Source organism: Thunnus albacares, chromosome 8 (assembly GCF_914725855.1).
Source record: "Thunnus albacares chromosome 8, fThuAlb1.1, whole genome shotgun sequence".
Taxonomy (NCBI): Eukaryota; Metazoa; Chordata; class Actinopteri; order Scombriformes; family Scombridae; genus Thunnus; species Thunnus albacares.
The window spans coordinates 33,953,046-34,096,869 of record NC_058113.1 but is presented as its reverse complement, the minus strand read 5'-3'; the positions used below and the strand labels follow the sequence as shown (position 1 = coordinate 34,096,869).

Genomic DNA, 143,824 nt, shown 5'->3' with positions numbered 1-143,824 from the left:
AACAATGAATAAAATAAAGTGTTGTAGCTTTGTGAGTGTTTTCAGTTACATTTAGCTGAATTTTCTCCTGGTGAAGCTGAAACTGTTGAACTGTAGATCAGTGTGACAGTCTGTTCATGTGTTTACACAAATATTAAAGGACGTGTTCACAATCTGTCTTAAACCAACAGTCAGAACATTAAAGCTGTTTTTCTTGCTGTAATCATTCCTCCTGTTCATACTGACCATTAGAAGATCCCTTCATAATGACCTTACAATGGAAGTGATGGGGGGACAAAATCCACAGTCCTCCTTCTGTGCAAAAATGTATTTAAAAGTTTATCTGAAGCTAATATGAAGCTTCAGCGTCCAAATGAGTCAAATCAAGTAGATATCTTTCAACGTTAGTCTTTTTAGTGCCAAAGTCCCTCTTTTTAGGGCCTGAGCACCGAAGGTGCAAAGGCACTATTGTATTTTGTGTGTTTGTGTGTTTCTTTCTTTATTACTACGGGACATCAGACCTAAATTTGACCCCCTAAACATGCTCAAAAACTCACCAAATTTGGCACGCACATCAGGTCTGGTAAAAAATTTGATAAAATGTAAAAATAAACCCCCAAAGTGCCAAAATGTGCTCTCTAGTGCCACCTATGTAACTAAAATGGCTGGCACAGCCCGTAGGAATGTCGTAGAATGGTCGAACCAAAACTCAATTATTCGTCTCATTAAGACCCACAAATCATATGCTGACACCCCTGACCTAAATCCAACAGGAAGTCTGCAATTAGCCTGTCAATTTTGGCCCCCGAACAAACGCAATCTCCTCCGAGAGCATTAAGGGTGTCGACTTCAAACTTTGATACATGACTTATGACACTATGCTGAAAAAAAGTAGTTAAAAACTTTGTAATAACTTGAACGGTTTGGATTTTATAAGCCCCGAAAGTTGCAGTGCCACATCACACCTTACAATGATAAGCAATAGGGAGGCATGAACTTTGTGTCAAACAGAGGCTTCTGACATCTAAACTATAAGTCTGACCACTTTCAAACCTGTATCAATGGACTCCCAACGAAATTTCCTACAAAATTATGATTTTCAATGTAAGATTTGGCCAAAGTAACAGGATTTATGAGGAGATTTCACAAGAAGAGTACTTAAACATTATCTTCTCCAACTGAGAGGAGAATGTGGAGGCTGGTCCATAGCGGCAGAGGAGGTTGATCCTCCTGTTTTTTGAGAGGCAAGAGGGAGATCAAAATATAAAAAAGAATATTTGGTTGAAATTAACCATTACCAAATCTCAGTATTATTTACAACATATTTTTTCTCTCTCACAAAATGATGCTCCAAGGGAGGACGGCCTCCCTAACCAATCAACAACCAGAATGCAATATTGACATGGAGTTGGTCCAATGATAGTTTCCAGAATTCATCTTCAATTCTCTCCACTGTAAGGCAGAGTAGCAGCAGTAGATAGCTCCTTGCGTTAGCCAACGCAACAGCTGGCTTGTTGTTGCAGCCTGAAGGACTCTTTATACATCCACGGAAGGACTGTTAAGGACTGTTGTTAAGCTAATGGGAGAAATGATCTGGACTGTGCAGCGCAGCAGCAGCAGGACACCGCCAGGGAACAGCTGGAGAGAGAAGCAACCGGAGAAACAACCAGGAGAGTTAGCTTGTTTGTCATTGTTGCTAATGATATCAGACTGGTTAAGCAGCACTCATAAAGTTCTGTTAACTAACAAACAAGATGACCAACAGCCACAAATGGATGTTATGACATGAATACTTCATCTCCATGGTAGAAAGAAGACATCAGATAACGTGAGTCAGATACAGCTTCTGTCTCTCTGTCGCTAATTTCATCTCTGATCGTTAAATGTCTCTCTGTGTGGCTGTTGTGTGAATTTATCTCCTCAACAGGAATGCAGCACAGATATATCTATATAATGTGTTGTGGGTAGTTTGCTTGTTGAAGTTACAGTGAGTTGTCTGGACTCACTCATTCATGTGGAATTGATCCCGTTTTTAATTGAGTGGTTGTTCAGTCACCTGTTGATGTGATTAGTGAATGAGTGCAGGAGGTCTGGCTGCTTGCTTCTGACAGTATCTTTAGTTCATTTTTAAGCTGAGCCGTATTTTGAGTCATAAGCTTAAAGTAACTAGAATAACAAGTGGTAACTAGTGATGTAACTGATCATAGTTGATCCATGATCCGTTCAGATTGCCCCCCCACAGTTCGGCAGGCATATGCGGCAACCGCAGATTAATTGCAAAATTGAATGTCTCATTTAAGACAAAGTAAACAAACTGCTGTAAGTACAAGTCATGAGCATTTCATCAGGTGGGGGACAATGATATAGTTCGCTGCGGTTTGTTGTAAGATTCCATGTTGGTTTTCCCCCTGTCCTCCCCAATTTTTTGAGTCACCAGCCGCCACTTGTGTGGGGGTTGAGTGCAGCTCATTTTTGTAGGATACAGCAGAAAGGCCTATATACATATAGTACATTATATACAAACTTTGTGATAAATGAAGTTTGGTGTTATTATCATTTATTTTACAATAATTATAGGTCTTATATTTATAATGCAGTAGTGGGGATGACCTATGAGGGGAAGGGAAAAAATGGAGTGAGGGTGACAGTTTAGTGATAAAGTGCTGTAGAAAAATACCATCAAAACTAAAATTTGTAGCTCTGTACTGCAGTTTTTCCTTTATTAGGGCCCGAGCACCTAGCGGTTCACTCACACTCTCCATTCAAATATATGAGTATTTTTCTGCAGTTACTTATTGTCTCTACACACCTGACAGTACACAGTCAGGTGTAAGTCTTTACCTTTCTAAAAATAGACTTGATGAAAATTAGGAAATTAATTTGTTTTACACACAAACTCATCAAGAATTTTCAATTTACTAATTGAAATTCAAGTGAATGGGCCCAAAACTTGCTTAATTTTGATGACACAGGTGTGAGCAAGACAGACATGTCTCACCCTGCAGAAAATTCTCATCCTCACACTGTTGAGATTTGATGTTTCACCATGACAGAAGAAGTTGCACTAACTTTAGTTCAAATGCTCCAGTCGGCACCAAACTTTACATGTTTCACAACAGTCCAGGCCTGAACACGTCTACATGACAATATTCAATCAGTAATTCAAACTGGCTGAATAGCGCCCCCTACGAAATTTCAACGAAGCAGCCCCAGCAGCAGGCAAAATAGTGGACAAAGGAAGTGATGTTAATCTTCTCTTGCACTGTCTGAAAACAGCCGGGGTCTGAAGACATCTACATGCCTGTCACAGAAGCCCTTTGACTGTGCCGCACCTCGATGTACGCAAGGGTGCGAGGGCCCGCTCATCGCTGCTTGCAGCTTTAATTGTTACTATACTTCCACCTGCAGCTCAACAGGACAAACACTGTCCAAGGAAACACAAAGAGGGAATTTGATGCTAAAAAGACTGTAAATGTGTCAGATATTCACTTGATATGACTAACTCAGACTGCTGAAGCTGAATAGAAACTTCACACAGACTTTTAAATGACTGTGTGGACACACTGTGGATTTTGGCCTCCATCACTTCCATTGAAAGCACATTTGAAGGATCTTTTAATATCCAGTATGAACAGGAGGAATGATTACAGCGAGGAAAACCTCTTTCACTTTTCATATGGACACCTGACTGCTGGTTTAAAAGACACTGGAGACACTGGGAACCTGTTCTTTAAGTTTATGACAAAAAATTGAATATCCTGACAAAATGTGAAGTTTCACATACTTACTGATTAGCTCAACAATGTAAAGCAAACAGGTACAGTAATAAAACACCATCACTAAGATCACTAGACAAAAAATGTTTGTAAAAACACTCAGATTTTGTTGTCAACAAAGTCTGAGTATTAAAAAATCCTGCATAACTTTTATCCATGTAAATTCATAATAAATTCAAATAAATAACAGAAAACCACAAAATCCCGGAAGTTGTGGAAGACATCTTTCACAGTTTTCTGAAGTTTTATTGGTCAAGCAAGTGATGGATGAATCAAGAAGATAATCAGCAGATTAATTGATAATGAAAATAATCTTTAATTGCAGCTCTACATATTTGTGTGAAATCCCAAAAAACATGTTTAGATTTAGTAATAATATAAATATTTATTAATAATAAAAATTCAGGCCATTTTTTGAGACCTATTTCCAATAAAACACAGAAAACAATTCAGTATGTAACTTCATTAACCACACAAGTCCAACTGCAGCTGCTACATAAATGTGAAATTAAATAAATAAAATAAATAAATAAATTGAGTGAAACAGACTCAATATTTTTATGATGGCAATGTTACATCAAATACAAATATTCTGAATATCTTAATGACCCAAAGCTGATAAATGAAGACAACAAAGAGTCTGATGGACAGTAAACAATATCTGGACACCATTAAAAACAGAATGATTCTTCATGTGAAAGCAGCTGGTCAGATAGATACAGTTCTTATATACAGATATATAGAATATATCATATTAGAGCAGATATGTTATTATTCAGATGATAACGTCAGTCTGCCCTCGTGTCACAGCTGAAGTCTGCAGGCTGAAACAGGAAGCAGAGCTCAAACAGCACAGATGAGACGAAGAAGAGAAAAAGGGAAAGCAGCCACAGCAGATCGAAGCTGATGATGAAGACCAGCAGTCAGACTGTAGAAATCTCACAGATCGCTGTGGAGGAGAAAAAAGTGACATTTTAATTGCAAACACAATCTGAAACAACATCCTGATGATTTCTCTGTTCTTACAGTCGGACCAGCAGAAGATCTGAAAATGTAGTTTGTCCTGAGAGTGGAGCTGGAGGAAAGATCATTTCTTTTTGTTAAAAGTATTATTATAAACATGTGAAGATAGGACTGAAAAATATGGCATGAGGTTTATTAAAATACATCAGCTGATATATGAAGTCCAACTGAAGTCACATTTAATGGTCCCTCTTTGCAGTCAAAAATCATGTCAACATCATGTGTTCTTTTAAATGTACTGTTAATAGTCTAGTATCATTAGAATGAAGAAAAATATCAGAAATGTGCATGTTGGTGTCTGTGTTTTATTGACAGCAGCTGGGGGGGTGTTGGTGTCTGTGTTTGATTGACAGCAGCTGGGGGGGGGCGTGTCGGTGTCTGTGTTTGATTGACAGCAGCTGGGGGGGGACGTGTCGGTATCTGTGTTTTATTGACAGCAGCTGGGGGGGTGTTGGTGTCTGTGTTTGAATGACAGCAGCTGGGGGGAGCGTGTCGGTGTCTGTGTTTGATTGACAGCAGCTGGGGGGAGCGTGTCGGTGTCTGTGTTTGATTGACAGCAGCTGGGGGGGGTGGAGGGGGGGGGGGGGGGGGGGGGGCGTGTCGGTTTCTGTGTTTGATTGAAAAGTAAACAAACTGCTGCAGTTATAAGTCACAGAGAGACAGCGTGTTGCACAGAACGAGTGATTGACAGAGCAGATATGTTGCTGTAGCAGACCAAAAAAAAGTCATAAAAAATGACATGAAGAAAAAATCTGTTTCATAAATAAATTATACAGAAATAAATAAAAATCGACATAGTATTAGACATAATATACAGAGTAGTTTAATGAACGAGTGGATCAATAAAATCTAAAGAGTTCATCTTCCAGGGAGCAGGTATGAAGTCTGTCCTACACATTAAATGATGCAGTTTACTTTTGTTAAAAGCTTTAAAAGATTTTGTGTCCATCAATATTCAGACCAGAGCTGCGACTAACGGTTATTTTTGTTATTGATTAATCTTATAATCAAAGAAATGTTAAAAAATAGTAGAAAAAGAGCCTAAAGTGATGTGTTCAATTAGCTTGGTTTGTCTGACTATCAGTCCAAAAAATTAAGATATTCAATTTACTGTCATATGTGACAAATAAAAACAATAAATCATCACATCTGAGAAGCTGGAACTAAACAACGTTTTGAGCTTTAAACTCAGACTTCTGCTGGTGTCTAATGACTGATGTGATTTTTTTAACCTTTGACAGAGTTGCAGCAGAGGATGAGGACATGAAGCAGGTTCCTGTTTTCTGCTGTTTTTTCTGTTATTTGAGTTTACAAAATTGTCACTTCCTCATTTAAATGCAGCTAGAGTTCCCTACTAGGGATGTGCAGAGAGCCCAGTATTTGTATTTGTATCTGTATTTGCTGAGGCAGTTAAATTATCTGTATTTTTATTTGTATTCGAATAAAAGTGGAAAGAGACTTTAAAATCCTGTTTTTGTTTTTATTACACTTTTAATTTTAGAAAATTAAAGTGTTACAATCAGTGTTCATGAATAAACTACCTTATGAAGGACGACGTCCCCACACCGGGTCTCTAACTGGAGTCTCCCAGATCATAGACGACTGCGCTGACTACTGAGATAAAACTTTACTCATCACCTCATTGCAGACAGACCTCTACCTATTTATACACCCATAACACACAGACAGCACAGTGTGTAACATAAAGGGAAGAACTTCAAATGTGATTATTGTTTTGCACTTTTCATTTATTGCCTATTCTTTACAACCTAACTTTGTGGAAAGGAGAAGGGGAACAACAGGTTATGGAGAGTCTCTTGAGAGCACTTTGCTTGTGTCAGTAACTCAACTTTATCTCTGGGGAACACCCCCAACTCCAGGACTGATGTCCAAATAAGGAAATGTGCGTCATGCAGCAGGCGGATGTGACTCCCCTCACTGAGACCTGCTGATAGACGTCACCGCGGAGCAGAGGAGAGACACTGAGATAGTGATGTAATCGACCTGCATGCATGTTTTTTTCTTCTGGAAAGCAAATAATTTTAAAAATATTTGTATTAAACAAATATTCGTAAAAAAAAAACACTATTTGTGCTTTGCCAAATTACGTATTTGTATGCGGGCACACCCATATTCCCTACATCAGAGTATCTGCTATTCAAACATTATTTGTTTTTACATAAAGAAGTGAGAGTGACAGAAACAATCTGTTCTCCACCAGCTTCTGCTGTTTTTAACAGGATGTGATGGAGGTTGAATGTTAAATGTAACGTTTTAAAAGTTTGTTTGATTATCGGTGACTCACCTCCACCGTCACACGTCTCTGAGTTCTCTGCTGCTGCTGCTTTCTTGCAAACACATGTCCTGTAAAGAAAGATGTAAAAACATTGAGAAGTCCAAAAAAAACTCTAAGATATTAATTTACTCAAAAAAGTTCACGATCATGGGGCAGCCAAGCGGTTAAAGGACACATATTCTGCACATTTCCAAGTGTATATTTATATTCTGGGGCTCTACTGGAATATCTTTGCATGATTTCCAGTTAAAAACTGATTATTTATCTTCTACTGGTCCTTTATGCAGCCCCTCAGTTCAGCCTCTGTCTGAAACAGACCGTTTTAGCTCCTGTCTCTTTAAGGCCCCGCCTCCTGATGAGCCCACTCTGTTCTGATTGGTCAGCTTCAGGAAGCTTCCTCTGGCTCCAGAGGCTATGTAAACAAACTATAGTGGCAGGATTTCACTTCTTTTTCTCCTTCTTTACTCCAAATGTCAACTTCTCAAATCCATCCAAACATGTTGAAGCTGAACAACACATGGAAACACCTTAGCAACCACCTTAGCAATAAATGCTACAGAACAGACGGCTGTTTATGGGCATATGCAACGAGCTGACGTCAGCTCATCAGCAAGGTAGAAAAAAACATTGCAAACGAAGCGTTAAGAGCAGGTTGAAACCCTGACTTTCGATTTGCAGGCAGCATCTCTACATATGTTCAACTCAAGTTTTAGAAGTTTGATCATGTTTAACATCTGACATCTTCCCTTTCTATATGCGACCTTCAGGTGGATATAGAAAGGGAAGAGCAAAGGACTGAGGTACTCCATGAATGAAATGTTAGGTGGAGGATTTACAGTCCGCAACAGTCAAACAAAAGGTTGTTTCAGAGAGACAGAAATAAAACTAATGTAAAACAATACCTGACAGGTCTATCTAAAGATGGAATAACCATGGAAACGTTCTCATATGGTGATGTTTTGAGACTGATGTACTGAGTAATGATTACTGATAGAGGAAGGTGACAGTTACCTTTTGATGATGATGGCTGTCACTATGACGATGAGCACAGTGTGCAGCGTGAACAGAACCACACGGACAATCAGCAGTTTCGTGCCTGTAAAACAGATCAAACGTTTCTGAGACATTTTTTAAAGAAATGTCCAAACTGAACTGATCAAACATCTCTGTGATCATTATCTAGTTTATCTGTATTATGACATCATGGTTCAGTTTCAATCATATCACATGATGTTTATCAGCAGATCAGATCAGACTCCTGCAGGTTAAACTGAGCTAATAAACACTTTTAGTGCTGACTGACTCTAACAGACTGGAGGAAACAAAGGTTACGATATTGTAACCCTGGTTCTATAAACAGACCTTCTACTGGACTATATGAGTACTAGTTCTCCTCCAATCATACGCACGTATTCACCCACTGAAATTTGCATGTGTGTAGCCTGCTAATCAGGACCATGTCCCAAAAAGTATTTAAGACATCAGGGATGTATAAAGCTGCAGAATGAACACTGTATACAGACACCTGAGCAGAGAAGCTAAATTGGTCCGTTGATGATGTAACGACATATTTCAACATTGTTTGTTGGTACCTGTCAGTACCTGTCAGTACCTGTCGGTCAGCACTTGTCTGTTTCAAGTGTTTACAGACACAGTTTGTTGAGTTTCTGACAGCTCAAAGATAAAACTGATCTAACAAACCTTCATCTTTCTCCTTCTCCTCTGCCTCCTTCACACGCACAGCGTACGGCGGGGATATTGTCTTGTTATTGGTTTTCAGACCACAGGTGTAGTTCCCAGAATCCTTTGCAGTCAGCGGGCCAAGCTGGAGGGCGGGGCCAGACTGTGGGAGGGCGCTGCCATCTTTGAACCAGGTGACCTCCAGCTGGTGGAAGGTGCAGGTTGTTGTTGTGCAGCTCAGTGTGACTTTTTGATTCTGGCTCAGCTCTCCGGCATCACTGGAGCTGTTTATTCTCATTTTAGGTTCATCTAAAGTAAAAAAAAGTATTTTAGTTTCTCTCTGTGACCACAGATGATTATTACTGGAGGCAGCAGCAGTCAACATGATGTTATTATCAGTACATGCAGCAGACATGTTAAAAGTTTAAAGGCAGTGACAGTAATGTACAAGAATCAAACTACACAGGTTTGCTTCAGTATTCAGGAACCTCATGTAAGAACATTTCTTCTCCTGAAGCTCTTCATACATCTCTGGTTTCAGCCTGATGAACATCTGAGCTGAACATTCCTGACATTTTCATTCAAATGTGCACATAAAGCAACATGAGGTCTGCAGTAGGTGATGTTACACAACATGAGACTGGACAGACCAGCAGAAACAGCCTGAGGCACAAACATCTGGCTGCATGATGATGAACAGAAGTTTGTTTTACCAGAAACTGGAACGTCACAAATTCTCCTCAGTCACTCGTACTTGATTTTTATTTTTCAATCTGAGAGAAGTTCACATCGTCACTTCTTAGATGTGAGGATTTGCTGTTTTTCTTCAACATGTATAAAAGGTTCTGCACATTATAAATGATATTTTTTCACTATTTTGTAACATTTCATTGACCAAATGTTTAATAGATTAATTAAGAAAATAATCTTTAGTTGCAGCTCTAAAACTAAGTTGTAAAAATGTTTTTAAGCTCATTAGAATTATCTTTTATTATTTACCAGAACAAGACAAATCAACACAAACATCCTGTTCACTGCACAAACAGAAACAACAACAAACAAACAAATAAAAAAAACAAGCAGAGAAACGTTAACTAATAACAACAACAACAACAAGTCCCACAGGACACCCCCTCTATACTTCCTGGAGCTGCTTGTTACACTAGTTTTGATTTTTAAAAAGTTTCTCAGAGTGAACTTCCCGTCATGAATTGTTGGAGGTTTGATTTCCAAAACTTTAACTTTTTGCACATCAAAGAAGAGAAAATGATCATCCAGCCCAACAGATGCTTTATCTGCTCTAAACTATAGTTGTGAATACAAAGTGACGGAGATAAAGACATACGACACTAATATTTCTCCATATCAAGCCGTAACTTTTGAACCTTCTAACAGTCCCAGAAAGCACAGAGCAGGAAACTGTCCTGGTTTTAGGACTACAAACTCTAAATCTGATTCATCTTAATAAGTAATACTTGTGTTATTATTAGCATGTGAAGCTCTTACCAGTGACTGTGACTCTCACTCCTGACCTCCCAGTAAAATGTCCGTTTTCGTTGTCAGCTTCCATTCTGAAGCGGAAGGTTGTGTTGTCCTTCATCTGAATGTCTCTGATCTGTAAAGTGCAGTTTCCCTTCATGTCTCCCAGGTATTGGTAACGAGGGTTGGGCATCGTTGACCAGCTGTCATACACAGACGGGGTGGGGTCCTGACAGATTTCATGGTTCACACACCAGAGGACTCTGACGATCCGCAGTGGAACTTCTTTTCCATTCTGATTGAAGGACTTCACTGGTGTGAACGTGCAGGGGAGGGTAACAGTCGACCCTTCCACAGCACAAACAGGACGTTGATAGTTTACAACTACACCAGCAACACCTGCAGAAAAACACAACAGAGTGAAGACAGATGAGTTCAGGAAAATGTAAACTGAACAATAACTTTAATTTGACAACAGTGATGGAAAATACAAAGTTCTGGATTTGATGATTTTGATGTGAAAAACAGAAACTGTGTTTGGACAGAAATATAAATATGTGATGTTTTAGAAAATGCCAACAACAGTAATTATATATACATAAATATATACAATTCATTTCTTACCAGCCAGAAACAGCATGAAGCTCCAGGGAATCTTTTTGTCCCAAACTGCCATCCTTACTTCTTTATAAGTCAATTTAACTTTTTCCTTGTTATATCTGATCAAACAGTAGCAGTAACAGCGCTGATTGACCATCAAACTGACAGAAATAACATCACACTTCCTCCTTTTTATCTGTTTGTTTTCACCAGTTTCTCAACATTTCCTGTCATGTTGACACCTCTGATCAGAAACATATCTTTGATGTCACGCAGAGGTGCTGTAACAGTGTTGTCCAATCGTAGCTCAGCAGACGTACCTGTGCATGGCAGCTCACTGAAGACAGACTGATTGAGAACTTGAAGTGTGGAAATGATGTTAATTGCCAATTTACTAATAAACATAAAAAATAAATATATAAATAGAAATAATAGAAATATATAATAATATAACAGCTTCATCACCTATAAAACAAACATGTTGTGTTTGTGTCAGTCAGACAGTCATTAATGGACTTTTCTTTATTCCTTTTCCTCCTTTCACAACATAGTTTCAGTAAACAGGTAATAAGATGTTAATAAGTATAAGTGGCTGCTTCAGTTATATCACACTGGAAGAGACCTGAGGCAGCAGCCAGAAACACAAGATAACAGACTTTAGCTTCCTGCTGTTTAGTCTACAGATCCCATGTATTAAGACTTATAAAAATACTCTACTGGCAACAATAATGTGTGTCTGACATGGTTTTTTCACAAAAAGAGTACTTTAAAATCTGTTCCTTCTCTCTCATCAAAGACTCCAGAATCTCTGAATATGTAAATATTGTTCATTTTTAAAGTTTTCCTCCTGGACACAAGATGTCTTTTATTTATTTTTATTTTTTTACTGTCCACCATTTTTATTTTATTTTATTTTATTTATTTATTTTGTGAGTGTCCGAATTCACAGTGTGCAAATGTATGAGTGTAGTGTATAAATCTATAAATGTATGAATGTGGTGTATAAATGTAGTGTATATAAATATAGCACAAAAAGTACGGAAATTTGTGTTTGGTAGATTATTTTTTTGTTGTAACAATGCTTCTTGGCAATAAATCTTATACTGTTGGAAAGCCTGTTTATTTCCCTTTTAAATGGTGCCACATTTGTTAGGAACATGCATTTGTGGGATGCATGGCGGAATAAGCTGTTTGGCAGAGAAGATTTGGCAAATTTTTCATGGGCGCAACCCACACACTCAGCTCTGCTGCTCATCTCATTGTTCATTTTCTATGAAACTCTTATTCCTGTTTGGAGTGAATATCAGTCGAACTTGAACTTCCAACTGTGTTCTGTCTATTAACATGTAAAGTTTACACAAGTATCTGAGTGTACCAGTGACATAGGGTTGAGTGGGTTGGTCCTTGTTGTCATATTACATCAGATATAAGACCCTGGTTAAGGTTAGTTCAGCTAGTTAACGGCTTAAACAGACTTAAACAACATTACTACAAGTGTTGGATTCTCGGGGCATTTGCAGAGATATAGTTATAAGCAACTTAAAAAGAATGTGGGAGGATGGTAAACACACACACACACACACACACACTTTTTGGCCTCCGCACCTCTGATATGAATCCGGCCCCTCTGGTATAAATGTAGTGTGTAAATGTAAAAAATCTAAAGAGGTTGTAAACCACTGGTTTCATGTTTAACAATGTGTTGTATTTTAAAAGCTTGTTATATTATCCATTGTGTCAAACAAAGAGTCATAACTCTATTGATCCATGTATTCCTATAGCTCTCAGTAGTAATGACTTTATGAGCTTTTTTAATGATAAAATTCTAACTATTAGAGACAAAATGAACCACCTCCTGCCCTAGACAGGCACCAATTTCTCCCAAAACACAGGTACCTTAGAAACAGCTGTAAATCCTGACATATATTTGGACTGTTTTTCTCCAGTCGACTTTCCTGAACTAACTTCAATGATTTGTTCAGCTAAACCATCAACCTGTCTCTTAGACCCCATCCCAACTAGGCTGCTTAAGGAAGCCTTACCCTTAGTTAGCACTTCTTTACTAGATATGATCAATCTGTCTTTAGTAACAGGCTATGTACCACAGTCCTTTAAAGTAGCTGTAATTAAACCTCTTCTTAAGAAGCCTACTCTTGATTCAGGCATTTTAGCCATTTATAGACCTATATCTAACCTTCCATTTCTCTCTAAGATCCTTGAGAAAGCAGTCTCTAATCAGTTATGTGACTTTCTACATAACAATAGTCTATTTGAGGATTTTCAGTCAGGATTTAGAAGCATCATAGCACAGAGACAGCACTGGTGAAAGTCACAAATGACCTCCTAACTGCATCGGACAAAGGATTTCTCTCTGTACTTGTCCTGTTAGATCTTAGTGCTGCATTCGACACAATTGACCATCAAATCCTTTTGCAGAGACTGGAACATTTAATTGGCATTAAAGGAACTGCATTAAGCTGGTTTAAGTCCTATTTATCAGACCGATTTCAGTTTGTACATGTTAATGATGAATCCTCCATGAAGGCAAGAGTTAGACACAGAGTTCCACAAGGTTCTGTACTTGGACCGATACTATTCACCTTGTATATGCTTCCATTCGGTAATATTATTTGGAAACACTCCATAAATAAACATAAACATTGTTATGCAGATTACACCCAATTATATTTATCAATGAAGCCTGATGAAACCAATCAGTTAAACAAACTCCAAACATGCCTTAACGATATAAAGACCTGGATGACCTGCAATTTTCTACTACTAAATTCAGATAAAACTGAAGTTATTGTGCTTGGCCCTAAACACCTTAGAAACACATTATCTAATGATATAGCTACTCTGGATGGCATTACCCTGGCCTCCAGCACCACTGGGAGTTATCTTTGATCAGGATATGTCCTTTAACCCCCACATAGCTCATAATACTGTATTATCCCACTAGAACACTGCGCTCCCAGTATGCAGCTTACTGGTGGTTCCTACAGTCTTTAAAAGTGGAATGGGAGGCAGAGCCTTCAGCTATCAGGCTCCTCTCTTGTGGAACCATCTTCCAGATTCAGTCCGGGGTGCAGACACCCTCTCTATGTTTAAGAGTAGGCTTAAAACTTTCCTTTTTGATAAAGCTTATAGTTAGGGCCGACCAGGCTCGCCTTGGATCAGCCCTTAGTTATGCTGCTATAGGCCTAGACTGCTGGGGGACTTCCCATGATGCACTGAGCTCCTCTCTCCTCCTCCTCCTCTCCATCTGTATGCATTCATGTAACATCAATGCATGTCACTAACTTTGCTTCTTCCCCAGAGTTTTTTGTGCTTTCTCATCTCGAAGGAAACCCTGGGTTGTAGGCCGAGCCTTTGAGGTCCTTCACAGTCCTGTTGGCATCCTTCCCTGGCTGCTGCTGTTGCTGTTGCTGCTGTTGTTGTTATTGTTATGATTGTTGTTTATCTGTGAAGTTTCACATACTTACTGATTAGCTCAACAATGCAAACCAAAGATGTATAGTAATAAAACACCATCACTAAATACAGTTGACTATCTACTAGATAAAAACAAACAAGTTTGTAAAAACACAGATTTTGTAGTCCACAAAGTCTGAGTGTTAAAAACTCCTGCATAACTTTTATCCATGTAAATTAATTTCATATATATGTATAACAGAAAACCACAAAAATCTAAATATGTCCCCTCTAATTGCTGCTTTTTCTTCTTTTACATTTTACTAAACTGGATATCTTTGGGTTTTGGAAGCTGATTGGACAAAACAACAGTGATGACATCACCTCGGATCCCAGAAGTTGTGGAAGACATCTTTCACAGTTTTCTGAAGTTTTATTGGTCAAGCAAGTAATGGATTAATCAAGAAGATAATCAGCAGATTAATCGATAATGAAAATAATCTTTAATTGCAGCTCTACATGTTTGTGTGAAATCCCAAAGAACATGTTTAGATTCAGTAATAACGAAAATTCAGGCCATTTTTTGAGACCTATTTTCAACAAAACACAGAAAACGATTCAGTATGTAACTTTATTAACCACACAAGTCCAACTGCAGCTGCTAAATAAATGTGAAATCAAATAAGAAATAAATTGAGTGAAACAGACTCCATATTTTTATGATAGCAATGTGTCTTCAAATACAAATATTGTGAATATCTTAATGAGCCAAAGCTGATAAATGAAGACAACAAAGAGTCTGATGGACAGTAAACAATATAGATCAGATAGATACAGTTCTTCTATACAGAATATATCATATTAGAGCAGATATGTTATTATTCAGATGATAACGTCAGTCTGCCCTCGTGTCACAGCTGAAGTCTGCAGGCTGAAACAGGAAGCAGAGCTCAAACAGCACAGATGAGATGAAGAAGAGAAAAAGGGAAAGCAGCCACAGCGGATCAAAGCTGATGATGAAGACCAGCAATCAGACTGTAGAAATCTCACAGATCACTGTGGAGGAGAAAACAGTGACATTTTAATTACAAACACAATCTGAAACAACATCCTGATGATTTCTCTGTTCTTACAGTCGGACCAGCAGAAGATCTGAAAATGTAGTTTGTCCTGAGAGTGGAGCTGGAGGAACGATCTTTCAAGAATCATGTCAACATCATGTGTCAACATAATTTTTTTTAATGTATTGTTAATAGTTTTGTATCACTACAATGAAGAAAAATATCAGAAATGCGTGTATCAGTGTCTATGTTTGATTGACAGCAGCTAGGGGGACGTGTCGGTGTCTGTGTTTGATTGACAGCAGCTGGGGGGATGTGTCGGTGTCTGTGTTTGATTGACAGAAGCTGGGGGGACGTGTCGGTGTCTGTGTTTGATTGACAGCAGCTGGGGGAGCGTGTCAGTGTCTGTGTTTGTGTTTGATTGACAGCAGCTGGGGGGTTGTTGGTGTCTGCGTTTGATTGACAGCAGCTGGGGGAGCATGTTGGTGTCTGTGTTTGGTTGACAGCAGCTGGGGGGACGTGTCGGTGTCTGTGTTTGATTGACAGCAGCTGGGGATATGTGTCGGTGTCTGTGTTTGATTGACAGCAGCTGGGGAGTTGTTGGTGTCTGTGTTGGATTGACAGCAGCTGGGGTTATGTGTTGGTGTCTGTGTTTGATTGACAGCAGCTGGGGTTATGTGTTGGTGTCTGTGTTTGATTGACAGCAGTTGTTTAATGTGCTGCAGCTGAGCAGCTAGTTAGCTATCTAGCTGCTAACTGACATTAGTGGTGCACTAATGTGGGTTGTTGTTCAGAGTCTGTGGCTCTTGTGATGTGTAGCAGGATGCGATCAGGCTCAGTGTGACCATCTGCTCTGCTGATGATAGAACGACACGTCATCGCTTTGCAGAGACTTGATCTGCTGTATAGAAACAAGGACTCCAGCTAAGCGGATGATGGAACAGTATTTAATCTAAATAATGTAAAACTAGGGGGCACCATCATGAAACCAAAGAATTTAAAATATAAATTTCTCCCTATTGGTATTTGATTTTTTCTAATAGGAGAACACAGATTGACAGAGCAGATATGTTGCTGTAGCAGACCAAAAAAAAGTCAGTTTAATTTCAGTTGGACTTAAAAAATGACATAAAGAAAAAATCTGTTTCATAAATAAATTATACAGAAATAAACAAAAATCGACATAGTATTAGACATAATATACAGAGTAGTTTAATGAACGAGTGGATCAATCTAAAGAGTTCATCTTCCAGGGAGCAGGTATGAAGTCTGTCCTACACCTTAAATGATGCAGTTTACTTTTGTTAAAAGCTTTAAAAGATTTTGTGTCCGTCAATATTCAGACCAGAGCTGCGACTAATCTTTTACTCAATGTAATGTTAAAAAATAGTAGAAAAGGAGCCTACAGTGATGTGTTCAATTAGCTTGTTTTGTCTGACTATCAGTCCAAAACATTAAGATATTCAATTTACTGTCATACATGACAAATAAAAACAATAAATCATCACATCTGAGAAGCTGGAACTAAAGAAAGTTTGGCTTTTTCTTTCGATCGACTAATCACTGCAGATTTAAACTCAGACTTCTGCTGGTGTCTAATGACTGATGTGATTTTTTAACCTTTGACAGAGACAACAAGGAGAGCTGCAGCAGAGGATGAGGACATGAAGGATGTTATGACATTGACTGATATGAAACAGGTTCCTGTTTTCTGTTGTTTTTTCTGTTTTTTTGAGTTTCCAAAATTGTTACTTCCTCATTTAAATGCAGCTGTAGTTCCCTACATCAGAGTAGCTGCTATTCGAACATTAATTAGTTTTTACATAAAGAGGTGAGAGTGACAGAAACAATCTGTTCTCCGTCAGCTGCTGCTGTTTTTAACAGGATGTGATGGAGGTTAAATGTTAAATGTAATGTGTTAAAAGTTTGATGTGATTGTCTGTGACTCACCTCCACCTTCACACATCTCTCAGTTCTCTGTAAAGAAAGATGTAAAAACATTGAGAAGTCCAAAAAAACTCTAAGATATTAATTTACTCAAAAAAGTTTACGATAATGGGGCAGCCAAGGTGCACAGAGAAGGGAAAGATGTCAAAGAGATGAGAACTCCAGCAACACTTGTAGTATTATTCAAATCAAGTTATCTATATGCCACCTTCAGGTGGGAAGAGCAAAGGACCGAGAACGGATCCCTGAGGTACTCCATGAATGAAATGTTAGGTGGAGGATTTACAATCCGCTACAGTCAAACAAAAGGTTGTTTCAGAGATAAAAACTGATGATGATAAAACTAATGTAAAACAATACCTGACAGGTCTATCTAAAGATGGAATAACCATGGAAACGTTCTCATATGGTGATGTTTTGAGACTGATGTACTGAGTTATGATTACAGAGAGAGGAAGGTGACAGTTACCTTTTAATGATGATGGCTGTCACTATGACGATGAGCACAGTGAGCAGGATGAACAGAACCACACGAACAATCAGCAGTTTCGTGCCTGTAAAACAGATCAAACGTTTCTGAGACGTTTTTTAAAGAAATGTCCAAACTGAACTGATCAAACATCTCTGTGATCATTATCTAGTTTATCTGTATTATGACATCATAGTTCAGTTTCAATCATATCACATGATGTTTATCTGCAGATCAGATCAGATCAGACTCCTGCAGGTTAAACTGAGCTAATAAACACTTTTAGTGCTGACTGACTCTAACAGACTGGAGGAAACAAAGGTTACGATATTGTAACCCTGGTTCTATAAACACAGACCTTCTACTGGACTATATGGGTACTAGTTCTCCTCCAATCATACGCACGTATTCACCCACTGAAATTTGCATGTGTGTAGCCTGCTAATCAGGACCGTGTCCCAAAAAGTATTTAAGACATCAGGGATGTATAAAGCTGCAGAATGAACACTGTATACAGAAACCTGAGCAGAGAAGCTAAATTGGTCCGTTGATGATGTAACAACAATATTTCAACATTGTTTGTTGGTACCTGTCAGTACCTGTCAGTACCTGTTGGTCAGCACTTGTCCGTTTAAAGTGTTTACAGACGCAGTTTGTTGAGTTTCTGACAGCTCAAAGATAAAACTGATCTAACAAACCTTCATCTTTCTCCTTCTCCTCTGCCTCCTCCACACGCACGGCGTACAGTGGGGAGATTTTCTTGGTTTTCAGACCACAGGTGTAGTTCCCAGAATCCTCTGCAGTCAGCGGGCCGAGCTGGAGGGCGGGGCCAGACTGTGGGAGGGCGCTGCCATCTTTGAACCAGGTGACCTCCAGCTGGTGGAAGGTGCAGAATGATGTTGTGCAGCTCAGTGTGACTTTTTGATTCTGGCAGAGCTCTCCGGCATCACTGGAGCTCTTTATTCTCATTCTGACCGGTTCTAAAGTAAAAAAGTATTTTAGTTTCTCTCTGTGAGCACAGATGATTATTACTGGAGGCAGCAGCAGTCAACATGATGTTATTATCAGTACATGCAGCAGACATGTTAAAAGTTTAAAGACAGTGACAGTAATGTACAAGAATCAAACTACACAGGTTTGCTTCAGTATTCAGGAACATCATGTAAGAACATTTCTTCTCCTGAAGCTCTTCATACATCTCTGGTTTCAGCCTGATGAACATCTGAGCTGAACGTTCCTGACATTTCATCCTAAAATGTGCACATAAAGCAACATGAGGTCTACAGTAGGTGATGTTACACAACATAAGCTGGACAGACCAGCAGAAACAGCCTGAGGCACAAACATCTGGCTGCATGATGATGAACAGAAGTTTGTTTTACCAAAAACTGGAACGTCACAAATTCTCCTCAGTCACTCGTACTTGATTTTTATTTTTAAATCTGAGAGAAGTTCACATCGTCACTTCTTAGATGTGAGGATTTGCTGTTTTTCTTCGACATGTATAAAAGGTTCTGCACATTATAAATTATATTTTTTCACTATTTTGTAACATTTCATTGACCAAATGTTTAATAGATTAATTAAGAAAATAATCGTTAGTTGCAGCTCTAAAACTAAGTTGTAAAAATGTTTTTAAGCTCATTAGAATTATTTTTTATTATTTACCAGAACAAGACAAATCAACACAAACATCCTGTTCACTGCAAAAACAGAAACAACAACAAACAAACAAATAAAAAAAACATACAAAATAAACAAGCAGAGAAACGTTACTAATAACAACAACAACAACAACAAGTCCCACAGGACACCCCCTCTATACTTCCTGGAGCTGCTTGTTACACTAGTTTTCATTTTTAAAAAGTTTCTCAGAGTGAACTTCCAGTCATGAATTGTTGGAGGTTTGATTTCCAAAACTTTAACTTTTTGCACATCAAAGAAGAGAAAATGATCATCCAGCCCAACAGATGTTTTATCTGCTCTAAACTATAGTTGTGAATACAAAGTGAAGGAGATAAAGACATACGACACTAATATTTCTCCATATCAAGCCATAACTTTTGAACCTTCTAACAGTCCCAGAAAGCACAGAGCAGGAAACTGTCCTGGTTTTAGGCCTACAAACTCTAAATCTGATTCATCTTAATAAGTAATACTTGTGTTATTATTAGCATGTGAAGCTCTTACCAGTGACTGTGACTCTCACTCCTGACACCCCAGTAAAATGTCCTCTAGGGTTGTCAGCTTCCATTCTGAAGTAGAAGGTTGCGTCGTCAATCATTTGAATGTTTCTGATCTGTAAAGTGCAGTTTCCCGTCATGTCTCCCAGGTATTGGTAACGAGAGTTGGGCATCATTGACCTGCTGTCATACACAGACGGGGTGGTCCCATGACAGATTTCATGGTTCACACACCAGAGGACTCTGACGATCCGCAGTGGAACTTCTTTCCCATTCTGAATGAAGGACTTCAGTGGTGTGAAGGTGCAGGGGAGGGTAACAGTCGACCGTTTCACAGCACAAACAGGATGTGGATACTTTACAAGTTCACCAGCAACACCTGCAGAAAAACACAACAGAGTGAAGACAGATGAGTTCAGGAAAATGGAAACTGAACAATAACTTTAATTTGACAACAGTGATCAGTTATGACATAACTAATCAGTTATGTGACTTTCTACATAACAATAGTTTATTTGAGGATTTTCAGTCAGGATTTAGAGCGCATCATAGCACAGAGACAGCACTGGTGAAAGTCACAAATGACCTCCTGACTGCATCAGACAAAGGATTTGTCTCTATACTTGTCCTGTTAGATCTTAGTGCTGCATTCGACACAATTGACCATCAAATCCTTTTGCAGAGACTGGAACATTTAATTGGCATTAAAGGAACTGCATTAAGAGTTCCACAAGGTTCTGTACTTGGACCAATTCTATTCACCTTATATATGCTTCCTTTAGGTAATATTATTAGGAAACACTCCATAAATTTTCATTGTTACGCAGATGACACCCAATTATATTTATCAGTGAAGCCAGATGAACCCAATCAGTTAAACAAACTCCAAACATGCCTTAACGACATAAAGACCTGGATGACCTGCAATTTTCTACTACTAAATTCAGATAAAACTGAAGTTATTGTGCTTGGCCCTAAACACCTTAGAAACACATTATCTAATGATAAAGCTGCTCTGGATGGCATTACCCTGGCCTCCAGCACCACCGTAAGGAATCTGGGAGTTATCTTTGATCAGGATATGTCCTTTAACTCCCACATAAATCAAATCTCAAGGACTGCCTTTTTTCACTTACGTAATATCACAAAAATCAGGCACATCCTGTCCCTAAACGATGCAGAAAAACTAGTTCACGCATTTGTTACTTCTAGGCTGGATTATTGCAATTCCTTATTATCAGGCTGCCCTAACAAGTCTCTAAAGACTCTCCAACTGGTCCAGAATGCAGCTGCACGTGTTCTGACTAAAACTAGAAAAAGAGACCACATTTCTCCCATTTTAGCTTCACTACATTGGCTTCCTGTAAAATCTAGAATAGAATTTAAAATCGTTCTCCTAACTTACAAAGCCCTTAATGGTCAGGCACCATCATATCTTGAAGAGCTCATAATACCGTATTATCCCACTAGAACACTGCGCTCCCAGTATGCAGGCTTACTGGTGGTCCCTACAGTCTTTAAAAGTAGAATGGGAGGCAGAGCCTTCAGCTATCAGGCTCCTCTTCTATGGAACCATCTACCGGATTCAGTCCGGGGTGCAGACACCCTCTCTATGTTTAAGAGTAGGCTTAAAACTTTCCTTTTTGAGCTTATAGTTAGGGTCGACCAGGCTCGCCTTGGATCAGCCCTTAGTTATGCTGCTATAGGCCTAGACTGCTGGGGGACTTCCCATGATGCACTGAGCTCCTCACTCCTCCTCTCCATCTGTATGCATTCATGTAACATCAATGCATATCACTAACTTTGCTTCTTCCCCGGAGTTTTTTGTGCTTTCTCATCTCACAGGAAAAGCTGAGTCCCGGGCCGAAGCTTCGCGGTCCTTCACAGTCCTGATGGCGTCCTTCCCTGGCTGTTGCTGCTCGTGCTTGTTGTTGTTGTTGTTGTGATTTTTTTCTTCTGTCCCCCCTCCCCCTTTCCCTCTCTCTTTCTCTCTCTCAACCCAACCGGTCAAAGCAGATGGCTGCCCACCAAGAGCCGGGGTCTGCTTGAGGTTTCTACCCGTTAAAGGGGAGTTTTTCCTTACCGCTGTCGCCAAGTGCTGCTCATGGGGGAATTGTTGGGTCTCTGTAAATTAAAGAGTACGGTCTTGACCTGCTCTATGTGAAAAGTGCCTTGAGATGACTTCTGTTGTGATATGGTGCTATATAAATAAAAATGGATAGATTGATTGATTGATTGAGTGATGGAAAATACAAAGTTCTTGATTTGATGATTTTGATGTGAAAAACAGAAACTGTGTTTGGACAGAAATATAAATATGTGATGTTTTAGAAAATGCCAATAACAGTAATTATATATATATAAATATATACAATTCATTTCTTACCAGCCAGAAACAGCATGAAGCTCCAGGGAATCTTTTTGTCCCAAACTGCCATCCTTACTTCTTTATAAGTCAATTTAACTTTTTCCTCGTTATATCTGATCAAACAGCAGCAGTAACAGCGCTGACTGACCATCAAACTGACAGAAATAACATCACACTTCCTCCCTTTTATATGTTTGTTTTCACCAGTTTCGCATCATTTCCTGTCATGTTGACGCCTCCGATCAGAAACAGGATAGAGCTGTAATGGAGAGCATCATCCTGATCGCCTTAGTGACATGAAATGAATCATTTTGCATCTGTTTTTTCCTTTATTGAGTTTGTGAGTATTAACTTCTCCCCTGAACAGTGTTGTCCAATCGTAGCTCAGCAGACGTACCTGTGCATGGCAGCTCACTGAAGACAGACTGATTGAGAACTTGAAGTGTGGAAATGATGTTAATTGCCAATTTACTAATAAACATAAAAAATAAATATATAAATAGAAATAATAGAAATATATAATAATATAACAGCTTCATCACCTATAAAACAAACATGTTGTGTTTGTGTCAGTCAGACAGTCATTAATGGACTTTTCTTTATTCCTTTTCCTCCTTTCATAACATAGTTTCAGTAAACAGGTAATAAGATGTTAATAAGTATAAGTGGCTGCTTCAGTTATATCACACTGGAAGAGATCTGAGGCAGCAGCCAGAAACACAAGATAACAGACTTTAGCTTCCTGCTGTTTAGTCTACAGATCCCTCCAGACATGTATTAAGACTTATAAAAATACTCTACTGGCAACAATAATGTGTGTCTGATATGGTTTTTTCACAAAAAGAGTACTTTAAAATCTGTTCCTTCTCTCTCATCAAAGACTCCAGAATCTCTGAATATGTAAATATTGTTGCTGCTGGACACAAGATGTCTTTTATTTTTCTTTTTTTACTGTCCACCTCCAGACATGTATTAAGACTTATAAAAATACTCTACTGGCAACAATAATATGTGTCTTACATGTTACTAGTACTTTAAAATCCTTGAAATGGCATCTATCCTCTCCCTCATCAAAAACTCCAGAATCTCTGAATATGTAAATATTGTTCATTTCTAAAGTTTTCCTGCTGGACACAAGATGTCATTATATTTACTGTCCACTGTTTTGTTTGTTTGTTTGCTTGTTTATAAATGTATATATATATGTATATATATATATATGTGTGTGTATATGTGTGTGTGTGTGTATATATATATATATATATAAACTGCTTCAAACTGAATCACATGCAGGTTTAGTCACTTCCTTCCAAGTCAGTCAACTTGAACTTCCACAGAATGAATGATGAAACTGACAGATGACCAAATATAGAAAAGATTTACTGACAGGAGCCACACACACACACACACACACACACACACACGCACACACACACACACACACACACACACACACACACACACACACACACAGACACACACACACACACACACACACATACACACACCCTCTCTCACTCTCTCTCTCTTTTTGGCCTCTGCACCTCTGAAGTGAATCCGGCCCCTCTGGTATAAATGTGGTGTGTAAATGTGAAAAAGCTAAAAAAGGTTGGAAACCACTGGTTTCATCTTTAACAATGTGTTGTATTTTAAAAGCTTGTTATATTATCCATTGTGTCAAATCTTCATCTGAAAAGTACTTCCACCTGCAGCTCAACAGGGAAACACTGTCCGAGGAAACACAAAGAGGGAATTTGATGCTAAAAAGACTGTAAATGTGTCAGATATCCACTTGATATGACTAACTCAGACTGATGAAGCTGAATAGAAGCTTCACACAGACTTTTAAATGACTGTGTGGACACACTGTGGATTTTATCCTCCATCACTTCCATTGAAAGCACATTTGAAGGATCTTTAATATCCAGTATGAACAGGAGGAATGATTACAGACCTGACTGCTGGTTTATAGACACATTGTGAACTCATCCTTTAAATAAATGAATGAACAGTCATGATGACATCAGCTTTATTCAGTTATTTCTGGTTGGATTTGTGTAAATTACAGTTTATAGAAACAGATCTGGAGAACATTTGTTCATCAGTTTTTGTAATTGAGTTCATTCTCTAGTTGTGAGTTACTTTTTTTTTTTTTTACTTTTTAGCAGATTTTATTGTTTATATATTTTATGTTTTCACAATGTTTATGTTTGTTTGACATTTCATAACCTTTTATCTGGAAACATGCAGCTGGTCCTCAGGTGAAACAGCTTCAGTGGATTAAAGACAACAGACGTCACACTGAACACTGAACTGTCTCACCTGTGTTTCAGAAATCCTCTCGTCCAATCAGAGGGCTTCACGGCTCACTGCTCGCCTCCTGAGTCATGGCTGGTGAACATCGATTTGGCTAAATCACAAAATGAATCTCTTGGCTGTTAATATATTCTCTGTTATTTTTTCAATTTTTTTTCAAAAATAAACATATGCAGACCACAAACACAGGCTTGTAAGGCAAAGCAAGTTTATTTGTGTAGCACATTTCAACAACAAGGCAATTCAAAGTGCTTTACATAGAGTATAAAAGTCATCGAGACAGAACATAAAAGCAATGAAAGTCATTTAAATAGAATCAAAAAGGGTTAAATTTGTAAATAAAAAGAAGCTAAAAAAGAATAAGACAGATAAAACAAGAGAATAAAAGTTACAGTGCAATGTAAGATATTAACCCTCAAATTTGGTTTAATAAAACGCGGCAAACAGATAAAAATACAAAATTATGAACCCTAGATCCTGGAAAACATGTTAGATCAGATTATTTATTTTTGTTCAAATAGTTAATTAATGTGAAGTTAATTCATAAAGTTAATCAACCTGCATGATGTTCTTTAGTTTTATGTTGACATAAATTGTCAGCAAATTGTAGTTGATTTCTGAAACATAAAATGTACCTGTATACTAGGCTTGGGCGATGTCTACAGAATTACATTGTAAAGCAAGCAGTAAAAGGTACTTTTATGATATATTCTGGTTATTAAACATCTTGAAATCTCATACAGCTCAAATGGGGATCTGTATTGAATGGATTGCACAATATTATAAAATGTCAGTAGAAATATATATATATTTATTCAGTGTCAAAGTTGATATAAAGGTACTTTTACATAGACCTTCTGGTTTTTGTACATTCAGAACTCCATATATTAATGTGAAATGTCTGTAGATATATTGGGGAGTTGCTTGCAATTACTGTCACATAATGTTTATATAAAGTAAACCCTATACATTAATGGGAAAAGCCTGTAAATGTATTGGAGAGTTGATTTTAATTACTGTCAAAAATGTTTATATAATGTATACTCCATACATTTACGGGAAAAGCCTGAGTTAACCTCATACATTAATGGGGAAATGTATGTAGATATATTTGATAGTTGCTTTTAAATACTATCAAATAATCTTAGTAAAGTAATGATTATTAAAATTATGTTTTTGTAAACTATTATCCCATGATCTTATTTGTTTGTACAGTATAAAACCAACATTTACCAGGGATCTGCTGTAAATAGATTGGATAATCACATAAAATAAAAGCTTAAAGCTCTCAAGATACCATTAATAGGTGTTAAAGGAGGGTAATTTGAATGTAATTTTACATAATATTTCTGCGTTTTACATCAAGAAATCTGTACTTTGATGGGGAGTTCTTGTGGATGGATTGGATAATCCTATGAATTTACCAAAGATTACTGTATGAAAACAAGAGTCTTCATTTAAATTAGGTAATTTTAAAGTAGTTCTGCAATCTTTTTCATTTTTTGTGCAGATATATACATTTGTTTAACATTCTAGCAATGTTTTATAATGAGATTTTCTTTTTATTTTATAATGGTTGGACTGTAAAAATGTAGGCAATGTCCAAAGTAAATATCCATATTTTTAAAATAAATCTCTGTAGAATAACTAAAGGTTTTTTTTACTGTTATTTGACAGTAAGTGTTTGGCAACTTTTGCTGCCAGACTTTTTACGATTTTTTTACGATTTTTTAAAATTTTTTACAGTGTATAAGTACATGGTAACAACAGGGAGCTGTATTATGTTCTCCCGTCCTTACTTGGCTGTTTGGTTCTGTTACCTTTCATGTCACAATCTAACAACATGCAACGTGTCATTAACAACACACCAGATGAACTCTTTGAACAGACAATGAGAAAACATTATTGAACATGATTAAATAGAATGTTTCATTTATAACTTCTTAACTATATAAACTACTATTATACAATATAAATATTCTATATAAATTGTACCATATAAAACTTAACAAAAACTATATATAAAACTATATATAAAACTTAAACAACAAAATAACTCTTAACTAATCTATCAAAATGTAGTTATAAAATGATTAATTTTAGTAAAAAAAAAAAAAAAACAACAACAACAAAACAGGAAACTATGTTTAAATTGTAAATGTAACAACAAAAACAATTTTCAGGTACCAAGGACTGGGGAACAGTGTGAATTTAATAATAATACAGCCCGCTCCCTGTTGTTACCATGTACTTATAGGGTAACTAGTCTGTATTTACAGAGTAAGACTGGGAGAACAGCACATACGTTGTGGTGTGTGTAATAAAGAATAAAATCATTTTTCATAACTTCCTGCGTACCTTATTATTGTGTAATTAAAGATATACTATGTATATTATTACATTACTGTATTGTTATTTTTTCATCCTCAGATGATAATACAAGCCTTCCATAGCTGTGCACTGGAGAGAGGTAAGTTTGCCTGTTATGAGCCACTGCAGTGCTGGACCAACATGGCTGCTAGGAGCTAATTTTCAAAAGTATAGACCCATTTCTCAACTTGTTCTATTCAAATTAATTCAATGAAGTAGAAGACATAAGTATAAAAACAATAGGGTCTTCGCCCTTTGGGCTCAGGCCCTAATAAATCTCGAGTGTGGGTGAAGCTTGCCTGTCAAACACACATGCATAAAAAAATGATTGTCATAACTGCCATCATCAAAAACATTTGATTTTAGTACACATATACACATGTAACGTACTGATTCATATGAGGAAGTTACACCATAAGTTCCGGGAAGTTACATGGTTAATGTTGGGAAGTTACACTTTAAAACCCCAATTGTTACTCCCTTGTTTGTTTCTCGTTGTTTTGTTTTCTTCCGCTGTACCTACATTCAAGTACCAGTAAGAACTGGAAAGTATTTTATATGTACGGATTCATACGAGGAAGTTACACCATAAGTTCCGGGAAATTACATGGTAAGTGATGAGAAGTTACACTGTAAAACACGGGCTGTATTATAAAGTGTTACCGGCTTTTTAAAGGGAACCATTGTGCTTATTAATGGTGACAAAGTTCTGTAACAAAGTCTGTGCTGTATGTGAATATTTATGACAAATATGCAAAGTCTACTATTATAAAACTTTAGTGTACCTGCATGCTACGTGCATATGTGCCACCAATCACCCAATAAAAATGAGTTCCAAATAGTTGACCTGAACATTGATGCTTTCTATTAACAGAATCACTCCAGTGATGGGAATGTGGGTGTAATCTGCTGCACCTATGACCCTAGAGAATCCTATGAAGGAATTACATTTATATATCATATTTCATATGCATGTTGTAGCAGTCACCCATTTGTGGGACTTGCTATCATTTCCCTGTTTCCCCATACCAAATTTGGATAGTTGCATGTCTGGGTTGATTGGAGGGTTATGGAGATCACCTGTGTGCAGAGTGTGGGGAATGGCTCCCAGGTGGTGATTGAGAGCAGCTGGGTGCGTTCCCCTCTCGGCCAATCGGGGTGTGATGACGCCCTTTTTCTGAGGTTTAAGAGAGGAGAGAAACTGCGCATCCTGGTCACTCTGTTCCCTCCTCAACTGGTTGCAGACATCATTTGTAAAGATTGTCACACAGAAACTCTGGTCTGTTTAGACCCTTTTGTGTCTTCTTTCCGGTCTTTTGCTTTGTGATTTGAGGATACCTTTAGAGGGAATACCATAAAATAAATCAAGTGTCCTGCAGTGGGTTATTCTTAGTGTTCATCGTGCAAGAGCTTGTGCTTGCCCAACGATAGCCTAACATCTGCAGGATTTATTTTGAATACATATTAAAGAGACATTTGTTTAAGGGGATGTTGCCCATTGTGCAAAACCTTGTGAGGTTTCTCCATGTGAATATTATTTGTTTTTTATTTCTTTATGTGGCTGGGAGCTGGTTTTCCGGCTTCTTATTGTCTTCAAGGGGAATCAGTACCGCCACAAAGTAAACGTCATACTGATTAATAATATATTGAACTATTAATGTTTACTATCTGCAATTTTATAGAAGGTTTCTTTTATGGCCAGCAGGGCAAATGGTCTGTTAACACTACAAATATATTCAGTAGTTCAGTGAGAACAAAACGACCTTGTGAATAGAGCAGCATACAGTATTCTCACTCAGATTTTCTGCATCACCAACTGAATGCATGTAGGTTCCTGTAGCAACAAACCACAATGCAATGCACATAGTTTGCACTGTTGTAATTGCTTCGTTTGATGTTATCAGCAGGGAGCGTGTGTGTGCGTTTATAAGGTAACAGGGAAATAGAATAAAAGATAGAAATAAAGAGTAATGAGTGAAAAGGGACAGCAGAAAGTGAAAAGAGAATAGAAATTGAAAGACTAGGAAATTGTGAGGAATAGCAACAAACCCTTTTGTGCCCTGCAGAACCAGTCCAACGCTCTTAATTACCATCATTTAATCTTGTATTTATTTTTCTTGAAACAAGTGAACAAGAATTGCTGATGGGGTGAAATAATTTTACCTGTTTCAATTGCAGTTCAGGGATTTGTCGATTTTCAATAAATGATCACTTGTTTCAATAAGTTTCTCTGAACAGTTTCAGTTGAATTGAAACTCCAACCACAACACAATCACTTTTTAAAAACTGGATCACTTGGAGTCTAACTGAATGATGAATTTACTCATGTGTGGGGGGTCGGCAGGCTGGGAAGGCAATAATTAATGTAACATGTGCTGTTTGCTTCATCCACCAAAATCATGTGTTCAATACAAAGGAAGACATAAATAATTAAAACTGGGCTAGTTTCTTTGCAAAACAAAATGTCTGCAAAAAAAAAGTTCCACAGGTTCAACAAAGTCTTATAAGATTGTCGAAAAGATACAAAACATGTCACCGTTTAAACAGAAGGAGTGACCTTCCTGATGCCAAGATGCAGAGACTTACTGAAGAAATGTAATGAAACAAGTTCAGTAGGATTAGAACACATTAAACTGTCAGCGGCAGGTGTTTTCACTTGTTTTCTGAAAGTGAGGTTTTCAGATTAAGTATTGCTAAAAGATTAGTTAAATATGTTTTTTGTAGGGTCACTGCAGACTTTAGTAGATTGGGGAGAAGAAAGGATTGGCCTCCATCAGTCCTCCTCGTTAAATGTGAAGACCTCTCTGTAGATGTTGGTGTGAACTGTAACTTCTGTTCCAGTTTGTGGTTAAAAACATTGATTTTTAGCTCTTAATTGATTTCTCATTCGTTGTATCACCAGACTGCTATAAGTCCCAGATGTTATCACTGTCCCTTAAATCATCTCTACAGAGAAAGTTTAGTGCTTTACCTCACTGCAGAAGAAGAAGACACAGCGTCATGTGAATCAGGAGAGCAGATTCTCTGAGTAAAACTGTCATGGTTGTGAGTGAGTGATCAGACAATGAACCCTTCAGACCAAGAACCATATAAGACTGTTTTGACATTTTTCAGTAGGCTATTTGCTGTTGTGCATTTAATCCAAAGGATGAGGTGGTCTGGGCCGCATGTGGCCACATTCTTTTAGCAGTGTAAACGCAATGCATCCTGGGCCACATTGAAGGACGCCTTCTCAACTGAGGTCCTCTATTTTCCCGCAGACTAGACACAGGACCCTCCGTCCAACGCTGTTCAACTTGTTGATAACAATAAACAAATTATTTTGTTTTTCATGTGAATTAAAGACGTACCTCTACGGATTAATGTTTAAAATATGAATAATTTATTTCAATTAAAGACTGAAAATAATGTTTGATGTGGTTACAGCAGGAAAGTCAGTAAATCAGTCTGCAGTGATCTATAAATGAATGTGGGTGATTCTTATCTGTTGTCCACAGCTGTTTATTCTGTATGAGAAGCTTCTCCTTCAGTTCATTAAACCTCTGCAGCATCTGAAGGCAGCAGGACTGATATGTTGATAAATCTGAGAAGGATCACGGCACTGCGTTCACTGTAAATCACCTGAAAACATCACCAGGCTGCTACAGTATCACCACAGACACCTCTACACACATCAGACTGATCGATTATAACTCGATATTCTGCTTTTTATGAAGGAGACGTTGAGTTAGCAGCTCATCAGCATCTTTCCCAGTTTTCTTTCTTTAGTTAGTATCGTCTCATGTTTAATCCTTGAAACACATTGCAGTGCAAACGCTGTTGTGTAACATTAATTATTAAACTATGTGAGATACATTAGAATCGTTACTGAATCAGTGTTTGTCTGATATAATCATGCAGCTTCACCGAATCAATTTCTCTCTTTTTTCCTTCATTTCTATCGTTATTATAGTAACTAACTGTTGAAAACACTCCATCTGTCTTTGACATTTCCTGAAGAAAAGCCTTCTGTTTGTTTCTGCTTGTCATTATCACGCTTAGTTGTGATTGGCTGAGCTGTTTCAGAGCTACGAGAGCAGTCATGTGACTGGCTGAGAGAGTATTTCACATATATTTAATCCCCACAACCGGCTGATCTATATTCACCTTCACTCAGCCCTTCTGCACGTTGCGCTGCTGCACATAAATGAACCAAAACAGCAGCTGCGCAAACAGACGCCCACATGGTCCGTAAGACCTGCCACCCTGCACTTGTCGTTGCACTTGTGCGGTTAAAATAGAGCCCATAAACTTCAGATAATCAGGGTTAATCCGATTGCTTTAAACAACCCTTAAATGTTTGTGTAAGGAAACCATTAAATCACCATAATTATAACATATTGTCCAAATACAGTCTCTTAAGTTTGGAAAATCTCATTCTGTTTTCAGAGGTTTGATGAGTATTTAAGATAATTCTCAATGCTGCTTCTCCACCACTGAAGAGCTTCTTTCAGCTCCGCTCTGAGCAGATGAGCAGAACCTCTGGATCTGCTCTAAACTCAGACTAACACAAACCCTCCAGAGCAGAACCTTTACACAACCATCAAACACTGGAACATGCTTCCAGCTGAGCTTCAGACTTGCTCAGACTTTCATTTTTCTCCCCGTGGTGCAAAAAAACTGGATATTGAACAACCAGTCATGTCAACATTAATTTCACAGAGATTCATATTTTAAATTGTAATGAATTGTAATTGTATAGCTGTTCTGGATGAATGTGCTGGTATTGATATGTTGATTTGTCTGTATGATTGTTAATGTGATGGAGACTATTTACTGGTGTTGCATGTAAATAAATGTTTTTATTTTCTGGTAATTGTTCTGTTTACCTTCCCAGAGACTGAAGATGGAAATGAGCTAATAGCTAAATCTCTCTTCTCATTATGAGATTAATGTTTTTTGTTCATGGTCCTTGTTTAATAAAGAAAAGAGAGAAAAAAAGACTTTAAATGACTGATATCTTCATCTTCATCTTCATCTCAAGGCTTTAATATGAAGCCTTTCACTGATGACTCTGTTTTGAAATGTTTTGGACAGCTCATGTATTTGCAGGTGTAAAGTCAATCTAAATCATGTAGGAGTGTGAATGTGATATATCAAATGAAATTCTCAAACTCTGTTGTCTTTAACTATGAATGAACACAACATTCATAAGTCCTGGTCACCTGACTACCAAACAGAGTCACATGACTCCATTTGAGGTTTTCAGAGGAACAATGTTTTCTACCTTTATTATCTAAAGATGGTAAGTTAAAGTATATAACCTGTGGTCTCTGCATCTGTCATCTGACTAGAAGTGGATTATGTCAACCTCAGAGTGAGTTTATACCAAAGGGGCTACTACTATGTGGTTTCAGCTTTGTTACATAAGAAACATCAAAACATTTTGGAAATATAAAAAAACAGACAAATCTGACTCAGAAACCATGTTTATTCATGATGAACAGGTCATTTTAATGTCTTTTTCTATGCAGAAGCAGGGTTATAATGATCAACAGGAGAGATTATGTATGAAGATAAATATATGGATAAAAGATATAAATGCTTTTATTCATATTATGAATTGATTAACACAAGCTATAACCTGATACTTCAGAGTTTAGTACTCTGTTGTCTCATGCATACTGGATGGCTGTTACAGTATTTAATACACAGTCTTGCACAAAGAGAAATGCATGGAACGTAATGGTTAGGGAAAGTAATCATAAGTACTTCTCTGTGAATACATTTGTTCTCTGATGTAGTATCTTTGTTGGCAGATGACTCCAGACAATCTCTGTTAAAGGACCAGTGTGAAGGATTTAGAATATTAGAAATTAAATTGAATATTAAATTCTATTTCTGCCAAGTTTGTTCTGATAGATATCACTAAATCTTACACACTGGTCCTTTAACATTATTGCTACCTAGCATTAGCATAATTAGCAAACATTTTGGATCAAATTGTAGTTACTGCGTTTGGGGCAGCAGATAGTGGTAATAGATGATGGCTACCCTGCTGAACAAAAGCAAAATTCAGTAACAGAAGTTACTGCTTTTTGCCTTTGTAGGCCGCAGGTTGCCTGCAAGGGAAGGGGGGGGGGGGGGGGGCAACTACGATCTTGACTGGCTGTTTGAAACTTGGGGGGCTTATTGACATTCATCTGAGAACACTTTGAAGCCAGTCACGCCATAGTCTCCCCCGAGCTTAGCATCCAGGTTGGCTATCTGCATGGGAACTACTTTTTTGCTGTCATCATTTGTCCCATAGAAGGCACCAGATTCCTTAGGTATGTTATTGTCTCTGCAACAGTAGGCGGTCCAGAAATGACTGGGAACGTTAACATCTTTCTTTTGCCCAATATAGGTAGATCCAGGCACCACACCAGTAACAATATGGGCATTCAAATTTTTCATCAAACAATTGTTTATCAACGTTTTTACCACTTCTGACTCTGTTACCTTCCAAATTCCTCGGTTAAAGGTTGGATGCTGTGGAGCAGCATTTGTGAGGGTGAATGTGGCGTCCGCACTTGACTTGGTGTGTCGGTGATTGACTGGAAGCAGGTGTCCCCTATCGTAGTTAGATTTCTTGTAATCTTCATTCACAGCTTGCCTTTGGCCAAGGCCGTTCCTGACAGTGCCCTCAGAAGCCATGAACTCACCACCGTTCTGGTCATCCAGCTGTAGAGGATAAAAATCAGCATCTCAATTAATTTTTGTGCTACTGTTTGAATCATCTGCCATCTGAAGATTGTATTGATTCTGTCTCTAATGTTGCAAATACAAAATAAAATATTATTTACTGTATACATTCTCTCAGGGTTGCTGCAATCAAATTTAATACATTTTAAGACCTGGATAGAGAAAATATAACATCCTTTTCCACAGCAAAACAAATGCACATTAGAGCTGAGCTTCATGTTTGAAATCAACTTGACAACATTAATATGGAGTATTTTTGTATCTTCAGATAATAATCATATGTAAAATCACAAACTAATCAAATTAATGGCAAATGCAATAAACTGTTTTACATCACATAAAACTCTTTGTGTTAAAAAAAAACATTTGAATTTAAAATTTTAATTATAATTTGTTTGGAATTGTTAATTTTGACAACATTGTGTAAAACAATAAGGCTGCTCTGGTCGTTCTCGTCGGCTGTAGTTAATTCTCCACATTAAGACACACATGTTTCAGTATATCTACCTTTCATCCACTAACAGTCCATTAAATCTGTAAACTCCAGCTAAGAGGTCACAGAATTAAAACTTTGCTCCTCTCCTTCATGTTGGCCGTTGCAGCTTCGCACTACAAACATTATTATCCAGATTCGAGCAACTATCAGAGATAACAGAGGACTTTGTGTCTTCTCTGAACCCCCCTGGATAACTGTCTGTAGCTGAGCATCATCTGTACTGTTTTGTGTTCTTTAATCCTGCAGGTGGCCTGTGGAGAACCAATATTTATATTGTATATTGGATATTTAAATGAGTGAATCCTGCAACGAGGCATCACCTCAAAATTTAAGACCTACAACAATAAAATAAAACCTTTTAAGACATTTTATGACCTTAAATTCTGAAAATCCCATTTAAGACTTTTTACGTGGGAACCCTGTTCTCTGTTCCCACAGACAGTGCAGGTATTAGGATATTGAGCTAAAATGGTCTCTTTCTCTCTCTCTCTCTCTCTCTCTCTCTCTCTCTCTCTGTGCTCTCTGCTGTGGAAGGTGACTAACACATCCGGTTGGTTATGACACTTAAAATAAATCTTTTTCTAAAACATTTTCAGCACCGGGATGCTTATTATTTACCTGTGAAAAGCGGGTAAATCGTGCGAAAATGAAACATGGTTTCCTTTCTATCATGTTTATTTTTCTATGGATTGTGTAGACCAATACATCCATTCATTCAGAACTTAATTCTATTTAAGGAAATATCATCTTGTTTGGATGATCTGGATTATTATTTGTTAAAGTTGATTGCAGGGAGAGAAAGAGATCGACTGCTGGGTGAGCTAGATTGACTTTAAACAAGAGAGAGAGAGAGAGAGAGAGAGAGAGAGAGACATTGTGTTGTCAATTCCTATATATATATATATATATATATATAATACTATATACATACATACATACATTTAATCTGCTGTCTTAATACTTACCCCTCTGACTGTGTACAATATTGAGAGACTGTGTAGAATATTGAGAATCTAACCTGAGGTTCAATGTCCCATGACGACGTCTTACTGCGTTTCCCCTGAAACTCATATGCAGAGTAGACAGGGATCTTATTGTTGGTGTCATAGAGCGTCGCATATTCATAACCATCTTCAGTCTTTTGGCAGATCATCTTGTACTGAACACCTGATGGCCCGATGGGTGGTTGACCGTTGGAGAAGAAACTAAGGCAGTCTTTTGGAATCGGTGTCGAATCCACAACTTCAGCTGTGGCTGGATAACTGAGAACCAGTAGCAGGAACGCTGAGACCAGGAGCTTCATGGTGAAGGCTGTGGTGGCAATTGTCTGTAATAAAAGACCCACAAACCAGAGGATGTCTGTCTGGGTTTAATATTACACTTACAAGCAAGTACAGAACCAACAACAGATACAGAGAGCTGTCTTAGGTAAAGTACGAAGTTATGCTCTGAGCGGTCCATAGTTATACTCTCAGCCTCTTCAAGTTATCTCTACACTCACAGTTCACTTTTGTTCTCTCAACGGACAGTGCAGTAGGACTTATTTTCCTATCTCTACACACTCACAGTCCCGCCTTTCAGCGGACAGGTGTGACTGGGCCTGTTATCTCTACAAAGTAGTTTCACTATTCACCAGATCATAAAACAAAAGTGTAAGTGTAGTAGCAACATTTTTGTCGTTTTAATGCTCATATAAAATGTAATTATATAACATAACATCACACATAGGGGCCAGAGTTCATCCTGATGAACGTCTGTGTTAGCAGCTGTGAAATGAAGCACAATAATAATAATAATAACTTTATTTATATAGCACCTTTTAGAAACAGAGTTTACAAAGTGCTTTGACAGACAAAGCAGAAGTGGGACTCTCAGAAGGCAATATAACAACAGAAAGCCAAACAAAAGCAGGACAAAATTAAGGTAAAGTTAAAACAAGAAGACAGAAGGATGACGAAAGATAAAGATGATCATGTCATGAGGTGCAGAGCAGATGAACCCAAATGCAGGACACAGCAGGCAAAAGGAACTGAAGAATATATTTATTAAACAACTCAGGAACAGAACAAAACCGAACAAACGATCCAAAAAGACTGAACTGAAAACCAGGACTAAAATACAAACTGAACTCATGAAACAACAAGGAACAAGAGCAGGCTGAGAGCTGATTGGCTGGGAGTCACAGGGAGCTTTTCATTATGCTGACGTGTCTCTTCACTTCCCTGACTCACGTCTCTTCCTCGTGTCCCAGCTCCTCCCCACGAGGATGTGAGAGAGATGTGAGGAAGGAGGAATTTAATTCATCAAACGAGACATCCTCGTTCACTCCATCGTTATTATGAGGAGACAACTGCTCATGATGCATCATCTCAACTGTCAAATATGTAGAAGTCAGAAATTAATAAGTAATAATTTAAACTCTAAAGTTTAAACTTGAAATTCACTCAACACTTTAAACTGTTACTTAATAGTTTCTACATAGTGATAACTGGAAGGAAAACAGCTGATAACTGCTCCAATGTTTTATTAATTGATTATAGATCTACAGCAGCGTCTGTCTGTCACAGAGTAAGACACAAATAGACAATTTAAACCCGTTAATTACTGACAGAACAGAACCGATATAAAGGAGCAATAAAAACAGCTGCAGCCTGCAGATTATGTTTTAATAAAATATTGCTCATTTAGTTTGTGAGAGTCTGAGTCTTCTCAGGCTCTGGATGATTTTATAGGGGACGCAGCTGTGTGACGTCATGTTTGACGCACTGAAACAGAGAAGAAGAAAGGGGAAGTGTTTGGCTTATGAAGAAAAAGTTACAAGAGTGTTTTTGTTGTGATTGATTCATGATTCATGATTCAGTAACTTTCATTTTATGAATAAAATGATGCTGTTGGTGCCGTCATTCCTGTTCCACAGATAGTTTTCCTAATCTGCTGTATTACAACAGCTCCAGCTGACCTTTTCCTATCTCTACACACTCACAGTTCACTTTTGTTCTCTCAACGGACAGTGCAGTAGGACTTATTTTCTTATCTTTACACACTCACAGTCCCTCCTTTCAGCGGACAGGTGCGACTGGCCTGTTATCTCTGCAAAGTAGTTTCACCATTCACCAGATCATAAAACATCACCATGGTGTAAATGTAGGAAGCCAAGTATCGGAATAAGTATAACATATTGTATTTAAGTAAACATATTGGGAGAAGAGGCATGGGACAAGGGGCACAGCTACTGTCTCTGAGGGGCTGTGTGATGGGGGAAGGGGGTTTGTGTTCATAGGTCACCTTGGGGTCCTTCTCCTGGGCCTAGGCATGTGTAGAGTGTCCACGATGGCACTTGGGGAAGGTGGAGTGGACTCAGGGTTTTGGAAAGGGAGAGAATACCCTCTGTATGGGACTAGTCTGTCTCCATCAACTGCAACCTTTCTCCCTCTGGGTGGCAGCTGGACCCTGTGCAGCACCTCCTCCATCCTCACCAGGACCCAGCAGGCCCCCTAACCAGTGGCAGTCTAACTTGGGGCTACATCATTATAATGTGAAATATGTAGAAGTCAGAAATACTAATCTATCTTGTATTATTTCACTTCCTGTTTATTTTGTTCTGTGCAGATTTTTGATTTGGTTTCCAGCATCATTAAAGTTTAAACATTTAAATTGTAACTCTGACTGTTTTCATTTGTTAATCTTTTAGTCAGCTGAAGAGAAAACAAACATCCCTTCATTTAGTTCAAGGAAAATATTTTTTACATTTTCTGAGGAAGCTGGGAGGCTGTTTGATGAGAAAAAGTGTTTTTTATGGGGATCTATAGACAGAAATGGAATAGGCTATAATATTCACATGTATGTTCATGAGGAGGGGGAGGGGAGGGGTATTCAGTCTGTTGCAATCTGCAATCTCACCACTAGATGCCACTAAATCCCACACAATGGACCTTTGAAAACCTGTGGTCTCTGCATCTGTCATCTGACTAGAAGTGGGATATGTCAACTTTGGAGTGAGTTTAAGCCAGAATAAAATGTTGGCATTGTATGTTTCTGCAAACCACAGAAGCATTGAATATATACGTTTCAACATGTGTAATACATAGCATATTAACATTTCAACAAAACGTATCATATCAAAATTTCTAGAGTGAAGAATTCACATGAGATTTATATGAGCTGACTTTCCTATCAGGAAGAGGAGGGGTCGCTGGACGGTTAGGAAGTTTCTTAGCAAAAAGTTGGAAATCAGCAGAGCACGGTTCAAGACCACCTCGAAATCAATGTCCACTTCCTGTTTCAAACTATAAAAGCCGGTTGGTATTTTCAGTGAGACATTGAGACATTTGCAGCCGTTTTTATTTTATTTTTTATTTTATTTTAACCCTAACTCTAACCAAGTGGTCTTTGTGCCTAAACCTAACCAGACCTTAACCACAGCGTTGTCACACCATAAAACATCATTATTCAACGAATAGAAATGTTAATATGCTACGTTTGTAGAAATGTTGATATGATACATGTTGAAATGTATATATTCAATGTTTCTGTGGTTTGCAGAAATGTTCAATGCTAACGTTTTGTTCTTGCGATTGGGTTGAGAAAACAAACATTCCTTCATTTGTTTCAAGGAAAACACAATTTATACATTTTCTGAGGAAGCTGGGAGGCTGTTTGATGAGAAAAAAATGTTTTTTAATGGGATCTACAGACAGAAATGAAATATAATATTCACAAGTATGTTCATGAGGAGGGGGAGGGGAGGGGAGGGGTATTCAGTCTGTTGCAATCTGCAATCTCACCACTAGAGTTAGTTTCTGTATGTTTCTGCAAACCACAGCAACGTTGAATATATACGTTTCAACACATGTAATATGTAGCATATTAAGTATTTTTAATTGTTTGTTAAATTTGTTTCAAGAAAACAATAAAACTGTTTTATTTATAAAGAAACTGCCAAGCAAAACTGATCAAGTTATAATCATTTTATTGAATTTATTTTTTATGGTACAGGATACAAATCCTCCACACTGCAATTCATAAAAACATATAACTATATACTTATTTTAAATAACAATTCCACTTTATAATTATATAAAATGTCCTTTGTTGACCAGAGTTTACTGATTTATTCACAGATCTGCAACTCTGCTGTATGACATATAAGAAGTGCTTCTTCTGCATCAGTATTAACAATAAAATGACTGAAAGAGAATCTGATCATAAGTTGATTTTGTTTATAAATAATATCAATAATAATTCCCATAAATATAGTGTTATCTGATGTTAAGGTGTTTCAGATGAAGTGGTGGAAGTCTGGATCTGTAGATCAGGACTCAAACTGTAAATATCAAACTGCTAAAATTATCTAATTCTTAAGATAAAAGTAAAAATCTTCACTTTTAGTCACAAACTAGTTCTAAAAAACATTTTGGAGAGTAGTTGAGTTTAAATGTCTGAGAGCTGCAGGGTTGTGTTCAGTCGATTCAGAGTAGATCATTGATAACTGCTGATTAGACTAAATATCGTTGATCAGGATCAATAATACATTACTGAAGCAGCATCAGTAAGAATAGAGTTGTTTTATATTCTATTATATTTTTATTTGAACATTTGATGGGATGTCACGGCACTTTTTCAAATTTCGTATTTGTCAAACAAGAGTAAATCTGCATTTACTTGACGATCAATCACTTTCTGATCATCTTCATTGATCTGCATGTGTCAGTGTGGAACTAAATTCTCTGATTTGTCTGACGCACCTCGTCTACCAACAGCAGAAATCACGTTAAAAATATATTTTATAACTAACATCACTGCCTGTGACAGAAAAAATATTTAAGAGCTTCGTAAATGAAATTTAAGACATTTAAAAACCTTCTAAACCTAAATCTTTGCTTTTTAAGACTTTTTAAGTGTTTTAGAAGTATTCTTACAAGTTTGATAAATACGAGCCCTGATCTCAGATGTGTAGATCTGATCCTGGATCTGTTACAGCCCTGTGAAGATGAAGAGCAGCAGCGTCGACAGCAGCAGAGCAACAGACAGATGAGTTGTCTGTGATCCACCTGAAAACAGACAGACAGACAGAACTCAGCTACAGACAGCTATTGTGATAATCAATTAATCGTTTCTGTCATATTAGAAGCAAAAATGCTGAATGTTCTTTTATCCTGCTTCTCAAATGTGACAATTTGCATTTTTTCTTTGCCATATATGAAAGAAAATTGAATATCAGATGACAGTTACAGTCACACATTACAGGTCTAAATGCTAATTTCTGATTTTTTTTGTCAGATCTGATCTTTATCTCGATGGTTTATGTCTGTAAGTGACATGTATTTGTATCTGATCTGAGTGTTGTGACAGCGGTCACACAGCCAGAGATCAGATATGAATCAGATCTAGAACCACATATGCAAATGGCCTCGATCTGATATGAAACAATCAGATTTGGTTTATTCACACTTCTGTGAAAAATTCTGATCTGAGTCACTTGGAGGCAAAAATTTGGGCCATTTCAGTAAATAATGTGAACATAGCCTCTTAATCACACAAACAAAATAACTGAAAACATCGCTGTGGGTTCTGAGAAATTGTAGATGCCTTTTTTTCCACTATTTTTTAGCATTTTATTGACTGTGAAGAGAAAAAAATCATTATCTGCAGTCCTAACTGTTATTACAATTGATCCATAGACGGCTGAAGTCGCTTCTTGTCTAATTAGACTCAATCTGATCTCTTACTGATTATTTCTTTCATCTTTTCATCATCTATCTGTGAAAAAGTGAATCATGGTGCTGCCTTGTTTTCATAGTTTATTTTATCACCTTTACTTTTTCTTCATTTATCTTGTTTTATTGCCTTTTAAAGCACTTTCTAGCATTTTTTCAACAAATTCTATATAAATACATTTTATTATTACAGACGCTTTGGGTGTAGACTCTCAGTCTTTGTTTAACCCCGTCTCTATACGGAGGGAACCACACAACGTTAGGGTTAGTTTTTGCAATCTGCAAGTTCCTGTTTCACAAACTACTGTGTCTTAAACTGACATCATGGAGGTGGATTCAGGGCCGAACTGGGAAAATCATTCAGGTCTGGAAATATAGCAAGAACTATAGCCCCAGTCAGGCCAGTGTTTAAGAGGGGGGTCTGAGGGTCCCCCACTAGGAAAATTTTAGTTACAACGACTTGATTTCCTGCATTCTGGTGAATTTTAGTGCATTTGAATACCAAACTAATGAGCCAACAATTGCTTAGTACAATGTATTGTTATGAACCTCAAATAAAACCAAAGGTGCATTTCAATATTTATTCAATAATAAATAACTAAATTAACAACTAATATACTTAAAAAATAGAAAATGTCTTGTACCTGTGGGTTTCTCTGTAGTAGTGGGCTCCGGTACTACTGTGGTGCTCTCTCCACCTTCAAAAAGAAAAAAGCAAGAGCACAGCACACCATATTTTTAATGTACCAATATAATACAGTTAACAAATCTCTCCAAAGAACAGAGCAAGAGCACAATACCCTACTCAGTTTACTGATATACACTAACAGTTACCCATCCAAGGTTAAAAAAGCCCTTTAACCAACACAAACATTAAATAACATACAGTGTTTCCCCCATAATTGTACAGGCTTGGTGAGCCGCCAGGCCAACGAGAACCCCGCCAGGCCAAAAAAATGTTTTTTAAATGCCAAAAATGATGCAAAATATCTATTCATTTAGAAATCAATAGGGTTTAGGACCCTCTGAGCAGCACTGTTTCTAAACGTGAGTCTGTGTCGTTGCCTGGGAAACTCCTAGTAGCGTAGCTCCTTTTAAAGAATAGATCAGTAAATGTACAATACAGACTACAATGTGTCAGTTAAAAAATGTTGCAGCTTGTCAAGACCAAGAAAAATCACGTTAACTCCTGGAAAAGTAAAGGGAGGTTAGCCCCGAAGTTAGCAACAATGGGTTAGCCTAACCTGACGATGCTGAACCATGGATGTATAATAAGAACTGGGTTAGGTATTGCAGTATTGCAGCAAAAAATCTCCCTGCGGCCCAAAAAGTTTTTTTTCCCCACAGACCACCACTGTAAAAGAGATGTCTGTAAAACTGTTGACAGGACGCCTCAAACTGCAGACAATGTCAATTATGACTCTTTCTATTATGAACCTTTGATCCATGGAGGTTTTATATTTATAAAACTTTCCTCAAGCCGAGAAAAGCAACTTAAATATCTGTGGCATCATCACAATGTAAAGTCTATGGGCTGAGCGGGAACTCGTGGGCGTGGCCAGCGGGGGAAACACTTCTGTGCATATTCAGTGGGCCGCACAATGCAGAAGCAAACCCAGAAAAAAAGCTGGAAACTTTTTTTGGCGTATGCGCCAGCCAAACAATTCCTATAGGACTGAATGGAAGCCATTTCTAGTCTGGTATCCAGCTCTTATAATAAATGACATAGATCTTTAAGTTTCAACATATTACAGTAGCCTGAATAGTGTGACAGAAGACATTGTGTTATCTCAATAATTTTAAATTATGAGCTCAAAGTATGAACTCGCTGACTGAAATTTTCACCAAAACCAATGACTTTTCAAATAATATTGACCACATTAACCAGACTAGATATACCAATTATGCCATCAATGTTTTTGAGGAAATTAGAAAGGGAACAACCACTTTTATTAGTGATTGTCCAGTTTCTTGGCTGCTTTAACATTGACAGGGACCGATGATGATGCATCGGTAGCATTAGCTACATTAGCTAGGTAGCAAACATCAGCTAGCTAGCATATTTATTTACCTTTCTTTTTTTCTCTCTCTCCCTCTCTGCTCCTCCCTTCCTCTTTTTTCCACCATCCATCTTGCTGCTAAGTCATTTAGCTTCTAAATTCACTTACTGCCAAACGAAACATATAACTGCCAACTACTCTCTCTCTCTCGACTTGCTCTCTACTGTCGCAGCGCAGAGCAGTGTTGGTTCAGGGTAAAAATAAATAAATTTAAAAAATCTGTGGCCTGCAGCGGGCATGCCGGGTCATTTAGCAGGCCAGGCCACCGGGAAAAGTCTGGGTGCTCCCAATTGCCAGTCTAGGCTTGGGTGGATTTAAGGACTTAAACTCAGCTTTTCTCTGTTTCTTTGGTAAACAGACTCACGGAGACAATAATAGACTCATCCAGCTCGTCTGTTATTTAAAGACACTATTGTGAGTCAGACCCACCGCTGTTTAGCAGCATGTTCTCGGTCACGGCCAGTGATCCGTTGTGCGGTGCCGGTTCGATCTGCAGCAGTTTGCACATCAGAGGGTAGATGTGGATGCTGTCAAACGGCTCGGACAGGAAGTTCCTCTTAAAGTCGGGTCCGAAGGCCCTGAAGATGGTCTTCATGTCCATCTCTCCGTTATGGAAGCCGTGGTCACCTTTGTTGACGTAGACGATGAATCTCTGGTGGGAAACAAAAAGATGAAGAAACAGATTTAGAGAGAGTGAGGTTTAGTCTGAGTCAGCTGCTGTTTCCTCACATCACTGCTGATCTACGACTTTATGCTGCCTTCAAATGAAACTGTTCAGGTGTCTCCAAAGTCGGAGGTCAAGTTCAGAATATGTGGTTTCAGGTGTGAAAACTCGGAGGAGAATTTAAAGTCAAACTGAAACTTGAATTCTCCTCAAGGACAGGAACATTTAAACCACAGCTGCATACTAGATGGATATTTTTCAGTTTTTTTAAATGAGGTAAAAACTATTTTTAGGCATATTTATGAAAACAGTGTAACTGAGAGACTTCTGTCAACTGTCAATTTCCTTTTCATCAACTCCTCATAGTGTTAGCTCTCAAACTAGTGACTTCAAATGTGCTTTCAATGTAAGTGATGGAGGCCAAAATCCACAGTGTGTCCACACAGTCATTTAAAAGTTGATGTGAAGCTTATATGAGGCTTCAGCAGTCTGAGTTAGTCATATCAAGTGGATATCTGACACATTTACAGTCTTTTTAGCATCAAATTCCCTCTTTGTGTTTCCTCGGACAGTGTTTCCCTGTTGAGCTGCAGTGGAAGTATAGTAACAAAAAGAAGGAGGGGCCGACCCCAAACTGCAACGTCACCGGTTTGAGTCCACTCGGGGATCTTTGTTGAATGCTATTTTGTTTCTTTTTCTTCCCTCATTCCCTATCATCTCTTTACTATACACTTATTACTTAAGACCAAAATACATTCTTAAAAAAAAGATGAATACATGGATTGATGATGATCTGTTGGGGTGCAGAAGGTTTGATGTAAAACTCACAGAGTTCAGGTTGAATCCCAGATCTCCGACGACTATGATGGGAGGCAAGCGCTCACTTTTGGCAAGATGGAAGCTCTCGGGCATCTCATTTTTCTTGTAGACTGTTATATTTGGTACTTTGGACAGTGCATCAAAAACCTCCTGCTCCTTCCCCAGCCGCGGCTTTATGATGCCAAACCCGCCGTAGTCGAGGATCTCAAAGCTGGTGAGCTTCAGTAAATTCAAGTACTTATTGAGGACGACCTCGTCCACCTGTGGTCGCTTCTTGACGGTGGTCATGCCGTGGTCGGAGCTGATGATGACATTCAGGCTGTCGGTCAGGTGATGGCGTTCGATGGCCTCCCTCAGGTAGCCGATGGTGCGGTCAATCTGCTTGATGATCACCTTCCTGTCTGGGTGATCGGGCCCCTTGGCGTGGCCCACACTATCTGGCTCACCGTAGTACATTGTCACCAGGTGGAAGTCTTCTTCTGAGAACCAGCTCATCACCTTGTCGATGTTTTCGCGCCACTCAGTCTCATTGTCATCTGGGTGGCCATATTCCAGCACCAACGCTCGGTTGACCGCCTGGCCGCTGTAGTTGGCCCCGCCTCCTGGGTAGTAGAAGGAAGCGGTTTTCAGACCCTGAAACAACAAGGAAACACAAAAAACAGCAGATGAATTTGGTTGTGGACTTAAACCTACAATAACTGATTTTACTCAACTCCAACTCCTGAGGGAAATATCTGGCTCTTTAGCTGCTAAATGCTCCACTATGTTCACCAGCTAGTCTACAGCTAACTGTGTCTGTTTGCCATTTGGTACAGAGCAAGTAGTGTACAGTGGCTTTTTACAGCTTTTTCTCTGAAAACAGCTGCCTGCTGTTTTTCATAAGGACTGAAGAAATAACGTTGGTACTTGTATCTGTAAGTCAACTTACAACATCCTGTAGAGTTGTGTTCATCTCCTCCATGCTTGTCACCATTTTTGTGGCCATTTTTCTGCTGCTGTTTTTTAATTGATGCAGCTATGTAGCTATAATAGGAAGATGACATCCCCATTCTTAATTCCCACCTGAACTCTTTGAATCACTGAACAAATTGTAGATATCTACCGACTGAAGAAGTAAATATTTAAAAACAACTCACAAATACATAGCTTTTTTTAAATGGTTGGTTATTTCCTACAACAGCCGGGCAATTCAGTTTTTAGAAAACGTTACACAAACAGGAGGAAATAGTGCATTTGTTGGGGACTATTTTCAGTGGTGGATGAATCTACAAGGAGCAGGACAGTGTATGTGGAATTCAAAACAACTCTTTGTTTTAAATTAAAATTTTAATAATTTTATTGTTTTAAAACAAGGTTAAATAAATTACAATTCATTCTAAATTTAAACTTAATCCTTGTTGTCTACGTATGTTAACATCAGTGTTTTTGGTTATAAATCATCCTGATCAATCACCTGGTTCTGTGCTGTGATCCATAATGGCAGAGCTCCGTTGTCCCACCACTCTGATCTGGTCATTGTCTGTTTGATGGGAACTTTTAGGTTCGTCTCGGAGTTGAACATCAGGTTGTGGACAACTTCGTGATCCTCCACCCATCTGCCTGATGAACAGGAAACAGCACAGTGACACTCAACAAAGCACTCAAAACCAACAACGTTGAGTAATTTCAAACAGTCAAAGATGCTGTAAATTTAGTAAAGGACCATTTCCTATATTCTGTCCAGCTGAAGCTCCTGTACGGACAGTTTAGATCTCACTACATCTTATTTTGTGGCCCAAGGATGGAGATGTCTAACTCAAAAGCGCAGAAAATATTGTCTGACCATTAATATGTCCTCCACAACATACAAATACTGTGCTGTTAAATGTGCAATACACACACATCTCAGATAAAACAGAGTATGCACATGAAAATCTGGATATGTAATTTGTCCTCTTTAAAGGGTTGTTTCACTATAATTACTCGGCTCCCTCCAGTGGTTTCTCTCCATGCAGACAGTTTTGGTTGAATGTGTCCAGCTTTGTCTCAGATTTCTGCTTCAACCCCAAAACAAAGAAGGTTGAATGCAATATAGCTTAAAAACATTTTTATTTTTATTATTGGTGCAATATTACATAACAAAAAGGCGATTTATGGGAGTTGCAGCAGTGGACACCTCCCCAACATATGGAGGGAGCTGGTCTGGTGGTCTGATGTTGGTCTGATGTTGGTTGGTGGTGTTAAAACCTTTTTTTAAATTTAATGGCAATGTCTCTTTCAGAAACAGGGTCACTGGAGACCGTTTCCACTGGAATTACTTTCTACTGAAAAAAATAGTACCTGTGAAAACAGTTGAGACAGATTTATCAAAACCTTAGTAACACTTTATTTCCTGGTAATTTGCAGGTATTTGCAGGTATTTACTGGTAAACTTTTAGGACATTTTACAGAAAGGCTGATGCAATGCGGTACAAATTATAAGAAGAAATGAAAAAAGGTGTTAAGTTGGTTTAGTGGCCTCATATTTGATTATTTCCTAATTGTTCATTTGCAAAAATTCTTATCAAAGTAGGCTCTTAATTGTTTAACAGACTGAAAAAAAAATCAGTTTTCAGTGTATGGTTTTGTGTGTCAAACTACATATCAACATATTAGATTCTTTTTTAAAAACTCTATAATGAGCATGTTTTCAATAAAGTACCATATTAAACAACCTTTTCAAAGAAATGTCTGAAGAATTAACAGTTACCCAGCAGCTACATTTAGGAAGTTATTGGAAAAATCCTATTTGTAAGAATCTAATTTATTAGGAAGTTTTGCAAATTAACAACTGAACCCAAACACAATTGGGGACACTTATCAATTAACCAACCTAAAGCTTTTTATGTTTTTTAAATAATTTGTAACAAATTCTGTAAAATATTCTAACTGGTCAATACCTACAAATTTACAGGAAATTAGTATCAAATTAAAGGAACGGTAAAATAAAGCATGACTAAGATCTGCAAATAAAACTATACTACTACTTATCTATCAAAGCTATCTGCACAAATAAAGTAGATACCACTGAGAGGAAATGATTCTATTTTAATTCATGTTTATTGGCCTTTAACCTTCATATTATGCAATTAACTCACCTCAAAGTCCACTTTTACTGAGCACACCCAGTATATGAATGTTTATTCCTGCCTGCAACGCAGATTACATAATCTAATGGTCTACATCATAACTGTAATTTTTTTTTCACATTTTCATGTCATGCTTTTCCTTGTGTGTATCCTGGAGCACAGAACAAATTTACTTCAGGACAAAACATTATATCTTATCTTACTGTTTGATTTATTATCCAAACCAAACTCCAAACTAAAAATGTACATCTGCCACATTCAGCTTAGAAAAAACATCATGACGGCAACACTGTGAAGTACAAAAACAAGTACAGTGCGAGTATAATTATTTGTTGTACCAATCATAGAAGTTAAAGTATATGATTACTTAGATACGACTAAAACTACAGACATGTAGTGAGGCAGTTTACAGCTCTGTGTGCTATTTATAAAGACATAATTTCAGTTCTCTTGCTGAGCATATCTGTTGTTGTTATACTTAATTATTATTATCTGCCTCCAGCTGTGAGCATTAATATATTCTATGTTTGTTTAAATTCTAAGGACAATTCTCCACCTAACGTCAAAGCACACATGATTATCTACTGTCTTGCACTGCTAATGTGCAGTCTAATGGCCACTACCATTGTACAATGTTTATTCAACGTAAATATTACAGTACAGAATTTGTACTTTGCTGCTGTAATTCTGAGATTTCTATTTGGGATTATTGAAGTACTCTATCTACAACTTCTATCACTTAATGTAGTATTAGCCTAAACAATAGCAGTAGTTGTAGTACTGCTACCTCCTATATTACTGTTACTACAGTAGTAATAGGCTAATAGTATTAATTGTAGAGCTGCAACAATTAATAGATTAGTTTTCAACTATTAAATTAATTGCCAACTAATTTGATAATCAATTAATTATTTTGAGTCATCGTTTAAGGAAAAAATTTCCAGTTTCTTAAATGTGAATATTTTCTGTTTTTTAGTCCTCTGTGACAGTAAACTGAAGATCTTTGGGTTGTGGACAAAACAAGACATTTGAGGACATCATCTTGCACTTTGGGAAACAGTGATCAACATTTTTCACCATTTTCTGACTTTTTATAGACCAAACAACCAATCAATCAATCAAGAAAATCATTGGCAGATTCATTGATTAGTCATTAGTTGCAGCCCTAATTAGAAGAGATTAGAAGTAGGAAGATAATAATAATGCAGGAGTGTGTTACCGGTGATGGTGGTGAAGTGGGACGGGGATGTCATGGTCAGCATTGGGGGTGTGATGTATTTGGCCTTCACTCCGTCCTTAGACAGCTGGTCCAGGTTCGGCGTGTCCACATCCTGGTCATAGTCCCACCTGAAGCCGTCAAAGGAGATCAGCAGCAACTTCTTCCTCCCCGCTGCCTTGTTCAGCGGGTTGCTGGAAGCACAAATCACCGCTGTGATGACCAGGAAGAGTTCCAGCCTCATCTTCATCTTCACACTGACTGACTGCAGCTCAGCAAGGCTTCACCTGAATGTCTGTTTGCACGCCTGGAGCTCCCTCCCAGTTTAATATGTAACTGTGGTTCTCTGATATAGATCTGCTGATCTGCTGTGAAGGACGAGACCTTCGACTGGAAGCAGAGCTCTAATGGATTCTTATCAGGGGCAATTTCATCAATCACAATCAATAATCTGTGGACACAGCTGATATCTGAGAACACAGAAATAAACCGCTGACACATTACAGTGGACACTGATAAGCTGGATTAATACACTTTAATCAGTGGTGGAAAGTAACTCAGTATATTTACTCAAGTACTATATTTAAGTACAATTTTGAAGTATTTGTACTTTACTTGATCATTTCCATTTGATGCTACTTCATACTTCCACTCCACTACATTTCAGAGGGAAATATTGTACTTTCTACTCCACTACATTTATATGTAATAAAATTATATATAATATAACAAACTTTTAAAATACAACACATTGTTGAAGATGAAACCAGTAGTTTCCAACCTTTTTGGCTTTTGATGTCTAACAAAAAGCAGTGTGTAGTCGGCTCCAAAGCTCCAATAAAAGGTGTTGTTGATGGAGTCTCACACAGAAGTAGATACAAGGATATTTAAAGAGTGTAAAGGGTTGACAGACAGCTATAGAATGAAGAGGTTTGATGAGGTAGTTAATGAAAAGAGACTAAATCTTTTATGCTTCACTTTGGTTTGGAGTACTTGCCTGTTCTTGGACCACGTGTTGTACACCGTAAGGCAGTATGTTCCCAAACCTTTGCAGTGCAAGAATTGTTGGATGTTTGGTCAAAGTTGTAATGTAGGAGGGATTTTGCCACATGTGGTAAATGTAGGGAGAATGATTGTGAAGGAGGCTGTGAGAAAGATCCAGAGTGTCTTCTTTGCAAAGGGAATCATGCAGCATGATAGGCTAACTGTCAAAAGAGAGTAAGGGAGGCAGAAATAATCAGGGTCAGATCTAAGAAGAGACTTAAGCTTGAGGCAGCAGGTAAGAAATGTTATGATGTGAGACAAGAAGCTAAGGAGGTAGAATCCTCAGAGTTTTTGTGCTTTCTCATCTTGCAGGTTTCTATGGATCAGGGTCGTGGACCGCTTGGTTATGGATCCATGGACTGTAGGGACCCCCTGCTGCCGTGGTCCTGCTTGAAACCCACACCCACTATTATTATTCTTATTATTCATATTTCTATTATTATTATTGGTTTTATTTTTATTATTGTTGTTGCTGTGCTTCTCTATGTCTCCCCCCCTCCCTCCCTCCTTCTTTCTCCCTCAGCCCAACCAGTCAAGGCAGATGGCGGCCACCGAGAGTCCGGTTCTACCTGAGGTTTCTTCCTGTTAAAAGGGAGTTTTTCCTTGTCATTGTGTAATGGGAAATTGCTGATCACTCAATAAACACACAAAGAGAGCATTGTCAGGTTATGAAATAGTGTAATCAAATAATACAATCAGAAGTATAATGCATCATAGTTCTGGAGACAAAGATACCACCTAGCTATCTTTTCTTTGTCTGAAAGGTTAGCACTTAACCAGTCCCTTAAATACTACTTGTACAGAATTTAAGACATCTGTTTACTAACCTTACAGGTCAGCAACCCTCAGATAGAAACATAAGTCAAAAGTTCAGCTAACCTAGGAACAGTCTTTCTTCACGACCATATATGACAGTACATAAGCATGCACCAAGTAGCATCACAAAATAACATTACTACTATATTAAATTAAGGACAAACCACACTATCCTCTAAAGCTTATCAGTTTTACACATAAACATCTACATAACTACAGTTTATCTTATCACTGGCTCAGGTAAAGGTATAACAGAATAAACTTAACTGTTAGACACACAACTGCCTCATCTTACATAGCAAAGAACTAAGTTTAGAATAGACATGGCACAGAAGAATTTAGAACATGTGTGAAACACAAACTAACACTAAACTGAACTTAAACACTGTCTGAAACATGTATGATATATTGAAGAAATACATCAAATGATAACCTGTTATTCAGTTTTCTTTTACAGTTGTCACCAAGTGCTGCTCATGGAGGAATGTTGGGTCTCTGTAAATTAAAGAGTACAGACTAGACCTGCTCTATGTGAAAAGAGCCCTGAGATGACTTCTGTTGTGATGTGGCGCCAAATAAATAAAAATGGCTTGACTTGACTTTTGCTTTTGTAGGGATCAGGGGAAGTTTTTGGCCTTGTTGGCAATGGTAATTAAGTGTATTACTGGAATAGAAAGAAAATTTGGGAAAATTAACATAATAGTAGATGCAGCAAGTAGATTTCTGGGTGTTGTTGGAGTTTCTGGAGAAGATGTGCAGCAGATGTTGAGAAAAGTTTATTTGAGTTTCTCTCAAACATCTGAAAAAACAGAGAAGTTATAGCAGAGGGGGAAATGTGTGGGAAATGGGTTACTTTTTTATTTAGTCAGTGGAGATTTCAGTTTAAATCCACTAGATGGCGATAATGTGGTATTTTGGACGCCAACCGCCACAAAAAATCAAGAAGAAGAAATCCGGAAGTACTTGTACTTTGACAGAATTACTTCCGGCACACAGTATTTCACGCTGGGATGTGTGAAGTCCTTGGATGATATTCAATCAATATGCGATAAATAGCTTCAGATAAACTAAGTGAAAAGCTGCTTTAGCTGAGCAGACAGACTGTAACAATCTGCCGGTGGAGCTTTCAGCTGTCTGAACAGGTGAGAAGAGATTAAACCAGCGATAACCTCTGTGTTCCTGTCAGTTAGCCAGTTAGCTTTTAGCCACTGACTATCATGCATGTATTCTTTATAAAATGTACAGTGAATATATAATCGAGTGAATGGGAAAGTGGTCTCGGGCGTTTTGTATACATAATAATAATAATAGCTGCACATATACTGCAGTTTGCATCATGACTGTTTGGTGTCGTTTTAATTAGTGGAACTAAAGTAACTCCAGACTCCATTTAGACAATATTATTATTTCACAGTTTCTTGTTCATTAGAAATTAAAGACAAGTAATCAAGTTAATTTAAGATCTAATACAAAGGTCAGAGGTCGCTAATTAGTTCGGTATTAATTAGTTTCACGTAGACCGTCTTATTTCAAGTTAATTTCAAATGATATAATAACAAACAAATAACTCCGATAACCTCGAAGCAGCACTTTACTTCAGTAAAAGTACCAATACGGTAAAAGTAAAAATCCTGCATGTATTATGAGCTTGATGTAGTTAAAGTATTGCAGTAAAAGTACATAAGTATTATGAGCTTGATGTAGTTAAAGTATTGCAGTAAAAGTAGTGGTTTGGTCCCTCTGACTGATATATTATTATATATGACATCATTAGATTATTAATAGTGAAGCATCAGTGTTAGAGCAGCATGTTACTGTTGTAGCTGCTGGAGGTGGAGCTAGTTTACACTACTTTATATACAGTTAGCTAGTTTAGTCCAGTGGTTCCCAACCTAGGGGTCGGGCCGCTCCAAAGGGTCAGCAGATAAATCTGAGGGGTGGTGAGATGATTAATGGGAGAGGAAAGAAGAAAAAACAAAGTTCTGATACACAAATCTGTTTTCAGTTTCTGGACTTTTTCTCTAATCTTTGATTTTTGCTGAAATATTGGATCATTTGAACATTTATTGAAATGAAAGCATGTGAGAAGTTTAGAGGGAAAAATCACTATTTGGTGGAGCTGTTAACAACTCATAGACATGTGAAATGTGACCCCGACTACACACTGCTTTTTGTAAGACATCAAAAGCCAAAAAGGTTGGAAACCACTGGTTTCATCTTTAACAATGTGTTGTATTTTAAAAGCTTGTTATATTATCCATTGTGTCAAATCTTCATCTGAAAAGTAACTAAAGCTGTCAAATAAATGTAGTGGAGTAGAAAGTACAATATTTCCCTCTGAAATGTAGAAAGTAGCATCACATGGAAATACTCAAGTAAAGTACAAGTACCTCAGAACTGTACTTAAATACAGTACTTGAGTAAATGTATTTAGTTTCTTTCCACCACTGCATTGAAGCCTTCTTGTGTGCTGTATGGAGCGACGAGAACCAATCTGCTCATTGTTTGTTTAGATTGTTAGTGAATTTATTTATTATCACACCGAATGGGACAGAAGATTTTAATTTTTCTTGTTCAGCCATGTTCACCAGCGTGAGTACAGTTTAGTTCTGGCAAATTTTGAATTGAGTTTGGTGTAAAAGTCAACAGAATGAAGCATTATGACGCTGGTGGTACGGAGCTGATGTGTGTTCCCGTGTTTCTGAGGACATGTCATAGTGCCACAGATATTATAGTGTTATTCAAATGTCAAAATGAATGTAATGAGTGTCGGGCATTCAGTGTATGTATGAGTCTGAGTGTCAGCTGTAAAAGGCAAATAGTCTGCATATAAATGCAGATTTCTGTTTATGGTGTTCTGGTTTCTGTTTGTGGTCAGTTTGTAGTATCGACCAATCACGTCTGAGCAGGCTTTGTTTGCATGCAGGTAAACAATCTGTGTGAAGAGCAAAAGAGGTGGAACACAGTGGCTGAAATGCAATCTCAGAACCCATCAGCTATCATCTGATGATGATTTAGCTTTTTATTAGCTTATTTTAAAAAATATATCTGCATTCATATGCATATATCTGTTTATAGAGATTAGCTGAAATGTCGACTGGACCGTCTCAAGTTGCTAATCAGACTGTAAACAAAGACCGGCGTACAGAAGAGGACGTCTCTGTTTCCTGTTATCCGGAAATAGCTTAACAGTCATCAGAGAGGCAGCAGTCTGTGCTGTTAGATTGATATATGTTGTGATGCAGTAACATTTTGGGAAAATACCTTGAGAGCTCTTTATTGATAAAAGATCCATACAGGATTGTGTCTTTCTGACTAATCCACCAAATCAAATACTCGACTCATCAAGGTCAAACTTTATTTCGCAGGCTGTAATTTCCCAGAACGTAATGAGCAAATGTATATCTTTTGTCCTTTTCTTCTTCTCATGAACATTTGCAGGTAATACAAAGTTAAATAATGTATGAAAGCACTGCTACAGTAACACATTTTAACATGTTTAACTGGTTTGTTTCAGACATGTCGTCATTATGGAGCCTGAGACCAGTGCTGACGTCACTGCTTCAAGGCAAGTTTACACCTGCAGTGAATACAAGTTCCTGTCTGATAGAGAAACATATTCAGACCAGTTGGTTACTGGTGCATGTAATGGTCAATTCAGCATAATTACATTTACAGCGCTGATTCCACACAATCATGTGCTGAAATGATTGATTGATTAATCGATTAGTCAGTTGTGATTTGCTTGAAAAATGACAGAAACAATTGATAATCAAAATAGATGCTCATTGATTTTTGTTGACTGAATTTGGACTCATTGTTTCAGCTCCACCTGTTACTATCTTGTGTAACGAGTAACGTGTTGGTTCCTTTATATATAGTTTACAGCAAAACTTTCAAACCTGTGAAACTAATGAAGGTTCAGTGATGTTTGAAGCTTTGAATGACATTAAAGGAGGGTTCAAAATGTTCCCAGTGTGTTAAACCAGCAGTCAGGTGTCTGTAATCATTCCTCCTGTTCATACTGGATATTAAAAGATCCTTCAAATGTGTTTTCAATGGAAGTGATGGAGGATAAAATCCACAGTGTGTCCACACAGTCATTTAAAGTCTGTGTGAAGCTTCTATTCAGCTTCATCAGTCTGAGTTAGTCATATCAAGTGGATATCTGACACATTTACAGTCTTTTTAGCATCAAATTCCCTCTTTGTGTTTCCTCGGACAGTGTTTCCCTGTTGAGCTGCAGGTGGAAGTATAGTAACAAAAAGAGGAACTTTGGCACTAAAAAGACTGTAACGTTGAAAGATATCTACTTGATTTGACTCATTTGGACGCTGAAGCTTCATATTAGCTTCAGACTGTGGATTTTGTCCTCCATCACTTCCATTGTAAGGTCATTATGAAGGGATCTTCTACTGGTCAGTATGAACAGGAGGAATGATTACAGCAAGAAAAACAGCTTCAATGTTCATTTGATGACTGACTGTTGGTTTAAGACACACTTGAGAAATTGTGAACTCGTCCTTTAAGATAAATATAAAACTGTTTTTTCATTTTTAACAAGTGAATGACTCGCTCCTCCCTGCAGCGTCCCAGCATGCCTCTGCCTGGACGGGACCCGTCCTCTCCAGGACAATGGCCACCCTCAACCAGATGCACCGCAAGGGGAAGCCCAAACCGCCTCCCAAAACTGTTGGCGCCACTTTCGGCCGCCCCCAGCTGAAGGCGGTGATCCTGAAGACCATGATCCGAAAGCCCAAGAAGCCCAACTCTGCGAACAGGAAGTGCGCTCAGGTGCGGCTTTCTAACGGGAAGGAGGCGGTGGTGTTCATCCCCGGCGAGGGACACAACCTGCAGGAGCACAACGTGGTGCTGGTGCAGGGCGGGCGGACGCAGGACCTGCCCGGCGTCAAACTCACCGTGGTCAGAGGGAAATACGACTGCGCTCACGTGGTGAAGAAGAAACAGTAGAGGAAGTGATGGACACTTGTGTGATGAAAATGTTTGTTTGTTAATGTTTAATAAATACATGTACTCTTAATAACATCTGAGTGACTGTCTCAAACCGATCCACTACATGGTCAGAAGTATGTGGACATGGAAAGATGGTGGTTTTGGTTAAAAAATGACAACATAAACTGTTGGATTTTGACAGGAAAAGTAGCAAAAGTGAAAATATCTAAATACAAGTTTTCCCAAATAAAATGGTTTAAAATCAGCAAAATTTAGATTTAAATCAGGAACTTTAAAGGACAAGTTCACAATTTTCTTCACTCCCTCGCTCCTCGGTTTTCCTCGCTGTAATCATTCCTCCTGCTCATACTGGCTATTAAAAAACTCCCCTCAAATGTGCTTTCAATGTAAGTGAAGGAGGACTGTGGATTTTGTCCCCCATCACTTCCATTGTAAGTGCATTATGAAGGGATCTTCTAATGGTCAGTATGAACAGGAGGAAACAGGCTGGATGTAGGATTTTAATATAAAGACAACAATGAAAGTGTTAAATGATGCATGTAGCAATTTGTCTTTCATTTTATTAGACTGCAATGAATATTTAGGAATTAGAACTGCAACAATTAATTGATTAGTCGATAGAAAATGAATTGCCAACTATCTTTATAATTGATTAATCATTTTAAATGCTTTTTTAAAGTACAAAAATACAAAAATTGGAAAAAGCGGGATGGAGATGGAGGAGTGTTTGGTAGGATGATGGAGGAATGCGTGGGGTAGGATGGAGATGGACGAGTGCGTGGGTAGGACGATGAAGGAGTTTGTGGGTAGGATGATGAAGGAGTGTGTGGGTAGGATGATGAAGGAGTTTGTGGGATAAGATGATGAAGGAGTGTGTGGGTAGGATGATGATGGAGTTTGTGGAGTAGGATGGAGATGGAGTGTGTGGGGTAGGATGATGAAGGAGTGTGTGGCGCAGGATGATGATGGTGTGTAGGGTAGGATGATGAAGGAGTTTGTGGGATAAGATGATGAAGGAGTGTGTGGGTAGGATGATGATGGAGTTTGTGGAGTAGGATGGAGATGGAGGGTGTGGGGCAGGATGATGAAGGAGTGTGTGGAGTACGACGGAGATGGAGGAGTGTGTGGGGTAGGATGATGAATGAATGTGTGGGTAGGGTGATGGAGTGTGTAGGGTAGGATGGAGATGGAGGGTGTGGGGTAGGATGATGAAGGAGTGTGTGGAGTAGGATGATGAAGGACTGTGTGGGGTGGTGGGCCTTCATAGCTGTTCTAACCTGTTGTCACAGTTCTTGTTGTACAGTCTAATGGCAGTGGGCACAAATGAAGCACTAAATAAAATAATAATTAAAAAAAATACATTAAATAAATGGAAGATTGACAGATTGAAGTTAAATAAAGACATTAAAAACACTAGTGTTTACAGCCTTCTTACTAGAACAGCATTATCTGCTCATGAGTGTTGTTGCAGTTCATCTTCCGGCCAGCAGCGGCAGCACTGAGCGAGCAAGAAGTCATTCACCATCTTTGATTTTTACATTGAATTAATTCGGCACTCAATCAGGTTAACTTGTGTTTTTGCTAATTTAACAACGGCTGACATCGACATGAATCCACCCGACAGACCGCCGAGAAGTTCCTCTTTCCTCTGGTGTGTTTATATTCTGGATATCAAATCGATAAAGACCTTAATTATCGTTAAATGACAGAGCTGGTGGTGTTTCTCTGGTGCAGCCGTCCGGGACCGTCTCTACGTACAGTGACGCCTGCATCGGAGCTAGCTAGCATTAGCTATCATCTCATCCAGCCAAAGTCAAAGCTGTCGTCTTCTCCTGGAGGATTTTCATACGAAGGAATCGTCTGTTTTTCGGGACGTTTTGTATCGCGTTGGTGTGCTTCTCCTACACAGAAAACTACGGTACGTGTCGGTGTGTTGCAGTGAACGTTAACGCTTTACCGTTAGTTCACAATTAGCAAGCTAACTGGCTGCAAAAGGAGAAATCCTGATATCTGAACGGCTGCATCGATTAACAAGCAGGTTAACGGTGACAAATCACTTAAAATTAATCTAACATTGTGATGCGGTGCTTTAATACTTAATGCAGTGAGGGGTCATAGGCAGACAAATTACGTTAATTTACATTTGAGAACAATGATTAACCGTTAAACCTCAACTGGAGTCGTTAAGCTGCTAACAGTTATGTGTTGCTAAGCAACCACTTAACTGATCAGTTTTCACTGTAAAATCAATCATCCTGTGTGTGTGATACTGTATGATATCTGCCAGTACAGAGGACACTCCTGGTTATGTACTTAAAAATAAGTTAAATGTATTTTTAGGCTGTTTTTCCTGGTTTGAGCCCCTTAGTTACAAGGAAGGCAAATCTTTATATTTTAGCTCTAAATTATAAGTACATAAATGTATACATAATAAATGATTGATTTTTAGGTTATTTATTCTTTATTTAATCAGACATTCTCATTGAGATTAAGATCTCTTTTTCAAGAGAGACCCGAGAACAAGAAACATTCACAAGACAAGAACACAAACAGAAACCACACAGTAGACACATAATTAATAAAAACATGAAATAATAAAGCTTTAAAATCTCCCAGAGGAATGAAAGACTCTAGTTTTAGGTAGTTTGCTGTTTATTCCATTTGAAAGATGAATCAGCAACTAGTTTGATAATCAGTTATTATCAAAACTTTTAAAAACTTTGAATACTTTTGAATTTGCTGCTTTTTTTAATACATAACATTATGATAAAACATGAACTATTTCAGAATCAGAAAAAGGTTTATTGCACATACAAACCTTGTTGTAATGGTGCACAATCAAAAATAAGAACGTAAGAGAAAATACAAATAAATACCACAAAAGACAGTTGTTCTAAACGTATAAATAAGATTTATAAATTAAAAATAATTAATCGTAGTAAACATAATAGAAATATATTCTAAGTGAAAAGAGCTGCTGAGTTTTAAAATATTGTAGTGTGCAAATGTAATAATGCAAATAATTGCATAAATGTAATGAACTATTGCTCTAATTTGGACAAAATGGTCTAAATTCTGTGCCAAATCCCTCCTCACACTGGCAGGAAGAAAATCCTTTGTTGACAAATAGAGTCCTTTATTTATTTATATTTTTCAATTAACGGTGTGAATTTTATGCTTTAAAAATGTGAAATTCATTCTCATATGTGAAGTGTCTGCAAACCAGATGTGACCATAATTACTCCACATGTGATTTTAACATTTAGTGTTTTTTTATATTAAATGATAAATTCACACAGTAAGTATACGGTATTACATTTCTAAAAAAAAAACTGGAATCAGTACGGAGGCTCTGAGGTGCAAAACATGACAACATTTCAGTTGTCGTGTTTTGCGTCTCAGGGCCACCAAACAATCAAACATATTCAAGATTTTAATCTCCAAAACCCCCGACATCCCCCCTAAAACACGGTGGACATGAGGTCAGTGTTGTCAGTGGTAGCTGTGGGGTCTGGACAGGATCACCGACCGGTGTCCGACTATCTTTCTTTCAGAGCTCGGAGGCGACCGGACCACCTTCAGGAGGAGGAGAGCATGAGGAGATGAATGGAGTCAAAGTGGAAGCAGACCAGAGAGGAGAGGACGGTCAGCAGCTTCCTGCTGAAGGTCGGGGGAACATTTCTAACGTTGGTCTTGTCAAAATCTACTTTGACACATCTTTTATTATTTTAGTGGACATTATGTTTACAAGTAGTTGATTAGCACAGAGTAACTGAGACACAGAGAACGTCGTCCATGGTTGATATCTGTTTATTTTACAATGAAACAGTCGCTGTGTAGTTTGTACTTGATGGAAACTTGGAAGCAGCAGATTACAAACACAGTGAGGCAGGCGGCACTGCTCGCCTTCTAAAGGTTGTGACAAAGTGTAAACTTGATGTATAGATTACTCTTATAGAAATTAATGTCAGTATCGTTTCCTACAGGAGAGGCGACCGTTTCAGACACCGAGAGTCCGTCTACACCAGAGGAACCAGGATTAAAGCACAACAGCCGTCAGTCCAAACGTTGTCACCGCTGTTCAGTATGTGGCAGAGAGTTCTCTCATCCGTGCCGCCTGGCAGAACACATGATCACGCACTCTGGAGACAAACCGCACAGCTGCTCCGTGTGCGGGAAGCGCTTCACAAAGAAGATAAACATGGTGGTGCACCAGCGGGTTCATACCGGCGAGAAGCCGTACTCCTGCGCCGACTGCGGGGTCAGCTACGCCCAGCTGGCCTGCCTGCAGAGGCACCGGCTGCGACACGCCGCCGAGAAGCCCCACCACTGCTCGGTTTGCGGCCGCGGCTTCATCCAGCGGCGATATCTCGTACAACACGAACGCACGCACACCGGGGAGAGGCCGTTCACCTGCCAGCTCTGCCCCAAACGCTTCGCCTCCAAGAAGGGCCTCACCGATCACCAGAAAACCCACACGGAGGAGAACCTTCACTCCTGCGCCATCTGCAAGAAGGTTTTCTCCACGCCGTCGTCCTTCAGAGATCACGTAAGGCTCCACACGGGACAGAAGCCTCACCCCTGCTCACTGTGCTGCAAGAGCTTCAACCGGCCGGGTCTGCTGAGGAAACATCTGCAGAAACATGCCGAGGAAAAGACGGCGGTCAAAACTGAAGCTGCTGCCAGCAAGGTGAGAGACGCGTTTATGACTCAACGTGGGTGATGTGTCTAAATGTTTAAAGGATTTAAAGTGTCTCTTAAACCAATCCTAATCCTCACATGCGTCCAATGTAAGTGACGAGAGACAAAATCTGCAAAAATGTGTCTGTGAGGTCGTTTTTTAACCCTCCGGTGAGTTTGTTCTGGTCTGAATCAGTGGATGAACTGGTAAAACTGGTTCAGTTTCTTTTCACACAGAAAAACTTTTAAGTGAACTAAACTGCGTCACTCGCAGCCAGGTGAGCACATTCTCTCCTCTCATTGGTCAGATGAGTGAGAACGTAAACACAGGAAGAAGATCGTATACTTGGTCGTCAGTCCAGGTTGGACCTCGATTCATTCTCCTGCTAGTAGCTTGTAGTCAGACGGAGGTCGGATCACAAACAAACTGAGAACACGTCCTCTAAAGGGTCTGTGTGGTTGTTTTAATATGATTACTGTGTTCATCAGATCTGCTCAACACATCAGAGCAAAGGAGGAAAAAACAACCATCCTGCTCACCCAGACTGAACAAGGCAGAACAAGGCAGGGTGGAAAACTGCCTTCAGTAAAAATAATAATAATAATAACAATAAAAAAAAGTGACCTTTAGAGAAAGTTTGTTGCAGTTTGTGTTTTTAACCTCCAGCACTAATGAATCATTGACACCGACCACGACAGGACAGGGAAACAAACTTCAGGTCGTACATGTTGAACCGGAGCTGTGTAGACATTAAAATGAGAGGAAGTATGTTAACTACAGCTCTATGAATGCTGGGATGACAGCTGGGGATCGAAGGGTCTGTGTCCGGGTTTGAATACGTGTTTTGAATTTGTGAAGATGCGAAAGGTTCAAGTTAAAACGTCGTGTTAAGTTTAGTGCTGCAAATAACAATTATCGTCATTATCAGTTAATCTGCAAATTATTTCTCGATTAATCGTTTTATCCATAAAATGTCAGAAAATAGTGAAAAACACCTGCTATAATATTCCAGAGTCAAAGGCTTCCAGTCCAGAACCCCAAAATATTCAGTTTAGTATCACGTTTGACAAAATAAACCTTTAAATCATTTTATTTGTTGTCATTTTAGCTTGAAAACAATTATTCGACTATCAAAATAGTTGGCGATTAATTTTCTGTTCATCAGCTGATTGACTAATCGTTTCTTTAACAGAAAGCTTCAGGTCCCGAATGATCTTTTTATCGTCTCGATCACCAGGAGGAAACGCCTCATCGCTGCTTCCTGTGCCAGAAAGACTTCTCCACCGCCGAGAAGCTGCGGCAACACGAGCAGCTCCACCAGAGGGCGCTGCAGTTCGTGTGTGACATCTGCGGCCGAGGTTTCACCAGAGCGTCCAACCTACGGGAGCACGTGAGGTCTCACACCGGAGAGAGACCGTTTCAGTGCGACGTCTGCAAGAAACGCTTCTCCTTACAGAGAGTGCTCAGGAAGCACCAGGAGATCCACAGCAGAGAGGCCCGAAACGCCGACAACAGCTCGCTGCCGCCGCCGGGAGCGGACGACCAGGTGACGATCACATGGTCACTATTTACGAGTAATCATCTGATCACACATCACTAGCTCGATTAAATGAGTGGATTCATCTGCGTCAGTCACCTCTTATGTGCTGTTTATTCCGGGTAGAGATGTAGGCAGCTGCTGCTTTTGTCCAGATAGATTCATGACTAAAACTGTGAGTTCACACAAAACCACAAACATGCAGACGCATTCTTTCATCAGACCGATAAAGCCGTGTGTACGCATGGTTCAGTCATTGTGGAACTGCGTGTTCATTTCCACTCTCATTATGAGGCTTAAATGGACGAAGACGCCCTTAACCAGCTGTTCTCATATCAGCTCGCCACCTGCTGAACCTCTCTGTGGACCTGTCGAGTGCAGTTTCACAGACTTGTGTTGCAGCGGTGAGTTTCTTCAACAGCCAGAACAGCTGCTGTTACACACTCTGCCTGAGAGGTCACAGGAGGCAAATGAGAAGCACACTTAATACCGTAAGATCAAACAGCTGGTAACCGGGAGGTAGGGAGGAAGGGCATCTGCATACAGGATCAGTAGGGGGCAGAAACAGTAGGGGGGGGACTGCATTCAGACAGGATCATAAAGGTCAAAGCAGCAGGGGTCAGAGGCAGGAGTTGTTCCCAGACATCACTTGATTATCAAGTCTCTACCCAAATGTGTATTTTCTTCTTCATAATATTTACTACTAACTAGAGATCTATTAACCCGTCATCACACGTCCAGGTCATTCATTCATCATCAGCAGTAATAATTCACACATGTAATCAATGATTAGTTTGTAGCTCATATCTAAACCTACTTTACAGGATGTAACAACTAAGGATAAAATAAAAACAAAATGTAGATTCACGTGTAAATTAATAGAATTATAAATTTAATCACACAAAAATAGTCGATATTATATCTATAAATGCGCCTTTTATTGGCATTTTACAGTAAACACATAAAAATCAACCTGAACAAACCGTTTTTACTAAAAGATTCAGTCTCTCACTTTGTTTCATCTCTAGCTCATCACATCAGCAGTGAAGACCCGCCCTACTCTGCCTCTGATTGGCTCTGACTCTGATACCCTAACCAACAAAGGCAACGAGTACCAGCCAATCAGAGGCGAGAGTACGGGGGGCTGAACGCGGGTGGTGGGAAAAAAAAAACAAAACAAAACCACATCACATCAGCCTCATATCGCTTTAGAAACACGTTAACGCTGGTCTGAAGTCAGCGTTATAATCTCACCACACGTTCTACGTTCATTAAGACCAGTTTATGTGCAGGAAACGGCGTCGGTGGGTGTTTATGCGTCCGGCTCCTGGTCACTGCGGTGGGTTTTGACTGACCATGAATGTCAATTCTGTTAGACGCTGGTGATTCTTTTATATTCGTTACTCTCATGAAGATCCAAACCAACAATGAATTGATCCATAAAGTATCACATGAGTCGTGATGTCATCATGTACAACTTGTTCCTGCTGCCACCAAGTGGCCAAATAATGTTCTGCAGGTTTAAACGATTAGTCAATGATCACAGCTGTTGATTAATTTTTTGTTGATGGACTTATTGACGAAACCACAGCAGCTCTGGAAGCGTTTAGTGATGTGATGTAATGTGTGACAGCTGACAGCGTTTGACTCATCTCACCGCCGCTCTTTGTCACAGAAACCAGACGAGCAGCTCGCCGCCGACGGCAGCGTGGCGGTGGTTTCCGTGGGGGGCGACGGTCTGAACGGGCTGCAGCAGGAGCTGAAGGTCGAGGACGAAGAGGAAGCGGTGCGTTCACTGACAAGCGGTGAGACAAACTCTGAACACACATCAGGTCACATCATTAGTTCTGCTGCAGCACGAAACGTAACGGAGCGCACACGTTTATACACTGAGGAGGGACTTTTCAGTGGAAGAGGAGACATCTGTTGTCCAAGCAGGAGAAACGAATATTTACTCGTTCAGAGGTTTCTCTCTCTGTCATCCCATTGATCAAAACACCCGACTCATAATTTTCCCTTCAAATAAATTGATAATCCCAGAGGTTCACACACTTTCACCACACAAATATTTAAGATTTGATCAGTAAATAAATGAACAAGTGAAAGGTTCTTGTCTCATTTGTTTAACTGGGTTCCATTTATCTAGTTTTAGGACTCTGATCATGTTTTTTTTTTTATATTTATGCAGAAATAAACTTCCAAGCAGCGCTGTATGTTTCAGCTCCAACTGTTCTCAGTTTCAGGCAAATTACAACAAGTTAACAGGCAGCAGCAATCTGTCAGAAACTAACTTTTTATTTGCAGTATTTATTGATCCACTGTTTTTAGTTCAGTGTTTCACAACCGTTTCGGCTTCTGACCTTGAAACAAACAGATCCGTCACTGCCAGTCGGACGTCTACTAGTCGTCAACCAAAAGGAGATTTTTAAAATATTCTTTACTTATTTTTATTTTATTTTAATGAGTTGTAGTGACCCAAAATGTAAAATTATCTCCTCACCTCATGACCTTCAGATTGTGAGTCACTGGTTTAGTTCATTCAGGTAATGAGAAATGTATCTCAACTTCATAGAGACCAAAATTATATTTCTTGTGACAATCAAACAATCAAAAAAACAAAGTTTATTATGAAACAAATGAAATCAGACACATCAGAGCATTAAAATTAAAGTCAGTTATGCAATAAACCAACACACACACTCCTCTAACGTCTGCCGACCTGAAGCTTTATTCCTCTGTTGATATTCGCAGACGGCAGCACGAAGAAGCTTCACAGCTGCTCCGTCTGCGGGAAGAGCTACCCGCGACCGTCCCGACTCAAAGAACACTTCAAGATCCACGCCACGGAGAAGCTGCACCGCTGCTCGGTGTGCGGGAAGGCCTTCACCACCACCACCAACCTCAGAGCTCACGAGAAGATCCACATGGCCGACAAACCTCATCCCTGCAGGATCTGCCCCAAGAGCTTCCTGCGGCCGTCGCTGCTGCGCAAACACATGAGGATCCACATCAGGGACGGACTCATAGCCGACCCTGCAGACGGCCTCGACAAGGTGAGTTCAGGTCCTCGAGACACCTGGAGAGAGTAAAGCTTAATGATGGGGAGGAGTCCTGCTAGAAAAAGATATATATTGTGCACAAAAAGCTAAATGTAGGATTGCAGCTAACTTAGAGCTGCAATGAGAACTATTGAATTAATTTACAACTAATTGATTAATTGTTTCGAATCATTTTTAAGAAAAAAAATGTCCAAATTCTCTGATTCCAGCTTCTTCGATGTGAATATTTTCTGGTTTCTTTAATCTCTACGACAGTAAACTGAATATATTTGATGACGTCGTCTCTGGGAAACACTGATCCACAGTTTTCACCATTTTCTGACATTTTATAGTCGTCAGATTAATCAATAATGAAAATAATTGTTAGTCGCTGCTCTAAACTAACAGTTATTTTCATTGTCAATTAATCTGCAGTTTATTTTCTTAGTTAATCGTTTGGTTCATAAAACATCAGAAAATGTGACGTTATAAAATGTTTTGTACAATCAGTCAAAACACAAAGACGTTTAGTTTTCTGTAAGAAAAAAAAAACAACAAATCCTCAAGTTTGAGAACCTGGAAACAAAAAATTGGGCATTTTTGCTTGAAAATGATTTAAAAGATTAATCGATTATCAGATTAGTTGCAGATTAATTTCTGTCGGTCGACTAATTGACTAATCATTGCAGCTGTAATAATTTGTAAGTGGTTGTTTTTGAGTTTCAGGAGTTCTGGTTAAACATGAACACGGAGGAGGAGGAAGAGGAGGAGGGAGGCATCAGGATAAAGGAGGAGGAAGGTCTGGACGAGCAGGTAAGAAACTCAGCTGTTATTTATATTCTAGAGTTCTTTTGAAGTGCTCGGCTGTCTACGTCTAGCAAACACCATCCGCTGCTGAAGATCATGTCATATAATTGAAAGCTCTAGAACAGCAACTAAACGGACCTTAGGGTGTCTTCTGTCTAATAATCCTGCAGGACCCGGACGACCTTTCTACAGCTGCAGAGTCCTTCATGGTAAAATCGGAGGAGGGTTTGGTGATGAAGGACAAAGAGGAAGCAGACGTCAGCGGTTTGATCAACTCTGACGGAGAGGAAGAGGACTGGAGACCAGCGCTCATCGGTACGTCTGTAAACCTGCAGAAACACACTTCAGTACAAAGTAATGAAGTCCTGACTTCTCATTTTGAACATCTGGATGTGACTGTTTCACAACAAGTATTGATAATATTGCAGCTTCTGTTGTTGAAGATAACAGTTGCAGCTGTAAATCACCTTCATGTCCTTTGACAGAACAAGATGGCCGCTCAGTGATCCAGGCTGACAGCGGTGGTGACGGCAAGCGGAAGCACTGCTGCCCCGTCTGCGGCCGCGACTGCTTCAAGGCGTCGGCGTTGCAGAAACACCTGCGGATCCACTCTGGCGAGCGTCCGTTCCAGTGTCCCACCTGCAGGAAGAGCTTCACCCAGCACGTGCACATGACGGAGCACCAGAGGATCCACACGGGGGAGAAACCTTACACCTGCCCCGACTGCAGCAAGAGCTTCACCTTCTCCAGCGCCCTGCGCCGCCATCAGCGGCTGCACACCGACGCCCGGCCGTACCAGTGCGCCGTCTGCCAGAAGACCTTCAAGCAGCAGAGCTCGCTCAAGAGCCACCAGCTGACTCACTCGGGCGTCCGTTACCAGTGTCCGCTCTGCAGCAAGAGCTTCAGCCGCGCGCTGGAGCTCACCTACCACGTGGATGTGCACTCCGACACGCGGCCGTACTTCTGCAACATCTGCAAGAAGAACCTGAGCGGAGCCAGGATCTTCCGCAACCACATGAAGAAGCACCAGACGCCAAACTCACCGCTCTGGCTGCCGCCGCTTCCTGGAGCGGGACCGCAGGAAGCCGAGACGATCTCAGAGGGATGATCATTAAACAGACCTTTGACTTGTCAGCAGCATCATGTTCACACTAAAAGTCACTTGGTAACCAGTTATGACACCTGATGGACCAGTGGACAGACTGACTGGACATTATTCAGTATGTTTGTAATACTGACGCCATCAAAAACTGAACAAAAACTGTTATTTCCTCATTTAAAAAAAAAAAAAAGACTTTTAAGTGACTTTAAAGGAGTAGTTTGCCGTTTTGGGAAATACTTTCTTTCTTTGTATGAGTGATGTTCAGATGGATGTGCAGGATGTGGTTAGCCTAGCTTAGCATAAAGACTGGAAGCAGGGGAAACAGCTGGCCGGTTCAAACCACCTGTGAAGCTCACTGATTAACACTTTGTATTAAACAAACGTCGCTCAACAGAAATGTCTCAAAGTTTGTCGTTTTAAGGAGATTTACATGCTGGAATTGTCTTGACAAACAATAGTGTCTCCATACACATCACTAAAAAATAATAGTTCCATAGTTGGTTTTTGACATTTGTTTGTGTTTCCTCTGCTTCCAGTCTATCTGCTAAGCTAAGCTAAGCTAAGCTAAGCTAACGTAACTAAACACACATGACTGATCCATCCGAACATCTCGCTGTCAGAATCAGATTCAGCTTCATTTGACTCCGGTTTAGTGGCTCTTCATGTATTTATATACAACAATCTGCAGAAAGATACACAAAGACAACAAGCCGAACAAAGATAATTAAACATAAAGAAATCACTATTATGTACAAGTGAAAAAATAAATACATATAGAAACAATCAATGGCCAAAATACAGCGTCTCTACAGGCAGAACAGTTTCTGTCAATTATAAACAGGATCAAATAATGCTGAAAAGGGGCTGAAATAAATATTGTATAGGTAAGAATGTAGTAAGTTATTTTATATACACATAGTAGGTGGTTATGTGCAGTATATACAGCTTATTGAAATATAAATTTAACAGTAATGAATGGTATGTATACACTTTATTGCACATTTTGTATTTTAAACTAAATATATATATATTTTGTAGGTACAAGATAAGCTAAGAGATCAGCAGTTGAGCGTATTTCCCAAAATGTTGAACTATTCCTTTAAAAAACAAACCCATTGAAAGAGTTGTTGGTGTTCGACAGAATCCTGACAGATCAGGTCTTTCGGGTCTTTCTAAACTTCTGTGTTTGTGACGCTGCTGCAGCTCAGCAATAAAACACAAAGAGATCATTTCATAACCAAAAGACACAAACTTTAATAGACTGTTGAAGTCTCGTATTTGCTTCAAGCTGAACTGCAGAAGTCGTTTTTACACAGATCACAGCAGTGGTTCCCAACCTGTGGGTCAGGACCCTTTAATGGATCATTCTGGTGATTCTCTATATTTCTCCTCATGTCAACAAATCTCCTGTTTGGATCCAAACCAACAATGAACAAGCTGATATATCTTATTAAAAACATGTCAGTGAGTCTCACCGCTGCACTGGGTCACATGATCCTTCATCAGGAAGAGTTTGGTCATGTTAGTTTGTTTAGAAACGGCTCCAAACACTAATAACAGCATCACGTTCTCAGTCTCCAGAGAGTAGTTCTGTGTAAGGCAGACGCTACTGAGCATGTGCAGGAACACGGTTCTGTTTACAGCTTCACCAGTTTGTTGTGATGCAGATAAACAACCTCTGGACTTTGTTCTACATTATAACCAACAGCACAGAGTCCTGAGGTTGTGATGTTGTATGTAGCAGAACAAGCTAGTGAAGAGCTGTAACCTTTGTGATGAAGGAACATGTCACCCAGTGCAGCGGTGTGACTCACTGTTTCTGGACAACAACGGAGGAATCAGATATATCAGGCTTTGATACACACACACAATACTTGTTAGTAGATCACTTCATTGTTGGATCCAAACATCAGATTTGTTGACAAGAAGAAAAATATATAGAATATCAGCAGAATGATCCTTTAACGCGTCACAAGCTAAATCTAAGTCTGTCTATACAGGAGGCGTTCAGGCGCAGTGTTGAGTATAGGTCACCTGTGTTTTGGCTGCGCTCAGAGATCAACACACAATAACTGAAGTAACTGAAGAAAACAGCTTGTGTAGACGACTGTATTGATTAAAATAAAAGCATATCTGTTCCCGTCAGACACGACACACAGACGAACAGTTTAGTTATTTCGGACTCTGACAACTATAAAAATTAACAGCAGCCTAGTTAAACTTCTTGCTGCTTGTAGACGTACGAGGACACACCAACATCTCTCTACATGTACATATGAACGTGTGATCATTAAGTATTAACACAGACTTCATAATGTGAACCTGTTCTCTAAGTTCTGGGCGGTTTTTGATATTTGGTGCTTGAAGTTTGACTCTTACAAACAGGAACTAACAGCAGCCAGATAACCAGACTCAGAGGAGACCCTCACGTCTCTGTTGCCTACCCATATGAAGGTCAAAAGGTCAGTCACAGAGCCACGCCCCTGGAGCCAGCAGGGGTTCAGTGCCTTGCTCAAGGACACTTGTGCTGCTGAGCATGTCAGCGTGTCACAGTCGTAACCAAAGGGAGAGAAAATATCTACGTGAAACAGTTTGAATTATTTATAGTAGAAATCACTGAAACTCTGACTGCTGTCATCGTGTTTCTAATCACTGATCAATAAAGTGACTGAGAACACAAAACCGTCTGTCATTGAGTCTTTCACACATCTGGCAAAGTGAATTAATCTGAATGAAAGCTGTGAACGTGATTTACATACAGTTAGAAGTTGGATGAACCTGCTTGTATCTGGACTTTATTCTCCAAATATTACTATTGTAATTACTCCTTTTTCCTCGTAATGACTGTGAATCTGCATGAACGATATTTGGCTAATTACATCAATATCAATATCACCATTAAATTTATAAGAGGAAATAGTTTTCTTAGGATCTGTGAAAACTGCAAATCAAATTAGAGCTGCAACAGTTTTGCAATTAATCTGCAACTATTCTGATAATCAAATAATCGTTTTATTCATTTTTAAAGCAAAAACGACAAATATTTGCAGGTTGTTGCTTCTCAGATGTGACGATATGAAGCTTTTCTCTGTCATACATGATAATAAACTGAATATCTTTGGATTTTGGACTATTGATCAGACAAAACAAGACTATTTAAGACGTCACCATCTAAGAAACTATAATGGCCTTTTTTAAAAACTTTTCTGACATTTTTAAGAGATTGGCAGATTAATCGATAATCTTTAGTTGCAGGCAGCCTTAAACCAAACCGCACGTCATGGTAACACAAACAAAAATAATGACATAAATATTAGTAAAAATCAAACCAGCAAGATCCAAACAAAACCAAAATATATGTATCAGTGTTTCAGAATGAAAATGAACTGTTTACATCAATGTCAGGTTAAAACTGTCATGTAACCCGTCGCCTACATTACCCACAATGCAACTCAACCACCGACAGTCCAAATGCTCCAGAACAGCCACTAAAACTGATCTTAAGGTTTTGTTCTGTGATCAGCTGGTTAATCATTTTAAAATGAGAAAAAAAATCAACTACAACTATAAGAAGATCAGTTCATCTGGTTAAAAACTGAACTAAAATTTAAAATAACAGTACAAAAACTTCTTAAAAGTGCTGCAGTGTTCGTTAGAGCCACGTGTGAAAGTGTTGACAGAACAAACAACATATTGATGGTTGAAAAATGTCGAGTCTGTCCTGAGGGTGGCACTAGAGGAAAGATCAGGCAGTCCTGCTGTGGGCATGTATTCATCAAACTCCTTAATATCAATTTATTACATGTGTAGCACATAAATATATATAAAAATTATAACTGGAAACAAAAAGAAAACCAGACTGGAGCAGGAAAGAAAGTCTGTTGCTGGTAGAGGAGGAAGATTAAAGGACAAGTTCATAGTTTTTCAGGTTTGTCTTAAAACAACAGTCAGTCATCAAATGAACATTAAAGCTGTGTTTCTTGCTGTAATCATTCCTCCTGTTCATACTGATCATTAGAAGATCCCTTCATAATGACCTTACAATGGAAGTGATGGAGGACAAAATCCACAGTCCTCCTTCTGTGCAAAAATGTATTTAAAAGTTTATCTGAAGTTAATATGAAGCTTCAGCGTCCAAATGAGTCAAATCAAGTAGATATCTTTCAACTGTTTCCTCTCACATCAGTTACTGTACATACAACAGCAGTCCACCTCAGCTAGAAACTGAAAATAGTTTAATTCAAGAACTGAGCATCAAAAATCTCCCATTTATAGATAAATCCTCTATTATGACATAACTCCATGTTTCTAATCAATAACAAACCCTTTCTTTTCTCAGCCTGGACTGACAGACCAGTAACAGACTGGGACAGTAGCTCATGACCTTCCACCACATACAAAAAAATATATAACATACCGGACCACTGCTACTTCCAGTATATCCACTTAAAAGAAGTCAACATCCCCTCCCAAATATACAAACTCCTGGCATCCAATGACAGAACAATATCAGTCCCTACAGACATAAATAACCCACCAACAGATGTTAACTGGAAAAACGCATCCAGTAACACATTTTCTATGACATGTGCTTCCAAAACCCAACTAATACAGTGTAAAGTCCTTCATTGAACCCATATTACTGCCCACAGACTCCACCACATGGGCTTTAGCCACAGTTATGCATGTTCATATTGTCAATTTCAATAACCAAGTATTAACAGGAGGAATGATTACAGCGAGGAAAACCTCTTTACTGTTCATATCAACACCTGACTGCTGAAGAACTGTGAAACTGTCCTCTAAAGAAAACATTATAAAGAGAGCACGGGACGACGACGTCAACAAGTTACAAAGTGATTGTAAATAAAATCAATATAATATTTATTCTTGTTGTTTGCATCCCTAATAAATGCAAAAAAAAGTCCTTTCAAATGTTCAAATGTAAATAATTGGCTGACATGACTCCAGTTAACGTTATTAATTATTTATCATGATCAGTGATGTTTCATTCCCTTCCTGAGCAACAGAAGAAACCTCAGAGTAAACAGCTTGTATTCTTTGGTTTGACTGATGTGAAGCACCAGTTTTATCTTCAAAACTGTACTTTTAGCACTTAGATGAGTCAGGCTCTGGTCCTGCTCCTGGGGGGGGCATGGCCTGAGTGATAAAGTGGGCGGGGCCAGTGTGAATAAATCCAGCCTCTTGTGTGCTGCATGATAAAACCTCCTGCTGTCAGACTGTTGGTTGTTTGTCTGATGTTTTCCTGTCCAGGCTGCTCTGTGGTTTTCACTTGTTTAGTCAGATCCATCTGAGAGTGTTCAGGCTGTCAGCTGCAGAGATGCTGGAGGGGATTTTTACCAACAGCTCAGAGACGAACACTACCAGAGCCCAGGACTGGACGGAGGTCAGTGTTACACCGAGAGATACCCACTGGTAGAACGTAACTCACTACATTTACTCAAGTACTGTAGTTGAGTACAGTTTTGAGGTATTTGTAGTTTACTTGGGTATTTCCATTTGATGCTACTTTATACTTCCACTCTACTGAATTTCAGAGGGAAATATTGTACTTTTAGGTAGTTAACTGAGTGTTTTCCAACTTGGAAGTTACAAGATAAATCAACAAATAAAAAAAAATTTAAAAAATAAAGCTGGTAATCATAACTGATGAACCAGATAGGTATCAAAACAAAGAAATACTAATTTCTGTTCATTTTTTGAATTATCAGATTTTTTGTACTTTTTTATTATAAAATACAACATAATTTTGCATCATAATGTCTGTAGAAACTGTTCACATAAAATAATCTGATTCATTGCACTGCAGAAATTTGCAACCTGTTGTGAGAGTTCATGAGTAGACAGTTTAGTTTATTTACTTGCACAAATAAGAAAAATGTATTAAAAAGGAGAGAAAAACGACTGTGCTGCTGAGTTTTTTTTCCAGAAACCTAAAGGCGGTTCATAAAGACATTTCACCGACAAAGAAAAACACAGCAGCATCTAAAACTGAGATTTATCAGTTTGATAAACTTTGATTTAAACCCAAAACATTTGGGAAGCACATCTACAACAGTGCATCATATTTAATAAGGTCATTGTGTGTTTCATGTAAAATTTAAATATGCAAAGTAACTGCAGACAGACGCAGTAGAGTCAAAGAAAACCCTTCAGGGATCAATGAACTCTTAACTTTAGTATAAAGTAGCAAAAACAAAGGAAATACTCAAATAAAATGCCTCAAGTTTGTACTGAAGTCTGGTATTTGACCACTAATACGACACCGAGGCATCAAGTTAAACATCTCTGAAATGAAACAAGTGTAAAAACATCCTTTAGAGAGATAAAGATCTATGTTACTCTCTGTGGAGGAGCCTTTTCATCTGGACGTATCATATTGGGAAAAAGAAACCTTCTCACACTACTGATAATGATTATTTTACTTACCTACAAACTAATCATTTAGTACATAAAATGTCTAAAAGAGAAACATTTTCCATCAAAGTTTACTAGAACCAAAAGTCCCAAACTGCTGATTTTGGTTTCCTTTGATATAAAACATGATGCAGTAAGTTGATCACATGATAAACAACTGAGTCGTTGTTATCAATGTCGATTCATTTTCAGTTGATCAACTAATTATCCGAATGCTCAGATTCACAGGTTAGAATTATATCATTAAGTGTAGAAAACTCCGTCTATTTAGATCATTTGTCTGAAAACAGAGTTTGGATGGATGCATGAATGATAATCAGCTGCAGAGCGAAGCGTCAGTTTCAGTCGTCGTCCTCGGACTCGCATCTTAATCTCTGAACTGTCTCCGGGGTTTTTACGTCTCATCTACAGTTTGTCTTCTTCTCTATTTTTAAACACTTTCACTTTCAACATCTGCAGTTCAACCAGGGCTCATATTTATCAGACTTCTCAGAATCACTTTTAGGATAGGTGCTGAAAGTTAGTTTAGGACTGAAAATACTCCAAAAATGCTCGGGGTCGGACTGAAGACTCATGTATGAAGCGTCCTGCCCTGACTGTCAGTGAGGACGACGACGACTTCTCGGAGAGAGACAGTGGCGTCGCCGTTTTACGACACTCACAGCCACAAAGAAGAAACTATGATGACGCGTTGTAGTTCTCTTACAGAGATATACAGAAACCATCCAGCCTCCGTAGACTGTAAACAAAGACTCTCACATAGTAGATAATGTGAAATCAGCCATATTTAACCACGTTGTTTTATAATTTCTATAATTCATGTTGCAAACCGCTGTATGACGTCTTCTCTTCCACTGTCCAGCTCACCTTTAACTCCTGTTAACTTCTGTTCCTACATGAGGGGAAAATGATTATTTCTGTGATGTCACACAGTGTTGGAAATGCAGCGTACGATCAGTTTCTCTGCAGCCTCAATAGATAATAAGATTTAAGACCTTATCAAAATATTTGACCTGTTGTAATGAAGCTGAGATTCATCAGTCTGTGCAGCCAGTAGGACGTGATTGTGCTCGTGATTGTGTTCGTATAAGTTTTAGTTACTCTCACCTTCAAAATATCTGTATAAACTTGATTTATAACTGTTTTAAAGCTGCATGTTCATCATTACAGAACTTTCTGTTGTTCGTAAAAAAATGATCTTTCAATACACTTAATCTAATCAAGCTTTCATAAAATATCTCCTAACATAATATCTCACTCATTTGTGTTTACGTTTTCTTTTATTCACTCTTTAAAGTTTACTTTTTGTTTATTTATGTTTATTTGTGTTTGTGATGTGGCAGCAGTGATGTAACACTCAGCTGATCTCTCCTGTCTGCAGGTGTATGAAGTCGTCAGGTGGATCCAGCTGCTCATGGCTCTGCTCAGGTCAGTTAGTTCACCTCTGATTGACTAATACTACAAACACTACTAATACTAATACCAATACTACCAATACTAATACTACCAATACCAATACTAATACTACTAATACTAATACCAATACTACCAATACTAATACCAATACTACCAATACTAATACTACCAATACCAATACTAATACTACCAATACTAATACTACAAACACTACTAATACTAATACTACAAACACTACTAATACTAATACCAATACTACCAATACTAATACTACCAATACCAATACTAATACTACCAATACTAATACTACAAACACTACTAATACTAATACTACAAACACTACTAATACTAATACCAATACTACCAATACTAATACTACCAATACTAATACTACCAATATCAATACTAATACTACAAATACCAATATCAATACTACCAATACCAATACTAATACTACCGATACTAATACTACCAATATCAATACTACCAATACTAATACCAATACTACAAATACCAATATCAGTACTACCAATACTAATACCAATACTACAAATACCAATATCAATACTACCAATACCAATACTAATACTACTGATACTAATACTACCAATACTAATACCAATACTACCAATATTAATACTACCAATACTAATACCAATACTATCAATACTAATACTACCAATACTAATACCAATACTACCAATACTAATACTATAACTACCATTACTACCAATACAATTACTAGTTCAATCAATACTACAAATGACTGATTTTACCAATACTAATATTACAAAGAAGAAGAAGAAGAAGAAGAGCTGATTTCACACAGCTGAGTCACATTATCTACTATGTGAGAGTCTTTGTTTACAGTCTATGGAGGCTGGATGGTTTCTGTGTATCTCTGTAAGAGAACTACAACACGTCATCATAGTTTCTTCTTTGTGGCTGTGAGTGTCGTAAAACGGCGACGCCACTGTCTCTCTCCGAGAAGTCGTCGTCGTCCTCACTGACAGTCAGAGCAGGACGCTTCATACATGAGTCTTCAGTCCGACTTCGAGCATTTTTGGAGTATTTTCAGTCCTAAACTAACTTTCAGCACCTATCTTAAAAGTGATTCTGAGAAGTCTGATAAATATGAGCCCTGGTTGAACTGCAGATGTTGAAAGTGAAAGTGTTTAAAAATAGAGAAGAAGACAAACTGTAGATGAGACGTAAAAACCCCGGAGACAGTTCAGAGATTAAGATGCGAGTCGCTCTGCAGCTGATTATCATTCATGCATCCATCCAAACTCTGTTTTCAGACAAATGATCTAAATAGACAGAGTTTTCTAGACTTAATGATATAATTCTAACCTGTGAACCTGAGCTGAAGAGTTTAGTACTCAGATAATTAGTAGTAGAAGAAGATGCATTTATAGAGCACTTTTAAATATATTCAAAGACAACAAGGAAATTATTTACACAAGATCTTAGATCACTAAAAACACTAAAGGCACAAATCTGATTCATCACAACTCTGCAGCAAACACACACACACACACACACACACACACACACACACACACACACACACACACACACACACACACACACACACACGTGTATTTAGTCATGTGTTTGTGTGCAGCAGGTCTTTATCAACTACTTTAAATTTCATAAGAACTAATCATGCTTTATTTAACTGCTATTGTATTTATATATTTTAACACTGAAAATGTGCCAAAGATCATTTCCACAAGTTCCTAACAAACTTTACATAAACACACTGCAGTCAGAGACTCATTACATTCATGTGCTTATTACTCAGTACATTAAGCTTCAATTTCAGGGTCATCAACACTGTAAGCGACCGCTAGGAAGGAGGTCAAAGGTCACTGCACTCACACAATAGATGGAAGAAATGTTCCTGTCAGTGTGAAATCAGCTGTTTTATGTTTTGTGTCTTAATTCTAGTCTTACTACACTCAACACTACTTACTACTACTAATAATAATACCACCAATATTAATGCTACCAATACTAGAAGAAGAATCATTTAATCAAAAATGATCTTAAATAACTAAAAACACACTAAAGGCACAAGGTAGCAGGCAGAATATTAGTCAAACGTTACATTTTTTAATGAAAACTTACAGTATTGATTAGTAATTACACTAATAGTATTTTTAATAGACATAATATTGTCCTCAGCATGTAAAATGAATATATGAATCCTTTTTAACGCTGGTCTGTGATGTGATTCACAGCACTCTGGGCTCAGGCTCCATCATCGCCTGTGTGATGTCACAGAGACTCAGCCGGAAGCCGGAGGTCAGTGTTTCTGCTCACTGGTCTGAAATATTTAATACGTAATATTTGTACTTTTAGTCACACGAGCAGAAACTAAAATTTATAAACTGTGCTGTGGGTTTTTTGCAGCTGCAGCCTCTGTTCCTGCTCAGCGTGTCTGACCTGCTGCTCGCCCTCTGCTGGCTGATCGGAGCTGCTCTGTTCTCTCAACGCTGCAGCAGCCTGAACTCACACTGCTACCACCTGCAAACTGTGGAACAGGTAACTACACACAGCACTGCATACTGTATCCAGAGCCTGATATATCTTATTCTTCTGTGTCGTACATCTCCGATGTTGTCCAGAAACTATTAAAAACAGGTCAGTGAGCCAGACGGCTGCACTGGGTGACACGTTCCTTCATTATCATGCCACCTTGTCTCCTAGAAATTATGTTTGTATATAATATAAATAATTTGCAACAAAAAGAGAGAAGGAGGAAAGTGTTGAGAGGCGGACTAATGGACTAATGGTATTTGTTGACAAAAAGGAAAATAGAAAGAAACACCAGACTGAGGCTTCATCAGTCTGAGTTAGTCATATCAAGTGGATATCTGACACATTTACAGTCTTTTTAGCATCAAATTCCCTCTTTGTGTTTCCTCGGACAGTGTTTCCCTGTTGAGCTGCAGGTGGAAGTATAGTAACAAAAAGAGGAACTTTGGCACTAAAAAGACTGTAATGTTGAAAGATATCTACTTGATTTGACTCATTTGGATGCTGAAGCTTCATATTAGCTTCAGATAAACTTTTAAATACATTTTTGCACAGGAGGAGGACTGTGGATTTTGTCCTCCATCACTTCCATTGTAAGGTCATTATGAAGGGATCTTCTAATGGTCAGTATGAACAGGAGGAATGATTACAGCAAGAAAAAACAGCTTTAATGTTCATTTGGCCTCCTAACTGTTGTTTTAAGACAGACTAGAAAAATTTTGAGCTCGCCTTTTAATTTATTTTCCAAAAAGTTCTTGGCTTTTACTTCTTTTTTTCGTTATTGCTAATTTATATGTTTTCTACGGTGGCCCTGAGAGCTCAGCACACTGCAACTTAGGAAAACACGTGAAAAAAGACAAAACAAAAAGCAAAAAAGAAAACATCTTCAAAACATGTGCAGCATTTAGAAAAAAAATACAGCAAAGTGAAAAATAACTAAATACAGAAACGTGCCGCAAATACAAAAGAATCAAAACAAATCACAGCCACGACCGGCAGGCGTCTCCTCACTGTTCATGCATGATAGTTCTCTCAATAAAGACCTAATAGACAATATATATGTAGGCTGTTCTAAAGATTTACATCTTTAGCACAAACCAATTTTGGTCTGAGTCTGCACATAAGAAAAATATACAATTTATCCTTTTAAGTCCCTGAAAAAACTTCTGTATCTTGTTAATCAGCTCTTTACTATGCATCATGTCAACCAACATTAGAACCATTTCACACCAGAGATTTCTGTATTTACATTTCTTCTCTCTGGTATAAAATGCAGAGTCTTGTCTGAGAAAGGTGATGTCACAATTTCATGAAACAAGAACTTTAATCTGATAGTTTGCTTGTGTTGCTGCTGTCAATCAAATCTGATCAAATTAAAACCAAATTAATTCATGACTGTGGATTTATTTTTTTAACTTGCTTATTTATAGTCACAAACATGTAATATTTAGAGAAACACTCAGCATGTGAAATCCAGCAGGTCTGTCGGGGTCAGACAGAGTCATGAGATTCTTTTCTTTAGGATGGGACTTTTGAGGTTTTGGATATATTGTTTTGGATATATTGTGGAATTTCCTGCTTCTCAAAACAAACCTTAAAATAGACATAATAAGGAACCTTGACATTAATCTCACCTTGACCGTGAGAGAGCGTCCATGGCTGGAAAATCTCAACTTCCTCCTTAAAAGATCAACTGAACTAGAAAACTTCAGTGGGTTTTTACTAGAAAACACATAACCTCCATTTCACATGTTTATCAGGGGAAACCTACTTCCACAAGACACATCACATGTCTGAAGAACCGTGTTGCTTCTGCACATCATCAAACATAAACTCAGTAAATTAATGCTCATTTCACTTAGTTTTGTACTCTGAAAAAACATTGGATTTACTTACATTTAAGCTTTTTAGAGGCTGGAAACGATCCAGAAGTAAATCTCAGGGGAGTGTTGGAGGCAGGTGCAGCTGATGATCATCAAAATTTAGATTTGCTCCCTCCTACCAGCTCAGGGATTGGAGGATGGACGTGTCAAACCTGTATCTCCTACAAACTGTTTGTAGTGATTTTCTTCCTGCTGGAAAACCAAAGAAACTGCAGCATTAAATCTTTTCTTACTTTTTGTACTTCACGATGAAGTCAGTTTGTTGTAGTCTTAAAACTTCTTAAACTTTAACAATCTGAGGACAACAAAGAGTAAATAAGGAAGTTGAGAGTGTTTTAGGTGGATTCCCATAGCAAGAGTTGAACCCAGGCCGCCTGTGTGAAAACTAGGAATCCTGACCGCTAGACCATATGGGACCTAGTTTCACATCCTCAGAGCAGTTTTATTGGTTTATTAATAGTTATTTTACTATACCAAACTGTTGTGCCTCCAATTTCATTATTTTCTGGCAAATATGAACAATGTTCTGTTCAGTGTAAATGTCCCATGTGGTCTAGCAGTCAGGATTCCTTGTTTTCACTCAGGCAGTCTGGGTTCAACACCCTGTATGGGAATGTCAACGGTACATGCACACGTTTATTTTCTGTGAGTTAATTATGACTTGACTAAAGTATATGTTCAATGACTGAATACGTAAGAATCTTTATGTAATTTCATGCTGTGTCCCAATACTGTCTCATAAAGCCTGTGAACAACCTGCTACCTGTGCTAACTTCATTTTTACTGACTTTAACACAATTTACAACTGATATTCTGCTATAGCGTAAATATTTACAAGAGCAGCAGTTCCCATACCGGGAGTTGAACCCGGGCCGCCTGGGTGAAAACCAGGAATCCTTACCGCTAGACCATATGGGACACAAAATGTTCTGGCTTAATGTTAAAATATCTGTTGGTCATAACATTTCTTTAATTAATTTAAGCGTCACCATTCCCATAAAAACACACATTAGATAAGTGAAAATAGCTCTTGACAGTAGAATGTTGTGGAAACTCATGTACTGACTTTATACTTGTTGAGAGAATTTGGGGTTTTTCTGTTCACTTCAACAAAGACAGTTTTCTTATAGTAGCTTCTAGTGGACATGAGAGGAACTGCAATTTAACACAGCAGTGAGTTTGCAGCTTAATTACAAATAAACACTGACAGAGATGTAGGTGAACATATCTTCCCATACCGGGAGTTGAACCCGGGCCGCCTGGGTGAAAACCAGGAATCCTGACCGCTAGACCATATGGGACCTGGTTTCAGATTCTCAGAGGAGATTTGATGGGTTGCAAAGGACTCTGCTATTTTGGGATGATGACTTCATGATCTTCTGGCAGCCATATTGAACTGTCGTGGTGTCCCATATGGTCTAGCGGTCAGGATTCCTGGTTTTCACCCAGGCGGCCCGGGTTCAACTCCCGGTATGGGAACATCTACAAGCATGTATTTATTTCCTATGAATTCATTATGACCTAGAATCATTTAAGTAGCTCTTGAGTGTTTAAATACATAAGAACATGTAGTCTTGAGAACAGTGTATTCATGTAGTCTCATAAATCCTCTAAAGATCCTGCTACCTCAGCTTACTACGTTTTTACTGCTGAAGTCCTGCTCTACTGTAAGTAATTACAGTAGACTGGTTGTTTCCAAACTTGTAGGTGAAGCATCTTGTCCCACTGTTTAACACACTTCAGTGCTAATTCAAGCTGTTAGCTTTTCTTGTGCTGAATTTTAGGGACACAGATAGAGGGTAAATATATGATTTGTTCCCATACCGGGAGTTGAACCCGGGCCGCCTGGGTGAAAACCAGGAATCCTGACCGCTAGACCATATGGGACCTGGTTTCACATGCTGAGAGCAGTATTCTTGTGTTCTAGTAACTTGTTAGGTCTGTTATCCCAGGATAAGCATTATCATGAGGTCACACCTACAGTGAGGACAGTGGACATGTCTGCGAGGAGATTATTAAATCACAGTCACAAGATAACAACATCATATCCTGAGATAACTGCCCTCACAAGTTATTAGCAACCCAAGTAAGCTGCTCTCAGCATCTGAAAACAGGTTCCATATGGTCTAGCAGTGAACTGAGGAGCCCTAACAGCAAATACCCTTCTACCCTGTTTCAAGCCTCGCTCTGGTAACTGAGAGCAACAGCTGGTCTGCAGAACTAAGAGAATGAACAGGGGTGTAAGGGATGAGAAGTTTAGTGCTTAATTTTAATTAAACACAGAAGAAGATGCAGGTGAATACATGTTCCCATACCGGGAGTTGAACCCGGGCCACCTGGGTGAAAACCAGGAATCCTGACCGCTAGACCATATGGGACCTGGCTTCAGGTTCTCAAAGCAACCTTGCTGGGTTGCAAAGGACTCTGCTATTTTGGGATGATGACTTCATAATCTTCTGGCAGCCATCTCAAACTGTTGTTGTGTCCCATATGGTCTAGGATTCTAGGTCAGGATTCCTCTTTTCACCCAGGTGGCCTGGGTTCAACTCCCGTTATGGGAACATCTACAAGCATGTATTTATTTCCTATGAATTCATTATGACCTAGAATCATTTAAGTTGGTATTGAGTGGTTAAATAAATAAGATCATGTTGTCTTGGGAAGAGTGTATTGATCTAGTCTCATGCTGAGTCCTAATACTCTCTCATAAATCCTCTAAAGTTCCTGCTACCTCAGCTAACTTTGCTTTTACTACTGAAGTCCTGCTCTACTGTAAGTAATTACATTAGACTGGTTGTTTCCAAACTGGAAGCTGAAGCATCTAGTCCCACTGTTTAACACCCTTCAGCACTAAACTCAAGCTTTTCTTGTGCTGAATTTTATGTGTACAGATAGAGGGTACATACATGATCTGTTCCCATACCGGGAGTCGAACCCGGGCCACCTGGGTGAAAACCAGGTATCCTGACCACTAGACCATATGGGACCTGGTTTCAGACACTGAGAGCAGTTTTCTTGGTTTATTAATATTTATGATAATAATATCTTGGAGGTGAAGCATCTTGTTCCACTGTTTAACACACTTCAGTGCTAATTCAAGCTGTTAGCTTTTCTTGTGCTGAATTTTAGGGACACAGATAAAGGGTAAATATATGATTTGTTCCCATACCGGGAGTTGAACCCGGGCCGCCTGGGTGAAAACCAGGAATCCTGACCGCTAGACCATATGGGACCTGGTTTCACATGCTGAGAGCAGTATTCTTGTGTTCTAGTAACTTGTTAGGTCTGTTATCCCAGGATAAGCATTATCATGAGGTCACACCTACAGTGAGGACAGTGGACATGTCTGCCAGAAGATCATCAAATCACAGTTAGAAGATAACAACATCATATCCTGAGATAACTGCCCTCACAAGTTATTAGCAACCCAAGAAAGCTGCTCTCAGCATCTGAAACCAGGTTCCATGTGGTCTAGCAGTCAGTATTCCTAGTTTTCACCCAGGTGGACCAGGTTCATCTCCTGGTATGGGAACATCAGCTGTACTTCTATGGTCTTTAACCTCAGATAAAGAACAGCTAACAGCTAAAACTTAGTGTGTTGAAGTGCAGTTTGACTAGATGCTTCAACACCCAGCATATGAACATGTAGTTTTGTAATTAATATATAATTTAGATGGAAATTTTTGTGTTGAAATGAAACAAGACACAAGCGAACAAACATTCCCATACCAAGAGTTGAGCCCAGGCCACCTGGGTGAAAACCAGGAATCCTGACTGCTAGACCATATGGGACACAATATGTTCAGGCTTTATGTTAAAATATCTATTGGTCATAACATCCCTTTAATTAATTTAAATGTCGACATTTCCATAAAAACACACGTTAGAAAACTGAAAATACCTCTTGACAGCTGAACGTTGCAGAAATCAATGTACTGACTTTATACTTGTAGAGATAATTTGGGGTTTTCCTGTTCACTAGACAATTTTCCCAGTGCAGCATATAGTGGACATGAGAGGAACTGCAATTTATCACAGCAGTGAGTTAGCAGATTAATTTCAAATAAACACTGAAGGAGATGCAGGTGAATACATGTTCCCATACCGGGAGTTGAACCCGGGCCGCCTGGGTGAAAACCAGGAATCCTGACCGCTAGACCATATGGGACCTAGTTTCAAGCCCTGAGAGCAGCTTTCTTGGGTTTCTACTCGCCCTTTGTGAGGTCAGTTATCTCAGGATATGATGTTTTTATCTTGTGACTGTGATTTAATGATCTTCTGGCAGCTATGACCACCATCCTTACTGTAGTTGTGATCATCATAATGGTTTATCAACAAACCTAACAAGTTACTACAACCTAGAATGCTGCTCTCAATGTCGGAAACCAAGTCCCATATGGTCTAGTGGTCAGGATACCTGGTTTTCAGCCAGGTGGCCTGGGTTCAATCAGTTAAATGTGACATTATATCAGGCTCATTGGAAGTCTTGGTACAGAGTTGGATCACTCTTCATATCTGTCAACAGAGGATTGCCACAGATGGATGTGTGGACATTGACAGCCTGTTCTATGTCTCTGAAATCCTGCTTTAGTGTTAATAATTATACGTTTTGTTCCTTATGGTCCCATATCGGGATTTATACTGCATTCACATGCTCCTCCAATGGTCCCATTTCCCGAGTTGGGTTATTGTTCTTCTGACTTCATTGTGTTCATGAGCTTTTAAGTCTTGTTGCTGCACCAGTTCATTCCCTAAAACCACTAAAATATTGCTTTACCTGACTCGTTATCAGGGTTTATGCTAATAAATAACTTTTCTAACTAATCTAGGTTACTCTACATCAACAGCAACTAATGGTTACAACCTAATACCATCTTACAAATTGCATGCGAGCAAAACATTGATATGCAGTACGTGAATTAGTAAAAATGCCATCAACCAAACATTTACTTTCGTCCACCATATTTTTGCATTTATGACGACCACTTTCGGTCGTGCATCAAAATTTTCACCAACTTTCCAAGTTGTTGTTCCAACATGAGGGGGTTTTCAAGAGAATTTTCCCAGTTGGGAACTCCTTTTTCTGATTGTTCCAACACCACATGAATGCCATACGTTTTTAAGATTACATTTTTACTTTTTGAAATAAAACATGAGTTGTCCTCTTTGTAGATCATACTCAGAACCTCAGTGGATGTGTTCTTTATTGCTCAAGAAGTCAAGTTTAACTTTAGGTAGAAAACAAGTGTAATAACTTGCAAAGAAGTGCTTTGGAGCTCTGAAGAAGACATACTGCCACCAAAATGTCAGATCATTAAATAGTCTACAGTAAGGCAGGGAAGTTTGAGTGTTGTGTTGTCTTGGTACACCGGAGTTTGTTCTTATCCTGAACTTGTAGGTTTTTTCCAGTTTTTAAGTATTAAAGCAATTTCAGCTTCATTATCCTTCTAAAATATGACATGGTTGGCTACAGCATGAAGTGTTTCACAAAATAGTACAGAAGATTTGTTTGTTTATTTTTGCCCACAATAATCTCAAGTGTTGAAGTCATTATACTTATTTTTGCCCAAAATATGAGCTGTATTTAATCAATTAAACACTCAAAAACACCAGAATGGTCCTTTAAAAGTCATCAGAAGATGATTCTACAGTAAACAGATCCACTAATTAAAGTGACCCCGACTGTCTGGTGTCCAGAACCAATCTGAACTGGGTCAGTCCAGGATGAAATAGAGCAGCAGAACCAGGACAAACTTCAGACTGGATGTTAAGAGGGACAGAAAAACAATCCTGACCTACATTTATTGTTCAGAAGCACCGACCTCCGGGTCAGCTGATGGTTCTCTCCTTTTGTTTCTTCTCATAAAGTGCAAACGTGACACGAGAGTTCCCATTTAGGAAATAAGTGCAGTGAAAGTGATCGATGTTCACAAACCTGCTGTCTGATTTTGTTGTTTCAGGTTCTGTACATGACCTCCTTCTTCTACACACTCAACTACGTGTGGAACCTCTACACAGGAATCAGGGAGAAGTTCTACAGCTGCATGGATGGATATCCTGTACAGGTACAAACTAACATGCATCCATTCTTAGTTTACTTTAAATACTTTAAATACAACCACACACATACAAAGAACAAACCACACAAAATCAGACATAAAACCCACACATTTACAGTGGTGGAAAGTAGCTAAATACATTTACTCATGTAATGTATTTAAGTACAGTTTTAGGTACTTGTACTTTACTTGAGTATTTCCATGTGATGCTACTTTACACTTCCACTCCACCACATTTCAGAGGGAAATATTGCACTTTCTACTCCACTACATTTATTTGACAGCTTTAGTTACTTTTCAGATGAAGATTTGACACAATGGATAATATAACAAGCTTTTAAAATACAACACATTGTTAAAGATGAAACCAGTGGTTTCCAACCTTTTTGGCTTTTGACATCTTACAAAAAGCAGTGTGTAGTCGGGGTCACATTTCACATGTCTATGAGTTGTTAACAGCTCCACCAAATAGTGATTTTTCCCTCTAAACTTCTCATATGCTTTCATTTCAATAAATGTTCAAATGATCCAATATTTCAGCAAAAATTTAAAGATTAGAGAAAAAGTCCAAAAACTGAAAACAGATTTGTGTATCAGAACTTTGTTTTTCTTACTTGTAATGGAGTATTTTTACATTGCTGTATTGGTACTTTTACTGCAGTAAAAGATCTGAGTATTTCTTTTACTGCAGCACATTTAAGCCAAAAAGGAAATTTTATTTCCTCATTGTCATATACAAAATTATAACATTATGTGGAATATAAAGACTATTTACTTTTAACAAAAACACATTTCTTACTAGTTCTTAGCTACAGTGAACTTTCCCAAAGCTTAAGATAATTTCAAGCATCGTTATTTGTATTTGTTATATACACTGTCAAAGAAAAGTAGTGTTTTAGAGACACTCTAAATGTATTAATATTTATAATAAGATTAATATAAAAACATCACTCAGTACAACCAAGAAAATGTTTTTCTGGAAGCTCAGGTTGATTTTGAACACATTATTTGAAGGAGGTTTATGTTTGCAAATATACAAAGAAAGAATTGAATTGAATTTAGAGTCTGTGTCCATCCACCAGTTACCAAACTGATTCCTTAGAAAACTTTATTGATTGGTTCCTTTTGTTCATGTCTGAATATTTTTCCTGTCTGTTTTCCTCCCCAGTTTTCCAACAGAGTGAGCACCGCCGGCAAAATCACTGCGCTGCTTTCAGGGTGCGTATCAACGTGTTTAGTAACTCTGAAGGAAGCAGTGTGAATTTTATTTTCCTGTTTAAAAATAGAAAAACAAATTTAATCCTCTTCTGTACCAGAGTTCAGTCTGAAAAACATTTAAACATTTTGAGGAGGAATAGTGATTAAATGTCCTCTGTGTGTTTGCAGTGTGTTTCCTGTCCTGCTGATGACACCAGTGTTTATACAAGGAAACATCAGCCAATGCCAAACCAACTTCAGTCAGCCCTACAGGTGAGTCTCTGCAGGCTCCAACAGCAAAATGAAGGCAAAAATGTTTAAAAATGACTTTAAACAATACTTGATCATTTTTGTTTTGTCCCTCATCGTGCACCGTACCATCAGGTGTCTGCTGATGCACACCGGAGCGCTGTACCTGACCTCAGAGCACCAGCAGCCAATCAGAGCCTGCAGCCTGCTGCACACCTACTGCATCTCCATCTTCCTCACCACCTTCTCCCTCACACTGATCGGCATCATGGTGAGTTTATAAAAGTTTTACACATTAGTGTCAAATTCTTTTTGCTGTTTGTGTTTGTTCTGTCTTATTAGCTTGTCAGTTATCTGTAAAGACGTTGAAGTGTGGAATGAAAGGTGCTTTACAGATTAATTTGAGCATGACACAAGTATCACAAGCAAAAATGTGCAGTTTCCTGTGAGTTATCACACTAGACCACGTCTTTACATGCCGAGTCAGTCTGAGTTTACATGTTCATCTGAGATCAAACATGTCTCCTGTGATTTATGAGGAGAGCAGTGTGACAAGACTTCCTGTAACGCTTCTTCAAATAATAATATAATAATTATTAGATCAATCAGATTTTGATTAGAGTGTTCTATGACCTTTATTTATTTTTATTTAATCAGTTATTCTATTGTATTGCTGTTTTAAAATGTTTTACTCCTTATCTCCTTTATTTCTTATTGTTTGAGTTTTTCAGTCTTTGTATCAGATTTTAACTTCCTTCCTCTCCTGACCGAACATTTGTTTACTTTAAATTAATGTATAGATGAGCGTATACAGGTAAAGGTGTGTTTTTATATGTCAATATTTATGTGCACATATCAAATAATTAAGTTTTGTTATAAAAAATATTTTTTTGACTGTCCAAACAAAAAAAACAGTTTGGCGTGTAAAAACGACAACTCTCTTATTTTTGCTTTTTTATTTATGGAGTTTGGTGCTACAAACCAAACAGTGATCAGTGACTTCACTCGCAGCTTAATTTCTAAATAAATAAATCTCCTCTCCTGCACCAGGTGCTCATGGGAAAAGCCCGTCGTATCTACCGGCGTGTTGTGACATCAAATGGTTACCTAGGCAACCAGCAGCGGGCCTCTTTCCGTGTGTTTGACCGGCGGATGCTCCTGTACCCGATGATTTTCGTCCTCTGCTGGGGTCCAGGTTTGTCCTCTTGTTTACAGATCACTATGGTTACTGGACAGCAGAGACAGGAGTTATGTCAGTTTCTTAAATGTAAATCTGTGTCTGTTGTCTCCTCAGCGGTTGGTCTGGCGTTCATGCGGTTGGTGAAGCCCTCCGCAGCTCAGGGCGAGGCCGGGGTCGTCCTCTACATATCACAGGTCAGCGTGCGGCAGGACTGAGGAAGTGTCTGAATTTCAAAGCCTTTCGTTGTTTATCACAGTCAGTAAAACTGTGATAACTCGTCCTGTGGTCTGAACAAACCTATAAAATTTCACTTTTGTGCCATTAACTAAACTTGGCACCAAAGCTGCACACAGTGAATAAACACAAACAAGTTACAAGTATGAATTTTGGTCCCTAAAAGCATCACACTGAAGTTTCACATATACGCAGCTTTTAGAGGCCAAATATCCTACTTTGAGTGCTGAGTTCTTCTGAGTGAATCTGATGGGTCACAAGATGATTATCAAGTTTAAAAAGAAGAAAGGAAGAAAAAGTACTTCAGCTACACAAACTGCTATTATTTTTCAGATATTTTTTTTTACCTCTATTATCTATTAAAATGATCAAACTGAGAAGCAGCAGCACTCTTTGATTGAACTGCTCACATCTCAGAGACATATTTGACTTATGATGAGAGGTCACAAGGTCACAAGACAAAAAAGTTTGGTAACAACATGCAGAACCAGTGGTGGAAAGTAATATAAAATTCATACAAGTGCTGTACTTAAGTTTTACTTGTAATGGAGTATTTTTGTATTGCTGTATTGGTACTTTTACTTACTAAAGAAAACAAATAAAGGATGTGAATACTTCTTCCACCACCGTGCTGCACAGCTGAAACAATCCTTTAAAATGTGCTGAAATGTGTTGCTGCTTTATTATTTTCTGTCTCAGCTGTGACGTGTTTTCTGCCCTCAGGCTTTCACCTCGGCCTCTCAGGGTTTCCTCAACTGTCTGGTTTACGGATGGACGTGTGGACTTCTCCGCAGAGCCGGCAGGACAGTTTTATCTCGAGACGTGGACACTCAGACACCTCTGCTGCGATCACAGAAGAAGAGAAGCTACCAGACTCTGTGCACCACCAGCTGAAGGAGAGAAGACAAACTGAAAGGGAGCAGGTGTTTTCTCTTATCTGCAGCAAAGACACAAAAACACTGAGAGGGAAAACACCGCGGCTGTTTCACTCTAGAGGACGAAGACTTCCACCCCTGATCCTGAACCACTGAGGCGAGAAAAAGGGAAGAAGAAGAAGGAGGGGGAGTTTACGCCAAGAGGAAGAGCGATAAAGAAAACAGGATTTGAAAGAGACGTGGCTTCAGTCACTCTGAACTGACAAACTTCACAGGTGGTTCTGTTTCTGGTAAGAGGTTGCCAGTGACTCAGCGGCCACACATTTCTCCGTTTTCTATTTCTCTGTTGACGTGACTTTGGGTCTTGACAAGCTGCAACATTCATTGACTGACTCACTGTATTCTATACTGTACATTTACTGCCAGACTGACAACTTACTGTTAACCTTTTCCTCTGCTGCGCTCGCATTCACCGTCACTTTTCTGCCACTCGCCACGTTTTACGCACTGCCATATTCCTTAAAAGGAGCTACGCTACCAAGAGTTTCATAGGCAACAACACAGAGGTTGACTCACAATTCGGAACAGCACTGCTCAGAGGCTCTGAGACGCTATTGATTTCTGAATGAATGGATATTTGGCATTATTTTTGGCATTAAAAAATATTTTTTTAGCCTGGCAGAAGTTGTTGTTGGCCTGGCCTGTACTATTCTTGGGGAACCATTGGACTGAGTCTCAGCATGATGGACGATGACCTTTTACAGTGTGTGTGTGTATATAGGGATGTGCACAGAGCCCAATATTTGTATTTGTATTTGTTTTTTTATTTGTATTTGTTGAGGCAGAGAAATTATTTGTATTTGTATACAAATAAACGTGGAAATAGGATTAAAAATCTTGTTTTTGTTTTCATTACACCTTTACATTTAGGATATTAAAGTGCTAGTGCTAAAGTGCTTCTTGGTAAGAAATGTGTTTTTGTTCTAAATACATCTGTCTTTATAGTCCACATAATGTTATTATTTTATATATGATAATAAGGATGTAGAATTTCCTTTTTTGTTTTCTGGTTTTGGTTTAAATGTGCAGTGATAAAAGAAGTATTCAGATCTTTTACTTAAGTAAAAGTACTAATACAACAATGTAAAAATACTCCATTACAAGTAAAAGTCCTGCCATGAAAAATCCTACTACAGTAAAAGTACATAAGTATTATGAGCTTGATGTAGTTAAAGCACTGCAGTAAAAGTAGTGCTTTGATCCCTCTGACTGATATATTATTAGGAACCGAGCCCAAAAGACAGAGGACGACTGTAAAACAGTGTGTTTGTTTGTTTGTTTGTTTCTTTCTTTCTTTCTTTCTTTCTTTTGTTATTAGGGCCTGAGCACTGATTGGAAGGAACCAATCAATAAATCCACCTGTATTTCGTGTGTTTGTTCCTTTATTATTGCGGGACATCAGACCTAAATTTGACCTGATAAACATGCTCAAAAACACACCGACTTTGGCACGCACATCAGGTCTGGTGAAAAATTTGATAAAATGTAAAAATTAGCCCCCAGTGCTAAAATGTGCTCTCTAGCGCCACCTATTTAACTAAAATGGCCGCCACGGCCCGTAGGAATGTCGTAGAGAGAAAAACTCAATTATTTGTCTCATCAAAACCTACAAATCATACGCTGACACCCCTGACCTAAATCCAAAAAGAAGTCCGCAATTAGCCTTTCAAAATAAGACTTTGCCTCAATTTTGGCCTCCAAACAAACGCTATCTCCTTCGAGGGTGTTAATGGCATCGACTTCAAACTTTGATACATGACTTATGACACTGTGCTGAAAAAAAGTTGTTAAAAACTTTGTAATAACTTGAACGGTTTGGATTTTATGAGCCCCGAAATTTGCAGTGCTACAGTACCCTTACAATGTAAAGCTATGGGGAGCTATGACCTTTGTGTCAAACAGAGGTTTCTGATGTCTAAACTATAAGTCTGACCACTTTCAAAACTGTATCAATTGATTTGCAACAAAATTTCCTACAAAAAATATTATTTTTAATGTAAGATTTGGCCAAAGTCATGGGATTTATGAGGAGATTTCACACAAAGAGTACTTTAACATTCTCCTCTCCAACTGACAGGAGAATGTGGAGGCTGGTCCATAGAGGCAGAGGAGGTTGATCCTCTATTTTTTGGGAGGCAAGAGGGAGATCAAAATATAAAAAAGAATATTTGGTTGAAATTAACCAAATCTCAGTATTATTTACAACATATTTTTTCTCTCTTCTTTGGAAGAGACACGTAAAATGATGCTCCAAGGGAGGATGGCCTCCCTAACCAATCAACAACCAGAATGCAATATTGACATCGTGTTGGTCCAATGATAGTTTCCAGAATTCATCTTCAATTCTCTCCACTGTAAGGCAGAGTAGCAGCAGTAGATAGCTCCTTCCGTTAGCCAACGCAGCTGGCTGTTGTAGAATTTATCTCCTTAACAAGACTGCAGCAGATATATATATATATATACATCTAAGCCTCATTTCTGCACCAACAGAGAACGATCAGAAACTTGCATCAGGTGTTTACATGTCCAACACATAACCAAGATACTTTATAGAAGCTGATCTTTAAAAAAGAAATTATAAAATGTAACCATTCCTACAACAGAACAAGGCATTGTAAGTTTGAGGTGGAGCACAAATGATAATACATCACAGGAGAGGCTCCAGATTCCCATTAAATGTGAGGCAACAGGTAATTGTGTCATTACTCTCATCACATCTTGACTGCTGTTCCATAGTTTGGTCGAATGCATCCAACACTCAGATTAAAGTCTCTCTCCACTTGGATGTTGTGCAGAGTTTGTTTTCACATTTTCTCTGTGCTCACCTTAAATTTCAGTTTAACACCTGGATGTACCTGCAGGATCTATGACATCACAACTAGTTTGGAGCCAATCATGGTTCAGTATGCAACTTAAACAAGTGTGATGTGGAAACTTGAAGCCTCCAGTGCACAAACACTGAGGAGACATCTGGTCTCTAGCAGGAAAACTTTAGAAATCAACAATATTTACAGATTCAGAGATTCTAGAGTTTTCAACAAGGATTTTAAGGATTTTAATGAGATAATTGGACTTTTTTGTGGAAAAAACTAATTAGACACAAATTATTATTCCAAGCAGAGTATTTTTTTCACAAATCTTACAAAATGTCTGGAGACAGTTGGTGCTGTTCTTATAGAACATGTTATAAATTACAAATAGACTTCATCACATTAAGCTTGTGCACTATTTCAGTATGTCCAGGCAGGACATGTTTTGCACATTTGCTGCAGTATATGTGCAATTTTGCTAATAAAGAAATAAGATTAATGACATTCAACATTTTCTTGATAGACATTTCAAAAACAAAGCAAAGCACCAAATAAAATAGATTCAATTTTAAATTTGAATTTTGTGTCTAATATTCTCTATAAAAAATTATTACCGTCACACCAAAAAGTTTGACTAAAGGTTCAGTCCAAAAAAAGAGGAGTTATTGTATCATCTGTGTGGTGACAGGAGGAACAAAGAGGGTCAATATTTAACTTATATTTTACAATCGCTGATATAACATGATGACATCTGTTGCACCTTATTTGAAACAAAAACAAATCTTTTTCCAGCCTCTACCTAATATACAAATTATTCCAAACAACACAGAAGCAGGTTTACTCTGAATTATTTCTCGTATACATTTATATCAGTTTTAAACTCAAAAGAAGATGTGAATTCCGTCAGTATAACTCTGGTGGAGTAGCTAGATGGTTGCACATGACATAAACTGTGTTTTACAATCCTCGTCCGCTCTGACCCCACAGTTTCTGCGTTGCTGCTGACCGACCGTGCAGAAACTCAGTGAGGCGTCACAGTGTTTCATTCACAAAGACCTGACGCAGGAGCCTGACCTCACTCATTATGGGATGTGGTCTTCAGAGGGCGGACACCACCACCACCACCTCCCCACCACATCCTCCTCCTCATCACGTCTCTGCTGTGGGCGTTTCGCCAGAATCAGAACAATGAATTTCCTCTTCAATCAGACCTCAACTGCTCTGAACTGACGTTCATAATGTTGCTGCAGGAAGTGTCACTGGAAATAAATGTGTAATGACATGCCCACTTTTGTATATATTGTGTTTGCAGAATACAGGAAACCTTAATGAAAAAGTATACTAATTATCTGTACTTACATTTTTGAAATGAAAAAAATCCAAAAAGCAAGTACAAGAGATTAGTATCAGATATAAATATACCGAAGAAGGTAAAAAAAAAATGCAGTGACATTAACAGAACGGTAGCAGGTGTATTGAAAATATTGATGAATGACATATGTAATGTTTGACTTTCTTATTGTATTTTCATGGTACATTTACTTATCTTTTTGCCTCCTCTGGTTGAATGTGAGGCTGTTTTATTGTCTTTATTTATTGCTGTGAAATATTAATCTAACATTATTATAAAAAATAAAAGAATGAAATTATTACGGATTTTAATTTTATTTTCATCTGTCATGTATTTTTCAGAGATGGTAGATATTATTCAGCAGAATATATTTCACATCATAAGGATGTGAGCCTGTATTTGAGCTACATGCTAACATGCTCACAATGATAATGTTAGATTGTTGATGTTTAGCAGGAATAATGTTTAACATGTAGTGTTTGAGGAAAAGTTAGGAGATCAAAGTTACTGTAATTCATCCTCTGAATTGAATTTCACAGCCATCCATCCAATAATTGTTGAGATATTTAAATAAAGAAGAAAAAAAATTAACCTCATGGTGGCGCTACAGGAAAAGTCAGAGTATCACCAGAATCAGCAGGATTCATCCTCTGAGCAACATGAATGTTTGTACAAAATTTCACATCAATCCATCAAGCAGATGTTGAGATATTTCAGTCAAAGTGGTGAAGCGACTGACTGACCAACATCACCATACATAGAGCCGTGCTACTAGCATGACTAAAGATGACTATCCAGCATTAATATACTGCAGCAACTTCCAGAACATTAAACAGATTGAAATGTGACAGATAAAGTACCTCATATAATTCAGATAAAAAACAACTGTTGCAGGTTGTACTAAGGTAGAAGTAGGAAAAGTAAATCATAAAAGTGTAATTACAGTTTGTGTCTGTGGTTCTGACTTCAGGATTCAGTTACAGCAGCTGTTCATAAGTCCAAACTTCACCTGGTTATAAAGTCAGTGTTACTAAGGAACGAATAGATTAGTTTTTACTAAATATTTACAGCTACTAACTGCAGGTGGAACTGTTGCTAAGCTGTAAACGGCATGAATACCAAATCTAAAACACATCTCCAGGTCTGCAGATAGAAAGTGTTCACTAGATTTCTTAAGTTTTAATGGTGCAACCTAATTTTGTAAATCACCATTAATATATATAATACATAATTTAAGAAAGATTTTACACACAAACTGAATGACAGTCCTGCTGGGTTTAAAGGTTTAGTTTAAAATGATGCACAAGACATCCACAATCTTTATGTACAAGTGTATCCTTTAGTTTGAATATTTACTCTGTAAACTTCAAGGAGAAGCTGGAATAACATGATACAGATGTTATACAGGCCTCTAATACACGAGAGAAGGAAGAGTGAAAAAGGTTTAACACTCATTATTAAATATATTTGATCCTTTGTGGATATATACGAAGAAAACTCTGAATTCCTGTAATTAAATTAACAACAGTTTAATTGACTTTTCGCAGCCTCTGACAGCTAAACCAGTCAGTAAAGATCAGGATTCACATCACGTGGAGAAACACTGAGTTCTGCTCACATACAGTGAACTCGTGTGAATTGCGTAATCTTTGCATTGAAACATGGCAGCGCGGTGACATAATCTCTGGCAGCGTGTCATCACAACTGATTACACACCTTCAACTGGCCATCTGTTCTTGTGCACAAACATTCCTGATGGGAGGTGAATGCAGATTAACGCCACAACAGAAAAAAGGGTGAAAAGCCGACAAGAACGAACAGAAGAAATGAGAGCAAAGAAGGAGAAAGTGGAGTTAATGATCTCTGGCAGGTTACTGGGCGAACATCCTGCAAATACTGTCAGTTAGAAACACAGATGAGACAGAAAATATGTTAATAATGGTCATAAATGATCAGATGTAGATCATGAGGAGAGGTTTGTCTGATGCTTAATATTAGAAAAGGATCAATTTTAAAAAGCTCCCCTCAAGACGTGTTTAAAGACACAGAAATAATTTGCCAATACAAATAATAGTTTGTGCCCAACATGTTTTTTTCCAACAAAAACTGATTACCTGGAACAACACAGTTCCAGGTTTTGATTGTGTTTTGGGACTGAACCTTTAGTCAAACTTTTTGGTGCTTTAAATAGAAAATGAGACACTCAACTTGAATTTAACATTGAATTTTCCGTCAAGAAAATGTATGTCATTAATCTTATTTCATTAATAACATAATTGCACCTACATTCCAACAAATTTGCAAAACATGTCCTACATAAAAACCTACCCGGACACACTAAGATACTGTGCACAAATCCTTATTTAATGAGTTATATTTGTAATTTGTAATATGTGTCCTATAAGAACAACAAACTACATAATACGCAACAGACATGTTGTAAAATATGTGAAAAAAATACTCTGCTTGGAATAATAATTAGTGTCTGATATGGTTTTTCCACAAGTAAGTCAAATTATCTCATTAAAATCCTTAAAATTATTGTCTCCTATAAATTACATTAATATACTATTAAAATGCAACAGTAAATATGACTTGAAGTTGAATATGAATGTTGCCTGAATCACATTTTCTCTCAACATAATGAAAAAATGTTAATTAATATATCTGGTGAGTCAGAAAAATGTTGATAGTGAAGGTCTGTGTTAGAGACATTTAATATTTCTGTTGATGTATGTTGAAGGTAGCAGCAGCCGCTGGTGGTCTTACAAGTAGCTACCTCACCTGAAGGGCCTTAAAGAAACTCTCTAACTGAGGGAACAAACAAGAAGAAACACACCTTTTTAAGAAGTGGAGTACTTTAAATGTTTACACAACTTTACATTGAGACAGCTGATGCCTTTTGTGCGTTTGATTTGATTGTAAGACTTCCTGAAAGACTTGAAATCTTCCTCCTGTTTAAACACCAAGAATCAGTAAAATAATTGCACAATTGTAAATGTATACAGTAAATAATCCTCCTCATGTGTTTCTTTGACTCTAGAGTCCTCTGGTGGAATAAAACCAACATGACGCTCTGTGAGGTTTCAGCTTTTATTCAGCAGAGAGGAAACCAGCTGTAACTTCAGGAAACAGCGTTGATGTTTATTGAAGCAACATGAAGCCTGAAACTATGTGACAGTTGAACAGAAGATTGTAGGTTTCTCCTCCAGTCTTCACAAAGTCAGAAACCTTCTTTCACCCATTAAAATCTCTGGCTATAATCTTCTGCAGAGAGGAAACACAAAGAGAGGAGGATTAAAAACACATCAAGTCTGTGCTTTAGTCTATACAGGTGACTGTATATAGAACTTTGTGTGGTCAAACATTTTGTTTTTAATCCACCGTCTCAACCTGTGTATCCCATCCACAGACAAACAAATATAAGCTGTTTCCTGCTAAGGGCAAGAATACAGTGAGGAGAGGAGATGGCACGTAGAGGAGAAAACGTAAGTTTGAAGATGCACCATTATCTTTTAAGTCAACTGTTAAGGAACATTTGGATTGAGCGTTGACTTAATAGCGAAGGAACAAAGGTCCTCAATAAAAAAGAGACCATCTGTAGGCATTGCTTGACATGTCAGGTACGTATCTTTATGTTTAACATTTGTTAATTTCATATACACAATAAATGGTAATGTTTTTCTTCCAAACAAAAACAAAAACCAAAACCGTGACCCAAAAACCACAATACAAACCGAACTGTGGGCTTGTTGAACTGTTGCGCCGCAAATTACCAACAAACAGCAGCAGAGCTGAAGATGACAGTGAGGAAGAACATGATCTGCGTGATCTTGACGCAGAGAGTTTAGACTCTCACTGAACTTTACAACTAAACACCTGTAACTTAGCAGCACTTAAGTGGGTTTACAACTGATGCTAATATAGAAAGTCATGTCCAGAGTAGTAGGACCCTGCTTCTTTGGTTCTCTGGTTCTCTGGTTCTTCTGCGTCTGTGTGACCAGTAGAAGCGTTTTCCTTGTGGCAAAATAAAATCACAGTGTTCACTGAAAACAACAATAATCACAGTAATGATGGGGATGAAAAAAGGTTGGAATGTTTTATTGTGGTAAAAAAGGTATACCTCCACATCTTTATGCAGTAATAGAGATTATCAAACAAAAAGAATAAATCTGCGCAGATTTGATTATCAATCACTTTCTGATCATCTTCATTGATCTGCACGTGTCAGTGTGGAACAAACTTTTCGTGATTATCTGATTTCTCTTGATGTGCCTCATCTACCAACAGCAGAATGGCAATTTAGTTTCTATTTCACACAATTTCCTGTTATTTCATCCACACTGATATATTTATACATATTAAATTTCACATGTTCATTTAAGAATATACAATATGGCAAATGAGAGGTCAATCCTTATCTGCGATTGGCTGTACCTTTACACTTGGCTGTAAGTAGGAAAAAGTCACTTGTTAAATGTGTCTTTTTGATCACACTCAGTTGGTCCTTAGAGTTTGAGAAATTCGATAAATATCAGGAGGATTTTCCCTTTAAATACAGTAATTTGTTTTCTTCATGTCTGTATCGGAGTCCGGAGCCCTCCAGTGGAATGAAAAGTACGACACCATGTGAGGTTTCACCTTTATTGTCCAGTTCATTGGAGAAGAAACTAACTGTAACTTCAACCTTTCAGAAAACAAAAAGTTTATGATTACTGATCAATCATTTGACAACATCCCAGTTATCCGAGAAGAGGTCGTAGCCAGAGTCGCCAGCGCTCACAAAGTCTGCAACAGTCTTTGTACCCTCAAATTCTCTGGTACTGATGGACTGCAGAGAGAAAACACAAAGAGTGGCGGAAGATTAAAACAAACACCTCCAGTCTAAATCCAAAATTAATGATTTTTTATCCTGCAAAATAAGCATTGGTGTACTTTACTTGAGTATTTCCATTGTATGTTAGTTAATATTTCCTCTCTGTTACATTTCAGAGGGAAATATTGTACTTTCTTGTGGTTTTACAGGGATTTTACGAGTTTACCTGCCAGGCTGAACTCATGTGTCGAGCATCAGTCACAACTGTCCGAGAGTCTTTCCCAACTCTACCTCCTTTATGGATGAGCCACAGAGAACCATCTTCCAGTGTCACTCTGGGAAACAAAAAACAGTTTGAAGATGTTTAAAGGTGTTTTGTTTTAATTACACATTAGTCCAATTAGGATTAATAATGGTATAATTGCTATAAATGTTTGGTGGGCTGCCAAAATGTTCCAGGTGGAACTTGCAGACTAGAATTAATATTATTATTTCGAAAGTAATTGTTTGGGTCACAGAGCATATTCTTCCCGCATATTTTGCATGCACCAAACTGTGATGTCTGTACCGTGAAGGACAAATACACGCACTGTTACACCACCAGTTTATTACTGGAGAAATGAATTTGACTGAGTGCATTACAAGGAAGGTGTAATGTTCTGTGGCGTCTGCTGGGAGCAACCCAACTTTGCTGACAAGTGAGATTAGCTAGTTAGCATTAGCAGCTGTGTAATTCACAGGGACTGTCCACTGATCCGACAGCCCATTATTCCAAAACCTCAATAGTTTGAAAAATGTCCCACTGGACCAAAAGCCCATAATCCATAGTCCGAATATACACACTGGAGTTGGAGTTCAGTGACTACTGTCCTTACTGCTTTCCAGGCTCTATTAACATATAGTGTATGACTTTGTATGACCCCTAAAGAAAAATGTTTCATTTCAACTGATATTTAACTTTAACAGCTCTTCTGCTCTACAGCAATATGTGTAATGCTACTGTTTGACATTCATCGTCAGAATATCCACGCAATTTTTATAACGTGATTTTATTAAATCAGAGTTCTGCTTTGTCAAACATGACACTGAATTTATCAGAAGAACTGAAAGAATTGTGAAAAGTCTGTTTGATAAGTTCATTTACAATTTAGATGACTGGCGATGAGGCAGGAACACAAACATGCCAGTTTTTACTCTGTAGTTTGGCCTACAGTCACATGCTTACTAACAACTGATTGAAAAAATATTTTGATTATTTTTGTGGCTTTAAAATGTTTTGTTAAATAACTTAAAGTAAACATCCTGCATTGAATCGATGTGTAGCAGTAAACATTTTTATTGGTTAAATGTAGTAAAATATCATCAGATAAAGTCTTCAGCTGTTTCCTGCTGTCGGAGGAAAACCGCCATTAACATATTTTTCAATTTAACAGAGCCGAGATTACTGGTAAACATCTGCTCCTTCTAAAAGATCGTTTGACAAACATTTAACATAATTCGGTATTAACTTAAGCTCCATGTAAAGTGAATAAATGTGATGATGATTGCTTGTCTGCCTTAACAAGACAGTTTACACATTTTAATAACTGCTGATTTATTAGCAACATTTTATTAGTTTGCACATTGATGTAGGCTTATCTGAACATTCACTGGTATCGCTCTGCACAGCCTCTATTGTTATATACAATCTGAATGAATATGAAAATGATTCTTGAGGTGAAAGTTAAATATATCCACTTTGTTATTTTTACCTGGACAAGTGACTTTTGTGCCTGGACATGTTAAAGGTAAATTTGCTCATCCAAAGGCCAAGTGCCTCAAAAAGTTAAGTAGACTGACCGGACTCCAGAGTAGCTGATTGGTCCCGAACTTCCCTTCGCCGGCCTCTCCATCTTCTCAGCATGGTACACTGGAGAGTTATAGAGTCTCGTCAGGTCTGACCCAGACAGGTCATAGTTGTAGGTGCGGCGGCCTCCTCCTGCCAAAGGAGCAGCTCAGTCAGATTCACTTAAACTGTGTTTTTCTACAAACAGAAACATCACAGAGAGGATCCAACAGCAACACAGTAGTTTACAGCCCCCCTTTCCAGAATGACTCACCACCAGATGAAGACTCTGCAGTAACAGTCAGCAGAGTCACAGCCAGCATGTAGAGGAACATATGGAAGGAAAACATGATGGATTATAATCTGGTTTGGTTCAGAATAAGCCTTCAGTCACAGCTCAGCGAGACATTTAGGTGATATTTTATAGAGTCCTGACACTCCTCCCTGTTTGGATGGTTATCATTTGTCTGTCCTATTTAATGTGTGTTTGTCACCTGGCAGGCTGCATCTGTTATTTACACACCACTGACTGTAAACACACCAGATTTCTTCACGTCAGCGCTGATAACGGGACATTTTGGGGAGAATCAATTCCACAAAGTTTAAAAAAAAAAAAGTATCAGAGCAGGTAGGAAAAACATGCAGATCTAAAATTTCTACATAAAAGTTGGGTTTAAAGGACTTCTTTACGTTCTTGTGGTATTTTCCTACATTTCCCAGAATGCATTTTCACAACTCTTTCAGAGGGGTTATTAAGTTGTTCTGTTGGCCAATCAGAGTTGTGTTGAGCTGCAGTTCCTCACATGTCCACTAGATGCTGCTGTAGTAAAACTCAGATTATTGAAGTGAATAGGAAAACCCCCAATTTCTCCCCACAAAGTCAAGTTTTTATACATGTCCCAACTTTTGAAATAAGTGCTTTTCTGTTTTGTTTTACTGAATTATAGTCTGACTTGGCCAGGTAAAACCATTTTTAGTTACTTGTGCTATTGTTATGCTACATTTAGTATGTCTCAGATGAACATTTCAGTGATTTTAACACAATGGTAAACACACTTCACAACAAGACATTTGTGGTCTCCAAAATTAATTCACTTCAGTGGAAACGCAGCGATCAGTGGATTTACTCCTGGGGGCAAAGTGAATCCATGCAAATTGTTTATGTAATACCGAGCCCCGAAAGTCCTGAAAGTTTTTTTTTTTAATCTTGTGTGCACAAGATAATTTCTGCGAACAAGATGGATCTGATATCTTGTGCAAAATTTAAAAAAAAAAAAATTATCTTTATCCTCCTTTATCCTCTGTGGTGTCAAGTTCAATTCTGGTGAACTTGTGAATTTGTGCCATTGGCCAAACAGTGCTAACCCTTGAATGAATGGAGAACCAGAGTTTTCTTTTACTTAAAGCAGCTATTATCAATATTTTCATAACTCCACAGTCCGATCTGTCAGTGTGTAATATGTTGGTCGTGGCTCATAGTGATGAACCTACAGAGAATTATCAGAGACTCTGCAGCTCCTCTCGGCTTTATGGAGCTTTGTAGTGAGTTTCAGCTCATTGTTTATCTGTCCGGCTGCAACTTTACTGTTTTGGTTCACTCTCAGCGTCTCATAGCGTTGTTTTCAGAGAAAAAGCTGTAAAAAGCCACTGTACACTACCTGCTCAGCTCCAAATGGCAAACAGACACAGTTAGCTGTAGACTAGCTGGTGAACATAGTGGAGCATTTAGCGGCTAAAGAGCCAGATATTTCCCTCAGGAGTTGGTAGAGAGCAAAAACAGAGCGAAAAGAGAGTAAATATTGGACTTACATTCACCAGGTGGACAGAAACACGACTCCAAATGAATGATAATGTTGCTCTGTAACTGCTGGATGTGGAAATAAGCAACTGTTTGCTAACAAGTTCAACATGTCAACTTAAAAGCTGATGATATGTTGTTTACTACATGTTTCTGATGAAAACTATTGAACAAAACATCAGTTATTGACGGTTTAAATGAGCCCTCTGTTAATTTTTGCATCCAGCGTTTCTCACCTAAACTCATTGTGTCAATCCTTGAGGTCTTAACAAACACATTTTATGCATTTCCTTAAAAAATGAAATATTTTTAAAGCAGATTTTTTTTAATATTTCAAATTCTGCATTGTTTACATCCATGTTTAGTAGCTTGCATTCTGCTTCTTCCTTGCTTTTGCTGATATTGCTGCATGTCTTTTTGCATTACATTGCATTGCATTGCAGTAGATCAGTGGAATAACGTGAAATGCTCAGCAAGTGTGTTCAATGTCACCTGCTTGTGTGTACATGTGGATTCTTGTGCAGGTAAGTGATATAAACAAAACGAGGACCAACTCAAACATTGCTCTATAGTGCTATTAGTGGTCAAAATGCCACATGGTACCTTTAACCTTGATAACAGTTATAAGACAATAACAACACATTAGTGTCTTCAGAGCTAGATAACTAGTTAGCAAACTAGTTGCTTTGAGAGCATTGTGACTGACTAGCATTAGCATGTTCAGTTCTACAGTACATCATAAAACAAAAATGTAAATCTTGTGTTTTCTTCATTTGCACAACATGGCAGCAACTGAAGAACTTTATTCTATGTTATCCTCTGTTTGACCAGTTTACAGTTTAAACTGCAGCCTGAAGCAGGCAAATTTGATCTGGTCAAAGCTCATGTTTGGCTGGATTAGGTAATTCCTGAAATTCCCCACGTTGCCACAATTTGGATATTAGAGGGGGGACACCGCCACCACTGCCTCCCCCCTGATCCTCCTCCTCATCATGTCTCTGCTGTGGGCGTTTCGCCAGAATCTGCAAACAATGAATTTCCTCTTCAATCAGACCTGAAGTTCATCATGTTGCTGCAGGAAGTGTCACTGGAGATGAATCCGAATGAAATATCGGTTAAATGAAATGCCAAATTTGTTATATATTGTGTCTGCAGAATACAGAAAACCTTAATAAAAAAATATACTAATTATCTGTACTTACATTTTTGAAATGAAAAAAATTCAAAAAGCAAGTACAAGAGATTAGTATCAGATATAAATATACTGTGGCATTAACAGAATGGTAGCAGGTGTATTAAAAATATTGATGAACGACATATGTAATGTTTGACTTTCTTATTGTATTTTCATGGTACATTTACTCCTCCTCTGGTTGAATGTGAGGCTGTTTTATTGTCTTTATTTATTGCTGTGAAATATTAATCTAACATTAGTATGAAAAATAAAAGAATGAAAGTATTATGGACATTAATTTTATTTGCATTTAAATTTGTTAAAAATTCTTTCAAGAAAATGTTTGGCATTAATCTTATTTGATTAATAGCATAATTGGACCCACGCTCCATCAAATTTGCAAAACATGTCCTATTAAAAAACCTACCTGGACACACTAAGATAGTGTGAACAAATCCTTATTCAATAAATGACATTTGTAATTTGTAAAATGTGTCCTATAAGAACAATAAACAGCATAATGAGCAGCTTTGTTCTGAACTATCACCAGACATATCGTAAGATATGTGAAAAAAAAATACTCTGCTTGGAATAATAATTTGTGTCTAATGATTTTTCCTCAAAAAAGTCAAATTATCTCATTAAAGTCCTTAAAATTATTGTCTCCTATAAATTACATTAACAATTTATTAAACTGCAACAGCAAATATGACTTGAAGGAAACTTAATGTTGCCTTAATCACATTTTCTCAACATAATGAGAAAATATTAATTAACATATCTGGCAAGTCAGAAAAATGTCGATGTATGTCGAAGGTAGCAGCAGTCCCCGGTGGCCTTACAGGTAGCTACCTCACCTGAAGGGTCTTAAAGAAACTCTCCAACTGAAGGGACAAGAGGAAGTAGCAGAGGACTTTAAAATGTTTACACTACTTTCGATTTAGATAGTCGATGTCACTGGGTGAGTTTGATTTTATTGTAAGACTTCCTGAAAGACTTGAAGCCTTCCTCCTGTCCAAACACAAAGAATCAGTAAAATAATTGCACAATTGTAAATAAATACAGTAAATAATCCTCCTCATGTGTGTTTCTTTGACTCTGAAGCCCTCTGGTGGAATAAAGCCCACACAACAGTCTGTAAGGTTTCAGCTTTTATTCAGCAGAGAGGAAACCAGCTGTAACTTCAGGAAACAGAGGCGTTTATGTCTACTGAAGCATCATGTAGGCTGAAGCTACATGACAGTTGAACAGAAGATTGTAGGTTTCTCCTCCAGTCCTCACAAAGTCAGAAACCGTCTTGCTCCCGTAAAAATTTTTGCCTACGTACTTCTGCAGAGAGGAAACAAAGAGAGGGGCATTAAAAACACAGTCTGTGACTGTATAGGGAATTTTGTTTTCAATCCATTTTCTCTACATGTGTATCCCATCCAAGGACAAACACATATAAACAGCTTCCTACTGGATTTTTCACAACTGACAAAATATTTTTTCTTTGTTGAAAATACATTATCTTGGGCTATGGGAAATCAACGGACAGTTAACGGACAATCTGACACATTTCTGTAACACTTTGAAATCAACACAAGTCTGAACTGAATGCTGTCAGATAAACATATAGACCACAACATGTTTCATTATGACTCTTACTTTAAAAATGACTAAAATTATCATTTGTTCATCAAAATAGTTGCTGGTTAATTTTCTGTTGATTGACTAATTGTTGTAGCCAATTGTTGAGTAATTGAATTCCAAGCCTTTTTGTAAATTTATTGCCAAAAGTTTTAAAATATATGTCGCAGAATTACTGATTTGATTCTGTTCTACAAGAGAAACATGATAAACCTTTTGGCATTTTTGGCTCCACCTACACAATATTTCCTGATTGTGTTTCCTGATTGGATGTTTTAGCCTGCTATAATTTTTTTATATTTTATCTTCTATTTTGATATCATGCAAATAAATAAAACAAATAAACAAACACACTTTCTTATGACCATTTGTTAGAAGTGTTTGACTTGAAAACACTTAAAGGAGGGTTCAGTGTGTATTAAAAAATCCCCTTCAAAGGTGCTTTCAACGTAAGTGATGGAGGCCAAAATCCACAGTGTGTCCCCACAGGCTTCAGCAGTCTGAGTTAGTCATATCAAGTGGATATCTGACACATTTACAGTCTTTTTAGCATCAAATTCCCTCTTTGTGTTTCCTCGGACAGTGTTTCCCTGTTGAGCTGCAGGTGGAAGTATAGTAACAAAAAGAGGGACTTTGGCACTAAAAAGACTGTAATGTTGAAAGATATCTACTTGAATTGATTCATTTGGAAGCTGAAGCTTCATATAAGCTTCAGATTAACTTTTAAATACATTTTTGCACAGAGGGAGGACTGTGGATTTTGTCCCCCATCACTTACATTGTAAGGTCATTATGAAGGGATCTTCTAATGGTCAGTATGAACATGAGGAATGATTAAAGAAAGAAAAACATGTTTCACTGTTCATTTGGGCTCCTGACTGTTGTTTTAAGACAGAAAATGTGAACATGTCCTTCAAACTGTCTGATTTCTGGCTCTTACCCTCCACTTTGAGCTCATGTGTCGAGTGTCGGTCACCACTGTCTGAGAGGTGACGCCGAAATCTCTTCCTTTGTGGATGAGCCACTGACTTCCGTCAGCCAGCGTCACTCTGGGAAAAAACAGCAAGTGTTTTATTCTAATTTCTATATCAGTTGGTTGTCAGACTCATAATGTTCATGACACATTAGTTAAGTGTGTTTGCGTGGACTGACCGGACTCCAGAGTGGCCTAGTGCTCTCAAAAATGGGTTTTCGGATTGCAGTGGACGTATCATCAACTCAGCCTCAAAAACTGGAGAGCTCAAGAGTCTCCTCAGCTCCGACCCTGAGAGTGGGATGCCTGTCAGAGGAGCAGATCAGTCACATGACTCTAAACTGTCCCTTTTACAAATGAGAGTGTAGCAGCACTGTAGCCATTATAAACCACACTTTTCAAAAATAAAACTATCTAAAAAGAGCCTAAATGTTTTACCCCTGCTGAAGGACTGCAGCAGCAGAGTCAAACCAGTGCAGGCTGTGTTTGTTATTTCCGCTGACTGTAAACACACTAGATTTCATCACATCGGCGGTGGTGATAGTGGGACATTTGGGGGAGAAATCAAAGAACAAAATGTGTCCCAATAAGGTGGATTTTAAATATGTGTATCAGAGCAGGCAGCAAAAACTCTTTATTTCTAGAGAAAAGTTCAACTTCCCACCATTGCCAGATGTACAATAATTATCATATTTATATGATAAATTTTGCCCTCTGTACAATGTACAATCAATAATGTCAAATTATCATACATTATGGTCCCATAATATATAATTTGATAATTTTGTGACACTTTGTATTAGTAGTTGCAATCAATCCATGCTATTACATTTTAATTCATTTCCCAACATGATCATATAACGATCATATAATACATATGCTAATCACTAATGCTAATCACTAGCACAAAATGCTAATGCTTCCAGCACATACACATATCCCGCCCCACATGTACATTCAAATTCATGGTTTACTAGTGCAGTGCCCCTTCAAAATGTGCCTGTGTGGAACAGTCCGACTGTTGGGCCTCGGGTAGTGCTGCTTGCAGCTTTCTTGAGTACTGCTCATCCAACAACTTCACACTCGACGCTGCGCTTCCTTTGTGTTATGGATATTCCATAACTGACCAGGACAACAGACTGTCAAGCTGTACTCTTCTGTTCTCTCAAACAGAAGATAACACATGTTGTTTAATAAACCAGGAGCCTCACAGGCGAACCAAGGCCAGAATGCAGGTCATCATCAGACGCAACAAGACAAACCAAAGATACAGATTTAGGTCATAGGTTTATGATTCGGAACTGACGAACTAGTTTCTATGATTGGCTTAAAGGCTGGTTTTGGACTGTGAGGGTCAGACGAGTTTGGGGACACCGTACGAACAGGAGGTGTCCCTTGAGTCGCTCTCCCTTGCAAGGTTCTTCATTAAAGTTTTCCCAGAATCATCATACGAAGTTTGGTTTGGTCTTCTCTTCTTCAAACTGACAACTGCCAGTGCATCAGCTCCGAAAATCCACAACAATTTGGCGTCACGAACAGGATTTCAACACAACAAAGACGTGGTAAGTGCATAATTTTATTTTATTATTGTGCCTTACCATGTCTGCGTTTGACGAAATCACAAAGAAACTGTGCATCACTTTCACTTTAAAGGTGGTCACAAAGTGAACAAAAAAAAAAAAAGCAAAAAGCTGATGGTTAAAGAATCTAAACACATGAAAATGTGTTGAAACTGTGCAGTGATAAGCAGGTGCAAAGCATGTGGTTGTGAAGAGGTAAAAAAAAAAAGGCAGAGTTGAGTGAGTCTTAACTCCTGCAGTGCCACAAAAGTGGCTGGGATTTCTGGGCTAGCTTCGGGCTACGTCCGGCACAGGGGGACCCACCTGAGGTTTAAACTATAGAAAAGACGTTTTCGGGGTAGGATTTGGCCTATTTCGTTTAAGCCAAGATCGGGGATCATCCACTCTGTGTCCTGTGAGAAATGTTTTCAGACTTGGGATTCTAAGTCCTAGAGTCGGGCGCCGGTAAAAATTTTTTTCAAACAATAAACAGTGTACACAAGACGAAGAGTTGCTTCGTCGGTTTGGCTTCAGATCACTGCTATTGCACCAGGAAGAGAGGTGTAAAAAAAAGAACTTCGGTGATGCTGGGAAAGTTTTGATGTGTCTGTTTTGTGTTTGATGTGTTTGTTTGTGTGATGTTTTTAATGTAAATGTGTTAAAATGGGCAACAACACGTCTAAAGCAGTGAGTAGAACACAATCTACTACAAAATTAATTCATTCACCAAAACACAAGAGAAAGAACAAATCTGTTTCAGTAGGAAACAAACGCACCAATTCAGAAGTAAAAGGTCAATCTGCCATTGATAAGCTTCCCGAAGCAAACCCCCACACACTCACAGATGCACAATATAGAGCGATGTTTTCTCCACAATCTCCGGCGGGAGTTGTTGGTAGATTGAAAGGATGGACTTTTGTGTTTCCATTTTCTTCCCTTATGAATCAGTGGACAGATGGCGAATGGCCATACGAAGGAGCGTTTGATAGAGATAAGCTTCAGATTGCTGAGTACAATGTTAACCCAGATTTTGGAAATCCATCTTGGGATAGTGCGTATATGAAAGATTGTGTAAATGTGTGGTTAACTGTTGCTCGTCAGAGGTGTGGAGTGAGTCTGGATGAAAAAAGAGTTGATCGTTTTTCTGATGAGTTCAGAGCAGCAGTGGAGAACTGTGTTAAATGTGTGACAGCATGTCACTTGCCTATGTTGGAAGCAGAGTTGCAAACCAGAGCTACAGAAATGATGAAAATTAAACAGAGGCATGGTGAGAATGTGAAGGCCATTTCCAAAGCTATCATATACGGTTGGGCAAAACGGCAAACTGATGCTCCCTCTCCACAAACTTTGTTGACCATTGTATCCAAAGCTGGAGTGCCTTTGCAAGAGTCACACACAAACAAAACAATGATTTCAATTTTTCCACAACTTTCACCTTCAAACCCCTTTTCAGCTGCTAACATGACTGATCAAACCATTTCACAACAAGCAAAGACTGACGATGAATTTCTCTTACTAGCCGCAGCTGTTGAGGGACAAAGACTACAGACTGAAGTAGAAAATAGAGAAGAGCAGATAGCAGCTAGAGAAAGGGAAAGAGACAGTCAGGCTGCTAGAGAAAGGGAAAGAGTTAAACAGGAAAAGAAAGATAGAGCCGACGAAGAAAAAGCTAGGAAAGCTGCAGAAAAAGAAAAGAAAGCTAATTTGTCATTCAAACAGGTAAAAAGCCAGAAAAGAAAGGAAAAGAAAAGACATTTAGCTGCCGTTGCTGAAGAAACAGAGATAGACACTCAGGACAGCTCAGGAGAAAGTGAGGTAGAACTTGAGTTACAAGGAGCCAGAGGTAAGGGGGAGGAGTCTGACACAGACCATAGTGACGACACAGAACCTGCAGTCAGGCCAAAGATGACACAGAGACGACCCCACACTGCAAGTAGCAAAACTCAGAGACGAGGTACAACTAGAATGACACATTCACATCTGGAAAGACATACAAGATCGAAAACTAACATTTTAGAGCCCCCTCTAAACATTACATCCACCTCAATAAATGCTCCAAAAATCATGGTTGGCAACACAGCTGTCTGCAAACCATGGACTCCTGCTGAGATAGTTGGAATGACACAAAATGCCCCCAATCCGACCACAAACCCAGATGAATACTGGGGATGGTTAAGATATGTATGCTCTGTGTATAACTGTCTGATACCTGATGTTGAACAATTACTTGCTGGCTCATACAGAACGGAGTGGGATTTGTGCAAAGGTGAATTTCTTTTCCCTGCTCGGACAGAGGATGGCCAGTGGCCTCCTCATAGAACCATGATTGACTGGTTAAATGAAGAAGCAAAAACAGCAATAAGAAAATGTGCACGACAGCGCACTGACTTTAATAAAGTAATTCACTGTGTCCAAGATGCATATGAAACTGTACCTGAGTTTGTTAACAGATTTACACGTACTTGGGATAGCAATGCAGGAATAGGACGAGAAGGAAATGAATATTTTGTTGTTACAACCTTTGTGCAAAATCTAAAACCAAATGTTGCAGCTGCATACAAATTGTCTGTCACCGATTGGCAAACCAAAGACTGGAAAGCAACGGTAAACAAAATGATGGCGCTAGATAGGTGTGAAGTTTTTGCTGAAGACAAATCTGCCTCCTTCCCAAAACAAATGTTACAGCATGCGCGACAGGGGGGTGGACAACAGCATTTCAAAAACAATAACAAGCGAAAACCGGGAAAGTGTCACAAATGTGGGAAAGCGGGACATTGGGCTAATGAGTGTAGAAGTGGTCGTCGTCAGAACAAGCAAAATTACCCATTCCAGGATCACCAAACAAGGAATTTCCAACAAACAGCCCCCCTTGCTTTACCACAACAACAACAACAACCACTACCACCTCCTCCACATGTTGATAATGTGAATCATGGACAATATTACAATCAAGCATAGGGAGGCCATAGAGGGGCAGGATCAGAAAAAACATTTCCCATTCAAGCAGCTGTAATTCGACTTTCAAAAGATCCTTCAGAAGATCCAATAATGCCTGTTGAAGTAAATGGTAGTAGAGTTGACATTATGGTAGATAGTGGGGCCACAATTTCCACTGTTAAAGCTGATGAGCATGTATGTACACCAACACCTAATTTTGTCACCACCGTGGGTGTTTCCGGCGTTCCTGTTGTTGAGCCACTATCACAGAGAGCTAAAATAACTGTTGAAGGTTCAGATGTGCAACATTCTTTCCTGATTTCTGAGAAAAGTCCAATTAATCTCATGGGACGAGATTTACTTTGCAAGCTACATGCCACCATTCAATGCACACCTGATGGATTGTTTTTAAGCCTACCTGATGTGAAGGCTGCTCATGCATTTCAGTTTTTGAAAACTATTGCTGATTGTTTGTATTGTTGGTCATTGACTGATTTTAACATGGCTTCCAGTTTCACAGTATCTAGCATTCAAAAAATTGCTCAAATTTCACCAGCATGTGCAACACAGATGTCTGCCATGAGGCCTGTACTACAGTGTCACTGTACAGCAGCATTTAACCCCCCAGAGGTGTACAAACAATTAGCTGATGTGTTTTTGAATACACAAGAGGGGTTGGAGTGTGAACAATGTTTGTTTGTTGGTCCACAGGGATGTGCAATTCCAATTCGGTTATCTGACGCACAGCGCAAATTGGTTAATGATAAAGATTCATTTCCATACATCACTGTAGCTGTCTCTCCTGGCTGTGACCCACAACAGCTTGAAAGCATGGTGGCACAGTGCCAGGCATTGAGAGGAGCTGCGCAGACTCCTCAAACTCAAACAATAACACACTTGGGCCTTGAGCTGTACATGTTATCTTTAACTGAGCACATCCAGCTACCTCAGAGTAGGTTTGTTTTGCAACAACCACCCCTCCCCACACAGTATGAGCCTCCATCAGAGCTTTCAGAGGTTCCATCTATTTTATGGGCTAAACATAAAAACCATGTGGGTTTTGTGAATTCGGCTCCACCTCACGAAGTCACACTCAAACCTGGTGCTAAACTACCAATGGTCAGGCAATACAATTTGCCACACAAGTCAATTGCTGGTATTGAAGGTGTAATTCAGTCTTTACTGGATCAAGGTGTGTTGGTTCAAACAACAAGCCCATGTAACACACCCATTTTACCCATTCCAAAAGCAAACCGCCCAGATGAATGGCGTTTTGTACAAGATTTGCAAGCTATTAATAGCATTGTAGTGCCAACAGCTCCAATTGTGCCAGACACAAATTCGATTTTAGCTTCACTACCATCCAACTCAACACACTACACAGTCATTGATTTGAGTTCAGCTTTTTTCTCAATCCCGTTGCATCCAGATAGCCAGTATCTGTTTGCATTCACATTCAAAGGAAAACAGTACACCTGGCAGCGTTTGCCTCAGGGTTTTGTCGAGAGTCCTACAGTTTACGCAGCAGCAGTGAAACGGGACTTGGATGACCTCCACTTTCCAGGGGGCTCCACTCTCCTACAGTATGCAGATGACCTCCTGATAGCTTCACCATCACAGGAAGCTTGTCGAACGGACTCCGTCTTGCTCCTACAGAGACTAGCTGAGTGTGGTCATAGAGCATCACTTGCCAAACTGCAATTTTGTCGGTCTGAGGTGACATACTTGGGTCATGTTTTGAAAAATGGACAGCGCCTGTTGTCACCGGAGAGGTTGAAACTGCTGGTTAACATGCCTCCTCCCACAACCAAGAAACAAATGCTCTCGTTCTTGGGGATGGCGAATTATTGCAGACATTGGATCTTTGAGTATGCTGCTATGGACTCTGTTTTGCGAAACGCCACACTGCAATCAGCTCCTCCCAAGGTGCAGTGGACTGAGGACATGAACAAAGCTTTTCAGGACCTGAAACATGCTCTCACCTTGGCTCCGGCATTGGGGCTGCCGGACTATCATCAGCCGTTCCATCTGCATGTACATGAACGAGATGGCTTTGCTACAGGCATTCTCGTGCAAAAACATGGGTCTCATTACCGTCCAGTTGCGTACTACTCCTCTCGACTAACCCCTGTGGTTCTTGGCATGCCAGGTTGCTTAAGAGCGGTGGCCGCCGTTGCCATCATGATTGAGAAATCTTCTCCAATTGTACTGGCTCATGACTGTGTTGTGCACGTTCCACATGCAGTACTTCACATCTTGAACACATCTGCTACCCAACACATGACAGCTGCACGTCGTTCAGGCTATGAAGCAATCATTCTTCATAGTCCACACATCACTTTAAAACGCTCACCTCCATTGAATCCAGCTACTCTCCTTCCATTGATTGACACAGATGATGAGCATGATTGCATCACAACTATTGACCTGTGTACATCCCCAAGGCCAGACTTGTTGCAGACACCAATACCCAATTCTGATTTGATTTTTTACACTGATGGTTCAGCTAGCAGACCATCTGATAGCACACATCTAGCTGGCTATGCAGTAGTTAACGATTGGGGGGTAGTAGAGGCAAAAGCACTGCCTCCAGGTACCTCTGCTCAAGCAGCAGAACTGTATGCTCTAACTAGAGCGTGTATTCTTGCTTCTGGTAAGGTGGCTACTATTTACACTGACTCAAGATATGCATTTGGCGCTGCTCATGATTTTGGCCAGTTATGGAAGATGAGAGGTTTTGTGTCATCTTCTGGAAAACCACTACAGCATCACACTTAAGGTTGTGGTTAATGACCTGTTAGATGCTATTTTGCGCCCATCTCAGCTTGCAATCATCAAATGTGCTGCTCACACGAATGGAACTGATCCTGTTTCACGAGGAAATGCAATGGCTGACACTGCAGCCAAACAAGCGGCACTTTCCTCTCCCTCTTTGGTACTTCAATGTGCCTCCACACAACCTACCAATCCAATTCCAGTTCCTTCCGCTAATGATGTCGTGACAATGCAAAATCACGCTGATGACAGGGAGCGAAGTCTTTGGTTGCGTAAAGGTTGTAAAGTTGACGCGGAGTCTGGCTTGTGGCTCCACCCTGATGGTCGACCGGTTTGCCCTCGAGCTCTCCTTCATGTACTGGCACGTGTGACGCATGGTCCAGCGCATGTTGGAAGAGGGGTGATGAATGATGTTATTCGCTCACAGTGGTTTGCTCCAGGCATTACTCAAGTTTCACAAACACTTGTGGATAGTTGTATGATATGTCAACAGACCAGAAAAAAGAATAGCACAGTGAAACATGACCACTTAGAACCCCCATCAGGTCCTTTTGTAAATATGCAAATAGATTTTGTACATATGCCAAGCTCACAAGGCTTCAAATACTTGCTAGTCATAACCGACAGGTTCTCGAAGTGGGTAGAAGCTTTTGCAACGAAAAAAGAAGATGCAAGAACAGTTGTAAAGTGTCTACTAAAAGAGGTAATCCCTAGGTACGGAGTGCCGCAGGGAATAGATAGCGACAGAGGTCCAGCTTTTGTGTCAAAAATCACTCAGGGACTGTCAGAAATCTTAGGATTTAAGTGGCAGTTACATGTTCCTTATCATCCACAGAGTTCAGGTCAAGTTGAGAGAATGAATGCAACTATCAAAGACAGATTGACCAAAACAGTCCTAGCCACAGGCCTGAAATGGCCTGATGCACTGCCGATTGTGCTGTACTCCATTCGGAGTGCACCAAGTGCAACTACAGGACTGAGTCCTCACGAGGTGCTGATGGGAAGACCAATGTCCACAGGGACAAGTCCCCCACTGACACCACACAAAGCTACTCTGCTTTGGACGGATGAGTTCATGACTGAGTATGTGAAAAGACTAACAGAGATTTTGAGAAAGTATCATTTACAGGTGGCTGACAGACTCCCCAAACCATCGGAAGAACCAATTCATTCCTTTCGAGAAGGTGACCTGGTATTAATCAAATCTCTGGAAAAAGTGTCTTTGTCTCCTAGGTGGAAAGGTCCATACCAGGTGCTGCTGACTACTAGGACGGCCCTGAAGGTCGAAGGCAGAGCAGAATGGATCCACGCCACAAGTAGGTTCGGGCAGGGGACAGGTCAAGTCGGTCCAAATGAGAGAGAGACAGGAGTCTCTCTGATTCCAGGCGAAGGAGAGCGGAAAGGCTTTCCTTCTCATGACACAGTCGGTGCCATGAACCCAGTGCCCCATGGACAGGGGCGCCCTTTGCAGAATGATCCAGAAAATGCAGACCAAGAGCCAGATCTTGGACATACGGACAAATCAATGAGCCCATTGGGACTCTACAACACTATGGTGGTGGTCTACATATGATAAAACACTGTTTGAGACGAAGCAGAGTTCATCCACGTCGACGAAGAGGATCACTCCAGGAGGATGGATTCCACATCACCATGCATCGTATGTGCTAGTAACCTCTCCATGGTGATGGCCCTCTACTGTACGCAAAGTGCATGGGTTGAAGACTTCACTTTGTGATTGATTTGTTTTATTGTTATGATGTAATCAAATGTTTGTATGACTCCCCTTTAAGTTGCTAGGATTTCATCTAGTAAGAGGCAGGAAGTGTCTTGTCTTAGGTTGTTTGCGCATGTGACTGGTGACCTCTGTCAATGACCTCCTTTAACGCTTTGGTGTTCTAGGAGATCTTCTTTGAGGATTTGCCTCACTACTGCCCCTGGTGGTTGGAAGACAGAACTCATGGGTCACATGACAGTTGTTTTAAAGGGGTACATAAGAGGGGTTTTTTATCTAATTTACTGATTGTTTGCTTTTATTGTTATTGCATTATGTGTTTAAATGATTATGTGTTTTGATGATTTTACTTTTGATTTTGTTCAATGCAATTGTTGATTCTTGTATTACTTTTTTGTGAGAATTGTTATCTGTTGTGCGGATGTTGTTTCTACTCTGTTTGTGCCCTTACAGTCCACCAGTCCAGTCATAAATCGGTAATTTGTATTGATCTTTTGATCAATAAGAGGGGATTGTTATGGATATTCCATAACTGACCAGGACAACAGAATGTCAAGCTGTACTCTTCTGTTCTCTCAAACAGAAGATAACACATGTTGTTTAATAAACCAGGAGCCTCACAGGCGAACCAAGGCCAGAATGCAGGTCATCATCAGACGCAACAAGACAAACCAAAGATACAGATTTAGGTCATAGGTTTATGATTCGGAACTGACGAACTAGTTTCTATGATTGGCTTAAAGGCTGGTTTTGGACTGTGAGGGTCAGACGAGTTTGGGGACACCGTACGAACAGGAGGTGTCCCTTGAGTCGCTCTCCCTTGCAAGGTTCTTCATTAAAGTTTTCCCAGAATCATCATACGAAGTTTGGTTTGGTCTTCTCTTCTTCAAACTGACAACTGCCAGTGCATCAGCTCCGAAAATCCACAACACTTTGGTCCTCAGCAATACACCCGCCAAGAGTGAAGTCAATTGGATGAACGGTTGTTAAGAAAATTGAAGGACAGACATACATACAGACAGACAAAATAGATAGAGGCTCCTTCCATTTTAGTTATATTAGATTAAATGTGACCCCAAACCAAAGCCCACTTCCCTGACGTGCCATATGGTTTGTTACACAGAACCATCTGAGAAGTCGTCCTCAGAAATTGTTTGGAAAGGGTAGGCACTTTAAAAAAATACTTGGCAGGTGATAGGATGAACCATCTGTCTATCATCGTCTATCACTTCTCGCTGTTGTCACACCTAAACCATGCTCGTAGCTGCCAGTAGTTCCAGGACACCAGTACTCCAAACCACTGGTGGTTAAAACAGGTGACATACTGGAGTAATCCTAACCCGAAGAAGCTGGTTGTTTAACAATGAAGACAACAACTCCCATGATCACTTGCTACTTCGCACCATCATCACACTCTTTTGTCTTTTGTTATTGTTTTGATTGAGCGACACGTTGCGGCCGAAATTACATATTGTGCGTTTAAACTGTGTTTTCTACAAACAGAAACATCACAGAAAGGAGCAGCACAGTAGTTTACAGCCCCCCTTTCCAGAATGACTCACCATCAGATGAAGACTCTGCAGTTACAGTCAGCAGAGTCACAGCCAGCATGGAGAGGAACATATGGAAGGAAAACATGATGGATTATAATCTGGTTTGGTTCAGAAGAAGCCTTCAGTCACAGCTCAGTGAGACATTTAAGTGACATTTTATAGAGTCCTGACACTCCTCCAGTTTGGACGGTTATCATTTGTCTGTCCTAGTTAATGTATAAACACAGCCAGCATGGAGAGGAACATATGGAAGGAAAACATGATGAAAACATGACGTGTAAACACGTTAACTGGGTCAGTTTACACACTTTTGACTGTAAACACACCAGATTTCTTCAAGTCAGCGCTGATAACAGGACATTTTGGGGAGAATCAATTCAATGAAGAAAACTTTCTTCAATTAAGTTTAATGTTTAAACAAAAGTATCAGAGCAGGTAAGAAAAACATGCAGATCTAAAATTTATACCTACAAGGTGGGTTTCTTCTTTGTCTAGACACACTCAGTGACGGAGTTCTGTTCTGAGTAGGCTAGAAGTTTTATAGTGAGGCTTTATATTTGTTTTGGTTTCTTTCAGATGAAGATAGTTGTAGCTCTTGTTTAAAAAGCTCTCTTTTGGTTATATTTGGTTATTGATTTGAACAGAACTCACAGGCTCTTTTCTTTTGTAATTTCCTTGTGAATAAATAACTTTACCAACTAAATCTGGTTTTATGTTGCTTCATTCTCGAGCTGGGTCGTAACACTTACTTTCACACTTGGCTGTAAGAGTAAATCACTTGATAAACATTCTTATAACTTTGATGAATTCCTGAAATTCTGAATTCCTGTAACTCAGTGTTTCTCCACGTGATGTGAATCCTGATCTGTACTGACTGGTTTAACTGTCAGAGGCTGTGAAAAGTCAATTAAACTGTTTTTATTTAATTACAGGAATTCATTTCCCAACATGATCATATAACGATCATATAATACATATGCTAATCACTAATGCTAATCACTAGCACAAAATGCTAATGCTTCCAGCACATACACATATTCCGGCCCCACATGTAAAGGACTTCTTTGACTTTATGTGATGTTTTCCTACATTTCCCAGAATGCATATTCACAATTTTTTCAGAAGGGTAATGAAGTTGTTCTATAGGCCAATCAGAAGTGTGTTGAGCTGCAGCTCCTCTAATGTCCACTAGATGCTGCTGTAATAAAACTCTGACTGTGTTGAAGTGAATAGGAAAACCCCAATTTCTCCCCACAAAGTCTCAACTTTTGACACAAGTTTTTTTTGTTTGTTCTGTTTTGTTTTACTGAATAACAGTAAAACCATTTTAGTTACTTGTGCTGTTGTTATGCTACATTTAGTATGTCTCAATATTTTAGTGGTTTTAATGCAACAGTAAACACACTTCACAAGAAGACGCATTTGTTTTCTCCAGCAAATTAATTCATTTCAGTGGAATCAGTGGATTTACTCCTGGGGGCAAAGCAAAAATCCACGCAAATTGTTTGTGTAGTACAGAGCCTCAAAAGTCCGGAAAGATTTTTTTCCTTTTAAAAAAAATCTTGTGCACACAAGATAACTTCCGTGAACAAGATGGATCTGATATCTTGTGCAAGATAAAAAAATATACACTATTTTTTGTGGCTCCGTGTTATCAAGTTCAACTTTGGTGAACATGTGAATTTGTGCCGTTGGCCAAACAGTGCTGACCTTTGAGCAAATGGAGAACCAGAATTTTCTTTTACTTAAAGCAGCTATCATCAATATTTTTGTAACTCCACAGTCTGATCTATCAGTGTGTAATATGTTGTTTGTGGCTTGTAGTGATGAACCTACAGAGAATTATCAGCGACTCTGCAGCTCTTCTCAACTTCACAGAGCTTTATATTGTGTTGCAGCTCATTGTTTATCTGTCCGGCTGCAACTTTACTGTTTTAGCTCACTCTCAGTGCTCTTACAGTGTCATTTTGGGCTGCAGCAGGCAGCTGTTTTCAGAGAAAAAGCTGTAAAAAGACACTGTACACAATCTGCTCAGCACCAAACAGCAAACAGACACAGTTAGCGGTAGACTAGCTGGTGAACATAGTGGAGCATTTAGCAGCTAAAGAGCCAGATATTTCCCTTAGGAGTTGGTAGAGATCAAAAACAGAGCCAAAAGAGAGTGAATATTAGACTTACATTCACCAGGTGGACACAAACATGACTCCAAATCAATAATAATGTTGCTCCGTAACTGCTGGATGTGGAAATAAGCAACTGTTTGCTAACAAGTTCAACATATCAACTTAAAAGCTGATGATGTGTCAGTGTTGAGTTCACTACTGGTGAACAAAACATCAGTTGTTTACATCCAGCATTTCTTACCGAAACTCATTGTGCCCATCCTTGAGGTCTAACAAGCATTTAATGCATTTCCTTAAAAAATGAAAGATTTTTAAAACAGATTTTTTGAATATTTCAAATTCTGCATTGTTTATGTTTACTGGCTTGCATTCTGCTTCTTCCTTGCTTTTTTTGATGCATTGCTGCATGTCTTTTTGCATTACTGTCACCAGTAGATCAGTGGAATAATGTGAAATGCTCAACAAGTGTGTTCAGTGTTGCCTGCTTGTGTGTGCATGTAGATTCTTGTGCAGGTAAGAGATATAAACAAAACGGGGATTAACTCAAACATTGCTCCATAGTGCTATTAGTAGTCAAAATGCCACATGGTGCCTTTAACCTCTGTCCTCTCAAAAGGGGAATGGTTTATTAACAGTTATAAGACAGTAACTGATGGAACAAATGAGTGTCTTCAGAGCTAGATAATTAGTGAGCAAACTAGTTGCTTTGAGAGCATTGTGAGTGACTAGCATTAGCCTGTTCAGTTCTACAGTAAAATATTAAAACAAAAATGTAAATCCTGTGTTTTCTTCATTTGCACAATATGGCAGCAACTGAGGAGCTTTATTCTATGTTAACCTCTAACTTGGAAAAGGTGAAACTTGTTGCAGTCAGTGTCTTTCTCTGTTTGACCCCCTTACAGTTTAAACTGCAGCCTGAAGCAGGTGTATTTGATCTGGTCAAAGCTCATGTTTGGCTGGATTAGGTAATTCCTGGAATTCCCCACATTGCAAAATTTGGATATTCCATTCAGGGGTTTACCCTAGTTCATCTTCTGGGGATTTTCTGTTCAAAGGATTAAACAGAAATCATTTTGAGGATATTCAGTTGATTTAAAAACATTTTAATAGCAAAAAAGTCTTCTTCCATATTTTCAATTCTTATTTTTCACATGAATCAAGTTAACAATTGGTAACAGACAGTGTTAGATTAAAATCACAAAGAGTCAACATCTTAATGGCAGTTTGGTGGGAAAGTTTACTACTGTATATGGTCCAACATTTATTTCCATATTTAATAATATATATTAAAATACATTCAAGGCCAACATCCTCTGTTTCAGAACAGGTGATCTCAGATGAAGGTCAAAGCTGTGGCTCCAGGTGTGTGTTGTCAGGTTTACAGGAAGTTGTCATCAGTGCGTCGTGGTGAACGAAGGCCTCTCTACTGCTGAACAGACTGGAGCTGCTGGCGCTGATGCCGCCGATGGCAGGCAGGTAGGAGTGATGGAGGATCGGCAGCTGTACGGACAGACGGCGTCGCACACTGAGAGAGATCACAGGAAAGAAATGTGACCCAAAAAATAACAATTCATTCATTTAGTCAACCTTTATTTTTACAGGATGGTCCAATGAGAGCAGAATCGCTCTCTTAGGATAGGTAATACAATGCTGACGTGCCAATATGTAGCTGAAGCGGGTTTTGGTCGCTGTCACTGACCCTGAAGATGGCTTCAGCAATCAGACATAACTCCATATTGTCGGTATCTTCAAAGTTACAGTCTGTTAAATATAAAATCCCCTCTTTTTGTTTTCCTCGTTTAGAGAAGTCTGTTTTTTCTAATCCTCTGTCCAGATTTTAAACTACTTGTAAAATTTTGACTTATTGTAAGTGAAAGATAAAAGTAAAAATCCTTTCCATTTCAGAGATTTAAAGATTTCACATGTATAAAATGAGCTTCTAAAAAAATTATAATCATTTATGTTTCTTGCAGATGTGATTGGCTGTTCCTTCATGTGATCAAACATGTGATCACCTGTCTCGTGTATGTGTGTAGCCTTTTATTTAGTGTTTTTGTGCCTGTCAGGCAGCTTGTATGGTCCCAAAGTTCGGCTGCTTCTCCCACTTCCTGGTTTCTTCGGCGATCCTGATTGGTGCAGCACTCAGTCCAGCACTCTAATCCTGACAGTTCAACTGGGGAATTGAACCTACCTATAAATATTTGGCCAGTTTGTCAGTCGAGACAGCTATGATGTGATGTGAGCAACTCGCCGCTGTGTCTCTCGAACTGCTTTTACTCAAAAGTGTTGACTCTGTTTAGGCTTGATTTCAATGTTAATTGAGGCGCTAGTTAATTATGTGGGGACCTTGACAGGACCTTGACAGGTAAAGGTTTATCTTATTACTGATAACTCACACTTAGCTTCTTCTTTGTCTAGACACACTCGGTGCAGGAGTTCTGTTCTGTGGAGGCTAGAAGTTTGATAGTGAGGCTTTATATTTGTTTTGTTTTCTTTTAGATGAAGATAGTTGTAGCTTTTGTTTAAAAAGCTCTCTTTTTGTTATATTTGTTTATTGATTTGAACAGAACTCACAGGCCCTTTTCCTTTGTAATTTCCTTGTTAAGAAATAACTTTACTAACTAAATCTGGTTTTATGTTGCTTCATTCTCGAGCTGGGTCGTAACACTTACTTTCACACTTGGCTGTAAGAGTAAATCACTTGATAAACATTCTTATAACTTTGATGAATTCCTGAAATTCTGAATTCCTGTAACTCAGTGTTTCTCCACGTGATGTGAATCCTGATCTGTACTGACTGGTTTAACTGTCAGAGGCTGTGAAAAGTCAATTAAACTGTTTTTATTTAATTACAGGAATTCATTTCCCAACATGATCATATAACGATCATATAATACATATGCTAATCACTAATGCTAATCACTAGCACAAAATGCTAATGCTTCCAGCACATACACATATTCCGGCCCCACATGTAAAGGACTTCTTTGACTTTATGTGATGTTTTCCTACATTTCCCAGAATGCATATTCACAATTTTTTCAGAAGGGTAATGAAGTTGTTCTATAGGCCAATCAGAAGTGTGTTGAGCTGCAGCTCCTCTAATGTCCACTAGATGCTGCTGTAATAAAACTCTGACTGTGTTGAAGTGAATAGGAAAACCCCAATTTCTCCCCACAAAGTCTCAACTTTTGACACAAGTTTTTTTTGTTTGTTCTGTTTTGTTTTACTGAATAACAGTAAAACCATTTTAGTTACTTGTGCTGTTGTTATGCTACATTTAGTATGTCTCAATATTTTAGTGGTTTTAATGCAACAGTAAACACACTTCACAAGAAGACGCATTTGTTTTCTCCAGCAAATTAATTCATTTCAGTGGAATCAGTGGATTTACTCCTGGGGGCAAAGCAAAAATCCACGCAAATTGTTTGTGTAGTACAGAGCCTCAAAAGTCCGGAAAGATTTTTTTCCTTTTAAAAAAAATCTTGTGCACACAAGATAACTTCCGTGAACAAGATGGATCTGATATCTTGTGCAAGATAAAAAAATATACACTATTTTTTGTGGCTCCGTGTTATCAAGTTCAACTTTGGTGAACATGTGAATTTGTGCCGTTGGCCAAACAGTGCTGACCTTTGAGCAAATGGAGAACCAGAATTTTCTTTTACTTAAAGCAGCTATCATCAATATTTTTGTAACTCCACAGTCTGATCTATCAGTGTGTAATATGTTGTTTGTGGCTTGTAGTGATGAACCTACAGAGAATTATCAGCGACTCTGCAGCTCTTCTCAACTTCACAGAGCTTTATATTGTGTTGCAGCTCATTGTTTATCTGTCCGGCTGCAACTTTACTGTTTTAGCTCACTCTCAGTGCTCTTACAGTGTCATTTTGGGCTGCAGCAGGCAGCTGTTTTCAGAGAAAAAGCTGTAAAAAGACACTGTACACAATCTGCTCAGCACCAAACAGCAAACAGACACAGTTAGCGGTAGACTAGCTGGTGAACATAGTGGAGCATTTAGCAGCTAAAGAGCCAGATATTTCCCTTAGGAGTTGGTAGAGATCAAAAACAGAGCCAAAAGAGAGTGAATATTAGACTTACATTCACCAGGTGGACACAAACATGACTCCAAATCAATAATAATGTTGCTCCGTAACTGCTGGATGTGGAAATAAGCAACTGTTTGCTAACAAGTTCAACATATCAACTTAAAAGCTGATGATGTGTCAGTGTTGAGTTCACTACTGGTGAACAAAACATCAGTTGTTTACATCCAGCATTTCTTACCGAAACTCATTGTGCCCATCCTTGAGGTCTAACAAGCATTTAATGCATTTCCTTAAAAAATGAAAGATTTTTAAAACAGATTTTTTGAATATTTCAAATATTTCAAAATTGTTTATGTTTACTGGCTTGCATTCTGCTTCTTCCTTTCTTTTTTTGATGCATTGCTGCATGTCTTTTTGCATTACTGTCACCAGTAGATCAGTGGAATAATGTGAAATGCTCAACAAGTGTGTTCAGTGTTGCCTGCTTGTGTGTGCATGTAGATTCTTGTGCAGGTAAGAGATATAAACAAAACGGGGATTAACTCAAACATTGCTCCATAGTGCTATTAGTAGTCAAAATGCCACATGGTGCCTTTAACCTCTGTCCTCTCAAAAGGGGAATGGTTTATTAACAGTTATAAGACAGTAACTGATGGAACAAATGAGTGTCTTCAGAGCTAGATAATTAGTGAGCAAACTAGTTGCTTTGAGAGCATTGTGAGTGACTAGCATTAGCCTGTTCAGTTCTACAGTAAAATATTAAAACAAAAATGTAAATCCTGTGTTTTCTTCATTTGCACAATATGGCAGCAACTGAGGAGCTTTATTCTATGCTAACCTCTAACTTGGAAAAGGTGAAACTTGTTGCAGTCAGTGTCTTTCTCTGTTTGACCCCCTTACAGTTTAAACTGCAGCCTGAAGCAGGTGTATTTGATCTGGTCAAAGCTCATGTTTGGCTGGATTAGGTAATTAGCTGACAGTAACCCGGTTACTTAAGTGCTTGTGAATGTCCAGAATGTGTTTGTTTGTTTTGGACTCACTGTTCTGGAGAGTTGACATCGTCTGGACTTGAAGGTTTTCTCTCTGAGTTTTCATCCTCAGCAAACACCTGAGCTGCATGAGTCACAGATCTGACCTCACCTGCAGGGACAAAAATACAGATATAAAAGGGAAAGTTTGATTAATATGATATAGTTTCATGGCCCCATTGCAGAGGAACACTGAAGAACTGTCTGTGATGTAAGTAATAATGTGTAAGTCTAGTTAGCTTGATGTGCTGTAGATCCATTCAGTAACATTCTTGATAAAACTGCACAGACTGATGAAGTCGATTTGTTTACAGATCAAAGACAGTGACAGTAAATTTACTCTTCAACACTCTGAGCTTGATCAGTTTAAACCACAGTGTCGCTGTATGATTTCATGTTTTGTTACCGTTGTTTTTCTCTCTTGTTGTGTGATGAAGCATCTCAGACTCTGAAGTCTCAGAAAGTTGCATGGTGATGGTTTCTATTTCTACATCAAGCTGCAAAAAACACAATAAACATTATAGTATAGTACAATATTATTTCTGATTATTTTAAAAAAATGGTTATTATGTTCATTTGTACAGGCAATAAAACATATATGTTTCAGTTGCATAATCCATGTGAAGTGAATAAGTAAGAAGAACACGCATAAATATTTAAAGTGTAACGGGTATAGAATGGACCCAATTGCAGCACAAATGACACCAGTATATATTTTACAGTCTTTATTCCACACAATGTCAAGACAATAGTAGCACGGTCAGAGAAACACAGTTCTGATGAGTATGGCTCCACCGGGAATCGAACCCCGATCTTCCACTCCCAAGGGAGACAAACCACAGCACTGGCAACAGTCCAACAGTTCTAAGGCAGGCTAGATCGGTGACGAACAGGGAAAGACGCAACACTGCACAAGAACAGTCTCTAGTCCAGAGCTCCGGGGCAAGCAGCAGTGTGCGGGGGGGGGGGGGTTATCACTGCTGGAAGGCAGTAGGCAGGGTGTCGTGGACTGGGCTGCTACAGCAGCAGGTAAACAGGCAGCAGAGCAGATGTAACCAGAGAAGACGGCAGAGCAGGAATCAGAGCGTCTCTCAACCACAAGCAGACAAAGACCAGGGAACAGGCAGGCAGAACTGTTTGGCGGGCAGGAGCTGGGACCAGGCTGTCCCTAAGCCACTGCTCTCACCCTCTCCTCGATGTCCCAGGTCACCACAGCGACAAGACAGGACCCTCCTCCGCTCTCTGGAATTGCCGGGACAGGGCGTCGGGCTTGGCATTACGAGACCAAGGGTGGTAGGAGAGGGTAAAGTTGAACTGGGCAAAGAACAGTCACCAACGGGCTTGGCGGGATTCAGTCTTTTAGCAGATCGGATGTACTCCAAGTTCTTGTGGTCAGTCCAGACAAGAAAAGGCTCTTTGGTACCCTCCAACCAATGACACCACTCTTCAAGAGCCATCTTCACCGCCAGCAGCTCCCTGTTGCCAATATCATAATTCCTCTTGGCAAGCGACAAACGCCAAGAGAAGAAGGCACATGGGTGGAGCTTCTGGTTAGTGGCAATGCAATGGGACAGGACAGCCCCTACCCACCTACCATAGTGCAACTATGTACCCCAGGAAGGACACTGAGGAGGCATGGAACTCACACTTCTCAGCTTTGACAAACAGGGAGTTCTCAAGGAGGCACTGGAGGACAGCTTGGACATGGTGAATGTGTTCCTCTCTGGACTGGGAGAAGATGAGAATGTCCTCCAGGTAGACAAAGATAAACTGGTTGAGCATGTCTCGAAGAACGTCGTTTACCAGGACCTGGAAGACGGCAGGGGCGTTGGTGAGGCCGAATGGCACTCGTAGTGCCCTGTTGGAGTGTTGAAGGCCGTCTTCCACTCGTCTCCCTCTCTGATGCGGACAACGTGGCGGTAGGCGTTGCGCAGGTTGAGCTTGGTGAAAATGGGGCCCCCTGGAGCAGCTCAAAGGCAGAGAAGATGAGTGGCAGCGAGAACCTGTTCTTGATAGTAATGTCATTTAGCCCTCCGTAGTCGATGCAGGGTCTCAGGGTCTTGTCCTTCTTCTCCACAAAGAAAAAACCCGCCCCAGCAGGAGAGGAAGAAGGATGGATGAGACCCGCAGCCAGAGAGTCATTGATATAAGTCTCTTTGGCCTTTCTCTCAGGCTCAGACAGGGAGTACAGGCACCCCTTGGGGGGTGAAGTCCCAGGCAAGAAGTCAATAGCGCAGTCGTAGGGGCGGTGCAGAGGCAGAGATCTGGCTTTGGCTTTACTGAAGACCAGGCAGAAGTCATGGTACTCCAGCAGCACCTTGGAGAGATCAGGCGAGGAGCTGAGGCTGGCACCTAAGATGACAGGAGGGGCACCACTCCCGAATGGCCCCTGTGACCCAGTCGATGTGAGGGTTGTGAAGACGGAGCCAAGGATACCCCAGGATGAGAGGCAGATGGAGTGAGCTCAGGATGTGAAACTGGATTGTTTTCGTGGTGGTTGCCAGAGAGCAGCAGATGGACAGGGGAGGTTTGGTGTGTGACGTTGCCCAAGATGTGTCCATCTAGGGCTCTAGCGGGAACTGGTTGTGGCAAGGGAACCCGCCCGAGCCCCCAGAGTCAATGAAGGTTGCCATGGTGTGGGGACCGTCCGGAAGGAGGAGCCGGGCCTGGAGCAGAGATCTTTGGGGACGGGGAGATGCTAAGGAAGTTGGGCTCACCAGGATCTCCCCCATTACTGATGAGCCCTGGCTTTTGCTGGACATCTTGAGATGAAGTGTCCTGCTGCTCCATAGTAAAGGCAGAGGTTGGCCTTACGGCGATGCTCCTTCTCCTCTGGGGTGAGGGAGGTGCGTCCCAGCTGCATAGGCTCAGGATCCCCTGTCTGCAGAACTGAAGAGGAGGCACAGTTGGCTGCAACAGCACCCCCATGGGAGCGGGACGGCAGAAGGCGATGGGCTCCCCCATTACAGAAGAGTTCAAAGTACAAACCAACACACAGATTCACATTTTGCCAAATGGGATGAATGCGGAGAAAGTCAAATCCAGGCAACATGAGTGCAACACAGAAAACCGAAGAGAACAAAAGCACAAAGAGTCTAAAAGCAACAGACAAAGTCCAGGCAGGATGTGACACACTGCTACATGTTAGCTGACTGTGTGGGGCAAAAAAAGTTTTGGAAATGCAGGGATGAGTGTTACATACAAATTCACAGTATTACAATACTGTAAATAAACAGTAATTTTACTGGTTTCCAGCAAGTTGCTTTATTTCTAAAAACTGAAAATTTCCAGATAAAAGCTCTCAGGTTTTTATGCCCCTTCATCCTTGGTTGTTGGGAAACAGGAAACCTGTCTTAATGAAATGAAACTTGTTATTTCTGTTTCCTCACCTGTGTAGTTCGACTCTTCAGCTGCTGGTTTAACCTCCTCAGCTGCTCTTCAGCTCCTTCCTCTGCAGCTTCACTCTGCAGCTCGCTGCTGTTCGACCACAAGTATAAAAACTACAAACAAATTAAAAACAGGTGATATGTCAGGAAGAATTCTCGATGATAACTGAGCAAGTAACTGAGTAAGAAGAATATTCAAACTAAACAAACAAAATTAAAACAAAGAAATCAGAGAGCGTCACACTGACCTTCGTTCCAAACAGCAGGCTCAGGATGAAGATGTTACAGCCGAGGATGAGTGCACTGCTCAGACAGAACTGAACAGGAGGATTGTGGGACGTCAGCAGTGATCCTGAGACTCCCAACACACTGAACACCGTCAGAGCAAACATACTCAGCGTCAAGTGTTTACTGTGAACTGCAGGATGATCAACCTGCACAGTCCTGATGCTCCAAGCCAGGAAACATCCGAGACCCTGAAGAACAAACAGCAACATTCAGTTGGTTGCAATCTGTTCCCTCACTGCCAGGTGCCACTAAATCTTACACACTGGTCCTTTAATTACATTTAAATTATTTGTTTTCATGATTGTGCCTCCCAGTTTTGCATTAATTCAATCTTGTTAGTTATATGTCTACTATATATAGCTGGAGTCCTTATTTCCATACAGCAGATCAAATCTCTGCATAAAGTGATAACATGTTGTTCTATCAAAGGTCACACTGAGCCTGATCGCATCCTGTTACACAACACACGAGGCACAACAACCCATATTAGCTTCCTGCTAAAGTCTTCTTCTTATCTTACTTACAAACATGAACACACGTCTTGTCCTGCAGCTTGTTGAACGAGCCACCAACAAACATCCACCGGGGAAAAGTGTACTGCTAACACCAGTTAGCAGCTAGATTGCTAATGAGCTGTAAACATATATTGTATAAACAGGTATATATTACAACCTCTTGACTTTATACTAGATTGTATATTGTAAATAACTTCAGTACAAAGTCAAGCTCAACAAATAAGTGAAGCTGTAAACACAACTTTCCGCACATGCTCAGTAGCGCCTGCATTACACAGAACTACTCTCCTGAAAACATGAGGCTGTAATTAGTCTTTGGAGCCGTTTCTAAACACACACAATGCTTGTTAGTAGATCAGTTCATTGTTGGTTTGGAAACAAACAGGAGATTTTTTGACAAGAAGAAAAATATAAAAAAATTGTCAGGCTTATGCTTTACTGTGTCAGTACTGACCAGCAGGGGTCCTTTGTATCCATAGACAGCAGTGAGCCACAGCTCCATGTTGATGCTGCTGCAGTGTTCAGAGTACGGCTGGATGATCACGTCTTGATCAGCAGGGTCACTCTGAAAAACACAACAAAGTGTTGGAGTGTATTCATAAAACAAGATCATGTAAAACAACAGCACCAAATAAAATAACTGCTCAAAAACAACAATAACACAGTTCAGTGTTTAATTACTGGAACCAAATGAACACCAGTCTCATGTTGATATTGTTATTGTTCCACATTTCCCATCAGCCCCATCAGTGATCCCTTTCTCTCCCTACAGAGGATGAACATGTTAGAGGTGATTTATGGGTGATTTATTTGATTTACGGATGACTTGAGATCATGCTGGTCATTGTTACCTCTAATCTGTGCTGCATCACCACCCGTCTGAGGGGATCCAGGATTTGCCAGGAGGTTAAAACAAACACATCCAGCAGGAACATCCACAGCAGCACACGGCCTGCTGGCTGCAGGCTGCTCTGCTGCTGGAAACACAGATATACACACAAACAACCTTTTACTTAACAGCACGAAATTCTCTTGGAAAACTGAAACAAACAGTTTTAAAACACCTGTGATCAGGCAGAAATCTCACCTCTGTGGCTTATTGTTCACACAAATGTTAACTTTGATAAAGTGCAGTTGCTTCCTCGAGCTTTCAAAGCAACTTGAGACTTTATTCTGGAAATATTCCAACTTTTAAAATTATGACTCTATTCTTAAAAATTATGACTTTTCTAGAAATATTACTGCTTTTTTCTAAAAAAAAATTACAACTTATTGTAGAAAAATCCCAATGTTTTTTCTCAAAAATGTTGACTTTATTCTCACATAAGTGCGGCAGTTTTTTCTGCAAATATTACAACTTTTTTTCTTGAAAAATTATGACTTTATTCTTGAATTATTAAATTTTTTCTGGTAAAATTACAACTTTTTTCTCAAATAATTACAAATAATTATGACTTTTTTTGCAATATTAAATATCATATATAAAGACAGGTGACAAATGAAAGGAAAGACCAACATAAAATGTGTTATATTTTATATTATATATTCAGTTTTTTTCTAACAATGGCCCTAATACGTCACCATAAAGTCTAAACCTAAATGTATCTTGGTAGTTGAGAGTCACCCTCTGGTTGATGCTGCAGAGTGAATAAACCCTCCATGTCTTGATGAACAGCACAGAGAAGCCCACAGTGTGTCCCACTGACAGAATCCACAGACGAACCTGCACGAGAACAAATCTGATATGACTAAATATGTCAGAAAGGGGATTTTACTCCAGAATGTAGACAATATAATTCTTCAGTGTGACCTCTCTACAATTATTTAAGAATAAAGGCCATGCATCAGGTGCTCTCCCCATTTACAAAACCATGTTGTTTTAGTCATTTCAGATGTCTAGATGGACATATTAGAGATATAAGTTACACAACAAAGCAAGAAATACTTTGCAGAGGATAAAAACAGGAGCCATGGCAGCTACATAGCAGTGACGCTTTAGTTATAGTATTGTAGAATTGGTCAAATATATGCCAAATGCAGACATAAGGTGGTCACAAGCTGCACACAACACATTTCTGCTTCCGTCATTGTTACTGTTATTTTTGTTCACATGCCGCTCACATTTCAGTTAAACCTGTCAACCTGATCTATTTTGACTTTTCTCTCAACAATTATGACATTATTCTTGAAATATTCTCACTTTTTTTCATGAAATTCTGACTTTATTTTAGGAAAAAGACTTTTTTCCCTCAAAATATGACAACTTCTTTTCTCAAAAAGTTACAACTTATTGTCGAAAAATCCCAATGTTTTTTCTCAAAAATGTCGACTTTATTCTAACATATGTGCAGCAGTTTAGGACTGTGTTCACACTGGAGCCGTATATGTGTCACTTACCAACATGACTGTGAACCATCAGCACAAAAACATCAGAACTGACTACAAATTGTAATTAAGCATTAAAGCCCGTAATATGAACGTAGTCTAAGGCTCACAGAGGGGCCTGACTGACAAGTCTTAACTCAGTCACAGTGGATCCTATTTGCTCATTGTTTCCAGCTTATATTTAAATATTCGGACCCAAACATCTGGTAAAACTGGAGCCAGACCATCTATATGGATGTTTTTGATATGAATACTGTGGATCAGACAGTCATTCTGCAGTGAAATGAAGTGTTGTCTTGTCATGATTTTTCTTCAACAACAAACCAAATGCAGCCGGTTGAACTCACAGAGCAGAGGAGCTCAAGCGTCCTGTCAGACAGCAAGGCTTCATCCAGACCGGAGATCAGGACGGAGGCAGACGAGAGCAGGACGCCCAGCAGCAGTAGCTCATCCTGGGATCCACCGCTCGCTCTCAGCAGCCTGGAGGAACCAGAGGACAGAAACAACAATACAGTGACTTTATAATACTTATACTTTATATATCTATGTGCTGTACATGCTGTTATTACTGAGGTTTAAGTTTATAGAGGTTGTACCAGTGTTTGCGGTTGATGATGATGAAGCACAGGATGGTCAGAGTGATGATGATGGTTACCGTGGCGACTGATGACACGATACTGTACAGAAGGAGGCTGACAAGACGCTGCTGCAGACGCACCTCAGTTTGGTCTTTAGCTGGTCCTGAACCTGCAGGATCAAACACTCATTAAAGCGATCAATACGACTGATCAGTGTTCAATGCTTTCAGTTCTGGTGTCAAGTGTGAGTTTAGTTTCTGACCTTTAAATTTCAGCAGGTGGTTCATGAGTCTGAGCTGCTGGGTGTTGGTACTGAACTCTCCCACCAACACACCACTGCTGCCTGAGGACACACACACACACACACACACACACACACACTTGTTGCTGGTGTAAAGTTTATGTTTGTATGTCATATAAAAAAGTGTGTGTGTGTGTGTGTGTGTGTGTGTGTGTGTGTCTTTGTGAAACAGGTGTAAAGCACCTTGAAACTGGATCAGCTCGATCAACGTCATTCTTTCTCCATTTCGAAAGAAAACTGGACCCTGAAAAAACACAAAACACTTTAGAAATTAATATAAACAACATGTACAGTATATTACATCTATAAATATATTTAAAAACCATATATAAACATCAATATACTGTCGGATCACATCTTACTCATTATTAAGCACCGAGTGAGTGTTTATGTGTAACTCTACTAACAATGCAGTATCTGTTTAAGTAACAGTTCTGCAGAGCCAGTATCAGTACCAGTAGAAGTACTGCTGTAATATGAATTTCCCCTCTGATCAGTTCTTAAAGTCTTGTATCATTTTGTGTGTATTCCAGGTGTGTGTGTTTCAGGTGTGTGTTTCAGGTGTGTGTGTTCCAGGTGTGTATGTTCAAGGTGTTTGTTTCAGGTGAGTGAATCTGCTCACCGTCACTCCTTCAAACTGCGTCTGCTTCATGACCTCCAGCAGCATCTTCTGAAATTCCTCCTCGCTCACGGTGACATTTCTCTTGATGCTGTACTTCTCTCGGTGTTTCACCGCCTCCATCACCTGGCTGAGAGCTTTGGCAGCAACCCAAACGGCATCGTAGGCAAAGGCGTGGAGGGGGCTGACCTTCGACCTCTCCTGGATCAGCTCTCTGAGGTACGCATCCTGGTAGTTTTGTGGAGTCTGCAGACACACAGCAGGACCAGAGTCAAGATCACACTACTTGTCTATATATAAAACAATAAAAATCTTAATAAAACTAGGCCTTTTCAGATGTGTGTCGGTGTTGTCCAGGCCAAAAACGTTCACTTGCATGGGACAAATAAGTTTTTAGTGGAATAGAATACCAGCCACCATCTTCTACCCCAGATTAAAGAGATTGTACATATATCATATGGTCCTGATGGCGGCACTAGAGGAACGGTAAAATAATCATTAAAATCTAAAGGGTTTTGGAGGTGATCAGGATCCTGCACTTCAAATGTGTCTTAAACGATTTGTCTGGCAATTTTCTGTATTTTTCTTCTTGTCAACAAATCTCATGTTTGGATCCAAACCAACAATGAACTGATCTGCTAACAAGTATTGTGTGTGTATCAAAGCCTGATATATCTTATTCCTCCGCTGTTGTCCAGAACCTACTAAAAACACGTCAATGAGCCACACCGCTGCACTGGGTGACATGTTCCTTCATCATGAAGAGTTTGGTCACGTTAGTTTGTTTAGAAATGGCTCCAAAGAGTAAACATAGTAATAAGCCAATAACCTGCCAAACTCTTGATTTTGTACTACATTATAAATTTCTCCAAAGACTTAAGTACAAAGTGAAGAGGTTGTGATAACTGATAAAATATTCAATATTTTATTGCCATATCAACATGAAACAAACATGGAATTGTCTTAGTGAGAAGTATAAAACAGAGAGGTAATGTCCAACTCATAAAATAATCATAAAAGTATAAAACAAATGAGTGAAATAAAATCCACAAACATATAAGAACACTGTAGATAAAACACCTGTAGGGAAAATAGCAACAACATCAAAAGACTGACTAGATAAAGTGCTTCAAATGCATTAAAAACACTATTTAAACCTGCCGAGTGGCCTGCAGTGCTGTTTGGAGGTGTTGAGCAGGCGGACAGCTTCAGGATGTTTGCTATTCTGGAACCTGGATGTTCTGGTCTGAATGCTTCTTAGTCTTTTGTGAGAAGGAAGGAAATTAAAAAGGTTGTTAGCTGAGTGAGAAGGGTTCTTTAGAACTTTAAGGCCCGTCTTTTGTAATCTAGCGTTACAGCTTTCCGCGAGGGGTGGGAGATCACATCCAGTAATTCATCCAGTACGCACCACAGTTATTATGTAGGTAAGGATGATCTCCACTGCCGCTCTATAAAACTGCACCATACTATCCCTGGATATACCACATTTGCTCAGTTGTCTTTGTTGGGACTACATGTGGACCACAGTTTACCACATGTTTCAAGACTCCAAGAAACCTGAGCCCTGGGGGTTCGCAACCAAAGTGTGAAGCTCCACCCATGGATCCAGGTTATCAAAACTAGAGATTACCCTTTTATCTTTTCTCCACGAGCTGCAGCAGGAGCAGCTTCTTGCTCTCTTTCTCCTTCAGCTGCAGGAGCAGCTGCTTGGTCTTTCGCACCTCCAGCAGCTGCTGGAGCAGCTCTCTGCTCTCTTGTGTGGCCTGCTCACAGCAGACACACACAGTCTTCTTTACGGCAGAAGACGTGAGAGCTTGCCTAAGACTCAGAAACTAAGTTTCCTTGTGCCAGCAGCTAACACACAAGTCTGCTGCACAGTTTAACAAGTACAGGAGCCACGAAATGGAGTTAGCTTGCCGCTAACTCTACACAAAGGAGTGACCTGGGCCCTCTGCACGACTGGAGTGCTGTCTCCCCAGCAACGCCTGCATCTTTCAGCTTCAGAGCCAAAGCCTTCTCAGCCTGACTCACCCACGGATTCACCGGCTACAAAGCAGAACACCACAAAGCATCTCTTCCTTCATGGACTGGTAACAACTGGGCATAGCCTAGCAACACAGTGAAGCATAGTACGGCTAAGCAAGAATGTTTAACTCAAACAATGTACTGTACGTATATTGATTTGGTTAAGGTTATACATTGAACTGTTGTTGAGATGTCCTTGTTGCTTATAGTCAGGTTACTGCATAGCCACACCGCTAGGTTAATATTAGCATGCTTAACACATGTTACATCCAGTAACTAGGCCTTGCATGCAACTAACCTCATTTTAACCTGGCACCTTTAGTATACACCAATTGGCCTTGAATAGAGAACCACACAGTTAAGAGGTTAAAACCTAGTTTGGCAAACTTTGGTTCAGGCAGCACATGTGGTTCAAGCCACCACATGGTCTGGCCTTTTATCTCTGCAGTTCCCTTTATCAGCCAAATTGTCTGCATGCCATGTGCTCAGTCACCAGGTGACTGCAGCCATCTTGCTATTGTCTTCCCTACACACACACACACACACACACACACACACACACACACACACACACACTCACACTTGTATATAGGTACACTTAGCTAGATTAGTATTGTGTGTTGCTTTTACCCTTTTGTTAAATAAATGCTTTTGGATATACCTGTTGTCTGTTTTAATGTTGCACAAGAATGAGTTTTGCCAACCCCTGCTCTGTAAAGAACAAATCCTTCAACCATAACTAATTACTGATATGGTGATTTTGTTTATAGTTGTTAAATTAATTATTAATCAAAGTCCCAAATTCATAGATTAGTACACTTTGAGACTGAATTGGCTATCTTTTTCCCTGAGTCCAGGGTGGTGCCCTGTTATTATTAATTCTGATGAATAATTTTATTGATTTTAATAATTAACAATTATCTTTGATAATCATTAATTATTGCTGATAGCCAAACTTGTAGCCATGGCCCAACATCTTAAACACACAAGTGCTTTCTTGAGAATAGTTCTAGTGTTGTCTCCCCATTTCAAGGTGGAGATCGTTACTCCACCAGGAATTTGTAGCTGTCCTCTTGTTGAATTTCATGGTTGTTAATGATCAAGAGCAGGTGGTCCCCACAGCCCCTGCCAAAGTCCACTATTAATTCATTGGTTTTCAAGTTGTTTGCATTACATCAGTCCACCAGGGATAAAACGTCACTCCGGTAAGCTGTTTCATTGTTGTTAGAGATCAAATCCACGGCTGTACTGTAAATGGATGCATGAAGAATCCGCACATGCTCAGTGGCAACTACTTTCTAAACAAGCCATCTTCATGATGAAGGAACACCCAGTGCAGCGGTGTGGCTCACTGATGTGTTTTTAATAGTTTACAGAAGTCTATGACACAGAGGAACAAGATATATCAGGCTTTGGATACTTGTTAGTAGTCATGGCTCTGTTGGTGTTTTAACAGTCAGAATCTTTTAGTTGAGTTGAGATCTTTAGTTTTGTGAATTGTAATATGTGTCCTTTGAACATGTTTTTGTGTTGATGAAACCTGGCTGATTTTGGTGAAAGTTTAAACTGCGACATGAGTTTCTGACCCGTCCGGAGACTCCCGGTGCGTTTGTGCTGCTGAGCTGTCGGATCTGCAGCCTGATGGATCCGTCTGCAGCCGTCAGGAGATTGTTGGCAGTGCAGCCAGAAAACTGCCAGCCCAACCTCCATCCAGCTGTTCCTCCTCCAGTGACGATCCACTGGTACCGAGCTCCAAACAGGTTCAGTCTGTAGGCCTGAACACCACACAGAGAAAACACATCAAGACTGCTGCACTGCTGATAATCATCATCTACTGCTTTACCACATAAAAAGTCAATGTTAAAAATGAAATATACTTAAAATGATTAATCAATTATCAAAATAATTGGTGATTAATTTAATAGTTGGCAACTAATCAAATCTAATCATATACTTTTTACATTTCAGTTTGTGTTCAGAATAAACAAACAAGATATCGCATGTTAATCATGAGCTTTAGAGGAGCTGGTAGGTGTATTTCCAGGCTAGCTGTTTCCACCTGCTTCCAGTCTAAGCTAACCACATCCTGACTCCTGCTCTATACATGTGTATTTCCCAAAATGTTGAGCTAACCTTAAATATTTTGCATTGCAACCATGTTTACTGCTGAAAATAACATCATGACGTTAACTTACACAGCAGAAAACCTCAGAAGCAGAATCATCCTCAAACTGTCCGATGATAATCCGAACGTCACGTTCCTGCAAAATAAAAAGCATCAGTGGAAATAATCTCATGCATGTTAAAGTTTAAAATATCAACTTTGACAACTCTGCACTCTTTGATGCAGTTTGATCAAAGTGGTCAAATGTATGTGGACACATAGAGTTTACAGTCAGTTATCTTTGTGTTGTAAGTTAAGTTTGTTTGCCACCACAGTGTTTATGTAGATCTACTGTTCTACTGTATTCTACTGCTGGTCCTTCAGTACCTTCAGCTTCTTCAGGCTACTGCAGGCATCGTCATAGAAACTCACTGTGGAAACAACCTGAACGTTGGCCTTCAGCAGCTGTCTGATCAGATCCTTCTTCATCTGCAGAAACAAATATCATCACATGTGATTATGCCACACACAGAAAATAGCAACTGATTGCTTCAAGTCAGCAGTGGAAATAAATCAGTTGAAACAAACTCAGTGGAAACAAAAAATCAGTCAGTAGTGGGAATAAAACTGTAGAGGAAGGTAATTATATAGACCATCATCATTAATATCCATATAATGTGTCAGCGTTACCTCTGAGTGTCTGGGTCCTTCCTGTGTGACGATGCTGACTCTGGTCCACTTGTAGCGCTGCAGCAGCTTCACGGTGACCTGGTTCAGAGCTCGGTCTGACGGCACAGTGCTGAACAGGTTCCCATACCACTTCCTGTTGGACAGGCTGGGGGGCGTGGCTGCGAAGGATACCTGGAACATCAGAGAACATCAAGGGACATCAGCTAATAATACAAGAAGAGAGCAGTTACAGCTGACCTGAAAACTGCTTTGATTTACAGACTGTAATAGAAATTAATATTGAACATATACGGTATATATATCCTACATTTATGTACACTATAATCTATCTGCTTCCTCCTCCTCTGAACATTTTTTGGGTAAAAATGAAAATTTAATCTGTATCTTCAGATGGAAGCATAACAAAAATAAAGAGATTGATAGAAAATACTTTGAGCTCTGTGCTTTACTGTCTTATCTGTGATTGTTGTTCTATTCAAGAATCATTGAGGAGAACTATAAAAAATACAGATTAAATGTTTTTCTTTTTTATTATACGAAAAACATGTAGAGGAGATGGAAGTTTCTGTCCTGAATACTATCTGCAGGTTTTCCTTAGCTACAACCTCCATCAACGAGATAGGGCAGCCTGAGTGTAACCTGAGAGGCTACATACAGGCCAAACCCAGGGCTAAAAAAGGTTCCGAAATCCTCCCTGCTGCTGCTCATTAGGTTTAATTGACTCAGATGAGCATATCAACATTTTATATTTATGAAAAACCTTACTACAAAATAAAACATGAGATGAAAGAAAGGCGAGAAAAACAATTTCTGAAGGATAATATGATGATGACATTATCTGAATAATAACAGATGCGTACCTGCACCAGGTTGAGAGCTGGCAGAGAGCGAGCGATGAGCATCGTCACAGAAGGACACACCCCTCCAAACACCAGCAGGTACTTTGGCCCCGCCCACATGGCGTCAAACAGAGCTTTGAGTCCCGAAGACGCTTCACACTGTGAATCATGGGAATAAAACATGAAATAAAATAAATGAAATACACTGTTTCACAGGTGTGGTGACAACAGGCCTGTATTTTTCCAATATCTTTTTTTACTTCTATTAATTCATGAGAAGAAGAAGAAGAAGAAGAAGAAGAAGAAGAAGAAGAAGAAGAAGAAGATGAAAATAAGAAATTTTTTTTTTGATGAAACTGTTTCTTTTAGGACTGTATCGAACAGCAAATGTAATTTTTTCCATTAGTAAGTGAGGACCAATAGAATTAGAGCAACTTATATAAATGCAAATTTGGCACAAATGAAATTAAATAGATGAAAATGTTTCCTCTGTGTTGCCAGACTACAGATGTGCTGGTAGATTTGCTTTCTACTGATAGATGACTGATAGACTGATAAAAATAACAAAAATTTTGATGTAAACTATAAAAATGAAAAGTTGACCTGTGAGTCGAGCAGCTGCAGCTGGATCTCATAGTTTCCCAGCGGCGGCGGTTGTTTCTTCAGGTCCTGCAGAGCCAGTCTGACAGCAGGGGCCACACCGGCGGTCAGGCCCCCCCCCCCTTCAGAGCTGACGGGCATCATCCACAGCACAGGCAGAGGGTGCCGGACCTGAGCCAGTACTGGCCCAACCAGCAGCCTCCAGACCAGCAGCAGCATGAACACGTCCATTCTCTGCTTCCACATTTTTCCTCTCTGCCTGCTGCTCTCTGACCCTCCTGCAGGGAAACTAATCCTCTTGTGCTGTAAGCAGCTGAGAGTCTGAGGAGGCCGGGCAGCTAAAAGGATCAACATCAACACAATATGTCACCAGGATCCTCAACACAGACTGTTCCTACACTCTGTAAACTCACATAGGAGCTGATTTCAACAGCATAATGACACCTTTCCTTCCTCAAGTTAACAGTGCACTGCTGTAGCTGAGACTGTGATCTGTGTTTGGCTGTCTGCAGCTCACTGAAGTGAACTCACAATAATTCAACAGTAAAACAAGAATAATGGAAATGTTTGAACTGAGAACAGGAGGTGAAGATGACAAACTGGCAAAAGATGAAAATGAGCAAGAATTCAACAATTAATCAGGCATTTATTTTATTTTTTATTCCTTTTTTCTTCTTTCTATTATTAATTACATGTTACAAATATGCTATATTTTTATTAGTTATCACTATTGCACATTAAACACTTGAAACATGATTAAATTGGGGCCATGAACCCAGTATGAACATTGTCAATAAACTCAAATAATGTCTTGATAAAGTATTTTTAAAAAGAATTGAACAGCAGCCTCATGAAGCTTTAATGTTGATGTTCATAATGTTAGTTTATGAACCTGGACAGTGTTTCCCTGTTTAGCTGTGGTGGAAGTATAGTAACAAAAAGAGGGACTTTGGCACTAAGAAGATATCTACTTGATATGATTCATTTGGACGCTGAAGCTTCATATTAGCTTCAGATAAACTTTTAAATAAATTTTTGCACAGAAGGAGGACTGTGGATTTTGTCCCCCATCACTTCCATTGTAAGTGCATTATGAAGGGATCTTCTAATGGTCAGTATGAACAGGAGGAATGATTACAGCAAGAAAAACAGGTTCAATGTTCATCTGGGCTCCTGACTCTTGGTTTAAGACTGATTTGAGAACTGTGAACATGTCATTTAAGTTCATGCAACAGCTTATGTACAGTCACACGTGTTAAATGTCCAAAAACATGGTACTATGATGTGGAGAAATCTGCAGACATGTTCTGATCAAACCATTTTTTTACTGTGTATATCATGTTTAATGGGTTTAATGAGTTTAATGTGTACATGAGATAGCAGGTAGTAATGTGTTGTTACCCTATAATTGATCGGGCTTTATGTGACTTAAAATAAATTTTCATTCAGCGCCTCCTGTGGACTTGTGAGTATGTTGAGTTTTCACAAGAAAACTGGATTTAATTCAGTGGAGTCAAAACTAAGATACTTTGCAGACTTAAGTGGTCTGATGGAACTTGGAACATGGTAAACAGCCACTAATCCACACTGGTCTCTGGTATTATTTATTACATTTTGACCAGATGCTAGATAAAAAGTCAGAGATATGTTGAGATATTTCATTAAAGAACTAAAAAGTTGACCTCATGGTGGCGCTAGAGGAAAAGTCAGAGGATCAGGTCAGTAGGATTCATCCTCTGAGGAACATGAATGTCTGAAAATAAAATCTGTGACAATCCATGAAATAGTTGTTGAGATATTTTGAGATATTGACACACAGATCTGCAGCAGCACTACAGGACCAGCCAGACCTGACTGGACCAAACCATTACAGAAGTGCGGGGGCCAAAAAGTTTCTGTGTGCATGTGCGTGTGCGTGGGTGTTTTGTGGACACAGACGCACTCCACATGTGCGCACTAATGAACATGGTTGCAGCTTGATAACTTTCCAGAGTTGTGAATATTACCGCTGTGCAGTGTTTTTCTGATCAGCCTTTAAATGCAATAATCTGTGACTCCAGTGGTTTAAGATCATGTCACATCAAAGTTCCTTTTAGATCTAAAGATTATGAGTTCAGACCCTGCTTTGGGCAGAACTCAGTAGAGTTGAAGGTAGAAAAATGCAGATCTACACAGCTGTTGTCAATCTGCTGATTAAGACTGCAAAACACAGTCCTTATGATAAAACCTCTCTCTTTCTCTGTTTTAAACTGTTAGTCACCTTGAACCTTCAGGTTTCATTTACAATTCAAAATTACCTTGATTTCAGAAACACACACACACAAAAAAAACAATACATACAAAAACATCAGATATTGGCGTGCACACATAACAGTCAAGAAAACTTTGTCTTAAAATTACAACCTATATATGTCATACAATTGAAAGTCTAAGGTAAAAAATCTGACCAAGCAAGCTATGTGATAGATTAGCTCAGTGCATAGCATGCCTGTCTTACAAACATGAGGATATAGGTTCAGTTCTACTCCTTGCTGATTTTAATCTTGGTAGATATTTCAGTAGTGTTCAGCTTCCAGTAATGCAATCAAAATCAGTTCTCAGCAATCACACGCAACTACAGAAATTGCATTTTCTAGTTATTTATTTATTATTTCGCCAGTTTTTGTAATTTAACTAGTCCTACACGATTTGTCGTATCAACTTCGTTTCAATGTCAAATTGTATATACCCATAAGGAGATGTGTGTTATAACTTTCTCATCTCTAACGTATTCCAATGATTTTATATAATTTTTTAAAGACTTAAAATGTATAATGGAAAGTCAATGGAAGCCATGTTTGAAAGCTCATATCTCAAAAACTAAAAGTGCTAAAGTGTTCTAACTTGATTGACAGGTGACCCATGTGGAACTGCTTCACATATTCTAAAATGCGACCTATAGCATCACAATGTGGTCATTTATTGAATGTTTTACATTTTGGCTTATAACACGTGAACCGTGAGGCCTATCCAAACAATTTTTGCACAGTGTATTCCTTGGATGGTACCAAGTAGACTGATATAAGTCACGCCCATTTGCACCTAGAAAATGTTTACGCCATTTTGAATTTTTTCATAAATGCATTTTTTGCTTCTTTTGACACATTTTTCATCCAATCTTCACCAAACTCAGTACATACCATATTTAGATGACCGTGAATACAGCTTATATGTAAATTTTTTGCCATCTCTTACCATTTGTCTGTAATTGGTTGCCAAACTTTTGAAAGAATGGTCAGATGCACTTAACGAGCCATAACTCTTCAATGCTAATTTGGATTGACACCAACTTTGGGAATCTTGTACATACCACGACAGTGCACTAGTGTGTGATATTTCTACAGTTCTGTTGTCTTTAATGAAATGGGACTTGGTACACAAGTTCTCCATGTCAATGTGCACCACAAATTGAAACATGGCACCAATAGCCCCACCTTGTGGCCACAATCAAAACACCACCATACTGCTTATTAAGTTCCATATCTCATAAATATTCCATGGTAACAAATTCAGCAAAACTGTACAGGTGGGGATGCTGAACAAGTCTGTTGTCTTTGATACAATTTCACTCGTAGGTGGTGCTACAAAATTTTAAATAATTGCTGTTGGAACAGAAATTTGCAGCGACAGTAGCAATAAAAGCAGTGGCTGCAGATGGCAGTAGCAGTGGCTGCATCTGGCGTCTGGTAACCAAATTCAGCACAGTTGTATAGATGGCAATGCTGAACAAATCGGTGGTATTTGATACAATTTCACATGGAAATGGCGCTAAAAATGTATTTTTCTGTTTTTTGACATCTATCTACTGACTTACTGTTTGTCCTTCCCTTTAATGTAAAAACGTACATCTCCATAGAGTATTTTTATATTTTTAACATTTTTCCATGATTTATTATACTTTTTTAAAGTATTAAAAATTATAATGGAAAGTCTATGGGATGAATGTTTTAAAGTTGATATCTCAAACTATCAGTGTTAAAATATTCACCATTCATGGATAGGTGTCCCATGTGGTAATGCTTAACATATTAAAACATGGTACCAGTAGCACCACCATATGGTCAGTTATTATGTGTTTTACATTTTGACTAATAATCAAGAACTGTGGGGCCTATTGAAGAGGAAATACAAATTTGGGTAGAGACTTGATAAGCAAGTGACATCTGGGAACAACCCCTTGATCAACAAGATACCAACTGTGTGTCTTTCCTGCCTTTTGAGCCCTGCTGATTCAACCTTTTTGATCCTGTCTGAATGCAGTACCCACGTCTTGTTGCTGCCCTTGATTTCATCTGTCCCTTCCTTTCCCCCCACCTCCACCCCCTTACTAAGTTGACCCCTGATCTTGTCTGTGTCACACTGTAAAGTCTGAATCCAAATGCCCTCCCTTCCTACTTTTTGTTTACTATTTGTTGATCACTGCCTTGATCTTACTGTATAAAGTGTTTCCATTTCTTCTGCTCTGGGTCAGTCTACTGTCTCAGACCTGCTCTGTGTCAGTAAGCTCACCGTATTATGGAATGCTAATAAAATCACCACCACCACAGCACACTTTGAACAAGGACTTGAGTGATTTTCTTCAACACTATCAAAATAGTGTTTACACAGTGTGTTCCTTGTATGAAGTCGATTCTACTGATACAGGTCATACCCATTGGGAAAAATTCTCTGCAATTTTGGGTTTTTTAGTTAACACATTTTTTGCTGCTTTTGACACATACTTTGATCTTCACCAAAGTTGGTACATACCATATTTAGATGAACTCGAACAACACTTATGAGTTTGTTTTTGGGTGTCACTTACCATTTATTTGTAGTTGGTTACCAAATTTTTGAAGGTGTGGCCTGATGTATTTAATGGGCAATAACTCTTCAATGCTAATTTGGATTGCAACCAACTTTGGGAATTTTGTACTTAGTCACATTGCACAAGTGTGTAACATTTCATCCAATTCTACCCACAGTGGGTGATAAGTAACATCATCACATTATATTTCTGCAATTTTGTTGTCTTTAATAAAATGAAACTTCGTACACAAGTTCTCATTGTAATCATGGCACTAATAGCGTTATCTTGTTGTCATTGGCAAAACACCACCATACTACTTATTAACTGCCATATCTCTTGCAATATAATATATTGCATTATATAATAATGCAATATTCCATGGTAACCCAATTCAGCAAAGTTTTATAGATAGGTTGATTTCATTAGTGATATTTATTTGTAATAGGCTAATACCCCCATTAGATCATGGCTTTAAGTTACAGTACGCCAAAATAGAGCTAGTAAAGCCAAAGCTCAGGGTATTGTCTTCATTATTAACACATAACTAAAATGTTAGACTGCCTTCTATACCAGAGGGTTCAGATTACTTCAAGGCAAAGTAGAAAAATGTGAGAAAACATTCACATACCTATTGGCTGAAAGCATATTCTAATTATTATTTTAAAATGTGTTCTCTCCTCCAAGTTAATTAGTTCAGTTGCATTTGGCAAATTAAGTAACTGATCTCTCTTTAGAGCGGCAGTCATTTTGTGCATGAGTCAAATGTCTTCTGTAATGGTATTGTTTGTTGAATCTGTCCATTTAAAAAAAAAAAAAAAAACTGTCAATGGAGCAGAGTGTCAGCATGAAGATGTAAAGGGCTGCCACCATATAACCTTTCCAGTTGCTGTGGAACTGCAGCTTCCAATTATCTGGTCAGTGTTTGGTGTGAGGGCAGCGTCTCAACAGTGACATTGAGGATGAGAGACCTTAAAAAGAGTAAAAAGAATAACAGAACTTTCTTTTCTGACATTCCAGTAGTTCTTCATGCAACAAACATGCACAAACAGTAATATCAACAGTGTTTTTCTTAATTGATTGGTAAAAGAGGGATATTTTCTACAAACATAACAAAATGTCACAAAGGTCATAAAAATGTTACCTGTAGGACTTCAGGGAGGAGCTTGTTGCAACACAGATGAGTCACTCTCTCTAAAAGTGATGGATGAATGTACAGATGTTAATGTGGAGGTAGGAGGACTTAGCCGGTCCTAACAAGAGAAAATAGGAGGTTGGTATGATAAACTGATAACTATGAAACAGAGCATGTCTAAAACTTACATAATACACAATAATCAAATACCTTGAACAGTGCTTCAGGGCAGAAAAACATTTTCTGTCTATCGCTATTTTGCATCAGTTTTTGGAAAGCTGCATGATGTTCAGCTTATTTTCAGTGCAAACCTCAGGTTTTCCACTGTGAAGTGAAGGAATCACAAGGGAGGGTGGCCTGAAGGAAGAAGTTAATGTAAATGACAATGTTATAGTAATATCCCATGAAAGTCAGAAGCAACAATAGTGTCAACAAAACATTATAAATCTAATAATAATTTTTAAATCAAAAAACACTACCTTATGCTGTGTTGTGAAGCAACC

The 143,824-nt window shown here is 39.0% G+C and overlaps 8 protein-coding genes and 8 non-coding genes across 18 annotated transcripts; 4 read left to right on the top strand and 12 right to left on the bottom strand.

Annotated features, from left to right (window-relative positions):
* Positions 1 to 4,526: 4,526 nt before the first annotated feature.
* On the bottom strand, positions 4,527 to 18,489 carry LOC122987458. Of its 2 annotated transcripts, XM_044359353.1 has the most exons (6): positions 10,858 to 11,210; positions 10,261 to 10,632; positions 8,776 to 9,063; positions 8,086 to 8,170; positions 7,084 to 7,142; positions 4,527 to 4,704 (listed from the first exon to the last, which is right to left on the bottom strand). In XM_044359353.1, the coding sequence occupies exons 1-6, from the start codon at positions 10,988 to 10,990 to the stop codon at positions 4,679 to 4,681; spliced, it is 963 nt and encodes a 320-aa protein (XP_044215288.1). In that variant the 5' UTR covers positions 10,991 to 11,210; the 3' UTR covers positions 4,527 to 4,678. The 2 variants fall into 2 exon arrangements, 1 of the variants encoding a protein (XP_044215288.1); XR_006404495.1 differs by lacking the exons at positions 4,527 to 4,704; positions 8,086 to 8,170; positions 8,776 to 9,063; positions 10,261 to 10,632; positions 10,858 to 11,210 and adding exons at positions 17,725 to 17,809; positions 18,423 to 18,489 and having other exon boundaries at positions 7,098 to 7,142.
* Positions 18,490 to 22,345, bottom strand: LOC122988125 (HEPACAM family member 2-like; the record flags this gene model as incomplete). Its single annotated transcript, XM_044360286.1, has 3 exons — positions 22,294 to 22,345; positions 19,915 to 20,286; positions 18,490 to 18,704 (listed from the first exon to the last, which is right to left on the bottom strand). Coding segments are annotated over exons 1-3 (639 nt in total), but the record flags the coding sequence as incomplete, so codon positions are not given.
* Positions 22,346 to 33,129: 10,784 nt separating this feature from the next.
* LOC122988124 (endonuclease domain-containing 1 protein-like) lies at positions 33,130 to 35,591 on the bottom strand. Its single transcript, XM_044360284.1, has 2 exons — positions 35,199 to 35,591; positions 33,130 to 33,663 (listed from the first exon to the last, which is right to left on the bottom strand). The coding sequence occupies exons 1-2, from the start codon at positions 35,481 to 35,483 to the stop codon at positions 33,130 to 33,132; spliced, it is 819 nt and encodes a 272-aa protein (XP_044216219.1). The 5' UTR covers positions 35,484 to 35,591.
* A 3,541-nt stretch (positions 35,592 to 39,132) lies between these two features.
* Positions 39,133 to 49,032, bottom strand: zgc:153896 (uncharacterized protein LOC569930 homolog). The gene is made up of 6 exons (XM_044359543.1): positions 48,766 to 49,032; positions 45,893 to 46,038; positions 44,449 to 45,072; positions 43,386 to 43,608; positions 41,541 to 41,594; positions 39,133 to 40,230 (listed from the first exon to the last, which is right to left on the bottom strand). Exons 1-6 carry the CDS (start codon positions 49,010 to 49,012, stop codon positions 40,154 to 40,156), a joined length of 1,371 nt encoding a protein of 456 aa, XP_044215478.1. The 5' UTR covers positions 49,013 to 49,032; the 3' UTR covers positions 39,133 to 40,153.
* A 2,548-nt stretch (positions 49,033 to 51,580) lies between these two features.
* Positions 51,581 to 55,666, top strand: mrps12 (mitochondrial ribosomal protein S12). Its single transcript, XM_044359006.1, has 3 exons — positions 51,581 to 51,764; positions 54,140 to 54,190; positions 55,211 to 55,666. Exons 2-3 carry the CDS (start codon positions 54,142 to 54,144, stop codon positions 55,591 to 55,593), a joined length of 432 nt encoding a protein of 143 aa, XP_044214941.1. The 5' UTR covers positions 51,581 to 51,764; positions 54,140 to 54,141; the 3' UTR covers positions 55,594 to 55,666.
* Positions 55,667 to 57,085: 1,419 nt separating this feature from the next.
* Positions 57,086 to 68,233, top strand: LOC122987214 (zinc finger protein 436-like). 2 transcript variants are annotated; one of them, XM_044358981.1, is made up of 10 exons: positions 57,086 to 57,247; positions 57,331 to 57,514; positions 59,151 to 59,262; positions 59,583 to 60,286; positions 61,515 to 61,823; positions 63,490 to 63,619; positions 64,566 to 64,867; positions 65,579 to 65,665; positions 65,830 to 65,974; positions 66,145 to 68,233. In XM_044358981.1, exons 1-10 carry the CDS (start codon positions 57,204 to 57,206, stop codon positions 66,765 to 66,767), a joined length of 2,640 nt encoding a protein of 879 aa, XP_044214916.1. In that variant the 5' UTR covers positions 57,086 to 57,203; the 3' UTR covers positions 66,768 to 68,233. The 2 variants fall into 2 exon arrangements, with proteins under 2 accessions (XP_044214916.1, XP_044214917.1); XM_044358982.1 differs by lacking the exon at positions 57,331 to 57,514.
* Positions 68,234 to 71,743: 3,510 nt separating this feature from the next.
* Positions 71,744 to 89,723, top strand: tmem116 (transmembrane protein 116). Its single transcript, XM_044359001.1, has 11 exons — positions 71,744 to 72,168; positions 74,581 to 74,627; positions 76,862 to 76,925; positions 77,034 to 77,165; positions 85,003 to 85,107; positions 86,270 to 86,319; positions 86,488 to 86,571; positions 86,683 to 86,818; positions 87,598 to 87,742; positions 87,842 to 87,921; positions 88,685 to 89,723. The coding sequence occupies exons 1-11, from the start codon at positions 72,103 to 72,105 to the stop codon at positions 88,853 to 88,855; spliced, it is 1,080 nt and encodes a 359-aa protein (XP_044214936.1). The 5' UTR covers positions 71,744 to 72,102; the 3' UTR covers positions 88,856 to 89,723.
* Positions 79,889 to 79,960, bottom strand: trnae-uuc. The gene has a single exon. It is a non-coding gene; the product is annotated as a tRNA-Glu (tRNA).
* trnae-uuc lies at positions 80,272 to 80,343 on the bottom strand. Its single transcript has one exon. It is a non-coding gene; the product is annotated as a tRNA-Glu (tRNA).
* Positions 80,450 to 80,521, top strand: trnae-uuc. The gene has a single exon. It is a non-coding gene; the product is annotated as a tRNA-Glu (tRNA).
* On the bottom strand, positions 80,858 to 80,929 carry trnae-uuc. The gene has a single exon. It is a non-coding gene; the product is annotated as a tRNA-Glu (tRNA).
* trnae-uuc lies at positions 81,349 to 81,420 on the bottom strand. Its single transcript has one exon. It is a non-coding gene; the product is annotated as a tRNA-Glu (tRNA).
* Positions 81,957 to 82,028, bottom strand: trnae-uuc. Its single transcript has one exon. It is a non-coding gene; the product is annotated as a tRNA-Glu (tRNA).
* trnae-uuc lies at positions 82,203 to 82,274 on the bottom strand. Its single transcript has one exon. It is a non-coding gene; the product is annotated as a tRNA-Glu (tRNA).
* Positions 83,139 to 83,210, bottom strand: trnae-uuc. The gene has a single exon. It is a non-coding gene; the product is annotated as a tRNA-Glu (tRNA).
* Positions 89,724 to 119,041: 29,318 nt separating the features above from the next.
* LOC122987213 (gamma-aminobutyric acid type B receptor subunit 2-like) lies at positions 119,042 to 137,907 on the bottom strand. The gene is made up of 19 exons (XM_044358979.1): positions 137,365 to 137,907; positions 136,783 to 136,920; positions 135,923 to 136,093; positions 135,620 to 135,721; positions 135,324 to 135,389; positions 134,715 to 134,903; positions 131,107 to 131,349; positions 130,668 to 130,728; positions 130,446 to 130,526; positions 130,202 to 130,352; positions 129,953 to 130,085; positions 128,845 to 128,943; positions 128,072 to 128,197; positions 127,675 to 127,785; positions 126,666 to 126,893; positions 126,421 to 126,531; positions 123,438 to 123,528; positions 123,044 to 123,143; positions 119,042 to 119,479 (listed from the first exon to the last, which is right to left on the bottom strand). Exons 1-19 carry the CDS (start codon positions 137,713 to 137,715, stop codon positions 119,299 to 119,301), a joined length of 2,733 nt encoding a protein of 910 aa, XP_044214914.1. The 5' UTR covers positions 137,716 to 137,907; the 3' UTR covers positions 119,042 to 119,298.
* Positions 137,908 to 143,824: the final 5,917 nt, after the last annotated feature.

What these genes read in the sequence shown, in the direction of transcription:
- LOC122987458 (XM_044359353.1), bottom strand. Translation starts at nt 10,990, where the DNA reads ATGGTCAATCAGCGCTGTTACTGCTACTGTTTGATCAGATATAACAAG. An exon ending in CTTCATGCTGTTTCTGGCTG is followed by an intron (nt 10,633 to 10,857) that starts GTAAGAAATGAA and finishes GTTTTTCTGCAG; the next exon opens with GTGTTGCTGGTGTAGTTGTA. An exon ending in AGAGACGTGTGACGGTGGAG is followed by an intron (nt 4,705 to 7,083) that starts GTGAGTCACCGA and finishes TCTCCTCCACAG; the next exon opens with CGATCTGTGAGATTTCTACA.
- tmem116 (XM_044359001.1), top strand. Translation starts at nt 72,103, where the DNA reads ATGCTGGAGGGGATTTTTACCAACAGCTCAGAGACGAACACTACCAGA. An exon ending in GAGCCCAGGACTGGACGGAG is followed by an intron (nt 72,169 to 74,580) that starts GTCAGTGTTACA and finishes TCCTGTCTGCAG; the next exon opens with GTGTATGAAGTCGTCAGGTG. An exon ending in CGTCCTCTGCTGGGGTCCAG is followed by an intron (nt 87,743 to 87,841) that starts GTTTGTCCTCTT and finishes TTGTCTCCTCAG; the next exon opens with CGGTTGGTCTGGCGTTCATG.
- LOC122988124 (XM_044360284.1), bottom strand. Translation starts at nt 35,483, where the DNA reads ATGAAGCTCCTGGTCTCAGCGTTCCTGCTACTGGTTCTCAGTTATCCA. An exon ending in CATGGGACATTGAACCTCAG is followed by an intron (nt 33,664 to 35,198) that starts GTTAGATTCTCA and finishes TATCCTCTACAG; the next exon opens with CTGGATGACCAGAACGGTGG.
- mrps12 (XM_044359006.1), top strand. Translation starts at nt 54,142, where the DNA reads ATGTCGTCATTATGGAGCCTGAGACCAGTGCTGACGTCACTGCTTCAA. An exon ending in GCTGACGTCACTGCTTCAAG is followed by an intron (nt 54,191 to 55,210) that starts GCAAGTTTACAC and finishes TCCTCCCTGCAG; the next exon opens with CGTCCCAGCATGCCTCTGCC.
- LOC122987214 (XM_044358981.1), top strand. Translation starts at nt 57,204, where the DNA reads ATGAATCCACCCGACAGACCGCCGAGAAGTTCCTCTTTCCTCTG. An exon ending in CGCCGGGAGCGGACGACCAG is followed by an intron (nt 61,824 to 63,489) that starts GTGACGATCACA and finishes TCTTTGTCACAG; the next exon opens with AAACCAGACGAGCAGCTCGC. An exon ending in GGTGCGTTCACTGACAAGCG is followed by an intron (nt 63,620 to 64,565) that starts GTGAGACAAACT and finishes TGATATTCGCAG; the next exon opens with ACGGCAGCACGAAGAAGCTT.
- LOC122987213 (XM_044358979.1), bottom strand. Translation starts at nt 137,715, where the DNA reads ATGTTGATCCTTTTAGCTGCCCGGCCTCCTCAGACTCTCAGCTGCTTA. An exon ending in CTTCTGAGGTTTTCTGCTGT is followed by an intron (nt 134,904 to 135,323) that starts GTAAGTTAACGT and finishes TGTGGTGTTCAG; the next exon opens with GCCTACAGACTGAACCTGTT. An exon ending in TCTGCAGCATCAACCAGAGG is followed by an intron (nt 128,198 to 128,844) that starts GTGACTCTCAAC and finishes CTGTGTTTCCAG; the next exon opens with CAGCAGAGCAGCCTGCAGCC.
- zgc:153896 (XM_044359543.1), bottom strand. Translation starts at nt 49,012, where the DNA reads ATGAAGATGAGGCTGGAACTCTTCCTGGTCATCACAGCGGTGATTTGT. An exon ending in CCACTTCACCACCATCACCG is followed by an intron (nt 46,039 to 48,765) that starts GTAACACACTCC and finishes CCTGTTCATCAG; the next exon opens with GCAGATGGGTGGAGGATCAC. An exon ending in GAACATGCTGCTAAACAGCG is followed by an intron (nt 41,595 to 43,385) that starts GTGGGTCTGACT and finishes TTCTTTTTGAAG; the next exon opens with GTGGAGAGAGCACCACAGTA.